The sequence below is a fragment of the Coffea eugenioides genome, chromosome 7 (assembly GCF_003713205.1).
Source record: "Coffea eugenioides isolate CCC68of chromosome 7, Ceug_1.0, whole genome shotgun sequence".
NCBI classification, from domain to species: domain Eukaryota; kingdom Viridiplantae; phylum Streptophyta; class Magnoliopsida; order Gentianales; family Rubiaceae; genus Coffea; species Coffea eugenioides.
The window spans coordinates 5737657-5850160 of record NC_040041.1 but is presented as its reverse complement, the minus strand read 5'-3'; the positions used below and the strand labels follow the sequence as shown (position 1 = coordinate 5850160).

The following is a 112504-nucleotide window of genomic DNA, read 5'->3' as shown; positions in this document are numbered from 1 at the left end:
CTCTATTACTAGTTTTCCTTGCTAACTTCTGTTTAATTTGTTTTGAACAGCACAGGAAACTGGAGCTCGAATTGACTGGAAAGCTGTATGCAATGAGACATATGAAATGTCAGTGGAATGCTTGGAAACAAATTGGTCCAAAAAGAATGGTTGAAGCATTCTTGCCTCTTCTCCAATCATCTCAATCCCCAAGCATTGTCAATGCTTCTTCTCTCGTAGGCAAGCTAGAGGTATTGAACTCGAACATGCAATGTGCTTCTTTAACTATATGATTTCTTTTTTGGGTGTTTTTGTCCATAGTTGCAACGTGCAACTACTTCCTCACCATTGATTTATTTGGATGAGGTGCTGAATGAATATCTAAAAGACTTCATGAAAGCAGGTGCCCCATGGGGCCAAAGGCTGGCCTTTAGCATATGCAATCTCAAAAGCGAGTCTGAATGCTTATACAAGAATTCTTGCCAAGAAGTTGCCTAGTTTCAAAGTGATTTGTGTTTATCCCGGTTATGTGAAAACTGACATGGGCCACAATATTGGTTTATTGACGCCAGAAGAAGGTGCTGAAAGTCCCGTGAGGCTAGCTTTGTTGCCTGATGATGGTCCATCTGGCTTGTTCTTTAGTCAAAAAGAAGTATCATCTTTTGAATGAGAAAACCATCTTTAACAACATTCAGTGTAGCCTAGAAAATGTTGCCCCCTATCACCGTTTCTGCTTTTCTTTGTGTGTATTGCAGTGCCATTTTCAAGACTATGCTGTACTGCTCAGCAATCAACGAACATTTTTGACCATCTACTGGTTGTTACGTATAAACATCTACTGGCTTGGTTTCTGCAACACTAATTCATCGATCCATTGGGACGTTAAGAGGCACTGAACTAGGCAATCTGCTTCTTCAAGAATATGGATTTTCAAATTCTTCATCATGCATAGGATGTCATTTTAACTTAACAGAGATGAACTCACGATAGCATCACAGTCTAAACCTTGCTCAACTATATCAAGATGGCTTGGCCTAAATCAGGGTGGCGAAATTGTTCAAGTTTGGATCTTGGCCTAGGCTTGGAAAAACATCACTGCTGCTTTCACATGACCACTTGATTTAAGATATAAGCAGCAGGTTATTTATCACCTAGCTTCTGAGGATTGTGGAACCAAACGGAATCAACAAGCAAGGGGATGATTAATTTGAAAAAATGTCTTCTTTCTTTCATGTTGTAAAATCATGTGGTATTAATTTTTCTTGTTTCAATAGTAAATCAAGAAAATTGCTTTAGTATGGCATTTTCTTTTTGGTCAATGACAGTTACATGTATAATTGTCAGATTAATTTGTAACGATCATATTACTACAAATATAGCTGCTACAACTGGTACAAAGTTACACACTTTATACTAAAACATAATAGTATTTTTTTTTTGTGTAAATTGTAACTTAGGTAGTTAAAATAGAATTTGTAAACGAAATAGGAATTTAAATGCTATAATTCTCTCATTTAAAATATATGTATCTGTAGTGGGGCAAATCCGCGCATGACATGTGTCAGGTCGGTAGACCACACGCGGCAGGTCGGCAGTAGGTACCTCGAGGCTGGCATGGGCCAGCTCGGCGTAAGAAAGCTCGGCATGTCGGGGGTCTCCTATGATGGGCTTGATGGGCCGCCGTCTCCGAACATTTAGGGGCCGCCGCGGGAAACCCTAGGAAGACTCCGAACCCTAAGGGAACTTTGACTCCCATAAGGAAACTACAACTCGAACGGTCCTATATATATACCGCTACCAAGGTACGCAAGGTACGCTGACAAGTATTCTCTACTATTACTATATCCTTCTACGGCCAAACTAACTTGACCGTCGGAGTTATCTCAGGGACATCAGTCCCGCCTCCGTTCTTTCTTCTCAGGTCACCTAGCCCGGCCCCAGCTCGATTTGTCCAATCAGGTCGGCCGCATCAGCTCAGCTCGGACGCGGTTTTTGGCAGTCGCATCAATTGGCGCCGTCTGTGGGAAGCACGTTACACTTCATTGCGAATCATGCCGAAAACTAGGTCGCAGAGAAATGTGGGCGGGTCCAAGGGGGCCGAGCGTGATGGCTCCCAAAACCCCTCTCGGGGTCCAACACCCGGAGGAGGAGGGGCAGGGCCCTCACGAATCCCGCCTGAACAACTGGTTCAGACCGTGGCCGAAAACCTGCCCACCTTCGAGGCAATAATGAACTACCTCAAAGAGCAGTCGGGAGGTCATCAGGACAAGGAGCCCAAGGATCAGGGAGCAGATCAGTCAGAATCCCGAACTGGGAGTCCCACCAAAACTGGGGCCAAGCGGGCACACCGGGAAGTCACGCGTGAGCAAGTCGAGGTCATGGAGCCTTCTCACAAGAACTCCCGAACTGAACACCCGGAGCCCGTCCGGAGGCTCCCCAGGGGAGATCTCTCCCCCCGGAGGGAGAGACAACAGGTGCGGGACGAACTGGACCTGCTTCTAGACCCAGAAGCGGACAGGTATATTACTTCCCCCTTTGTGCTCGATATCGAGGAATACCAACTGCCCGCGAAGTTCAAAATTCCAAACATGAAGCCTTACGACGCAACCACGGATCCGGAGGACCACCTGTTCATATTCATGACGCAGATGCGCTTACAGACAGCTGCGGACGCGGTCAGGTGTAAGACCTTACCAATGTTCCTGGAAGGAAGGGCCCGGCAGTGGTTCCAGGGGCTTCCCCCTAGGTCGATCGGCTCTTTTAACCAGCTCGCGCGGCAGTTCTCTGCACAGTTCGTTTCCTCACGGGCCTACTCCAAAAGCACCGCGCACCTCATGACTATCCAACAGAAGCCCGAGGAGTCCTTGCGCGAATACATGGTACGCTTCAATAATGAGTCCCTTCAAGTTCGAGATCGCGACGATAAGGTAGTCATGGCAGCCTTCATCAATGGGCTGCGCAAGCAAAAGCTTTACACTGAGCTTGTGGAGAGACCTCCCAAGTCAGTTCGGGAGATGCTAGACCGAGCCCATGAGAAGGCCAACGCGGAGGAAGCAAATCGCCTTAAGAGCGCACAAGAGAAACTGAGGGATGATAGGCGCAGGAAGGGCGCCGACCAGGTGAGGGCACGACCTGACCAGGGAAGGAAGAGTGCTTATGACCGTTTCCCCAGGAGCCGCCCAATGGGAGAGGACAAGTCTTGGACTGGCCTCACGGCACCTAGAGCTCGAGTGCTCGCAGTGATGGAGCAGGAGGGGCTATCCCGACCTCCTCGGCCCTTAGCTGGGGACAAAAACCGACGGGACCAAGGTCTGTATTGCGCCTACCATCGTGATGTGGGTCATGATACGGAGGACTGCCGTCATCTCAAGAAAGACATTGAAAAACTAATCAAACGAGGCCATCTGGGGCAGTTTGTACGAGAGGAACGAGCTGACCTACAACGGGGAAGGCCTAGGTCGGAGCGTCCAAGCTACCTACGGGACCGGCCTCAGGGGCCCCGTGGCCGAACCCCCGAGCAGGAAATACAGAACCTGGCGGGGGTGATTAACACTATTGCCGGAGGACCTGCGGGTGGAGATAGCCATGCAGCTCGGCGGCACAACCGCCCCCTCCCACGGGGGAGAGCTCGGCCAAGCGATTGAAGATGTATGAGGAAATAATTTATGGACCTGAAGACGCGGTTCCTTTGGCCTCTAATAACCATGAAGCTATTGTGATAGAAGTCATCACCTGTAACTTCAAGGTGAGGAAGGTGTATATAGACAACGGAAGTGCCATAGACGTACTATATTATAAGACCTTCAAGGAACTGCAGCTGGAAGATAGACAGCTCGTACCGGTTCGAACTCCGTTAATCGGCTTTGCTGGTCCTCCAGTGAGGCCGGAAGGGATGATCACCCTTCAGGTCACGGTGGGGGTGTCCCCAAGGTGCCGAACGATCCCGGTAAACTTCGCGGTAGTCAAGGAGCCGTCATCCTACAACATGATCCTGGGACGCCCCACGTTGAACGCCCTCCGAGCTGTTTGCTCCACCTTGCACCTCAGTATGAAATTCCCTACTTCTGAGGGGGTGGCTGAGGTGCTGGGAGATCCAGAGGTGGCAAGGGCGTGTTACATTGCCACCCTTAAGGGCAAAGAAAAATTAGTAGCTCAGACGATTTGTCTGGAATCCTGGGAACCCCTGGAGAGAGGGGAAAGATTGGAGACAGATGAGGGATTGGCCGAGCTACCCGTCCAGCCCGACCGACCCGAGCACACAGTGAAGGTCGGCGCCGGCCTGAGTGAGCAGATCCGAAGTTCTTTGGAATCTCTCTTGGAAGAGTATGCTGAGATTTTTGCCTGGAGTGCCGATGATATGCCTGGGATACCCACCGAGCTGGCAGTTCACAGGCTACATGTAGATCCCAACGTCCGACCAGTGAAGCAGAAGAAGAGGAATTTTGCTCCTGAGCGAAAGGAGGTCGTTAAGAGCGAGGTGGGTAAGTTACTGGAGGCTAAGATCGTTAAGGAAGTCTATTATCCCACCTGGCTAGCCAACCCGGTACTGGTCAAGAAGGAGGAGAAAGCCTGGAGAATGTGTGTGGATTTCACCGACCTGAATAAGGCTTGCCCGAAGGACTGTTACCCACTCCCACGGATTGACCAGCTCGTGGACTCGACAGCGGGCTACGAGATCTTCTGTTTTTTGGACGCCTTCAAGGGGTACCATCAGATAGCTTTGGACGAGGGGGATCAGGAGAAGACCTCTTTCATCACTGAGGATGGGACCTACTGTTACGTTACCATGCCATTCGGGCTGAAGAATGCAGGCGCAACCTACCAGAGGTTGGTAAACAAGCTGTTCAGAAACCAGATCGGCCGGAACCTAGAAGTTTATGTGGATGACATGTTAGTGAAAAGCCGAACCCAGGAGCAGTTCGTCTCCGACCTGAGAGAGATCTTCGAGGTCCTTCGGAGTTCGCGAATGCGGCTAAACCCCAAGAAGTGCACTTTTGGGGTCAGGTCGGGAAAATTTCTGGGCTACATGATCTCTAAAGAGGGGGTCAGAGCTAACCCAGACAAAATCAAGGCTATCATGGACATGGCTCCTCCCCGAAATATTAAGGAGGTACAACGATTGACAGGGAGGATGGCCGCCTTGAACAGGTTCCTGTCCAAATCGGCAGTTCGGGGAGCGCCCTTCTTCAAGGCCCTGAAAGCTAATCGGCAGTTCGAGTGGAGCCTGGAGTGCCAAAGGGCATTCGATGAGCTGAAAGCCCACCTGGCACGGTTGCCGGCCCTGACCTCTCCAGAGTTGGGGGAGACCCTGTTCATCTACTTAGCTGCGGGAGAGGGGGCCATTAGCGCAGTATTGGTGCGAGAGGAAGAAAGAACGCAGAAGCCGGTGTATTACGTTAGCCGCGCCCTGCAGGGGGCCGAGGCAAGGTACTCGGCGGTAGAACGCTATGTTCTGGCATTGGTACATGCAGCTCGGAAGCTTAGGACGTACTTCCAAGCTCATCCTGTAGTGGTCATAACGGACCAGCCCTTGAAGCAGATCCTTTCCAAACCCGAGTCCTCGGGACGGATGGTAAAGTGGGCTGTGGAGCTGTCGGAGTATGACTTGGGCTACCAGCCCCGGACCTCCATCAAAGCCCAAGCATTGGCAGACTTCATAGCAGATGGTGTATCCTTTGGATCGCCTGAAGCGGAGGTCAATCAGGCCAGTGACATGCAGGCTATGAGGAACAGGGGAGTTGGTAAGGAGGTACCTGCCGGGCAAGCAGCTAAGGCTTTACCGACTCACGAGGCTACCAAGGCCGTCCAGGCCCAAGAAGCAGCAGAGGTCTTACAGGCCGAAGATGCTGCCGAGGTCACCCAGGTCACACAGGTAGCGGAGGGAGGACCGTCCGGAGAAGCAGCTGAGGCCCGGCAGGCCGAAGAAGCTGCCGAGGACAGACCGTCCAGAGAGTGGATGAGACTCAGCAGGTCAAAAAAGCCGTCAAGGATAGGCAGGCCGGAAAAGCAGTGGAGGCCGAGCAGACCCAGGGAACTGCCAAGGCCGGAGAGGCCGAGGAGGCAGCTAAGGTCGGACAGGCCGCCGATGCTGACGAGGCCGGGCATCTTGGAAAAGCAGACAAGGCTAAACTGGCAGGGGATACTATCCAGGCTAGGAAGGACGCAGAGGCGGTGGAACGAGCAGGTCCCACCTGGACATTGTACGTGGATGGTGCGTCGAGCAAAGAGGGGTGCGGAGCAGGTCTCCTCCTTATTAGCCCTATGGGGGAAGAACTGCCCTATGCACTAAGATTCGACTTCAGAGCCTCTAATAATGAATCAGAGTACGAGGCTTTGATTGCAGGGATGGAGATAGCCCGGAAGTTAGGGGCCAGGTCGATAAAAATCTATAGTGACTCACAGCTGATAGTGAACCAGGTGTGGGGAAGCTACGAAGTCAAAGAGGGGACGCTTAGAAGGTACGTAGCGAAGGCACACGAATTGAAGGGTTTGTTCGAGCAGTTTGCGCTTGAGCAGATACCGCGGAGCCAAAATAGGAGAGCTGACGCCTTATCCAAACTGGCCTCCACCTCGGCAGGAGGCATAGGTCGGGAAATACTGGTGGAGATGGTTAAAAGCCGAGCATATGACCAAGTCAGCACGGCGGTCATTCAGGTAGTGAGCTCCTGGATGGATCCTGTCATTCAGTATTTAGCTCAGGGAGAGCTTCCACCAGACAGGACAGAGGCCCGCAAGATCCTCCTCAAGTCACAGAGGTATGTACTCACACAAGGGATTTTATACAGGAAATCTTACTTGCAGCCCTGGTTGAGGTGTGTGACGCCTGAGGAAGGTAATTACGTCTTACGCGAGCTGCATGAGGGCATCTGCGGCAACCATGTCGGCCCGAGAGTATTAGCCAAGAAGGGGATGTTGGCGGGGTACTATTGGCCCACCATCTTTAGAGATTCAGCCGAGCTGGTAGCCAGGTGTAGGTCTTGCCAGCTACATGCCCCGATCCATCACGCCCCCACTCAGGAATTGATTCCTCTCAGCAGCCCGTGGCCATTCTTCCAGTGGGGAATTGATCTGTTGGGGCCGTTTCCCCGAGCTCCAGGGGGTTGTGAGCACTTGGTGATAGCCATTGATTACTTCACCAAGTGGATAGAGGCCGAGCCCCTTAACACGATAAGCAGCAGGTCTATTCAGAAGTTCCTTTGGAAAAGCATAGTTTGTCGATTCGGCGTACCAAGGACTCTCGTCTCGGACAACGGCAGACAGTTTGCTGATCAATCTCTTCGAGAGTGGTGTACGGAGCTCGGCATCCAGCAGCACTTCACTTCAGTGGGGCACCCCCAGGCCAATGGGCAGGTCGAAAACGTAAATAGAACCATCCTGCATGGCTTGAGGACAAGATTAGAGTCCGTGAGAACTAGTTGGCTGGAGGAGCTACCCACCATACTATGGGCTTACCGGACAACACCTCGGACGGCCACCCAGGAAACCCCATTTATCCTAACATATGGGGTCGAAGCGGTGATTCCAGCAGAGGTTGGGGTACCCTCAGGTAGGGTGCAACACTTTGTGGCTCAAGACAATGATGAGGAGATGCGGCTTAATTTGGACCTGGTCGAGCACCAAAGGGAAGAGGCGGCTATATGGATGGCTAAGTACAAGGGCCAGGTCGCACGCTACTACAATGCTAGGGTAAGGCGCATTTCTTTCAAGCCAGGAGACCTGGTGTTACGCAAAAACTCCGTTAGCCGAGTTGTGGGCACCGGTAAGTTGGATCCGAACTGGGAAGGTCCCTACGTGGTAAAAGAGGCTGACCGAGCGGGTTATTGTAGGCTGGCCCGCCAGGATGGAAGCGAAGTTCCACGTACCTGGCACAACTCAAATCTGAAGCTTTTCCTTTAGGGGCTTGCCCGAGCTGAAGTGCTCAGCTGGACAGGTCGGCTCTATGTTTTATTAGTTCAATTTATTGGTTCACTTTATCTAGTTGGGCCTATCTTGGCACCACTCAGTTTTGAGGTTTTTTCTTGATAGTTTGTCCGAGCTGAGGTAATCAGCTGGACAGGTCTGATCTTCACTTCATTAGTTAGCTCGGCCCGTATTAGAACGGTTTCAATGCCCGAGCTGAGATATTTTTATGTACCCAAAGACTTTGAATAAAGGAAAATTTTTACAAGTGTTGGACGAGAAAGGCCATCAGAGGCTATTTATTTCATTTCAAAAAGAGGAAAAACATCGAGGGGGCCATACAAAAAGTGAGCTGGCCGAGTCTAATAGACTTATCTAAGTCACTATCTCTAGTTCTCCCCTTGCTGTTCTTGCTCTTGCTCAGGGGAGGTCGCAGGCAAGGCAGGGTTGGCGACCAAGGCAGCCAGGTCGCGCCCATTGGAGTAGCCCGTGACGAGTCTGTCAATCTGGTCAGCAGCCTGGGGATTATAATCAGGCCATCTGCTCAGGTCAAAGCCCGGCAAATTCAAAGACTGAACATCCGCCATGGCCTTGGTGTAGCCCAGCTGCAGGACGGGGCCATTCAAGATGGCCAAATCATCCATAAAGGCCTCGGACTTCTTAAAATCTCGAACGCCTAGCTGGCGCCCTTCCGTCCTGGCCGCTTCCACTAGCTCGACTGATTTTTTCTGCTCACTCTCTAGCTGGGAAGTCAGCTCGGCGGACTTTTCCTTCTCAAGCTCGCAGGCGGCCTGGGAGTCGGCAAGCTGCTTTTTCGTTGCCTCCAGCTCTGCCTCGGTTGCTTCGAGCTGACTGGACAGCTTGTTCTTGGCCGCATCAGCCAGGGAGAGATTCTCTCCCATGTTTTCGTATCGCTGAGCCAGCTCGGCACCGGCGACGTTGAGCTGCAGGTCCAACTATGAGAAGTCTATGGATTAAGGATACTAATAAAGTACCAAGTGAAGAAGCTACCTGGGCTGCGCTCAGGTAGTAGTGCGACAGCAACTCGGAGTTGGATGCGAGCTGGATAAAATGATGGTCGCGTGGGAGCACCGAACCTTTGACGAGCTCTCGAGCAGCCTCTGGAAACTGAGCTCGGTCATTCATCGACAACCCCCACTTCGGGCAGAAATGGAGTGGGTGGGGATGTGTGCTCAGCTCGGTTGGGGGCTTGAGAGGAATGATGTTCCTCGTCCGCCACATCGAAGGGGGCGACTCAGATGAGGCCTGCAGCTCGGCAGTGTTGACCCCATAGTGCTCCGTGGACGCGCCAGTAGGAGATGGTTGGGGCGTAGGTGTAGCCGAGGTGGTCACCTCGGTCCTGGCTTTCTTGGCAGTGGTCTTCCTCCTCTTCTTTTTGGGTTCCTCCAAGGGGGTAGACTGAGCTGCGGGAATAGGCTCTGGTGGGGGAGGAGCCACGTCACCAGGAGCTGAGGAGGGTACCGAGGTAGCCGCGCGCGAGCTGCCTGTCCCTCCTATGTTCAGAAGCTGGGAGAACCTCTTCACTGAGAGCAAAGAAAGGGGTCAGTTCGTGCGACAAAGGAAAAGAAAGGAAAGCAAGGAAAAGAAGATCAAAGGGATTACAAGCTGTAAGCTCCTCGGGTGTGAGAGGTCGGAGGTCAGGCGCAGGGTCGTTCACCTCTGCTCGAATCAGCCCCGCCGACCGGAGCTGGGCATTGCTAAATTCCTTCACCGATAATCGAGCATCCGAGCTGACCAGGAGGTCCAGTTCGGCCGCAGGAAGAGGTGAAGGAATGGGGTCGGACACCTGGGTCTCCTCCCTCCAGGTCAAGGGAGGGAAACCCGTGTTCTTCACATAGAAGAACTGAGCTTTCCAGCCCTTAATGGAAGAGGGGGTGTGCGTGAACAGCTCGCGGGTTGGGAGTTCTCCCCCGCTCCTGCGAGCAAAATAGAACCAGCCATGAACTGGCCCGCTCACTTTCATCTGAAAGAATGACCTGGAAAGGTCTAGGGAGTATGGAATTTCGAGGACTCGGCACATAATAAAAAAGCCGAGGATCGATCTGATGGCGTTTGGAACGAGCTGGGTTATACGAATTCCCCAGAAGGTTAGAATTTGGTAAAGGAATTGGGGAATGGGAAGACGGAGACCAGCTATGAGCTGATCCCTGTAGATAGCCACAAACTCAGAAGGAGGTCGGCAAGCGTACTCCCCTGGTCGGGCAGCCCTGGCCTCGAACTGGAGGGGGATATCATACCTCCCCACCAGCTCGTCGACACTTCCCTGGTCTAGGATAGGGGGGATAAGCTCGACTTCCCCGAAGTCGATATCCGGCCCCCTGGAAGGTCCCGCCCTGGTCCGAGCTGGAGTTACCTCTAGGGGAATCCCTAGGTCGGCAGCTCCAGCGTCAGGCCAGACAGGTTGGGTGGGTTGGTCCATCTCTAAAGCAGGAGAATGAATGGGGGAAGGTAGGTACTCTAACGAGCTGGAAGAAGAAGAGCTAGAGGAGGAAGAGATTATTTCTATAGGTGCAGGTCGGACTACTCTACGCCTAGGTGCCGAGCTGGTGATGTCTGAGTGCGTGGAGGAGGAAGACATAAAAGGGAAAAGAAGACTTACTAGTGGATGAAGAGCTGATATGTGCTTAAGGGAAAGCGCTACTCTGGAACTCTCTAGACAGGGAGCGAGCTGGTAAAATTTGTGAAGGAGGAGAAATGAGAAAGGAAGCATGAAAGTGACGTCTGGTAGGGCCTATTTATAGGCCACCAGGGCGGGAAGATGAAGAGTCCCGAATTGAAATCTCAAAATTTATTGCTGAGAAACCGTCACCTTGGAAAACGTTTGAGCTGACAACTACCGTCATGGGCGGACGTGACCCCTGACGTGACGGTTATGACAGCATGCGTGGCGGTTATCCGTACAAGGTGCACGGTCGTGGGATCGTGGGTCCCATCCCTGGCAGACCTGACGCCTCGAGATTTGGTCTAAATTCACGCGACCCCTCGGTGACTCTAGACTCAAGGGGGGCTAGTGTAGTGGGGCAAATCCGCGCATGACATGTGTCAGGTCGGTAGACCACACGCGGCAGGTCGGCAGTAGGTACCTCGAGGCTGGCATGGGCCAGCTCGGCCTAAGAAAGCCAGCTCGGCATGTCGAAGGTCTCCTATGATGGGCTTAATGGGCCGCCGTCTCCGAACATTTAGGGGCCGCCGCGGGAAACCCTAGGAAGACTCCGAACCCTAAGGGAACTTTGACTCCCATAAGGAAACTACAACTCGAACGGTCCTATATATACTCCGCTATCAAGACTACGCAAGGTACGCTCACAAGTATTCTCTACTATTACTATATCCTTCTACGGCCAAACTAACTTGACCGTCGGAGTTATCCCAGGGACATCAGTCCCACCTCCGTTCTTTCTTCTCAGGTCACCTAGCACGATCCCAGCTCGATTGTTCCAATCAGGTCGGCCCCATCAGCTCGGACACGGTTTTTGGCAGTCGCATCAGTATCTTATTTTAAAAAAGAATTGTAACAACCCAAAATAAATTCCTTGGAAGTTGTAATTCATTGAGAATTTCGTCAATTCTAATTATTTTGATAAAGTAGTCAACTAAAATTAATTCAGATTTTGCTTATTAAATATTTAACAGTACGACCGACCTCTCTACCACCAATCGAAATAATCTCTGGAGATGGAGTATTTAAATGCTTTGTCGCTTGGCAATTGAAGAACCAAATCTGGGCTAACTCCAGATTCCACAGAAACCAATCTTACAATACTTGCTACAGCATCAACCAATGGAAGAAGCTACAAATGGTAGTAGTCTTGCCCAGAAAAGGTACTTAAAAACTACATCTTCTTGAATTCCTCTCAAAGTATGTAAAAACTAGAAAGTTAACATTGTACTTGCACATGAGAAAGGAAATCATCGTGCATGTTATTGAAAATTAGTTAGCTTTTAGATTTTAATTTTAACAACGTCTTATTTGACAAGTTGTTCTATCAACTTCTTTGATTTGCAATTTGAATTCTAGTTTGATAGGATTTCATCCTGCAATTTGATTTTTAGTTTGATGGCTTTTATCTTTTGTAATCGTTATCTTTGTAAGTCATATTCTATATAAACTCTCACCATGCATTATCAATGACATTGAAACAACACCGTGAATAACAACATCATTTTCTAAAATTTATCACACATTAAATAGTGAAATACAAGTGCATGATATTTCTATGGATTATAAATTATAGCTCTTCCCTTTGATCCAAGTAAAATGTGATCATGGAGTTATTTTGTGTAGGTATGCAGTTGTGACTGGGGCAAACAAAGGGATTGGACTTGGGATTTGTAAGCAATTAGCTTCTCATGGAATAACAGTGGTGTTGACTGCAAGAGATGAGAGTAGGGGACTTGATGCTCTTCACCAGCTCAAAGAAACTGGTGGGCTTTCTGGTGATCTACTCTTTCATAAGCTTGATGTAACAGATTCATCTAGTGTTGATTCCCTTGCTGAATTCATCAAGACTCAGTTTGGAGGCTAATTGCTCAGAATATAGGCCAAAAAAAAATTACTCGCACATGTATGGCTCTGACAGCCATTAGGTACGAATCAGCCCGGCACCCAAAAGCATTTTTTGACTCTGACTTCTCCGTCAGAATTGCAGTTCAGAATTTTTTTTTTTTTTAATAAAGCTGTCAGCTACACAGTGCCCGGTAGCCGACAATGTCTGCTAAAGCTGGCTACCGGGCTGAGAGTGCCCGGCAGCCAGTCAAATTTTCAAAAAAAAAAAAAAACTCCAGACGTTTGAATTTCGGGTGCCTGGCAAAACAAAAAAAAAAAAAGGCTGGCAGCGTGCGTACAGGACAAAAAAAAAAGGTTGCCTGAATGTCTTGCTTTACTCTCTCGTTTAGCATTTCGCGCGGAGACTTCACTTTTCCGTATAATGTAAGGAAGTCAATTCTACCACGCGGAGACTTCACTTTTCTGTGCATAATAGGAAGAAGCAATGAAAAGAGGCCAACTTTATCCTATATAGACGCACAAAGAAGTATATTCGGGCACTAAAAAAAGTAGATTATTCATAGATTAAAAATATTATATATTTTAAAATCATAATAAAAGTCCTTTTAAAATTTTTTTCATCATCTAATGGCCAATACTTATATTTAATAAATTAAAAAAGTTAATTAAGTATTCTATTATAATATAAGTATATGTCATTGAGTCGATTGAATAATATTTTTTTTCTTTTTTGACATTTCAACTAGTTGTTTATTAAATTTCAATTTAAATAAAGATTTTATTATTATTTAAATTATTCAATAAAATTATCAATTTAAGATGAATATAAATATAAATACATTAAATTGTATTATTGAAATATTTGATTTAATATGAAGGAAAGACAAGAATAAATGGCAAGGAATTTTTAAAAAATTCTTGCGAGTTTTTTTATATTGGTAATCACTTTTATTTGTTATTATAATTACAGTATGTTATCATAGCCGATTGAAACTCATATCCTAATACTATTTACAACTAAAGTTATTATATACTCAAATTAAAAAAAAAATTTCACTAAATTTTCTTTTATATATGATGTAAGTGTTTTCATTTGTTGATAATTAATATAACGAAAAGATACTCTTTAGGCTAATATGTTTTGACAATTTGGATTACTTTTAAGGATTTTAATAAGAATTAGACCACATTTTTTATGGATTCAATCAAATTCACATTTTATTTCATTTGAAATATAATTATTTAAAACATAAGAGACGAAAAAATATGAAGTCAAATCTAATTATTTAAAACTTATGCCACTTGACGTGCTAAATCTCTTTAGTCTTTTAAGTTAATTAAATTACATTTCATGAATCGAACAATAGAAATAGATGAAAACAGATTTGTTAAATCAATAATTACTTCTATAAGATGTTAAACTAAACAAAACCCGTTTTAAACGAAAAATCTAATTTTTTTTACAATAAGATGCAGTTCGCAAATTGTTGACAAAATATTTGTTAAAATTGTTATCTAATATTTAATGTACTATATAATTTAATAAATATAATTTTATTGTGCAATATAAAAACAAAATAGGCAAAAAAAATGAGGAGAAGGAAAAATGCATAACTTCACACTGTCAAATTGTGAATACACCCAATAACGATAAACATTATTCTAATAAAATATTAAAATAGCTCAGCTGTGCCCCATATTCAAATATTTGAAATTGTAAAACATGCACTGGAAATGATCATGTCAACGGCCGGTACGCCTTTTGCCCTTGCCTTTATCACCTGGTGTTGTAGATGGACACTCTGGAGTTTTTTTTTTTTTTTGAAAATTTGACTGGCTGCCGGGCACTCTCAGCCCGGTAGCCAGCTTTAGCAGACATTGTCGGCTACCGGGCACTGTGTAGCCAACAGCTTTATTAAAAAAAAAAAATTCTGAACTACAATTCTGACGAAGAAGTCAGAGTCAAAAAATGCTTTTGGGTGCCGGGCTGACACAGCCCGGCACCCATAGATTCGTACCTAATGGCTGTCAGAGCCATACATGTGCGAGTAATTTTTTTTTGGCCTATATTCTGAGCAATTAGCCCAGTTTGGAAGGCTTGATATCTTGGTATGACAAAAATAAATTTTGCTGCTCTATCTATCGAAATTTTCTTTAAGATCATTCATTTAATTTTGGGATGTCATGTCACATATTGATGAAAAGTGATCATTGATTTAAGATCCGGTGGACAATGCGGGGATTGCTGGAGCCATTGAAGATGTTGATGCCCTACGAGCTGCATTGGTATGTTTTTGCATTCATTTTATTAGTTGTGATATGCTTCACCTTCTATACAATCGTTGTTAATAATATATCTAATTGTTACTGAACAATGCAGGAAGCTGGAGGTCTAACTGACTTTAAAGCCTTCTGCACTGAGACATGATTTGTCAGTGGCATGCTTAGAAACAAACTACTATGGTCCAAAAAGAATGGTTGAAGCATTTTTGCCTCTTCTCCAATCATCTCAATCACCAAGAATTGTCAATGTTTCTTCTATTTTGGGCAAATTACAGGTACTGAAACTTGATCCAATCTGCCCTTTTTTTTTGGTGGTTCTATCCATAATTGCAATTTAATTTCTTCCTTACCCTCACATTTTTTTTTTCCAGTTTACACCAAATGCATGGGCTAAAGGAATACTAAGTGATGCTGATAACCTTACAGAAGAGAGAGTGGATGAGGTGCTGAATGAGTATCTTAAAGACTTCAAAGCTGGTACCCATGATGCTAAAGGCTGGCCTATGGCATATACCATCTCCAAAGCTAGTCTGAATGCTTATACACGAATTCTTGCTAAGAAGTGGCCTAGTGTCAAAGTGAATTGCGTTTGTCCTGGTCATGTGAAAACTGACTTAGGCCATGACTTCGGAGCACTGACTGTAGAAGAAGGCGCTGAAAGTCCCGTGAGGCTGGCTTTGTTGCCTGATGATGGTCCTTCTGGCTTGTTCTTTAGTCGAAAGGAAGCAATATCTTATGAATGAAATGCTGTAATCTTTAATAAATATAACAGTATCTGTATTGTAAGAGAATGTTGCAGCAACTGAGTTTGTGTTGGTTATTTGTGTATTGGTGCCATTTGATCTTCATTTAAGAATAAAGAAAATGAAAAGGAAGTAGTGCCGCTCTTGGAGTATCCCCTATTCAACCAATCACTTGGAAAGTTGTGGAAAGTCCAATTATTTTCTTTGTGTGGATCTGAAACTGTGAGGAAAGCTAAGATAAGCCTGAAATATATGCCAAGAACCATAGGAGATGAATGAAGAATCATTCTGAGGAGAAAAACAAGTCTGATGAGATGCTTGTAATGGAATGGCTAAGGGTCACGAAAGAAAGTCGAAAGGATGAAACTACAGCCATTGGATTCCAGCCCAATAGCCACCAAGAAAAGGGATTCTGGGTCTCAAGTCCCCTGCCTGCATGTTAGGGTGCCTTAGTGCACCATTTGCCAGTTTCTTAGCTTCACTTCCTGAGGGTGCTTTAAGTACGCCCGTCTGGTTCATCCTACATCCCCTTTCCCTAATATAGGAATAGGGGTCGTCTGATAATTTTTGATACGACCTGAAAGCACGACACGAACCTAGTACCAAATTAATGAATTGGATTGAGACTTTACGGGTTCGGATCAGAATCGGGCAGAATCCGATGAACCCAAAAAAAAACAGGTCGAATTCAGGTCACCCACGACTTGACTCGATTACCCGTTAATAAATTAAAAATAATTTAATAAATATAAAAATATTTTATTTAACTAAACTAAAGTTATTCTTTTTTCCCAAAGGCATTTACTACTTAATCCTAAATGAATTTGTTTAACTTGTGTGAAATTGGAATTATTATGTTTGGACAAATGATATATTAGATTATTTTCTATTTCTATAGTATCTTAATTTATTTTACATATGGTTTGAGATAAAATACTTTTACAGTGTTTTAATTTATTTCAGGTATGGTTTGAGATTGTTTTATCGAGATTTTTATTACTTGATTATGTAATTAGCCTTGTACGAAATTAGTTCTGTTAAAAACTACAGTGATAAATTAATAAATTGAAATTATGTTTCATGTCATTTGGGGTTGATCCGCCAACCCGAAATTTCTGATCCAACCTGTTTCTGAGTTGACAGATTGTGTTCGAATCAACAGGTTATCTATTATATCTCTGAATCTCAATCCAATCCGCGAATTCGAATCTGATCTGATCCGATTGCCAGACCAGACGTAATTGTTGCATTCAAAAAACAAAAAAAAAAATGAAACCACAAGATCCCTTCTTCAAAGGTTTGACATATATTACTAGGTCCGAGGGTCAATCCTTCTCCTAGGTTCTCTCAAAACAGCACGAGGAGCAGAGCTGTAAAGGCTCCCCGCAGCACTCTCTGCTGCGGCGTGACTATTTAGGTGCATGTGACTATTTAGCTCTCGAGGCCTAATGTATAAGACCACATGGGCTGCTATATTTAGATATTCCATTATGATTACTAGAGGTGCAAACGAATCGAGTCGAGCCGAACTTTGGCCTAATTGAGTCGAGCCTGCAGTTAATTTTGTGAAGCTCGAACTCGAGCTCGAGCTCAAAGTGTCAAGTTCGAGCTCGAGTTTAAAAAATAAAAAAAAAAAATAATAAATTTATTTTTAAAAAAAAAAAATAATTATTTATTTTTAAAAATGAATAAAATAATAATTTTTTAATAAATAATAAAATATTAGAAATATATGTGTAATTTTACTATTAAAATAAAAAATAAAAAATATATATATAATTGAGCTCGCGAGCTTAATATTTTTGAGCTCGAGCTCGTACTCGAGCCGCTCGCGATCGGCTCGATTCGTGAACACCCCTAATGATTAGGTTTGAAGTTCTTCCACCTTTTGCTTTTCATTCCTTTTTTTTCCCCCTTTTGTGGATAAGAAAGATTGTCCAACCATATTGACCTAAAACTCTAATCTAGTCGACAATCACCAAATACAAAGCTCGCTCAATGTATACTCGAACGCTTTTCTTCTTTTTCCCATTTAAAGCGTATAGCATAGTTTTTCTAGTACAATCCAACCATAATCATTGGCAATTGCTGATACCAATGCTGTTTTCTTACATTGACATGTTCTGTCCACTTCAAGGAGCAGAAGCAACTACTACATTTCATGTTCGCATTTTGAAGATCTTTGCACAGTCCTATAGTTCTCTCCATCATCAAATTTTCTCAGGGATGAATCATCATAACTTAGACATGGCATAATCCAATGCATCAACCAGGAAACCTGCAGAAAAAGAAAACTCAAAGGCTCAGATGTAGAGGGGGCAAAAAACTCATTAAGAAGTCTTGTTTAATGTTAGTTTACCTCATCTAGGAGGAATTTACTCAAAGGAACTCAAATGGCAAAGCATGAAATTACCTGCATCATCTTTGTTGAAGCACATAGGAGGCTTTATTCTAAAAACATTCCCATGCAGTCCACCTTTTCCAACTAAGACGCCAAGTTCTATGTTCAAATATGAGAATTACATTAAAACTTTAACTCACTACCATAGAAGCATATAGACTATAATGTATAGATGAAGATTCTCATGATTTCCTGAATATTTTTTGGTTGGTCTTACTAACCTCGGAGCTTCTCAAACAGAATTGCAGTTTCTGCCTTCGCAGGTGTCTTCTTAGTTCTATCACTGACCAGTTCTATACCCACCATCAAGCCTCTACCTCGCACATCTCCAATTACTGAGACATAGGAAAACATTAGTTAGCATTCACAATTTTATTCCTACATGTCTGGAAATGCAACAGAGTATATAGGGATGCAGTGATATCAATTTGGCATGCTGCGATTGATGAGCTGTGCAGCTGCTCACGTGGCAGTGGCTAACTTCTCTAGACTGCTAATACTAGATTTTGAATAACCCAAGCAAGCAATCGAATCATTGAAAAGTAAATATTTTTTGTTCAAGAGATGTTGCTTACATACAGCTATCCAGGTCATGCAAATGAGAATATTACTAAAAATTATCTGTGACTTGTAAACTTCATTGACAATTAGATTGACTAGGTTCACTAGAGGTAAGAAAATTTGCATAGGAGTGCTATTACTGGGTTAGTACTAGTATACCAGTAAGTAACCAGAAAACATAACATTGTACATTATACGTAGAGATCAACATTCTGGAGTGATATTTTAGATCCTTAAAATCATTGTAATTTTGTCAGTAGTAAGCATATGCCTGTGACGACATTATGAAGACATTGAACTATCAGATTTTCCTGACCATATGCATGTTGATAAGGATTACTTCAGCCTATTGCAATTACCTTTTAGGCTGACACAGAAAAGAAGGAATTGACTGCCTTGATAAACAAAGTTATGGTTCTCATAATTATGAGTCTAATCTTTCTTTATTTATATATGTGTGTGGGTGAAACAAAGCACCATAGGCAAACAGAACATTACTGTCATGTGTTTGCTGAAGAACTCTCAGTCGTTCAACCAAGTGGGAGCCAACTTTAGCACAATGCTCTTGGCGCTTCTCAGCATCAATAACTTTAAGTACTGCAAGTCCACCGGCAGAGCATACGGGATTGCCACCAAAGGTGTTAAACTGTATCTTTTGAGCCATTACGCTTGCTATTTCAGGGGTGGTCACAACAGCTCCAAGAGGTAAACCGTTCCCAATGCCCTGATGAGTACATTATGTCCAGTCAAAATTGATTATGCTAGACAACTGTGCAACTGGTGAGAACTACTGATTAGTATTATGATATACAAGAGAAGGCAAGGGAATGATCATATACACCTTTGCCATGGTAACTATATCAGGAATCACGCCCTGTGTCTCAAACCCCCAATAATGACTTCCTGTGCGACCAAACCCAGTTTGTACTTCATCAGCAATGCAAACACCACCAGCTTTGCGAACAATGTCATAAACCAGTTTCAAGTATCCAGGAGCCAATTCAACTGCTCCCCCAACCCCCTGGAGTTTACATAATAAAATCAAGTAAGCTATTTGTGTCAACATTAAGCTATACTTTCAGTAAACAGAATAAGTTTGCAAACCTGAATGGTCTCAGCAATAAAGCCGGCAACTTTTCCAGGACTCCCATGATCAATGTGATCTTGTACCTCTTCAGCATAACGACTAGCATCAGACCCAAAGATACCTCTATATGGATTGGGATTGATGACATGATGAATTTCACCCTGCATTGTCGAAATCAGGATTTTTACTTGGTTAACTGAATATCAGAATCAACAAACCAAAAACTATTTAGGTTGGATAAAATTATTTTTGGAATACATTCCAGTCAAATTGTACAAGTTAATGCCAAGAAAAATCTACTCAACAAGTGGCAGTAAACAAATTAACTCATTAACCAACTTAAGAACAGCCCCCAGGGATAGGTTAAAGCACCATGCTTTGAACAAGTATCCACTCAAGCATCGCACATAACATATTCGATTGTAATGTGTAACATATTTGGAAAGCAGGATAGCATGGAAGCATTAGATAATGCACCTAACCTCAGGGAACAAACCTGGGGAATTGGATACTTCCATGTATTGAGAGCTGTTAGTCCAATCGTATTGGAACTTCCACCATGATATGCATTTCTTAAGGCAATGATACCGAGGTTACCACTGTACAACCGTGCCATCATCATTGCTAATTCGTTTGCTTCAGTTCCTGAATTTACAAAATAAACTACCTGCAGTTCCAAAAGGAGCAGTGTTAGCAAGTTGCATTGCTTGAGAAGTGTAACCTAGATTTCAAGAAGCAGGAAAAAAGGGGAAAAATTTCAGTATGTAGAGAATAGATATAAATGTTGGATGAGACATGAAAGAAATTGCTGGCAAAACAAAGATATGGATGGCCTTTTGCGCTTCACACTTAAGTCAAAAGGCAGCAGGCATATTACTTTCACAGCTGCAACATCCCAAACAGATTCCATCAAAATACTAGCCTTTAGGTTTCCGGGCATCTTAGATGCCAATGCTTCCGCAAAATCAGCGATTGCGTGGTGTAGGTATATGGTTGTAGCATGTTGAAGAAGCTTGCTTTGCTCAATGATGGCATTCAGTACTTCAGGGTGGCAATGTCCACAAGATACAGTTACTATTCCAGCAAATGCATCCAGATAACGCTTTCCATTCTCGTCAAACAAATATTGCATCTTCCCTTCAACAATATTTAGCTGTCCATACAACTCAAAGTTAAAAAATGAGAGTTTGACTCAAAACAAAAAAAAAAAAAAAACCTTTGTGACATTTAGCTAAATTTTCATAAAGACTAGATTTACCATACAAATCATAAATGGCACCATGGCAGGTATTCACTGAAATCAAGAATATAGACATGTCATCTACAATAAAACTATTTAATGCCTAGTCGATTAACTTTTGAACTTAAACCACTTGCTCAAAATGCTTAAAACAAGTTAAAAGTAGCCTAAGTTAAAAGAAAACCTCACTAAAGCTCAGAAACTTATATTCTTAAAAGGAGTTTAAAAAGAAGGAAAAATTAAATCTATTCCCAAATAAAATTGGTTAAACACTCTTAAATGGCCAAGACCCTGCTGGCAGTCCATCCGTTTCAATACACAAAAAGATTTCTCTGACCAACAATCTGTCAGAAAATTAGCAATTCAAATTGGAATTCACAGAAACTAACTAAGATACATTTCAATAAAAGAAACTACTAAAGAATTTTGGTCTCCATAAAAAAACTTACGGGTTTTTGGTAATAGTGAAAAAGAGAAGGGCCCAGATACTTTTTGCGCTTCTGGAAGACTTCATCGGCTAAGGGACCATTATATGGCTTTGGTTCATAGTCGAACGCCGGCAGCTCCGGCCGAGACACAGATGCCTCCGCTGCGATCCCCGCCGAAAAGCAACGCCGCTTAACATTAGTAGTATTAACACTCTGCCATTTACTACTCCTCAACAGCTTCCTCCCCACCGTCTTAAACGACATCGTCGGCTCGCCGTTTCTTTCACACACCGTCACTCAGTCACTATTGTGTGAAGCAGACTGAACTGTACTGTGTGAGTGTGTGAAAATGTTGAGTTGAGAAGGAAAGTTGGCGCAGTGTTGGAGGTTGGTTGGAGTGGGGAATGTCTGTTTTATGTTTTGGATTTTGGAGAAATGTTGACGTGGAATTTTGTATTTTAGTCCTTACAATATCAATTTTGTTTTTTTTTTTTTTGTATTTTGGTTTTGGATAAATTACAATAGTACTAGTTGATTTGTGATAACATATTTATAGATTTGATGCTTATCTCGGGGAGAGGACTAACAAGAGTTTCAAATATAAAAAGTGTTGAGATTTTTTTCTTTTTTTTTTTTTTAAATAAGATGGTGAGTTTAGATATGTCAAATTTTTATAATTTTTTCCCCGTTTTCTTGTCAATTTGTAGAGCATTATGGGGAATAATTATTATAGCACTTTTTGTGATATATAATATGTGAAATAAAGAAGTAGTTGGTTATACAAAAAAATTATTGAAATTTGTGTTTTAAAAAAATTTGGTATCCCAACGTACCTGTTTTTTTCCCCACTTTTTAAGCAAGTTATAATGGAAATGAGGAATTTTGGGTGAAGTTATGAGGTCACGAGGGCAAATTGTCTTAATTAATTTTAGCCTACTTGTAGTTGAAAGTAATTGATAATGAATTTGTCATTAATTTTGTAACTAATTGAATTGAAAAGGGTTTCAGTTCCTCAAAAAAAGGGTTTCAGTTCAGAGTAATTTTGATTTTATGTGTTGAGAAATGAGAATGATATGAATTTTTAATTTCGGAGGATTTGTTTATGGATACTCCATTATGTGAGCAGAAATGGTGGTCGAGTTATCGAAAGATTCCGTTTCCAATTTGGCCTTTTTATTGATAGCATTTCCTGTCTTCTTCCCTTTTTTCTAAATCGTGCTTTTCATCAGTAGTTGTTTTCTTTGTCTTGGTTTCCCTCAGGATCAAGAGTTTGGTACATTAGCCAACTTTGAATAGAACTTCTTTTCATTCCATATGGTGGAATTGAACGTTATTTTCCTCCATTACCTTTTCCAGCACAATTATTTGATGGCTACCCAATCAAATCCCATAGAAAAATATTTTGCAACTCCATAACTTACAATCAGAAGGATACGAAAAGATTAACCCCAGGCTAAAATATAGTGCCCTTTAGCACTTTTTACAAGTTTGTGATCTTGTCATGCTGTTTTGTGTATTATGGATTGTCTTTCTGAAGGAGAAAAGACAAAATGCATGAGAAGATGAGAGATTTCAGTCCAAGAAAACTAGAAAAGCATTGCCAGAACTTCTCTCCAGTGTAGTTTAGGTAATCCCACCAAAGATCAGAAACCCCATTGAGTAACAAATTTGTGATTCAGGAATTACTACGAGTCATTCTGCAAAAATTGATCTTAAATGATAATATTCCAGCAAGAAAAATAATTAGAGCATGTCAATAAAATTGAAGCAATATGTCCAACTAGGGACACCAATTGAGGAAGAAAAGACCATGGAATATCAGTATCAAACTTATCTTATTGAAACCATGATGCTGATTCTTCTCCTCAATCTTTTTAAAGACAAGTCATTTTATTATATCACTAAAAAGCCAGACATGTATTAGAAAACGAGGATGTTACGGCATCTGAGATCTAAAAGAGCAAATTTGTAGAAGTTCCCTATCAGATAGACACTTGTTGCTGTCCTCGCCGCTTGCAAAACATAAAGGAGGGCTATTTATGATGATCTAGTGACTAGTAACTCTCACCAGCCTGTGGTTATTTATGATGAACTTGTGACCTTTGACTAGTAATTCTCACCAGTCTGCAAATGATTGCCTGAATCTCGGCATGGTTGTAGAGATTCATGTCCACAGGATTTTACAGCATTGGAGACCAAAGCGTTGAGCAGCTATTAACCTCTATACCTGCAGCAAGAGCCAACACAAGGTCTCTACAACTGAACTCATGAAAAGAATGAGGAACAGAAAGCATACTTGTGTAAAGAAAGTTCAAAATCAGAGGATTAAAATGAACCAAAAATCGTTTCAAGGTGGAAAATTATGTCGCTAGATTTTACCGTAATTCCTTAAATCTTTGAGTATTGAAATTCTCTTGGTTAAGTACTTCATTCTTTTGCCAAAGAAACAGGAATCTGTGGCATACTTAATCTCATAACGAACAGACGTGAATCTTAAGCCCTACTCCAGCAATTCAGCACACCTTTTCATTGAAGCATTGTCTTACTTGTAAGGCAGCATATCAAGATGCACCAATGCTCATACTGTTCCCTACCTGGGACTGCACATAAATAAAAAGCCATCTCTCAGAGCTGTGACCAAGAATGGCACTTCAAATCAACCATATGGGAAATAGAGCAATTCAATCTCTTGCAAAATGATGACAAGTTGTCACATTAAGACTGATAACTTGAAAATGTGTTGCTTTAATTCTACTGAAGTAAGAAGTGTATGGTGGAAAGGAGATACTAATTGCTTTATTAACGATATCAAAGAGATGAACAGGTGATCTTGACCATTCGTCTGAAACCCATGAATGAAAGGCCAACTGTTGGACTAGTTAAGCATTGATTGAATAAACCATATTACAACTATAACAATGACTTCCAATGTCTTGACTTAGTCAAATTTCTAAAAATTATGTAATGAAGTTCAATGCTTCGTTAGAAAAGGATGCAAAAACAATATGCACATCATAGAATGACTAACCAGATAAATGACTATTTGTGGACTATTTGTGGGGCTATCCAAATAAATGACTAACCAGATATGCTGTCAGTAAGACCTGCAGGAGATACACAATTATCCAAAAGGATGTCTCCAATCCCCGTCCTTGTAAATCATTCAGAAATCATCCAGGAGCTGCTTCCCCAGTTGCTGGTTGCATTAGCCTGGACCACTCAGTTCGCTATATTCATGAAACAAAACCATCTTCCCTTTTCCTGAAACTTGAACCACGTTCTAAGGATATAACATCAAATCCTTCAGCAATGTCACTAAATTTGGTGCATCATACCCAACATTTAACTTTACATTTCTCATTTAGCTGAACTGTGCGGATAAAACTGGTCAACCTTGACGGTCCCCTTAACAAAAGGTTCCAAGTTAAATAGTTGAATTGATATCTTTTTTTGTCCTACCAATAGTCCCGACAAGAACATAAACCACCTTTGAAGTGGTGAAAACGAGTAGCATCCCTTAAAATAATTTCTCTCTCCACAAGTTTGGAAATGAATTTAATAGCAGAGTGACAGTCATTACAAACTCTAAGGTTCTTCATGATCCTTAAAGTGGATTTTTCTGGAGTATTTATCAAACCAAATGCAATAGCAAGTTTCTCACTGTGATGTCTAAGAATCTGTTCTTTCACTTCATTATCAAGATCATGCAGCACTGACTCCATGTCTGGAACAAAACCCATTTTCTTTATCTCTTTCCAGATTTTGTCCATAACCTGGTAAATTGTATCTCTCTGTGGGTGAAGTGCATCTTCTACCCCAAATACATGAACTTCACTTTTAATCTGAATCCAACTAAATCCTTGCTCTTTCTTTACCTGTCTATCTTTCATTGACTTTCTGACCGAAGCAGCTTCTTGCCATCTTCCACAGGCAGAATAAGCATTAGCAAGTGCTGTAAAGGCCCCACTGTGGTCTGGCTCAATTGAAAGCAATTTCTCAGCTGCTACTGTTGCCAGCTCTGCATTCTTATGAATCTTGCAAGAAGCTAAAATTGATCCCCAAGCTATAACATCTGGCTGAATTGGCATGTTCTGAATGAAATGTTGTGCTTCCTGTAGCAATCCAGCACGTCCAAACAGGTCAATCATGCAAGCATAGTGGCTTGAGGTGGGTACAATTCCATGTACATCTTGCATCATCTTGTAGTATCTACGGCCTTGTTCAACCTTCCCCACATGTGTGCAGGCAGAGAGGACACCTACATAAGTTATATGGTCTGGCTTAATACTCAATCCCAGCATATTCTCAAACAGTTGAATGGCTTCATCTGCAACTCCATGTTGAGCTAAAGCTATGATCATGGATGTCCAAGAGACAGGGTCTCTTTTCCAATTTGTTAGGTTGAATAATCTCTTTGCGCTACCAATGTTACCAGCCTTTGAATACATGGTAATTAAAGCATTGCTCACAGATACGGACGATGCCTCCAATGATTTCAAGGCCACTGCATGGATCTGCTTGCCATGATTCAAAGAAGCCAAGCTTGAACAAATGCTTAGCATAGCTGCTAGAGTGAAATTATTAGGTTTTGGACCTTCTCTTATCATCAATCTAAAAAGTGCCATCCCTTCGTCATAAAAGCCATTCTGCACATAACCTACAATCATTGCCGTCCAAGCAACCACATCACGTTCTTTTAATGAGTCAAAGATCACCCTTGCTGGATTGATATCTCCAATCTTGATATATCCATCCAGTAAAGCTGTAAATGCTACAATATCTAGATTTGATACTCCACTTTGGCGTACAACTTTTTGAGCAATTTCAACACAGCCACACTTAGAGTACATCGAGATTAAAGCATTCCCAACAGCCCCAGAAGTACCAAAACTGGTCCTAACAATGTGACCATGAATTTGCTTTCCTGAAGTAACATTCTGAGTATTTGCACAAGCAGATAAAACACTAGCTAGGGTGTACTTATCAGGCAACAGGTCAGTGCCCTTGACCATGTTAGAGAACATGTCCAGAGCTTCATTATCAAAACCATGCTGATTGTAACCTGTAATCATTGAGTTCCAAGAAACAATATCACGTTCTTTCATCTGATCAAACTGAGCAAGTGCAAGATCAACCTCACCGTGCTGCATGTGCAAGGAAATCATCCAATTCCAGCTTGAGACATTCTTTAACTCTATCCTGTCAAAAGCCACCTTTGCAGTACCAACATCACCAGACTTTGAATACATATTTAACAACGAATTTGCTACAGCTACATTGCCACCAAACCCGAGTTTAACAACAAAAGAATGCACCTTGCTACCGATATCTAACCCTTTAATTGCACCACAAGCTGCAAGTACATTAGTAAAAGTATATTGGGTTGGAAGAATTCTACTCAATACCATCTTACAAAACATCCTTAGAGCATCCTCAGAACGCCCCAGTTGATTATAGCCCACGATCATTGTAGTCCACGAAACAGAATCATATTCAGGCATCTCATTAAAAAGAGAAATTGCTTCACGAATCATGCCTCGTTTTGCATATGCAGACAAGAGCGTGTTCCATGAAGATGTGTTTCTCACAGGCATTTCATCGAAAACCTTAACAGCATCGGGGATGAACCCAGATTTTGCATATACATTTATGAGATTATTCATCACAAAGAGTCCTAATTGAAGCCCAGACTTGATGATTTGGGCGTGGATTGATCTTGCTGCTAAAGGGTCTTTGCTTTTGAGACTTGTTTGGAGGAGGGATATGTAGAGATTTGACTGAGAGGCCCATGATTGCATTCTTCGGGTTTGGATTTGTACTAACTTAGACGATTAATTACCACTCTTATGGCGTCTGATTCTCATTGAAATTAGAAGGTTTCGGTGGTATTTTGAAACTTAATGGCTGAGAGTTTTGAAAAGCTAGAACTTGCGGGAAATGCAGAGGAGGCTTTTATGGCGCCAAAATTGGAGGGCTCTCCCTAACGGTCAAGATGCTTCCTTTAAAATATCTCACATAGAAATCAGAAAGAAAAATAATAAATGGATAAAAGGAATTAAAATAGTACCTAATAAGTGATGAATGGAAAATTTACATAATAGGCCTTTAAATTGTAGTCATCCAGAAGTTACTGTCTCCCCAACAATAAGAATAATAGTGTGCCAACACAAGTTGACTCAATTGGTAAGAACGGTCACTTATTCATAGAAGGTCACCGTCGACGTGAAAACTGTATTGATAGGTGATTTATAAGAATCTCTACAAGCGATCTATGGTTCTGGAAGCATGTCTTTATCCATGGTAGTGATTGGAGCCAAACTGACCCAAATTTCTCTTATAAAAGAAAGAAGAATACTGTTGGATTAATTGAAAATAAATAAATAAAGTATACTCTAATTTTCCATCGGCCGGTTAGCTCAGCTGGTTAAATACTCCAATACCAAGGTCGGGAAAACGAATCTTTGTTTAGGATGATAGTAAATTACACTAGACATAGGTTACAGTTCCTACTGCAATCCTACAATTTAAAAAAAAAAAAAAAAGTATTCTCTAAATTTTCTTGTTAGTTTGAAGTCTTTTGGACAATTGGACTCAATAACAAGGAATTCATCTCTAACAATTAGACAAATATTTTGGTGAAGGTTATTGTTGAACAAATGAACATTCCCTCTACTCAATAGCTTTCATTTGATATAGAAATTGGACATAATATTTATTGGCACAACAATAAAAAATGGGCATATACTATTTCACTAGAGCCCTGAAAAAATGACTGCTTATAAAGTCAAAAACCCGCAGGAAAACCACCCTTTCTTGGATCACTCACTGCCACAAGCTCATTAGACTCCAGATCTTGAACCACAAATTGGCAAATTGTCCCACCTGCAACACTTTTTAGTACATGGCCTCTCTTCTTCAGGAAACTCCTTGTTTCCTCAGGAACTTCAAAGTGATCTCCGGTCACTACTTTCCAGTCTTCATAATTCACCACATTAGGGATCAGCTGCATTCGCATGAGCATTCAGTGTATGAGTAAAAATAAGCAACTACATTTGTAATAGACTGAGTCTCAAATTATAAGCATCTGAAGTTGTATGAGAGATATCTTATTGTTTAATCATCAAGAATTTAATGAGTTTTGTTGCTGTTCAGCAAGAAGTCAAGCAAATTTGAAACAATTTCGAACATTAGCCAAAAAATGTACTTAGGAAAAGAAGGGCTGAATGCAGAATTTTGCAACCGAATAATGAGTAATCACCTCATGATAAAACCTTGGAGCCATGACAGAAGCCAGAGGATCCATCCCATTAACAAAATAGTTCAAGAATACCTCTGCTGTTCCTGCAATTATCTTGGATCCTCCACTTGCACCTACAACAGCCTTCAACTTTCCTCCCTGTTTTTCGCATCATTCATGATAAAGGGCTCTAGTTTAGGTCCAATCATGTCGAGTCTTGGGAAGGGACGAGACAAGCCTTGGCATTGTAGTTTTTAAGCTGATCAAATGGAAAGGACTTGGTCGAATTACCTGGAGAACAATTGTAGGTGACATGGATGACAGAGGTCTTTTGCCTGGATGAACAAAGTTGGCCGGCGCTGGTGGAGGCTCATCTGTAGAAGCATTATCAGGCATGGAGAAGTCATCCATTTCATTGTTGAGGACTATGCCAGTAGATGGTGAAAGAAATTTAGCACCAAAGTATCCATTTATGGTATTAGTCATTGACACAGCATTTCTGTCAGTGTCCACAATTGACACATGGCTAGTTCCATGGTCATGGATTTGATTCCACCTAGTTGGGAGCAAGGATTCAGCAAGAGCAAAATTATGAGAATACAACTGTAAGCAACTTGCTAAAATGTAACAGTAACAGGTTGAAAAGGTTGATAATGATCATACTAACACATGCTTGAAAATCCAGACAGATCTTTAGTTGATAGAATCAAATTATGTGGGTAATTAATAAAGTTCTCTTAGATGGTTAAAACAGTGAGAGAGTGCAGGATCTGAAATTGTACAATTGGAGACTAGCTGCTTAATTACCTGCCACCATAATGAGGAGGGCTAAAGGTCATATTGTCATTGATGGTCTTCTGCAACTCTTGTGCAAATTCCATTGAGAGCATATCATTTAAGACATCTTTGATGTTAACGAAATCTGGATCTCCAAGGTTCATTCTCACGGCAAATGCATGCTTTAAAGCCTCAATCGTTCTGTGTGCCAAGAGGGGATTAGAGCTATTCACAGAACTTCCATATTGTGCTAGAATATTTAGTGTCTGACATCAAAATTTAACAGATTCAATGTCCAATGCAAATTTCAGAAGCATTATATTGAAAATGAAGCAAAAAAGTAAAGGTGATTTACTTACAAGAACCATTGCAGCACCTCCAGAAGAAGGAGGAGGCATTCCGAGTATTTCAACCCCCAGGATATTGGTAGAGATTGGTTCTCTGATCTTAACTTGGTAACGCTGCATGTCGTCCAGGCTGAGTATTCCTCCAGCGTCCTGGACATCTTTAACCAAGTCATATGCAATTGTCCCATTGCAGAAAGATTTCAATTCATCCTTTGAAACTTTGATCAGTGTGTCTGCTAGTTTTCGGTTGTAACATCTATCCCCTGGCTGCAAGAGGCTGCCATTCGATGTAAAAATCTCTCGAAGTCCTTTATCTGCCAGAATTTCTGATTCTGTTGCAACCATTTGCACGTGGAGATATGGTGAAATCCTGAATCCATGGCAAGCAAAATATGCTGCAGGCCTGACAAGCCTACTCCAAGGAAGCCTTCCATACTGCTTCCAAGCCTCGTGGAGACCTACCAATTCCCCTGGAACTGCTACAGAAAGCGCACCAGCAGCTTTAATCGTTTCATTTCCCGAGTACATATTCTGTACAAAAAGCAAAAGAAATGGGCTTAAGATCAGATAATTCTCTATCTTCTGGCTAGCCAAATTTTTCAAAGAGGAATAAATCATCAGGTCGATACATTGGACTTTTATGTACCTGGGAAGCTCTTTTTGGAGCGGTTTCTCTCATATCAAAAGCCTCAGCTTTCCCATCAGCTGATCGAACAATCAGAAATCCACCTCCACCAATGCCACTAGAGGCCGGGCTAACAACACCCAAGCAAAGGGCAGCAGCAACTGCTGCATCAACAGCATGACCTCCTTCGCGAAGAACATCTCTTCCAACTTTGGAGCATCGACCATCATCCGTGGCAACAACACCATGTTTTCCTCTTATCTGTTCCTTTCTCTTGGTTGTTGATGCCGTCTCGAGGCTTGAGCTCCAACTCAAAGGAGTCAGCAGCAAAAGCAACAGGGCTACAGATGCCAGCCATGGTGTGCATCTAGCTGAAAAATTCATGGGGGAGATGATCTCGCAAAAACTTCAAATGATGATCAAAATGCACATTTTTGGCCTAGCCATATTTCTCTAGCGCAAGTCAACTTCAGAGGAAAAATGCTGATAAGGCATCTTAACTGTAAACCATTAACTCTACTTTTGTTACATCCTTCCACTGGATTACAGGGAAATTTCCAGGAGCCATGTGTTTTCATGTGATCAACCAAACAGAACTTGTGGAAAAGGAAGAACAATACACAAATTTGATGTGGCTCGGCTAAAAGTTGAGGCTGAGGACAGATTGCGGGATCGTAGAAAGTGGGAAGAGTTTATGACAACCTCAGTTGACCGTCTCTGTACCTCAACACGACTCTTTATGAATTGAACATTTGTGAAATTACCAATATAACCTAGTACCGAATAGAAGACGCGTCAATATGACCCAAGTGTGATATGGCAAAAGATAATTACCCTTTTCGTCCTTGACCTTTGTCTCTTGTTCTGATTTGGTCCTTGATATCTTTTATTTCACATCTAATACCTTGGGCACCGTTTGGATTGAAGGAAAGTAAAGGAAAGGAAATGAGAGCATTCCAGTGGAAAAGAACAGAAAGGAGAGTAGAAGAAATCGGAGTTCATTTATCTTGCTTGGCTTACGGAAGGAAAGGAAAAGAAACTATCATGCGTTGTTTACATTTTTATCTATAATTTAAAAATTCAATTTATGAATGCATAATATATTTTTTTAGCAAATTTTAAAATTTTGATTAATCTTAATGTCCTTTCCCTCAACTTCCACTTACTTTTGGATGGAAAGCAGACTAACAAAAAATAACTAAATCTTATCCCTCCCTTTCCCTCCCAATCCTTTCAATTCTTTTCTCAAAAACCAATCCAAACACCAAAAACCTTATCTTTCCCTTTCCTTCCCTCCCAAATATTAAAAAAAAAAAAGGAAAAAAAAAGAGCACCCAATACGAGAATATTTCAAAGCACTTTACTCACATGTTATGACCATTTTGCAAAACTGCAAAAGATATGATGCAAAACCTTTCTTGATGAGCAAAGTGGAAGAGACTTGCTTGATGGTGCAATTCTAACTTATGATGCTCAATTGTACATTTATAGAAGCAAGAAACTTGGGGGGCATTTGGTAGAATTGATGCGACAATTGGAAAAATAAAATCTCCAAATTGCATTATAGTCAAAAAAAAATAATTGCTGTTAGGTACCATATTTTGTCATGTAACCAGCAGCAAAATTAAAGATGAGAATTGCCAGATAGATACCTAAATTATCAGCAAAGAAATGCGACTTTGTTTCTTTTTGAAGACTCTTGTATTTGTCCTTTCAACTTCAGATGTTATTTTCTTTCAATTTCATAATTCTTGGCCTGATTGCTGTCTCCTCTTGCTCAATCAAGCCATAAGAAATTCCCTTTCTGCCTTTTTGTAAGTTTAGCCATAAAAAGTTCTTATCATGCTGTAGAAAAGAACACCTAGAGGAGGCATAATATAGCAAACGACCTTTTATACTTGTCTTTTTGTGATATTAGTCTACATGTGCCCCTCAAGTAACATTAATTTGCTCTTTTTATTTATTTATTTTAAGGCAAGCAACTTGTAATATTTGCTATGCTTGCTTTTAAATCTATTGCTATTTTGGACAAATGGATTGTTGTTTTACGAGATTGGTATTCCTTTAAAAATTGTCATAGTTTAGGAATATCCAGAAATAGGTTCAGAAACATCTAGGGATCAGTTCCTCGGTGCAAAAGTCTTTCCAATGAAAGACTCTGGTCAAGCCTTTTCATGTAATTTTGACATCCATTCTTTTAACGCCATGTTTGTAAGTTCTTAGTTTTAAAATTTGCTCCTTAAAAAAAAAGAAAAAAAAAAAAGAAAGCTTTGTTGTGTGTAAGTTTGTGCATCACAAGTTGAATGAAAATATCAAGTGCATGAGCTAAGTCCAATGGAAAAAATGCAAAGTACAATTAATAATTGGATCAAGCAATTGGCTGAATGAGAAACTCGTCCAACCATTGAGGTTGGCTGAGCGGTTAGAAAGGGTTTTTAGAATTCTCTCTGCTATCAAGTTCAAAATTCAAATCTATAAGAAACTCACATAAACTTCTATTTGAAGGCATCTTTTTTCCTAATTTCGTCCTCAGATTTTACGGATTTGGCTTCTCTCCATTTTTCGGAGTGCATATTTGGATGCATGACACGTGTCTTCATTTATTAACAAGAGTTAGGATTAGTCAAAGTTAAAATAATCATGTCCTATATTGACAAAACACTTGAACTATCGTATCACTAAAATCAACTTCTATATTCTACAGCTGCAGAACTAATTTGAGAAATTAAGCAAAAAAAAAAAAGAAAACGGCCTTTTTCAATAAATAATTGGAGATTCTCCTTCAATTTTGTTTTCCTACAACTATATAAGACCTTTTTGGCACCTGGCCAAATAGGAATCAGACTTTCCACATAATCAACTACAAAGTAATACGCCAAGATGGAGATGAAGCAGAACCAGAACCAGAACCAGAACCGAGTCCAAAATCTTCGTAGATGCCTCTTCCATAGTCATACAAAACAATATCCCATCTGCAATCTGCTAAGTCTTTACTGTTGATTGTGAATCCCTTTACGTCAGAGTACTGGAATCCGCCGTCTGAAGAGTTTGGGACAGCAATTTTCGAAGATTTGTATGTACCTTTATCCTGATCATCCTTCACTATCCAGACCTCATCCCCAAGCGGTGGAAACCAACAGGCTAAAGAAAGACAGCCCTGATAAACCCCAAGCCGAGCAGTAGAAAAGTCGAGAGGATTGCTTTCCGGTAACAGAATCTCCTCAAACTTTTTCTCAACATTGTTGAATTTGATCACTGAATATGCTGGTGCATCTTTACCGCAGTTAACTTTATACACAAGCCAATGCAGAATCCCATTGAATGCCGCAGAAATCTGAAAATCTTTGGTGCGGCTGACGCTCATAGGCATGTTGGTCAGGTCAACTGACCTCCAAAAATTGCTCTTCGAACTATATATCTCGACTATACGGAACATGAAAATCTTGACAACTTTATAATCATCGTTACGCTGGTCGAAGAAGAATCGCAAATCTGTGAAATGTTCAAGAGATTTGCTATTGGGAAGTGCCCTGCGCTGATGCAATAAGGGATTCCAGAGGTATATTTTCTTGGGATTGTAGCAATTGCAAATCTTGTGAACACATAGGATTCCATTGCAGCAACCTGCAAGAATGTAATCATCTGGAAGACAAAAGGGAGTTGTAAACAGGCTGATTTTGTTCAGTCTCTCAATCTCAAATAGGGCATAGTGACAGCTGCATGATTGTTTATGAGATTTCTAGCTGCAAACTAGAAGAGGAAAATTTTTGTTGGTTTTGGGAGATTTTTCCATGGATATGTAATGAAGTGAACAAACTAACTAAGGACAAAAACATGACTTAGGAAGCAGAAACCATGAAAGCGTGAATGTCAGAAGTAGGAAGGCGCGATCTCTAGGCAAAGTAAATACAAAAGGCGTGAGTAAGCAGTAACAAGGAAGCCGGAACATGAAGGCGTGGATGCTAAGGAACTGAAGGCGTGAACATTGGACAGAAGGGTTATCAAAAGCGTGGCCAAAGGATCACGCTTTTCCTGGGTTTTAGTTGTTCTAACAGAACCTCAGGAGCGGCAACTTGCAAATACAACTTGCAGATATAATTCAACATGTGTATTGTTTTTATTGGCTCAGTTAGTAATCTGTTAGGATTCATTAGCTTTATAAGCAGACTTCTCTGCTCAAGTAAGGTAGCATTTTGAATTCATTTTGTCCAGATTCATCAGAATCTACTTGAGGAGCAATCCTCATTTTTCCCTCCCAAATTTTCCTTCAATCTTTCCCCTTCTTAGCTAAATCCATTATTTCTGTTCTTGTAATTTGTTTTCCAGATTCAATTAATGAAAGTTGAAGTTCATTCGTTCACTAATTCATTGATTCATCATTAACTGGTTTTATTCATTCGAGCTTGTTCTTTCTGATTTTTGCATTAGTTCTGGCTTCTCTGGTTTCTGTACCATAACAGTGGTATCAGAGCTAGCTACGAGCCATTGGGAAAATGACTAAGAACCAGGATGAGATGAGGAAGGAGATCACTGAGCTAGGAAGTGTAGTTAGAACTTTTGCTAACAGGAGTGATGGATTGGAGCAAGCTGTCAGGATCATGGAGCACAGGCAGGAGAGTACTGAAAAAACACTCAAAAACCTGGATCAGAAGTATGAAGGTATGATGAACATGATGGCACAAATGTTAGCAAGGTTAAATGACAAAGGGAAGGAGGTAGAAGGCAACAGCTCAGAGTCCAGTTTGGTGCATAAGGAGGACAACGGAAGGAAGGAGGAGCAGAAAGGAGCCAAGGATAGATCTGAATCTCAGGGTCCCAGGTCTTTCGCTAGGCTACCTAAGGTGGACCTGCCATCATTCACTGGGGAAAATCCCAGGGAATGGATCAGGAAGGCCAACAAGTACTTCAAAATCAATGGAGTAGAGGAGGAAATGAAGTCTGAGGTTGCAGAACTCTACTTCAGAGATAAGGCAGATATCTGGTTTCATGGTGTATTCAGTGGAAGGGAGGATATTCCTTGGGATGAGCTCTGCAGTGCACTATGTGAGAGGTTTGGAGACGGAACCCCTGAGGAAGCTATAGAGGAGTTCAACAAACTAATGCAGACAGGATCAGTAGCTGACTACTTGGAGAAATTTGAAATGCTCAAAGCTCTGGTAATGCCTTCCCTCCCTCATCAGCAGGATTGCTATTATAAAACATGTTTCCTAAGTGGATTAAAAGAGGAAATAGTGACTATGGTAAAACTAGCCAAACCAAAAACACTGGCAGATGCTGTGGAAGCTGCCAAACTACAGGAGAGGAACCTGAGAGCATTGTAGAGAATCCACAAGACCCCTACCTACAGCCCCAGCTACCAGAAACCCCAGCCTAAAGTCCCATACCAGCCAAAATTCCCTGACAAAACCCCAAGCTACCTCAAACTACCTGACAAACAGATTTCCAAAACATACAGTAACCACCCCAATTCCCAGAGCCAATTCAAAAAACTCACCCCAGCAGAACTCAACTACAGGAGGGAAAAGGGCCTTTGCTTCAAATGTGCTGAACCATATACATTGGGGCATGTATGTAGACAGTCCCATTTAAACTTGCTGATATTGGAGGAGGAGGAGACACCAGGAAAGGTTGAAGAGGGAGAAAAGAAGGATGAGGCTGATATATTCTGTGACTGTATTGGAGGGGAGTTAGAGAATGAACTCATGGAAGTATCTATCCATGCCCTGGCTGGAGGAGGTGAACATAAGACCATCAGGATCAAGGGGATAGTTCAGAGGAGGGCCGTTACTGCACTAGTTGACAGTGGCAGTACTCATTGCTTTGTTGATGAACAGTTGGCTAGAAGCTTGAAAATGGCAACACAGGGAGAGACTCTGACAGTTAGAGTGGCAAACGGGGAGAAACTTCAATCCAGAAACATTTCCAAGCCTGTAGTATGGAAGATGCAGGGATATGAATTCTCACACCAGTTCAATACTCTAAGGCTGGGAGGGTGTGATATGATACTAGGAGTAGACTGGCTAGCCAGGAACAGCCCTATGGAGTTTGATTTCAGAAAATTAAGTATGAAATTCAGGAAAGGGAAACAACAGGTGGAGCTAAAGGGAGAGGACAATACCATACAACTTAAACTCATAAGAGGAAGTAGGTTGCACAAGTGGACCAGGAAGCATACGTATGGAATTATGGCACAGGTGTGTGCAGTGGAGGACAGGGAATCAGTACAGGGGCCAACCCCACCAGTTATGGAGAAGCTACTGCAGGACTTTGCAGATGTTTTCCAGGAACCACAGGGACTACTCCCTACTAGGAGCCAGGATCACTGCATCACTCTCAAGGAGGGAGCAAAGCCATTCCAGATCAGGCCATACAGGTGTCCCTATATTCAGAAGACAGAGATTGAGAAACTGGTGCAGGAGATGCTACACTCTGGGATCATACAACTCAGCAGCAGCCCCTTTGCCTCACCAGTGTTGCTAGTCAAGAAAAAGGATGGATCATGGAGGTTTTGTGTGGACTACAGACAGTTGAATGACCTGACAGTGAAAAACAAGTTTCCTATGCCACTTATTGATGAACTGCTGGCCACTTATTGATGAACTGCTGGATGAATTGCATGGCTCCAAGTATTTCACCAAAATCGACCTCAGAGCAGGATACTTCCAGATAAGAGTAAGGGAGGAGGACATTCCAAAAACAGCTTTCAGAACACACCAGGGACTGTACGAATTCAAAGTCATGCCATTTGGCCTGACCAATGCACCAGCAACTTTCCAAGGATTGATGAACCAGGTATTCCAGAAACAACTAAGAAAGCATGTATTAGTGTTTTTTGATGACATATTAATCTACAGCCCTACACTAGAGGAACATATCCAGCATGTCACTGAAGTCTTTGACATTCTAAGGCAACACCAGCTCTATGCTAAGGAGAGCAAGTGCTCCTTTGCTCAAAAGCAGGTAGAATATCTAGGCCATATTATTTCAGCAGATGGGGTAAGAGCTGACCCTAAAAAGATTGACAGCATGATGGAATGGCCAAGACCAGGGAACACCAAGCAATTAAAGGGATTCTTGGGACTGACAGGCTACTACAGGAAATTTGTCAAGGGATATGGTGCCATTGCCAAACCACTGACCACCCTCCTCAAGAAAGATGGCTTCCACTGGGGAGAGGAGGCTGAGGATGCCTTCCAGAAACTCAAGTTAGCTATGTGCAGCACCCCTGTACTAGCTCTCCCTGACTTCACTCAACCCTTTATAGTAGAAACTGATGCCTGTTATGGGGGAATAGGAGCTGTACTAATGCAGAATAGGAGGCCATTGGCTTTTCTTAGTCAAAGCTTAGGGCAGAGGAACCTGGGATTGTCAATTTATGAAAAGGAACTTCTGGCCTTAGTCACAGCAGTCACTAAGTGGAGGCACTACCTTGAAGGCCATCACTTTATTATCAACACTGACCACCAAAGTCTAAAATACCTACTGGAGCAGAGGATCACCACCCCTCTGCAACAGAAATGGCTGACTAAGCTGATGGGGCTAAGCTATGAGATTTGCTACAAAAGGGGGAAGGAGAATGTGGTAGCTGATGCCCTCTCCAGAATAGGGAAAGAGGAAGCTGAGTGTGCAATGACTACCACCATTATACCTGAATGGATGAAAGAAGTGATGGAGAGCTATCTGGGAGATGACTGGGCTCAGGACCTCATCAGGGGACTCCTAGCATTTCCAGGACAGGCCTCAGATTATAGCTATCAGAGTGGAATTATGAGGTATAAGGGAAGAGTGGTGGTTGGCAAAGGGGGAGAGATAAGGAAGACACTCATCACTGCCCTCCATGACTCACAACTAGGAGGACATTCAGGCATCCAGGCCAGCTGGCTGAGAGCTAAACAGTTATTCTACTGGCCAGGTATGTTCAAAGAAATCAAGACAGCAGTATTGCAATGTGACACCTGCAGGAAATGTAAAGATGAACGTGCAGCATACCCAGGCCTACTCCAACCACTCCCTATTCCACAGCATTCCTGGAGTCATGTTACCATGGACTTTATAGAGGGGTTACCCAAGTCTGAGGGGAAGGATACTATACTGGTAGTAGTAGACAGATTTACTAAGTATGCTCACTTCATGAGTTTGGCTCACCCCTTTGAGGCTACAAAGATAGCTAGGATCTTTCTGGACCATATCTGTAAGCTACACGGTACCCCTCAGAGCATGATTTCAGATAGAGACAAGATCTTCACCAGCCAGTTCTAGACAGAGCTGTTCACATTATTGGGAGTAGGATTGAACCTGAGCACAGCATACCATCCCCAAACAGATGGCCAAACAGAGAGAGTCAACCAGGTACTGGAAATGTATCTCAGGTGTATGACACACTTGGAACCTAAGAAATGGAACACATGGCATTCCCTGGCTGAATGGTGGTATAACACTACCTACCACACTGCTATACAGATGACCCCTTTTGAAGCTTTGTATGGATCCAAGCCTCCACAGCTAGCACTTGGCCCCTATGAACAAGCCAAGGTGGCTACAGTGGGCGACTACATAAGAGATAGGAAGCAGATGGATGAACTATTGCAGCATAATCTGAAGGTTGCGCAGGAGCGGATGAAGAAGTATGCTGATATACACAGGAGTGAGAGGGAATTCCAAGTAGGTGAGTGGGTGTACTTAAGGTTACAGCCATACAGACAATCCACTGTGATGGTCAGGAACAATACCAAGTTATCTGCCAAATATTTTGGCCCCTACCTCATAGAGAAGAAGATTGGAAAGGTTGCTTACAAGCTTAAGCTGCCCTCTCAATCCAGGATACACCCTGTCTTTCACGTATCCTTACTGAAGAAGAAACTAGGAGATAAGACTGCCCCTATACTACAACTGCCAAACACTGATGACGGAGGACTCATTCGAGTGGAACCAGACTCCTTACTAGGAAGGAGAACGATCAAGAGGGGGAACACTGCTGTCACACAATGGTTGATTCAATGGTGGGGAACTGAACCAGCAGATGCCACCTGGGAGGATGCTGTGCAGATTAGGGAGAAATTTCCTCAATTCCAACCTTGAGGACAAGGTTGTTGCAAGGGGGAGGTATTGTAATGAAGTGAACAAACTAACTAAGGACAAAAACATGACTTAGGAAGCAGAAACCATGAAAGCGTGAATGTCAGAAGTAGGAAGGCGCGATCTCTAGGCAAAGTAAATACAAAAGGCGTGAGTAAGCAGTAACAAGGAAGCCGGAACATGAAGGCGTGGATGCTAAGGAACTGAAGGCGTGAACATTGGACAGAAGGGTTATCAAAAGCGTGGCCAAAGGATCACGCTTTTCCTGGGTTTTAGTTGTTCTAACAGAACCTCAGGAGCGGCAACTTGCAAATACAACTTGCAGATATAATTCAACACGTGTATTGTTTTTATTGGCTCAGTTAGTAATCTGTTAGGATTCATTAGCTTTATAAGCAGACTTCTCTGCTCAAGTAAGGTAGCATTTTGAATTCATTTTGTCCAGATTCATCAGAATCTACTTGAGGAGCAATCCTCATTTTTCCCTCCCAAATTTTCCTTCAATCTTTCCCCTTCTTAGCTAAATCCATTATTTCTGTTCTTGTAATTTGTTTTCCAGATTCAATTAATGAAAGTTGAAGTTCATTCGTTCACTAATTCATTGATTCATCATTAACTGGTTTTATTCATTCGAGCTTGTTCTTTCTGATTTCTGCATTAGTTCTGGCTTCTCTGGTTTCTGTACCATAACAGGATATGACCGAGTACTTATTGGAATCGAATAGACCTCTTTCCCAAAGCTTGCGGACTGCACTGAATCGGACTAGAGATTTCACAGGTAGTCTGCAAAAGATGTCGAGAATGGCACCCTGGGACTGAATTTGACGTCTCCATCCTGAAAATATGTAACTTTCTCTGAGAAATTTTAAGTTAACAATGGTCAAGAATATGTCTCTTTTAGGATTTGAAAAAAAATCAGCGAGCTCAGATGAATGAATTGATAAAAAAAATTTTGATCAATAAGATGTCACAGGTTACAGAAAGAAGGAGCTGAGGGAATAAATAGATGTACATATTAGAACTTACCAAATTCTATTTGGTTTAGGACAATGTTTCTGAAGATTAATCCTAATTGGTTTAGGACAATGTTTATAAAATTTAATCCTAGTTAGTTCAGAAGAAGCTTTCCTAAAAAGCTTACCATTGTTTGCCTGGGACAAGAAATCGTTATTAAAAGAGAGGAGTATCAGATAGTGAGACGATTTAAGTATCAAGAAAATTTTTTAAAAAAAAAGTTTCAAGAAAATTAAAGAAATTTTTGACTGAAATTTCTTGTTCTGGGCTCTAATGTTGACAATCTTCTAACAAGAAAAAGGTCTACGCGGGACAATTTTAATAATTAGAAGTACCAATGTTTTCTACGACTTCGCAAGAAAAGTTGGGAAGAAGATTGTTTTGGCCAAAAACTCTGGAGATATATTCAATATAAGAAACTTCTTCCCAAAAAAAAAGGCATGAAAGAAAAAAGGAAACATCAGAATAATTATAACCTCAAGAACTACAACTGTGAAGCTCAATGAGAACCGCCCTAATATTACCCTTCACGCTGACATTACAATCCCATTCCAAAAAATTCTGCAGTAATTTAGCTCCAAATCTCCTATACAAACAATAAATCATTGCTGCCATGATTCTATGATCTTTGAAGCCCTAAAAGCAACATCTGAGACAGTGACGAATCCTCCAGCTTCACCGGTGTCTACAAAGCCAAGTCACAAGAAGCAAGAAAATTGGTAGACTATCCACCTGGAGCACTCATCAAGTGATGCTAATGCATTTTTAACCACCACCATCAAATTGAGATTCTGAAGCATCAAAGATTGTTAATATACTTCACGTCACAAGTTGCTTTTATCCATCAGAAGACAGCAGAATTTCATAAATGACTCGTATGAAGCAACAAACTGGGAGAAGTAGGAGGAAGGAATATTAGTACCAATTCTGTGGCAGTTTGAAGGAACAAAGAAAAGAAGTAGGGAAACTGAAGTAAAGAAGAAAATGTACCACGGAGACAGGAGAAAGTAGATGGATATGCTTTGCAGGCCTGGAATACAATACAACAACCATATAAGGTACTTGTCTAGCAAAATATATGTCGAATAATAGCATGCCAAGTTTGTACAGAAACTTGGCATTAGCATGCATTTAATGTTTGGTGAAATCCTGAGACTGAGAGATTGCCATTTTATAAGTTAGTATAAAAACCTTATACAGAAACATTGAATACTCTTTCAACCTTTGCTATTTCACAATGTAAAGTCAACTTGATATTTAGTACCAGACAACTAATGGGCTGATACAGAGCAATTGGTATAATTGCATTAACGAGGGAGGGCTAAGAATCAAGTCCTGATCAGGCACAGTTTTAGGCCATCATATGACTTGCTATTAAGTCATCCTCATGTGGCGTAAATAAATATATATACAGACTTGGATGGCTACATACACACAAATTACCTACAGTTATCATATTCAGAATATTTATACCAACCTCTTGTTATACCCGCTTCATACAGATGTTTAACTTGTCCAAAAGCTCAGCCGCCTTGTAGTTCAGACAAAATGCAGGTTTTTTTTCTTTTTTTTGGGTAGGTACACAAAATGCAGGTTCGTTTTCTAATTTTCTCAATTTTCGCATTTTGTTTCATATGGAGGAAAAAAATTACACACACGCATGCACACAAAAGAATGTTGATGCAATCACAATGAAAGTACCATAAAAATGAAACCCAAATCAAGAAACAGAAAAGGTGATAATAACTTCCGAACTGACACATAACTTTTTATATGCAGCAGGAAAGAGAGAGTCGGGAAGTGTTCTATCAATTAGTCAACATAAGAGAAAGAAATTACCAATTAACTTGGGAGAAGACATTGTCAGGGGCCTCTCAACAATGGGTCTGATGCATTGTCCTCAGTAAGTCAAACGTTCTTTGGATGATATAGAAAGTACAAAAGAGGACAAACCAAATCACTGGTCCATTCCACCTATAACTTTGCAGCAGTCACCTGTTTTCTTGAATCGTTAGTATTGCTAGCTATCTTATGGCTTGCAGGTGAAGACCCAAAAGCTCCCAAAGCATCTAGGAAGAAGCTTTTATTTGGGATGATTCCATCTTTGTCCATGTACAACATCAATTTTTTTATCAGCTCCTTCATGTTTGCTTTAGTGTAGGCCTTGTACAAAAGCTTATAGGTTGAACCATCAATAGAAAATGTTCTAGAGGCATGTATACTCTCAAAAAGTGTGTCTGCTTCTAATGGCAAACCATTCATGCAGTAGACATCCAGCATTGCATTGAGTGTTGAAACCTTCTTCTCCTTCCCAGATTCTCTCACCTTATCAAATATCTCTCTTGCTTTGAAAACGCAGTCGCAATAGCCATACATCATAATAACACATTCATAAGTGATGAAATTTGGGGAATATCCCATGTCAGTGATCTTCTGAAAAATCAACTCTGCCTTGTCCCTCAGCCTTGCTTTTCCATAGTTTGTGATCATTGAATTAAATGTGGGAAGTGTTGGTTTCTCCTTGGAATGTAACAAGCTCTTAAAAACTTGTTCCATCTTTTCAAATTCTTGCTTTCTTCCATATGAATCAATCAACAAATTAAAAGTAATTATATCAGGTCTCAGCTGGTTACTCTTCATTCGTGATAGAACAGATTCCATTTCCCTAATCATCCCATTTTTCCCATATGCATCCATCACTCCATTAAACGTGAAGATATCAGGTGTAACAATGCCCTCATCAAGATCTTTGAACAATGCGTTAACTTGATCAACATCCCGTGCCTGAGCAAATGCTCTCAAAAGGATGTTATACGTTACTACATTAGGTGGACACCGTTCCATTCCCTTCATCTTACCAAAGTATCCTAAAGCCTTAGCCAAGGCCTTGGCTTTATCACGACTATGAAGGTGGGCCGTGATCAGTGCATTATACACTGAGGTGTCAGGTTTACATCCACTATTACGCATCTCAGAGAAAAGCCACATAGCCATCCTCGTTTGTCCCTTCTTCCCCATAACAGATATCAACTTCGAATAAACACCATTATCTGCTATATACCACCGTTGCTTTTGCATCCATCTGAACACCTAAACATTCATTATATGTAAGTATAACCAAGACCTCGTCCTTGATATTAACAACAGTACTACATCACCACTGCCTTGCCTTCATTCAAGCAAATAATTTACAGTCACTTGCCAGTAGCAAAACTGACAATAAACATTATTCAAAATTTGATTTCTAGACATGAAACAAAATACTTATTTTTTGAACCTACAGCCAATGCACATGAAGACAAACACTTACTTTTCATTTCTCACTATTTTGAAACAGTCTAATCTGCACTAAGGGATACAAAAACGACCCTAATCTTTGACATAGTAAACGGCATAATTTTGATTAAATTCGCAAAGAAAATGAAATCCATAGTGCATTGCACAGTCATTAGCTCAGAGGCACAACACATCCATAAGAAATGGATAAAAATTCAACGAACATATAAAAGAACCCAATAGAACCCATACAATTAATTAAGAACCGCAATAACGAATTGAGAAAAAGCCCAGAATTCAAGAAAAGGGTTCAAACCTCCAGACACTGAAGCCACTTATCAGTCTTGCCAAGCTCTTCAAAAAGCAAGAAACAATGCTCAGTTCTCACAAGCTTCACATACTTGTTCAAAGTGGCCACCAAAGGCTGCTTCTTTTCATCAAAATTCCTCATTAATAGACCAACCAGTTCCTCTGCATCTGAAATGGCCCTCTTGGTCTTTGTTCTCTTCTTCTTTGGCCTTGTGGGCACATTGCTGATGATGCAATAAATGGGTTTTTTTCTGGCAATACATGGTTGAGAGACACTAATGAAATTCTGGGAAGAATTGGGGTAAAATTTTTGGAGAAGAAATGCTGGTTTTGATGGAGAGAATTGCAGAGTTGCTGGGAAGTTTGATGGAGTCATATTTTCTTTCGCTGGGGGCAGTGGACTGTGGAGTTTGGGATTCGGCTTAGCTTGTGTGAAGACTGAAGAAGATGTTGTCTGAAATGACGAGAATGCCCATGCAGTAAGGAATGAGGGGCAAAAATGAAGGACCCGTAATGGATCGGGGTTTTGAACCCGACGTGAATCGAACACGCAACCTTCTGATCTGGAGTCAGACGCGCTACCATTGCGCCACGGATCCACTTGTTGTGATATCGGTATATTTTACAATTATTTTGAACCTCTGTGTAAGTGAAGTTTACTTTCTAAATTACCACACGCAAGTTTAATTGGGCATGAGAAGGTTGTCGAAATCTTTGTTGTTATATATAATAAGATTTTAACTTGACAAAAATGTAGGCAGCCAATTAGATATAGATATTGCACATCATCCAATCATCTTTGTCCAATCTCTTTGGAATTCTCCTCCAACTTTTATTAATCATTTGCTGTTGGATGATTTTTAACAATCTTAATGAGTATTAACAAAGTTTAATAATTTAATTACTGATAATTGATCGATGTAAACCCTTACATTTTTGTTTGCTGTCTAAGTGACCAATCTATATACACCATTATTAGTTTTTGTTTACCCCTTTAAAACACCCTTTTCTAGATATGCAACTTCTTGCCCAACTAGTCATTCATTTCATTTCAAGATAATGAACACATTACTAGGATATGCCAAATAACCTCATATGTAAGTACATATTAGTGGTTCAGGCATACCCCACCCACTGTCGTGTTCTTTTCTTTGAGCTTCTAGACGAAAGTACGAATTTATCCCTTTACCTGCTTCATATCTTAGATCATTATATTTTTCTTCCATTCCTAAGCAAACTGAGTATGAATTCAATCAAATTGAAATCACTGTGGAGAGTAGCTGGCAATTGACTTTTAGATCTTCAATTGCTTCACGGATCCAACAGTAGAAAATCAAATGTGCAAGTTGGTGTCCTTGACCATAACAGTAGTAGTATTTAAAAAAACCACTACAGCTTTACTTGTCTAATAAAGAGGAAAAAAACACGGTTGATTTCTTTATTTTTATAATCAATGAAAACATATATAATGATGTAATCCATAAAAAAAATGAGAGAAATGGCAAACTATGTAACATGTAACTAAAAAATATATATATGATTGATTTCTTTATTTCTGTAACCAGTAGGGACATATGTAATGACGTAATTCATAAAAATGAAAGAAATGAAAAACTATGTAACATATAACTAACTCAGTCTAGTTGAATTGGCCATCAAGAAATCAAATCCCTTAAGATTTTTTGGTGATCTCTCTTTAGGTTTGACCACTCCCTGTACCTAGAATAGGAGGACTTATCGTTTCGGAAAAATCAAAAAACAACGAACTCTGTAACATGTAAGAATTGTGACAGTTGACGGGAGCCGCAACGCCACCACTTTCTGGTCGGATGTCAATTTGAGTGGCGTTGAACATCTCCCCATCTTGCCAAAAAAATATCTGCAAAAGCACAGGAGAAGAAGTCAGCTGTATCTGGTATGGAGCTTGATATTTGACAGCCTTTACGTCAGACTGCGTATACAGGAAAATCCTATAGTAAAGCACGCACAATCAGCGATAGCGATAGAAATAAATTAAGAGATAGTTCAGTTCCCAAATTTTAGAAATTTTTTTATTTTCGTGTAAAACGGATCTTTTATCCCATTTTTTGTTTCATTTTTATTATATTGTTATTTTTTTTCTTTATAAATATTATATTTTAATTCTTTTTTTTATTTTAAAACTCAATAACTATTAACTGAATAAAAAATAAATAAAATAACCTTAAAAAAATAATAACAAATTAAAAAAATACAGCAAAAAATTCATAAAAAATCTCATTTTTTATGCATTTTGATTTTTTTTTTTTATTTTTTGAGTTCGTTAAATTTGTGTAATACTCAGTTAAATTCATAAAAGTTTTTGAGTTCGTTAAATTTTATGTATTACACAGTTAATAGTTATTAAATTTTAAAAAAATAAAAAAAATATAATATTTATGAAAGAAAAATAATAATATAATAAAAAGTGAAAAGAGAGTTACAGAGAAGATCGTTGTAATATTCGCGTCTATGTGCTTAGAAATGTGATAAGTTTCAGTCAGCTTGTTGTAGGTAGGTGAACTCTGTACGTAATACAATTTTTCTATGTGCTTAGAAATGTGATTAGTTTCAGTCAGCTTCTTGTGGGTAGGTGAACTCTGTACGTAATACAATTTTTCATTCACAACCGTCAAATTATTACGCTTTACACATAGTTATCCAATACGACTACTAGACATAAATAGCTGCTGTGAGGCCCATTCTTAGATCAGAAAAAAAGAAGCACTAGAATACCATTAAGCAAACTGAGAAAGATGATGAGCATTCATTGGCTATGGACAGCTCTAGCCTTGGCAGCAGTCTGGTTTTTTCTTCAAGACTTGTTCTTGATGAAGAAGAGAAAGAGATTTCCTCCAGGTCCAAAAGGGCTTCCTATTATAGGAAATCTGCATCTGTTAGGCAAGAATCCTCATCAAGATTTGGCAAAACTAGCCAAAAAGCATGGCCCTTTAATGTACATGCGATTCGGTTATGTCCCAGCAATCATTGTCTCATCCCCTGAAGCAGCTGAAAAGTTTCTCAAGACTTACGATCAAGTTTTTGCTAGTAGGCCTTATCATGAATCTTCTTGGTACGTTAGTTATGAGCAAAGGAACTTGTCTTTTGCCCAATATGGACCGTATTGGCGAAACATGCGTAAGCTTTGCATTCTGCAGCTGCTCAGTAGCCACAAAATCAATTCATTTCTGCCAATGAGAAGAGAAGAGGTTGGAACATTGGTTAAATCACTCAAACAGGCTGCCTCAGATGGTGCTGCTGTTGACCTTACTGCAGCAATTTCTTCCTTGGGTGCAAATATGAGTTGCTTGATGATATTTGGGAAGAAATATATGGACAAGGATTTTGATGATAGGGGGTTTAGAGATGTCATTGGAGAAGCACTTCGTCTTGGGGCCACGCCTAACCTCGGTGACTACTTTCCTCTGCTTGGTGTGCTTGACCTTCAGGGACTTACTCGCCGGTTTAAGGATCTTGCCAAGGTGTTTGATAATTTTTTTGAGAAAATCATTGATGAGCATCTACAGTCTCAGGAGCACAAGCAAACCAAGGACGTTGTAGACATCATGATGGGAATTATGCAATCTGGAGAAGCTGAGTTTGAGTTCGACCGTCGTCATGTCAAAGCCGTCTTGTTGGTATGTTTTATACCTTTTCTGGTTTGCTGCTTTATTGTTCATATACGTAGCCCATAGCACCAGATTTTTGTATTGCTTGTTGAATTTGTTATTAGTTTTTTTCTACAAAATTTTCGGTTAGTCATAACTTCTGGACTAAACAAATTCAAATAACTAAATCTGTCGTTAGTTGACAAAATTTTGCACCTTAAAACATGATCTGGAATTCTGTGTTCTTACTTTCTTCAAAATAATACCAGCGTCCTTTTCTGAGGCTCTCATTTGTTTATCTGTTGAGAAAGGGGTTGTTTCATAGCCAAATCAAATAATTGCAATCCTTGCAACAAATGAAGACAAATTTGATACCTATTTTGATCTTGACATTATGCCTAACTCCGCCAATTCCTTACCTCAACTGCACAGGATTTGCTTGTAGCCTCAATGGACACCTCAGTCACGGCTGTTGAATGGGCGATCTCAGAACTCCTCAGGCGTCCTGAGGCAATGAGGAAACTCCAGAAAGAGTTGGAAGACAAAGTTGGATTGGAGAGGACTGTAGAGGAATCAGACGTTGAAGGCCTTGAATATTTGGACATGGTTATCAAAGAAACCATGAGGCTTCATCCTGTGGCCCCACTATTGCTTCCCCATGAGTCAATGGAAGATTGCACAGTTGATGACTTCCACATTCAGAAAAAATCAAGGATCATCATAAACGTATACGCAATTGGACACGACCCAAATGTCTGGCCTGATCCTGAGACCTTCATCCCTGAAAGATTCAAAGATAGCAATATAGACCTTCGGGGGCAAGATTTTCAACTCATACCATTTGGCTCAGGCAGAAGAGGCTGCCCTGGTTTGCAGTTGGGGATCCTCCTTGTTCGTTTTGTGCTGGCACAGTTGGTGCATTGCTTCAATTGGGAACCTGCAGATAATATAAAGTCAACTGATTTGGATATGTCGGAGACTTTTGGCTTAGTACTCTCAAGAGCAAAGCATTTAAAGGTTGTACCTACGTACCGATTACAAGAATGAGTAGACAGTGTGGGCTCCAACTTTTATCTATATGTCTGTCTAGCTATACTCTCTTTAGAAGTATCACAAATTTTATTTGATTGAGAGCGTAAGCAAAATTTGGTTCTAGTTTTGTTGATGCTCAAATTTCCCTGTAAACAATAATTGCATACATTGCATTGGATTTGAATAGTAATGACATAATCAAGGATAAATTACATATAATCCCCTATGGTTGCATAACGACAGATGACTCCTCTAGGATTCCAAAATAACCACTTAATTCTTTTGTGGTTTTATGTAAAATGTAAAATGAATAAAATGCATAATTAATTACCGCGATCAGATCACACGTGCACTAAAAGTGTGTGTGATCAAATCTTATTATCCATTTAAATCCCCTATGATTTGTATAAATATCCACTTTATCCTTCTGTGTTTTTGGCATTTATCTACATAATCCCTTTATGATTTTGTATAAAGTGGTTAAGTCATCATTTGATCGAGCATTTAAGTAAGGGCACTACTAATATTTCAATTAATGATGTTATAAAGGCTATTTTCTTCTAAATTTCTAGTTTACATGAAACCATATAGGAGTAAAGTAGATATTTTGAAATATTATGAGATTATGTGGCAATAGATAAAACCACATGGGGACTAATGGTAATTTGCCCTATCAATCATGTTAACCATTAGAAAAATGAAGGCTGCAATATACTTCTAATTGAACTAGCACTATGAAACATTTATAACCCATCATTAATAGAAAAAAAATAGAATGGAAAAAAATTCACTAAATAAAAATTATAAAATGACATAAAGGACAACAAGAAGTTAATCACAAAGTTGAAAATTTCAAATTAAATGACATAAAAAAAAGAAAAAATTTAGGTCACTCAAATCCCTTGGAAAGACAAAAACATTTGATGCAGATACCAAAACAATAGTATAAAAAGAAAAGGCGCCCTCAATAGTGAATATAAGCTAAATTTTCCATTCGGTTGTCACTTCTACCTTAAACATTGTATTGATATATAAGTGCAGTACTATCAATATTTGATGTTTTAGGGTTAAAGTGACAAAATATCTAAACAGTTCAGTAAAGAAAAGTTTTGAAAAGGTTGATCTATAATTGTACTTTCAAATAATATTTTGAAAAATAATTGGTTAAAGAAAATAGAAACATAGCAATTTATATTATGATGTTAACAATCGGAATTCCACAATTTTAATATCTAAAAGAATATTATATTTTTGAATAATATAATCACATGTAAGTTTTTTCTTTTCTAATAATAATCACGTGTAAGATATGTGAGCTATCATTAGTTTCTGAAAATGTTAACAAAGACGTATTAGCAAGGCATACTTAATTCAAGACTTTGCATGCACTTTTGTGTCTTCTTTAACGTTTTTCTGGTTGCTTCTTTTCAATTCATAGATGACACAAACATTTGCCTATTTGTCAATTTTGTTACTTTTGTTTCCATCTCTTTCTAAAGAAGCTGCTTCCTTTAACACAATAAAAATATTACAATATACTAGTTAATAAACATTTTTCCTTGAACTTGCAAGCCAGGATATGAATTGAGTTTTCTACCTTCTCATCTAAATTTGACTTAATGGTACATCTTAGATGGTTAATTTTATTTCATTCAAGTGCGAGCTGAGTGTCGCGCCCCAAATTTAAATAAAAGGAAAAGTGTAAGAAAAATGAGTTTTTTTTTTATTTTAGAAAATAAAGATATGGACCTTAAAAAATGCAACGGTTTGGGCTCAAAACTTAGTCTAAAAGGGTTTTTAAGAAAATAAAAATTGCCACTTGGTATCAAATTCAAGTGTACCAAGTCACCCAAAAATGTTTTTAACAAAATAAAAATAAATCCCTTTTTCACAATACCAGATCTTTGAAAATAATAAAAAATGAGTTCGGGAATCACGGTTGAAGAAAAGAAAGGTAAAGGTTTGATTGATTCAAAGTTAAGGCACCCTTTCAATCTAATCTAAACTAGTTGCAAGATTTAGTCAAAATTTTCCTAATCTAACCCTTAAATTTATCACGTTTGGATGCTTTCTATATAGATGCAAACCTAAACTTAAAAAAGGATATCGAAAGGGATAAAATGTCCATTCAAGATCTAATTGGTATCAATCGTATTAATTGCATAGTCCAAAATAATCTCTTGAAAAGATCACGAATATGCAAAGATGAAATTTGAAAAAAAGAACATTAAATTATTTACAAAAGTATAAGTGACCAAAGAAAATGGAATGAAACATGATGGGTACAGGGAACTAAAATTTGTGACTCAATTTTTCTTCTTATAGAGATGAATAGGAGCATGTTAAGGCTAAAAAAAATCATACTCGTCTATTTCCCTTATTCGAAGGGTGATTCTTCTAACTTATGCAAGCAAATGAACTAACCTATTCCCTAATTACTTACATGAAATGCAAGTCTAAATAACATGGTTTGCGCATGCAGGGATAAGGGATTCATATAGAGGATATATCATGTAAATCGAAATACCCTAAAAATGAAAAAAATGCATAAAATACAATAAATATCATATAAAGTATGAATCTATCATGTAAACGGTCTAAAGGATTTAACATTGGACTAACTCATTTTCTATAAGTTATTGCTAGCGTTGGACTAGAGAGAAATCGGGAGAAAAGTCACAACTAGCATTGGACTAATGTGGTAACGTCATGTATTCATTATAAATAAATAAATAAAGCATATAAAGTATAAATAAAATAAATAAATAAATAAAACATATAGAGCACAATACACATAAAATATAATATCTAAAAACAAAAACCCTAAGCAAGCGAAAGAACGTATAAGCACACAAGCATGCAAACAAATAAAAAACTAACCATTACATTTGAGAGTCATAACTACAATCTAAAATAGGAGTTTTGACAATAATAAATCTATCTATTACATTTATTTAACTAATTACATTTTTTGCAAACAACAAAAATTAGCTGTTACATTGCCTATCTAATTGCATTTCTTGCACAAGAGGGTACGATCTATCTATTACAATTTGGCATTTAAATGCCATTCAAATAAACATTCAAATTAAATAATAAATAAAATCTAAGAATGGATGAAATGAGTAAATAAAAATACATAAAACATACAATCACACATAAAAAACACATAGGAGCACATAAAAAGAGTTTAAAGAATAATAGAGGGTACCTCCCTTGAAATAGTGGTTAAATGAGATAGAGTTTACCCTACTTTACTCCAAAACCAACAAAATGATCAAGGCACCAATTTAATTGATAACACTTTAAAAGAAAATGTAAACATATAGCAAATTCACCTTATTATTTTTAAAAAATGTGAATAAATATAAAAATCCCTAACATTTACAAATTAGATGCATTTAAATGAAGCATGATTAACAATTAAAAAAAGATAAACAATTGTAATTAAGAAAACAAAAACCATTAGGGACTAAATTTCAAAAATTAGAAGGTTTTCAAGGTTAAAATTTTTTTAAAAAAAATTAAGGGTCAAAATCAAGTAAAAAAAAAGTTTAGGGACCAACATGTAATTAAATTAAGGAACTAAGTGAAATAAATTCAAAATTTAGGGTTACGATAACATTATTTGAAAGATTAGGGGCCAAATTGCAAATTTCATTTCTAATTTGCCAAAATTGCATACAAAAACCTTGTTGGGCCATTTGGCCCGAGAAAATTAAACCAAATTGTATCATTAAGGAAAACATCCCGACCCAACTTATTCTACCAAACTTAAACGTAACAAAAGTATTGGGATTGAATTTCGTAGCCCAACCATAAATCTAAGCAAAAAAATAAACATTAGCCCGTTTCTTAGCCCACAAACATAAATAACCTCAACTCAACTAGTTTTGAAAGATCAAATCACAACAAACAAAACAAAGAAAAATGAGAAAAACAAAAGCAGAAAGAGGATGAAGATTTCGACGGGTCAGCCCGTCGGGATCTGAAAAAATTTCGGTCATGAATCTCGTTGGAAGTCATTTTTAAGGGGGTTTAAGATCGGATTTTGACATAAACATGCTCTTCACAGTCTCATGAGTTCATTTCAATATCAAACAAATCCATGAAACACCGCAAATCATGAGAAGAATGAGATCTAAGACTCAAACCTATGGAAACTCATGTAATGGTTTAAAATCACATGCAAAACATTAAATCAACCAAGGAAGGATGCCATAGTTACCTAGGGATGATGTTGAACTCAAGTAGACATGGGAAATCGCAAGAAAACACACCCACCTTCATGAATCGAAGCAAACTCGACCTAGCTACAGAAATTCAAGTGCTAATGAACTGTCAACTTTGTGCTTGAATTCGAGGGATTTAGAGGTATTTTTTCAGGAAATTTTCAAAATGAAAGTTGCTCCCCTACAATCGTAGATAGTGCACAACAAAGATCTCGCTCAATAGACTTCGGATGAAGTCCAAAAACGAGACGAACATGGCTGGTTTGTCAGCCCTGTTTTGCTGTTTTTCTTCTTTTTTTTTTTAAGAAAAAAATCTCTTGTTTTTCTCCTTTTTCTCTCCCTTATGCTTAGCCGACTTTCCTAACCATCTCCTCTCTCTAAAAGCTGCATTATTTTCTATTTATAAGGGACAAAACCCTAAAATCTAAGATGAATGGTTGGGATAAAAAAGAAAATGGGTTTATGTGGCTGTTTTTGATCCATTTGATTGTTTTGCCAGCTGTTTCTTGGTAGGTTTTTGGATGGTTGCATCAAAAAAATTCAGCTATTTTTTTGGGTATTGTGGGGCCTGTTTGGAACCTGAGTTTTTTGGGAGTTTGTCTAAAACTTTACTGTAGTGCACTGTAGAAGTTTTTGAAAAAATTTTATAGAAGTTTTTGTAAGGTGAAAAATTTTTTTGTAGAAGTTTTTTGTAAGATAAAAAATTTTGTAAGGTGAATTTTTTTTTTTCCTTTTCTTTTTTTTCTTTCTCTTTCTTTTTCTTTTTTTCCTTTTTCTTTTCTTTCCTCTCTTTCTTCTTCTTCTTCTTCTTCTTCCTTTCCCCTCCCGCCACCCTCTCTCCTCCCTTTCCCCTTCTCCTCTCCTCTGCATTTCCCCCGCCAGCCCCCTCTCCCCGCTGCCACGCCACCACCTCCCCCCGCCACCTTCTCTGCCCCTTCTCCTCCCCCCGCCAGCCCTTCCCTCGCTGTCCCGCCACCCCTCTGCCCTGCCCCTTCCCCATCCCCTGTGCCCCTTCCCCCGCTGCCCGCCACCCCCTCTGCCCCGCCCACCCCTTCCCTCTCTGCCCCTTCTCCCGCTACCCCGCCACCCCTTTCCCACTGCCCCTTCCCCCTCTGGCCCACCACCCCTTCCCCGCCACCCCCGCTGCCCCTTCCTCCTTCCCTCACCAGCTCAGAGGAAGACGTCCCATACGGATTGCGGGCGGATAGGCTCAGTGAATCAGCCCCGCCCGCCACCAGTGGAAGCAAGCTGCCCATTCCCCCTCTGCCCCGCCACCCCTTCCCCTCTGCCTAATTTCTTGGGAGAGAACCAGTTTGCTGAACTCCATGACTTATCCCCACCAACATCTGGCTATGTGAAGATATGGCATGCTCCAATTTTGCATTTGTTAACTTCTGGCCATGTGATGGAAGGGGCAACAGTGGTTATGGTAAGGCTTCTTGATCAGCAGTGGTTATTGAACAGGGTTTTTAAAAGAAGGGGAGGTTTTCAAGGAAGGAGAGAGGGAGGGAGAAAGGAAGGGAAAAAAAAAGGAACGCCGGCGCCGGAATAGGTGGCCGGCGCCGGAAACGGTGGCGGAGGTGGTGGCCGGCGATGAAGGTATGGTGGATGGGGTGGTGGAGAAAGAAGAAGAAAAGATAGTAGTTTTTTGTGTATTAAATATTTTGAAGTGTGTAGGTTAAAAAATTTGATAAGTTTTTTTGGGTTCCTGTAGCTAAAGTTGTTAAAAAACTAGTAGGTAAAAAACTTGGCCAAAAAACTCACTTCCAAACAGGCCTGTGGTTTCGTTGTTGCAAATTCAGGTGAAGAAACGCGCGCGTGTTCGTCGGGTGAAGAAGATTTTTTTTTTTTTAAAATGAAGCTGGGCCAAATGGGCCTTCTCTTGTTTTATATCTTCAGGCTTTTTGGTGGGTTTGCTTTGGGTTGTTGCATGGATTTTGTTCGAATTTTTTTCATATGGATTTTAGTTGAATTTTTTTTTCTTTTGGATTGGACTAAAAATGAAGAATATTTTAAAATTCCATTTCTTCTTCCTTTTCTACAAAATAACATAAATAAAAATGATTACTTAATCAATAATATAAAAAATAAGATACAATAAAAATTAGCAAATTTTTTTGAAAAAATTTGGTGTCTACACTGAGAATTTAGATCAAATGGCAAAAAAAAAAAAGAAGTCAAATGGCAAGTGAAGTGGTACGAATTCCTCTCTCTTGCTAATTGAATATTAGATCTTGACTGAAATGACATCTTTCTAAAGTGTATGTCACACATTTATTTGATCTTGTACATTGTTAGGCCCTTGAATATATCTGTCTACCTACCTATATCTATCAATCTATTTATATCTATATGTCTATTTATAGCCATCTGTACTCCCTATAAATGTATCATGAGTATGGAAGTGCAAGTAATATAAGTATTAATTGTTGTAGTTTGTATTACCTAAAACTATTATCCATAAAAATAGTTGTAAAACGCATTTCAATAATGATGACGGAATGAATATCAATCACGTTAATTAACTGTCACAAAAGTTGTTTTGTAACTGAAATAATACAATGAAACAATTAAAATTCATCATTAAGAGTAGAGTTGGCAAATCAACCCACTTAAATAAATTTACCCATACCCGCCCATGAATAGATGGGTATGGGTATCTTAAATTTTTGTATATGGATATAAATGGGTTACCCAATAATACCCATTTACTAAATGGGTATTATTGGGTAACCCATCAAACCCAATTAACCCATTTAAAATTCTCTTTCCCTAAATCTCTTCTTTTCCCCCACCCACTTTTTTTTTCAGATTTTTCATTTTGTCATAATATTAACTACTTTTGTTTCATTATTATTATTATTTGTTGGTTTTATTTTATTATTTTGTTTTCTCTTAGTTTGTTAACTTGCTCATTTTTTGGCATTACCAATTTATGATAAATTTGAGCCTCTTTTCTTATCTTTCTAAAATGAAATTTTAAATTTATATATGGAAAAAATGTTAGGGGTTAAAAATTTTTGGATTAAATTTTTATATTAACTTTTATAGTACTTAGTTCAAATTTTTATATTCTTATTATTCAATTATTAAATAATATGTAATTTTGTGAAATAGAGTATAAATGAAAAAAATTTGGTAATTAAGCTTATTGAACATTATAAGTAAATATTTAAAACTAATGATGGGTACAAAGAGCGGTATAAATTGTTAACTTAGTTTGCAAAAATGAATTTAAATAAATTTACAAAAAATTAAAATAAATGAGTTATAAATGGGTAATTGGGTTACCCAATTCATTTTTTGACTTACCCATTTATACCCATCTAATTAAATGGGTATAAATGGGTTGACTCATTTATACAACCCATTTATACCCATTACCCATTTTACCCAACCCAAACCCGCCCAAGTCACCCATTTTGACACCTCTAATTAAGAGCATGCCAAAAAAAAAAACCCTCAAACTGAAAGTAAAAAACTCCCTAAAACTAAATGCCAATAATTAAAGAGCAAATTACATTTTATCTTCCAGTGGTATAGATAATTGTCACATAACCCCCTATATTTTTAAAAACTATATATAATTCCTTCATAGTTTGAATTAAAGTGTCAAAGTGGCGGAAATGATCATCCGTAACAGAACTTATTAAAATGTCAAAATTACCGTTGTTTAAAATTAAAATGATTGAAATGACTAAAATATGTAAATATAATATGCATGACACTTTAACTCCATATGATTTTATATTTTACCATATAACCTTCTTATGATTTAGTGTCTTATCATATAACTCTCTTATGGTTTTTAATACATAAATCCTTCTGTGGTTAATAAATAATTTTTAACTTTATATAGGGGAATTTTTGACATTTTAGTTAATTTCGTTATGAATTGCAAATTCTGTTATTTTGATATTTTAATCCAAATCATGAGTGCGTTATATATAGTTTTGGAACATGTAAACAAACACTAAACCAAAACAGGGTAAATGATACAAAGTGGACAAACAAATTAGTTAAAAAGCTGAAAAGGACAACTCGAACAACACCAAAGAAGGAAAAAATGGTAAACTTAACTAAATTGGAATATGGAATACAATAGACAAAATAAGATACTCCAATCCAATTTGTCTCTTTACATTCCGTCATCAATTTCCTAACAGTTTGTGCTGCTTGGAGAGCTGAAATGATGATGAGCATTCATTGGCTATGGGCAACTCTAGCCTTGGCTGGACTTTGCTATTTTCTTCAAGATTTATTCTTGATGAAGAAGAGGAGAGGGTTGCTTCCAGGTCCAAAAGGACTTCCGATTATAGGAAGTCTGCATCTACTGAGGAAGAACCCTCATCAAGATTTGGCGAAATTGGCCAAAAAACATGGCCCTATAATGTACTTGCGTTTTGGACGTGTTCCAGCAATCGTTGTGTCATCCCCTGAAGCAGCAGAAAAGTTTCTAAAGACTTATGATCAAGTTTTTGCTAGTAGGCCTTATCACGAAGCTTCTTGGTACATGGCTTATGAGTAGAGAAACTTGACTTTCGGCCAATATGGTCCGTATTGTCGAAACATGCGTAAGCTTTGCATTTTACAGTTGCTCAGCAGCCACAAGATCAATTCATTCCGGCCAATGAGAAAAGAAGAGGTGGGAACATTGGTGAAATCACTGAAACAGGCTACTTCAGATGGTGCTGCTGTTGATCTTAGTGGCTTGACTTCATCCTTAGGTGCGAATATGAGTTGCTTGATGATATTTGGACAGAGGTACATGGAAAAGGATTTTGATGATAGGGGTTTTGGAGAGGTCATTCAGGAAGCATTGCACGTTGGATCGACGCCTAATATCTGTGATTACTTTCCCCTGCTTGGTGTGCTTGATCTTCAGGGACTTACTCGTCGATTTAAGGCTCAGGCTAACGTGTTCCATGATTTTTTTGATAAAATCATTGACGAGCATCTTGAATGCAAGGAGCAGAAGCAAACCAAGGACTTTGTGGCCATCATGATGGAAATTATTCAGTCTGGAACGTCTGAGTTCGAATTTGACCGTCGTCATGTCAAAGCTGTTTTGTTTGTAAGTGGGTTGCTCTAAATTCTTATCTGCTAAATTATTGTTCACATACATAGCTGGTAATAGCTGGTTATTTTAACCTTGTTGAATTTTGTCTTTATTGTTTCAACAAAACTTTCAGCTTGTCATAATCTCTGGACTAATAAAATTTCAAGAAATAGTTATTTGCTGAATTATTGTGCTATTGCTCTTAACTCTTCAGAACAGCAGTGCTGGTCTTACTTTCATTGGTGTTGATCATTTCTTTATTGTTGTCTGCTGATAAAGGGTTCGTTTCCATGCCTATATCAAATGATTGCAGTCTCTGTGACAATTATCTTCATTTTTCTTACTCATTCATTTATTAACCTCATCAAAACAGGATATGCTTGTAGCCTCGGTGGGCACTTCAGTGACAGCAGTTGAACATCTTAGAACTCCTTAGTCATCCAACGGCCATGAGGAAACTCCAAAAAAAAACTGGAAGAGAATGTCGGGTTGGAGAGGATTGTTGAGGAATCAGATCTTGAGGGCCTGGAGTATTTGGACATGGTTGTCAAAGAATCAATGAGGCTTCATCCTGTTGGACCAATAATGCTCCCCCACGAGTCAATTCAAGATTGCACAGTTGATGACTTCCATATTCAGAAAAAATCACGAATCATGTATACGCAATTGGCCGTGATCCAAATGTCTGGCCTGATCCGGAGGCCTTCATCCCCAAAAGATTCAAGGATAGCGTAATAGACCTTCGCGGACAAGATTTCTGACTTGTAGCATTTGGCTCAGGCAGAAGAATTAGCCCAGGTTTGCAGTTGGGGCTCACTGTTGTGCGTTTTGTGCTTGCACAGTTGGTGCATTGTTTCAATTGGGAACTTGCAGTTAACATTCAGCCAATCGATTTGGATATGTCTGAGGCTTTTGGTTTAGTAACTTCAAGGGCTAAGCATTCAAAGGTAGTGCCTGCTTACCGATTGCACAAATGAATAAAGATTGTGGACTCCAATTCTAGTTCAGGAACTGTAAAAGTAGATTTTTTTAATTTTTTTTTGTTAATTCGATTATCCAGTTACATTATGGAAATGTATTCATTTGTTTGTTTTTTAATCAACAACTTTCCCAAATATTAAGTGGGATAAGATCCGGGGAAAATTAGCTAAGCCCTTTTAAAGTTTTTGATAGGTATGATTGGCTGTCGAATAACCGATTCGGGTTTACAAATTGAATTCTGTCTGGTTCAAACCCTGTTTGTATAATTCTTATTATATTTTGTATAAACTCATATAGCAATGGTGTAAAATTAGTTGTATGAGTTGATAAATTTAAATTTATATCAAAATTATACAAATTTATTCCAAAAGTTGGAAGCATTGTATCAATTAGTTGGACAAAACTGAACTCGTGAGAGCAGTTTCCATCTAATGACATTTTAGACTTGGTGGGACAAATTCTTGGTCTTGCAATGATTCTTGTCCTTGATGCCTAACAAAGTCAGCAGTGATAGAATTTTAAAATGGAACTACCATCATATTGGATAGAGTATTATTTAAAATTAGCGGTGATGCCTAACGAAGTTAGCAGTGATAGAATACTTGTTCTCTGTTTGGATAGAGTATTATTTGAAATAATTAGTGTAGTACTTTTGTGATATGATATATGTGAAATAAAAAGGTGGATTTAAAAATATTTTTATGATACAAACAAAATATTATTTAAAAAAATTTGATATCCAAACTATTAGAATACCACTACCACTTTATTTGTCTAAAAAAGGGGAAAAAACATGGTTGATTTCTTTATCTTTGTAATCAATAGATCAATAGAGACATATGCAATGACGTAATCCATAAAAAATGAGAGAAATGGCAAACTATGTCACATGTAACTAAATCAGCCTAGCTACGATGACAGAAATGGCAAACTAACATGTAACTATTTCAGTCCAACTGAGTTGGCTACCAAGAAGAGACTTAAAGCTCTCATTGAATGTAGGATAAGGGATTAAATTTCTTAACTTGCACTCTTCTCCTAGTTTTTGAAAGTTTTATAAGTGGATGCATAGCCATTCATTTAGTCTGGTGATGATTCAATCTCCTTATGATTCTTCATTGACCATTTTAAGTATGTCCGTTACCTATAATATAGAATAGAAATTACCGTTTCTACAAAACAAAAAAAAAAACAAAAAACAAAAGGACAAACTATCAGAATTGTGACAGTTGACGGGTTGCAATCAGCCACAATGTCACCACATTCTGTTCGGACGGCTAGAGTTGAAAAATCTACAAGTTCATCTGCAATTTATTCATACATAATCTTTATAAGGCCAGATCGCAAGAATTATCAATTTTTCTCTATGACAACAGTCTGCAAAAATTTGAAAAAATGGAAAAAAAAATTTACGGCAAGGTTTTGGACCATTTTCAATGTATGATCACAATGGAATGTAGCACAATAAAATATCACATAAGTGGTCTGGTCTTGGAATTGAGTCACCAGACTACTTGACAAATTTGTGAATTGAATTGAAGTGGTGTAAATTCTACTTTAATAAGTAGCGGTTCAAATTGAACAGCATCAAACTTCAAGAATTTCTTTTTATTCTTATTTTTTTATATTTGAGAAAAAAAATTTGCACGACCCAATTGACCATATCATCGAAATCAGTTCGATGTCACTTCCCTTGAACGCGCGGGGTTGACATCAACACAACTTGCCCAAAAAATATCTGCAAAAGCACCAGAGAAGGCGGCTGTATCTGGTATGGAGATTGATATTTGATACCCTTTACCTCAGGGAGTGTATATAAGAAAATCATATATTAATTAAGCGACGCCACGATTAGCAATAGAGATAAGTTAAAAGATAGTTCAGCTCGTTGATTTTAGAGATTTCATATTCTTGTCTATCTGCTTAGAAATGTTGTAATTTCCATTCACAACCGTCAGATTATCACCCTTTACACATAGCTATCCAATACTACTACTAGACATAAATAGCTGCTGTGAGGCCTATTCTTAGATCAGAAAAAGAAGCACTAGAATACCATTAAGCAAACTGAGAAAGATGATGAGCATTCATTGGCTATCGACAGCTCTAGCCTTGGCTGCAGTCTGGTTTTTTCTTCAAGACTTGTTCTTGATGAAGAAGAAAAAGAGATTTCCTCCAGGTCCAAAAGGGCTTCCTGTTATAGGAAATCTGCATCTGTTAGGCAAGAATCCTCACCATGATTTGGCAAAACTAGCCAAAAAGCATGGCCCTTTAATGTACATGCGATTCGGTTATGTCCCAGCAATTATTGTCTCATCCCCTGAAGCAGCTGAAAAGTTTCTCAAGACTTACGATCAGGTTTTTGCTAGTAGGCCTTATCATGAAGCTTCTTGGTACGTTAGTTATGAGCAGAGGAACTTGACGTTCGGCCAATATGGACCGTATTGGCGAAACATGCGTAAGCTTTGCATTCTGCAGCTGCTCAGTAGCCACAAAATCAATTCATTTCTGCCGATGAGAAGAGAAGAGGTTGGAACATTGGTTAAATCACTCAAACAGGCTGCCTCAGATGGTGCTGCTGTTGACCTTAGTGCAGCAATTTCTTCCTTGGGTGCAAATATGAGTTGCTTGATGATATTTGGGAAGAAATATATGGACAAGGATTTTGATGATAGGGGGTTTAGAGATGTTATTCAAGAAGGACTTCATGTTGCGGCCATGCCAAACCTCGGTGACTACTTTCCTCTACTTGGTCTGCTTGACCTTCAGGGACTTACACGCCGGTTTAAGGATCTTGCCAAGGTGTTTGATAAATTTTTTGAGAAAATCATTGATGAGCATCTACATTCTCAGGAGCACAAGCAAACCAAGGACTTTGTAGACATCATGATGGGAATTATGCAATCTGGAGAAGCTGAGTTTGAGTTCGACCGTAGTCATGTCAAAGCCATCTTGTTGGTATGTTTTATACCGTTTCTGGTTTGCTGGATTATTGTTCATATACGTTGCTGACAGCACCAGATTTTTGTATTGCTTGTTGAATTTGTTATTAGCTTTTTCAACAAAATTTTCGGTTAGTTATAACTACTGGACTAAACAAATTCAAATAACTAAACTTTGCACCTTAAAACTTGATCTGGAATTCTGTGTTCTTACTTTCTTCAAAATAATACCAGCGTTATTTTCTGAGGTTCTCCTTTGTTTGTCTGTTGAGAAAGGGATTGTTTCATAGCTAAATCAAATAATTGCAATCCTTGCAACAAATGAAGACAAATTTGACGCCTCTTTTGATCTTGACATTATGCCTAACTCTGCCAATTCCTTACCTCAACTACACAGGATTTGCTTGTAGCCTCAATGGACACCTCAGTCACGGCAGTTGAATGGGCGATCTCAGAACTCCTCAGGCATCCTGAGGCAATGAGAAAACTCCAGAAAGAATTGGAAGAAAAAGTCGGATTGGAGAGGATTGTAGAGGAATCAGACGTTGAAGGCCTAGAATATTTGGACATGGTTATCAAAGAATCCATGAGGCTTCATCCTGTGGCCCCACTATTGCTCCCCCACGAGTCAATGGAAGATTGCACAGTTGATGACTTCCACATTCAGAAGAAGTCGCGGATCATCATAAACACATACACAATCGGACGCGATCCAAATGTCTGGCCTGATCCTGAGACCTTCAACCCTGAAAGATTCAAGGATAGCAATATAGACCTTCGGGGCCAAGATTTTCGGCTCATACCATTTGGCTCAGGCAGAAGAAGTTGCCCTGGTTTGCAGTTGGGGCTCCTCCTTGTTCGTTTTGTGCTGGCACAGTTGGTGCATTGCTTCAATTGGGAACTTGCAGATAACATTCAGCCAACTGATCTGGATATGTCTGAGGCTTTTGGCTTAGTAACCTCAAGAGCAAAGCATTTAAAGGTTGTGCCTACTTGCCGATTACAAGAATGAGTAAAGAGGGTGGACAAAACTTTTATCTATCTCTGTCTAGGTCTATACTCTCTTTAGAAGTATCACCAATTTTATTTGATTAAGTGTAAGCAAAATTTGGTTTTAGTTTTGTTGATGCTTAAATTTCCCTCTAAACAATGATTACATACATTGGATTGGATTTGAATAGTAATGATATAATCAAGGGCAAATTACATTTTAGTCCCCTGTGATTTTCGCAAAAACCACATAACCCCCCATGATTCAAAAAACTCTACATAAACCCCCTGTGGTTTGGGTTGAACTGGCAAATAGATGGAAAGCACCCACCATGACGATTTATGGGCAAAATGTCCAAATTACCCTAATATAAATACAAAAAGGAAGCAGATGAGTCAGATTCTCCCTTGCTCTGGTTTTTGTCGTGAGAAAGGGAGAGAAAAACATGACCGCCGAATGAAGGAGAGAAATTAACCCACAAAATTAAAACCGTAGATCTACCATTGAAGACCAAAAAGTAGTTGTGAAAGAGTATCACGAAAGCTATTGTTGCATCTGGTAAGTTTTTTGACATCAGTTTAGCATATAAGATGCACTTGCATGGTTTTTGAACAGAAACTATCGGGCATTGGAAAATTAATAAATCAGTGATTATTTTGCTTAAGCGTTGATTAATTTAAAATTTTGCTGCTTTGGGACAACCTGTATTATCATATTTAAGCATAGAGTATTTTATCGACTAGAATTGAACTTATGCATTAAGATTAGGGTAAAAAAAATTGCATTCGGGAGTTCTAAAATCACCGTAATTTCAACTAAACATGGGTAGAATATGATTTTGTTAGTTTGAGATTTGTTGATTAGTGTCAAATTTGGGTGGCTTGATTTTCAATAATATAGAGTGATTTGGCTGCTAATAAAGTTTTGGCAATTTGGACATTGAATAATTTTTGTTTGTCGGCTTGTTGGCCGTCATGTGGTCCATGGAAGTATGCGATATGCAATATGTGGTTCATGGAAGTATGCGATATGCAATTTGTCCTTTTCTTAATCAGATTGTATTTTTTTGTAATCATGTGTTTTCATTGAAGTGTGTAATCTATTAAATGTCCTTTTCTTAATCAGATTGTGTTTTTTTTTTCTTATCATGTGTTTCACTATTTCTAATGCAGGCTTTGAAAAAAATGACAACTTCAAAAAGAATTACTATAAAATTGCATTTCGGTGGTATATTCATATGGGAACCAGAAACTGTCTATACTGGTAACAATGTTGTCATATTTAAAAATTGTGAGACAAGAAAATTGTCCAGGGATATGTTGTGTAAATTGTATAGTAGGTATGGTGATGCCTCGAATGTGAACCTATATTTTGAAATACCAAATTGTGGGTTGTATGCTGGAGCTCCTGAAATCAAAGGAGATAAAGAAATAGAGTTAATGTTAACTGCACATGAAGGAGTAGATGTTATCAACATATATGCTGAATTGCGTGATGAAATGCCTAGTGAAGTTGCTTCAGTTGGAGTAAAAAGTCATGGTAAAAGTGGCCCCACTAATGCCCCACATAGTGGAGCACAAAATGTGACATCTGATAAAGATACCCCAAAAAAGTTAGCAAACAGAAAGGGGAAACAGATAGTCAAGAAGTCAGTGAGAAGACAAACCAAGCTAGCTAGAAACAAAAAGCACAGCAAAGCAGAGGCTAATTTAGCAAAGGAAAAAGGTGAAAAAGCTGTAGAGAAGCAAGATGAAGTTGAAAAACAGCCTGAAAATGAAGATGAGTACGGTGATGCTACATCTGATAATTTAGAAGAGCCTGAGTGGTTGAAAGAGGGATTAGAAGGACCAGAAGATGAGGATATTTTTGCAAACAGAGCAAAGGCTAATGAAATAGAAAATCAGCAGCAGGCAAAAGGCACAAATGAAGAACCAGCAACAGCAAACCAGACATATACAATGGAGAATCTGCAACCACCAGGCTCTTCTGAGAACAAATTTGAAGAAGGGGAGAGTTCTAAAACTAATGAAGAATGGAATGAATTTGCTGTTGATGATGAAGAACTACTTGACATTATGTGGGGAGATGATGAAAGAAATGGGAAAGGTAATAGTTAAGGTAATAGTTGTCGAGATTTTAATGCTGCAGTTGAGTTCAGAAAATCAGATTTTGAGTTGAAAGTTGGGGATAAATTTAAGAACTTACGGGCCTTTAGAGAAGCACTTGTGGAATGGAATGTCAGGGAAGGCTACACCATGAAGTACAAAAAAAATGAAAGAGCAAAAGTTATTGCCATGTGCAAAAAGGGTTGTTCTTGGAAAATACGGGCAAGCCCAATTCAAAATGAAAGCACCTTTCAGATCAAATCAATAAAGGGAGTGCATGTGTGTGGAAAAGAATACAGCAACCATCATGCAAATGCAAGATATTTGAGCAAAAAATATTTAGACAGGTTCAGAGATGAACCAAGTTCTTCCATTGAAGGATTTGTCAAGACTGTGAGGAGAGAGATTATGGTGGACATAAGCATGAGACAGGCTTATAGAGCTAAAAGATTGGCAAGAGAGGCACTACAAGGGGATAATATAAGACAGTATCATGTCATCAGAGATTATGCTGCTACCTTGTTGATCCGGAATCCTGGTAGCCATATTGTCCTGCAAGTGACTAGACTGGATGAGAACGAGGTTGGGATATTTGAAAGAATGTACTGGAGTTTAAGTGCAATGAAGAATGGGTTTCTAGCTGGTTGTCGACGAATAATTGGATTAGATGGCTACTTTTTAAAAAGTCCATTTGGTGGACAACTTTTGACAGCTATGGGTAGGGATGGCAATGATAACATGTTTCCCATTGCAATGGCTGTAGTGGAAGCCGAGAGATATGACTCATGGAAATGGTTTTTGATGGAGTTGAAAATTGAAGTTGGTGCTGAAAATGGAGCTCCATGGACATTCATATCTGATAGGCAAAAAGGATTAGTCAGTGCAATTGATGATGTGTTTCCTGAATCAGAGCATAGGTACTGCCTTCGTCATATATATCAAAATTTCAAACAGAAGTTCAAGGGAAAGAGTTGAAGGAGTACTTTTGGGCAGCTACGTCTGCTGGGAACCTTCGTGACTTCAAGACAGCAATGGCTGAATTGGAAAGGGCTGATCCAAAGGTGGGAGAAGCTATGAATGCAGCTGGTTGGTTAAACAGGATTCCTGCACATTTATGGTCCAGGTCACATTTCAGCTCCTCATGCAAGAGTGATATTCTTGTTAATAATTTGAACGAGTGATTTAATTCCTACATACTTCCAGCAAGAGAGTTCACAATCATCTCCATGTTTGAGTGGATGAGAAGAAAACTCATGCAGAGGCTAAATGTGAAAAGGGAAGGCATGCAAAAGTATGAAGGGAACCTTTGTCCAAACATACAAGAACGACTTGAGAAGAACAAGCTAAATAGTAGGTTCTGCATAGCTCATTATTCTCGGGATGCTGAGTATGAAGTGGATTGTGGGACTAGAGTATATGTTGTTGATATAAGTCGTAGAACATGCACATGTGGATCATGGCAACTAAGTGGGATTCCATGCTCACATTCTATTGCTGCCATTCAAAGGAATAAATCAGAGCCTGAACACTATGTTGATCCTTGTTATAGCAAAGAAGCATACTTGAGCACCTATAACTACACTATAGCTGCAATGCCCTTTGAAGAGTATTGGGATTCAAAAGGAGCTGAAAAGGTGAATCCCCCAAAGATTAGAAAGCAACCTGGAAGACCCAAGAAAGTGAGAAGAAGAGAAGCTGATGAAGTTAGAGGCACTACATCTACAAGAAAAGGACTTGTTGTGCACTGTAAGAAGTGTTTTAGGCCAGGACATAATTCTAGGACTTGTAAATTCCCAATCCATCCAAAGTCCAAGTTTTATAAGGTAAGTAGTAGTTAATTTGTAATCAATGTCATATGTACTTAATTTGTTACCTTATGTACTTATATTAGTGTCATATCATGTCATATGTACTTAATTTGTTACCATTAAAATAGGTGCCTGCTGGAGCTAGTGATGCTGGAAATGCAGGTGATGATGTTGCAAATGCTGGAAATACAAGTAGTGATGTTGCAAACGTTGGAAATGCAAGGAATGATGTAGCAAATGAAACAGGTATTGCTGGAAATGCAACAAGTATTGGATTTGTCTCACAGCAGGGTTCAGTGTCACAAGTACTATTAATGATGATGGTTATTACTGTAATTAACTGCATTTAACTGACTTAAACCTATCTATTTATGCAGCCTTGTGAAACTTCTGCTGCTAAACCAGTTTTTGAAACTAGAAGACCAACTGATGAACCTGTTTTGGACACTAGAAGATCAACAGATGAACCTGTTGAACCTGTTTTAGATACTAGAAGAGCTGCTTCTGCTGTTGAACCCATTTTGGATACTAGAAGATCAACTAGAGTCAGAAAACTTGTACCAATAGTTGCAAGTGTGTTGGAAATTTGAGGGCTAAGAAAGCTAAACGTGTTTCTAGAATTTGAGGACTAAGAGGGCTAAACGTGTTTGTAATTCAACTAAGTTATTTGTCTGCAAATGCTTTTTGTTAATATGTTGTTGCTACACTTTCTGTTGAATCTTGGCGTCTGTTGTTAATATGTTGTTGCTACACTTTTTGTTGAATCTTGGTGTCTACTGGACTTAATGATTAGCTACTTATGTACCTTATTTTGCTTTGTAAAAATTGGTTGTGAACTTCTGGACAGCTATATTGTCAAATGAATCCAAAGTTCAGTGTTGTGAGCCCATGTTAAGTTAGTCATACGAGAGAAATTGAATTTGACTTCCAAAAATTTATGTGGAACTATATATCCCCAACCTAGCTTAAGGACTATGTGCAAGGTTTATTGGTAAATGAAAAGGACTAGTTTAGTTTTGCTAATTTATCTTTCACTAAAACTTGAGGAGGTATGTTGCATTCATTAGTTGGTCTAAGTTTGAGTCATTCATAACTTGGTTCAATGCTTCAGAATTTGGTTCCATGCTTGAGGCATCTTGGAAATTGGCTTTTGATGTGTGCTTTTTGCTTTAGAACTTAGTCTGAACCTTTACTGCTCCTTATTATGTCTGTACTTGAACTCTTGCCGCATAGCTATAATGGTAGTTAAATTAATTGTGATACTTTCTTTTGCTTTAAACCATTTCAAATGTCCACTTTGGATAGCTCGTGTATGTGCTTTTTGGCTGTGCTGTCTCGATGAGAAATTGTTTAACTTCATGTCCTAGACTTGACTGTGGAGAAATATGCGTTTATCAATGCCTTACCAATAAAATCATCTTCAATCCCATTATCTTCTTGAATATTCCTCTGCACTGATTTACCCTGTGGTGATGATAAGCCTGTGAGTACCAAAGCAGGTTCATACCAACTGGAAATCGTGTTTGCCCATTATATCAATTGACTACCAAAGCAGATTCATTCATTCATTCATTAAACACAACAGGTTCAAATTTACAGCACTTTTATAGCCACAATTCATCATCAGATTTACAGCACTTTTATAGCCACAATTCATCTGAAATATTTTCACTTAAACATCAAAATGAGAAATGATAGCACAGATATAGCAAAACAAGCACCCACACAAATCTTCATGACTCCTAAGCTTTCTTCAATGTTTTTCATTTTCCTCAAATATAAAGCACCATCCATGCGCAAGCCTTCCAAATCTGAACTATCAATACTTGATTCTCCACTAAATATGTCTCTCCTTGTAACATTCAAATCACTAGTGTAATTTTGTCTTATTCTCCTTGTTGGATTGCACCATGAGAAAAATTCACAACTTCTTGTCGCACAAACAAAATATAGCTTTCCTTTTGAAGGTTTGTCAGATTCAACAATTTTTACCGCTGCTTTCTCCCACATGAACAAAATAGGTATTGGTACCTTAGATCTTCAGTACTTCCACCAGCATTGCTTGAGCATGACATCTACAGTTTATTGAAAAAAAAAATTAATAATCCATTCAAGTTATATTTCAGGAAAAGGAAAAGACTGCACCTTGATGTTAGAACTCACCTTCAGATTTCCTTCATTCTCTATCTTGGTTTGGTTTCTTCACTAAATGTATTGCCTTCTCCAACATTCAGTGCAAAGTCAGCTACAAAGTATTTCGGAAGATGGAAAGAGATGAGGAGCACCCATCTAGGCTTTATTGGGTGCGTCAAAGTGGTCATGGGTAATTTGGGAATGTTTCCTACTGCTACCAGAAGAACAAGCGCGTTTTGCCCACGAATCGTCACGGTGGGTGTTTTCCGTCTATTTGCTAGTTCAACCCAAATCACAGGGGGTTTATGTATAGCTTTTTGAATCATGGGGGGTTATGTGATTTTTGCGAAAATCACAGGGGACTAAAATGTAATTTGCTCTTGATACAAAGATACTAGTGCTCTGGCCACCAAGAGATCTTATAGGAGTCAGTAAAACATAGACATCCTATAAAATCATCTAATTGGTTCAACATTTCTGGATCATTAAATTGTACGATACCATAGGGTGGCAATACTAGCCATTGAAGACAGTGCAATTTGGAAAATGTCCCTTTCGGTATTACCTTTCGGTTGAAAGACCAACAATGGTCCAAGTCAAGTCTTTTGAGGTTGACCAATGACTCCAAATCTTGAGGCAAATCCTGAATCTTAGTACCGGATAGGTCCAATTCCATCAATCGCTTGAGCTTTCCTAGTGGTGGCACAGAAATGAGGCCTGCACAACCTCCCAAAATCAAAGCAGTGAGATTCACCAACTCTGAAATAGAATTAGGCAACTCTGTTATACCTATGCATTGTTTTCGATTCAGAACTTTGAGTCCACACATGTGCCAAAAGAATGAATCTGGAATTCCTTTTATGGAAAAATGACGAAGAAGCAAGGTTGCAAGCTTAGGACAATTTGGTGACCAGTCCGGTGGAACTCCTATTTTTGCACTCAGACTTGATATAAAGGAAACTACACGGAGATCTTCTGTCCATTCTTCTTGTTCTCGTGTTAATATATTTAAATCTCGCCAGCCTATGCTTTTCACCAAGAACCGTGGTCATCTTCACTCATCGTTAGTTTGGAGTTTCCATTTGTGATCCTTAATGCCATATCTCAGACCAAATCATGCATCTTCACACAGTCATCTCCTGTGAAATCTGCAGTTTTTTTAGCAAGCAAACTTTTATCAGTTTGTTTAATATCGTGTGACCCTGATCAAATGCTTCTGATCTTGACCTTGAGTTCTGTTTGTCCATCAGTTTTGCCCGAATAAAGAGGTCTTATTAGTTCCTTTCTTTTTATTTTACAATCTTCCGGATAAAGAGAGCAACACAAGAAGCAATTCCTTTGACATTCATTCAAGCGATTGAAACTCCATTCCAGGATGGGAAACACATCTCGTTCCATCTCATCATGCCCTACTGAGCATTTTTCAATTGTTCCAATGCATTTCTCCATTCACAGATGTCCCTCACACCTCTCAAGCTTCCAGCCACTGTGATAATACCAAAAGGCAAACCAGCACACCTTTTCACAATGGACTTGGCAATATCTTCCACATCTCCATGAAGCACTGTCTTAGGGTCAAGTTTATGATTGAACAACTCCCAAGCTTCATTCGTAGCCAAAGTTTTAGCTTCAAATACCCTTTGACAGCTAATCCTGTTGCATAATTGTAGTGACCGAGTAGTCAAGATCACTCTGCATTTGTTTGCACCAAGAGGAATTCCAATCTTTTCGAAAGAAAATTCTTGCCAAACATTATCGAGTATGAGGACAGACCGCTTCACAAATTCCGTGGACAAATGGGCAGCCCTGCTATCCTCATCATCCTCGTGTGACAGATCAAGCCTTAGGCGTTTAGCAGTGTCATCTTGCAGCCTTTGATGCTAAATTCTTGAGAGACAGTCATCCAACAAACCTTGAATTGAGTTCTCTCAAGGAGATGATTATGGATGTGTTTTGCCAATGTAGTCTTACCCACACCTCCCATTCCGTAAATCCCAATGCTTGAGATGCTATCAATGACCAACCATGCCCAGATTGCTTTCAAACCTCTGTCAAACTTTTCTGTAAATAATTTTGTTGTCACTCGTGGCTCACCTCTGCTCTCAAAAGCCTCAAGCAAAAGCCCATCAAAATGCTTACTTTGCTCAATAAGTTCTTCTACAGTTGCATCCATTTTCGCCACTCTATCCCCACTGCTAATTGCATTTTCTATAAATCCACCCTCTTGTATGCTCTTTTTTAATGCACCGAATTCATTTTCTATTGTTGCTACCTCCTCAAACCAAACCTCAACCTCCCTTTTCCTTTTCTTAGTACCTGATCTTTCTGCATCTGTCACTTGCAACTCGAGGTCAGATTTTCGGCCGACTAATCTTCGCAACTTTGTTTCGACTGACCATAGATTATCATCCAAATTGACATACCTCCTTCCTCTGTCTAATGCCAAATTCCCAAGTGCTTCCATTGCTAATTTCGAGTGAACTCCCTTACCTATCAAGTGACAAGAGAATCTCTAAAATGTATAGTTATCAACCAATAACGTTGTTCAATAAAGGCAGCATAGTTAAGTATTGTGATGTGATGTTCCTCTGGAAAATTTTAAAACAAATATAAACCCAGTTAGTAAAATAAACAATCAGCCGTTTAGCGTTGGATTCTACATAATAATGGTATCCTCAACTTTTAATCAACGTTTCAATAGTGCAAAGGAATTAATACAAGTATTCTTAGGATTTTTTTTTTTTGCATTTATTTTTTAATATGCGCATCATCAATATTAAGATGAAAAAGACTTTTTTATCATATTCAACTATTTATCAAATACAAGCTCTATTATATGATAACTTTCTTGGCTGAATGAAATGGCCATAAAGGATACATGATGTTGTTAAGCAGAAACATTCCGGTACATAGTTGTATTTTTTTGGGTACATGTGTTTCTTCTCACTAACACAATTTTTCTTTTCTTATTTGAGGCAAATGACATCTTAATTTATTTTTTTAATTAAAAAATTTAGGTCAACCTGTGTGTATGTCAAATTACTTTACCACTCATTGTGTCTCATGATTCCACAAATAGCAAGACTCCAAAGGACACAAAATAGTCGAATTAAAGACCTCATAGAATTTAACCACTAAGCTTAGCTCAGTGGCCACCACCAAAGCCTTAAGGCTTGGTGAGGTGGGAGGTGAACCCTGACCTCCCACCATTTGCCACTAAATGTGGCAGGCCATTTCAAGTGGCTATCGGACGAGCGCACTCGTCTGGGTCAGTAGGTGGTTCAGTTCCCTCCGATTTCTCTCTGGGTCTCTTCATGTCCGCCTCTATCGTTGCAGACAAAAAAAACAAAAAAAAGACCTCATAGAATTTAGAATATATCAAACTTAGGCTATGTTTAATGAGTAAATCTTATATACACTGACAGTGTATATACTATCACTGTTTGATTCATGACATGTGTGCAAAAGTTGAATTTCAAATTTAAATTTTGTATAGCTATTATTTATTCAACGCTGATAGTGTGTACATTGTCAGTGTCTGAAAAATTAATCCATGTTTAATAATCCAATTCAGTATTTAAAGTTAATAGATTCTGATCTTAACATATTCAGACCGTTTGATAACCAAAAATTGAATATCTGAATTAATTAAGTGGCACTGAATTTTCTAGGCAAAACTTGCTCCCAAAATTAAGTGATAAGCTATTCACTCATCACTGAATGTAATATGCACTCAAATATATTAGATGTAATATTTAACAATTCAATAATTTAATGGATTTAGACTTCAAATTTCAAATTTCAGACTTCAGTTTTATCAAACACACCCTTAGTCTGCACATTGCTTAATAAAGTTCAAAACACAACAGGTAAATAGGAAAAGAAAAATCTTCTTCAGTCAATGCAATATTTGTGCAATTTTAAGCTCATCTATGATTCTTCCCATTGGCAAAAATAAGATATTTACTACAATATCCGGAGAAATATCAATTTACTCTTATAAATTCGTCATGTACCAGGATTCAATTTTGGCAGTATTAGTCAAATCGTGGTCTGGAACAACTCATTCTGGCTAAGAATCAGGCCAATTACAATCCTCTATTTAGATCTAAGAAATCATAAGATCCTATTATTACTAGCCTGTTATTACTCGATGAATTTACAAACATATATGTACATTAGATATTACTAAAAAAGAACTTTCGAGTTTCAAGCTTTTGACCATTATCTCCTTAATATGCCAAACGAATTTTTTTAATTGACTACCCTATTTTTCCTATTAATATTACTCTATTTCATTTTGCCCTTCAAGACGTTTTTAAACTAAAAAATTGTGTCTTTCCTTTTAGGGATCTGTACATCTCAATTAATCAGGATAATAAAATATAACATCATGGTAAGCTCTAGACCTTATCAGGCTAGTCCAAACATTTATCTTCTCTAAAGAATTGATAATAAAAATTTTGCAACTACAATAATATTTGAAATTTTGCCAAAAAATGTCAATCATGTAAAGATTTTGGAGAGAGCACTCCATGTGTTGAAAGAAAAGAGAAAAAAATAGTGATCAAGATTTTGGGCCTTAGAAAGCTAAATATAACATGATGATTTGAAAAACAATCACAAAAATTTACAAAATCAAGATCAGGTGTGATATCATTGTATCTTAAAATCAGGTCAAGTTATCTTGAAAAAACTGAGAACAGCAAGACTCTGTTAGAAGACAAAAGTTTGCATTATTGACAAGAAAACTTGAAGAAGCTAAAAACCCTGAGACTCTGCCAAAAGTATGTAATATGATTCTTGAGTACTGAGGAAAGAATGCTAAAATTCTTTTTTTTTTTTTGAATATGGTAAAAGACTAAAAGTTGAACTAACAGCAGACCACCAATGACTTTAAGGGTTCATGATAGCAGAACCTCGTCAAGGAAATTCCAGGAATGTCGGAAAGTGTATTGGTGACAGGTTGTCGATGCCTGTGCAATAATAAAAATAAATCTAATTTCCAATTAAAGTAACTAAAATCCGATTCCAAGTACTGTAGCAGGAACTCTAGGTGTGCAATGGATTACTTGATTCACCCTGTTTCCGAAGAGTTTGCTTGATCCGATATACCCGAATGGGATGACTTTTTCACAAATAATTATTAATTTATAAACAGGGCAAGTAGGGCCGTATCCTCAGGGATTGGGGATATTTGTCTCTTTTGAAATCCAAAGTAACACAAGGGATGTTATGGTATAAAGGATGACATGCAATTAAAGCAGTTCAACTAAAAATAAAATAGCCAACTAAAAATTTAATGACAATTCACTGAAATCAGAGTAATAATAATTAAAAGTCTAGCCAAGAAATAACTTCAACAATGATTCATCTAATTGATCATCGTTGCAAAGGCAATTCCAATTATTTACTAATAAATAGGTTATAACTGTCAAACAAGCGATGACAGTCAACCCCTCCTTACTGTGTCGGTGATTAAGGTACGCCCGTTAATCATTGCTCTAATTGAGAAATAATTTTAGATACGCCCGTAAGATTTAATTCCCCAATTGCCTTACATGTTAACGGAGCCCTATTCTAACCAAATAACGCACTACCAGGGTTATTTTAAATTAGCCTGCATATTCTCCTGACACAAATCTAATCATGCCAATTGTCACTATTTCAAGGCAATTAAACAATTACAGATTTAATACCCCAATTGACAATAGATTACCAAATCAACTAATTATCCGGATTCAAGACAATCAATTAATTGAACAACCATAAGCACGGTAATCAGAGAATATGTGAATACCAATAAATAAAAGGAAAAGATAAAATTAAATCGATCTCACAATTTTAGACGAACCAAAACCTCCATTGTTTCTTGACTAGAAAAGGAATTTAGTGCATCCCTAACGAGGAACACCCACACAAAGCAGAAGGAACAATTGCGGCCTTTGTCATTGATCGAGAGAATTCAATTTGCTCGAATTACAAAGGATGAGCCAGCCGCAGCTATTTGAGTCAATCGTTTCTAATTGTCCCAGACATACGAGGCAGCCGCAGGAGAGCCACAAAGCACGAAAAGCAAACATCAAAAAGAAAAGCTACAGGAATGATTTGTTTGTCTTTCTAATTGCCTCTAGGTAAAGCTACCCAAAAACTAAAGAGAAAAGTCAAAAAGCTAGGCTACCAAGTAGTCCTCGTTGTTTTTTTTTTTTTTTGTCTACACAGGGGTGTCCGAATCAATTCTTACGGGACCCGACTAATCCCCTGCGGCCCGATCAGACGCCCCAGTCCTCGTTGTCTGCTATTTCTAATTTCTATCTAATGCCTACTGCTCCTGTACGGTGTCCGCCTCTGTCGAAGAAGAAGACTCCAGCCCCCCTTTTGCTGAGAAAGCTATTTTTTACAAATTACCAAAAAGGGTCGCATCTTGATATTTCAAAAATATTCTTGAATGTCTGCTAGTTGAACTCTTTCCTGATGACTGTCAAATTAACATTTGTTGTGGTATTTTCATTCTACTTCCTGTAATAAATGTAAATTTTCAAAAGTGAGTAGAATCTAACAATTAATCCATATCAGGTCAGGTAATAAGGGAAATTAATAATAAAATAAATGATAAAATTGCAATCTATCAATTAGAATTATCAACCAATTTGCTGAGTTTAGTTGGCCAATATACAAATACAAAGTATAAAATGCAACCCAACTATAAATTAGGAGTTCAAACGTTTGTACCCGTGGTTAAATCCAAAGAACTGTACATACTTTTTAACCTAAGGAGTACGTTGCAACTCTAGAGAGGTACTCCTACTTTTAAATCCAAAGCATAAACAGTAGTGCACTTTTAAAGTTTAAAGAATTATATATAGACTGTCTATTGAGTAGTGGATACTCTATTCAAAGAATATCTATTACATTTCCAATATTTGGTATGTCTATATGCTAAATGCTAGCATAGAATGATATTTTGACTAGTTTAATTTAGATACTATCGGTTCCCATATTATGTATTTGTCTATGTATCCTTTTGCTTATGCAATATGATTTCTTAAAAACTATTTCCAAGCTACAAGAAATTTTAAGATATTGTGCTCTAATTATAGGAAAAATTACACGACTGCTTGACTCACATGCATGCTGATTCAACACTCATGTTAAGTAATTAGTGGTTGTAACTTTTAATAATATACTATATTTTGTTCGAAAACTGTTTGAATAGAGATTACACATTCATCTTATATAATTCTTAGACAAATTGATTGGTAGAAAAATCAAAGTGATCACAACTTAATAAAAAAACTTTAAAACATAAGCATGAGGCGTGAGAAAGCAATGCTGTCACCATTGTTTTTTCATTTTGATATAAAACTTTGAAAGGGCTTTTCTTGGGTTTTGTTAGTGAAGAAATTTTTCAAAATATAGTTGGAATGAACCTTCTAACAACATAAGATCAATTAGTCAAGGGGGAAGCAATTGTTCTTTGCAGGATGACCTGCTAGTTTAGTCGTTCGAGTGGGTACTTAGAAGTTTAGGTGGCAAACCAACCCACTTAATTAAATTTACCCATACCTGTCCATGAATAGATGGATATGGGTATCTTAAATTTTTGTAGATGGATATAAATGGGTTACCCAATAATACCCATTTAATAAATGTATATTATTGGGTAGTCCATCAAATCCAATTAACCCATTTAGAATTCTCTTTCCCCAAGTCTCTTCTCTTCCCCCACCCATTTTTTTTTTCAAAATTTTCATTTTGTCATGATGTTAACTACTTTTGTTTCATTATTATTATTATTTGTTGATTTTATTTTCTCTTAGTTTGTTAACTTGCTCATTTTATAGCATTACCAATTTATGATAAGTTTTAGCCTCTTTTCTTATCTTTCTAAAATGAAATTTTAAATTTACATGTGAAAAAAATGTTAGGAGTTAAAAATTTTTGGATTAAGTTTTTATATTAACTTTTATAGTACTTAGTTCAAATTTTTTTATTCTTATTATTCAATTATTAAATAATATGTAATTTTGCGACATAGAGTATAAATGAAAAAAATTGGTAATTAGGCTTATTGAACATTATAAGTAAATATTTAAAATTAACAATGGGTACAAAGAGCGGTATAAATTGATAACTTAGTTTGCATAAATGAGTTTACAAAAAATTAAAATAAATGGGTTATAAATGGGTAATTGGGTTATCCAATTCATTTTTTGACTTACCCATTTATACTCATCTAATTAAATGGCTCACTTATACCCATTACCCATTTTACCCAATCCAAATCCACCCAAATCACCCATTTTGACACCTCTACTTAGAAGGAGTTGTGGTAGTGAATAGATGTTGCAGATGATTTGCCTTTCACTTTTCATCATTGCGTAGGTAGATGTCTGTGACTATATCTTAACCAGACCATAAAAAATTCGACGTAGTACTTGTTCTTATTTCTTTTTCTAATTACAATAATAGGTCATTAAAAATAAGGGGGAAAAAAAGAGAAAAATGCAAGTAACACGGATACCAATTACTAGCAATCAAAAGGCTAAAATAGTTATATAAATGAAGTCCAATATTTCCTTCGTTTAATCTTAGGCCTCGGGCTTCAACTTTCAGTCCATAATTGTATCCGCACTCTTTTCCCTTGCTAAAAAACTCGCAGAGTCATTAGAAGCAACCAGACAAAAAAAAAAAAAAAAAGAAGAGAAATCTTCATGGAAATTAATTCCTACTTTACAGCCATTTGCCACATTTTCTCAAATTAGTTTTACTTCAAAATTCATCAAATATATATTAATTTTATCGTCAACTGCGGTTTTTCTTATTGTCCTGATTAATTGGACGAGGAGAGAAGGGGGAAAGTTGCCCTTCGGGGTTCGGTTCCGTGGTTGTAGTTCCAGTTGGGAGAGAGCCACGTCCAGGGATCGAGTCCCCGGGTTTACCTGGTCGGTGATGTTGGGCAGCCTCTCCCGGCAACGCTGTGGGATTAGTTGAGTCGTACGGTAATCAGTCCATGGACCCAGATACCCATTGCGTTGACAAAAAAAAAAAAAAAAAAAAAGAGAAGGGGGAAAGTTACCAATGAACAGCGAGAAAATCTTTGGAGGGTACCCGACCAAAATGCTTTTTGACCCCTTTTTCAATTTAAAAGAATGGTAGCTGTATGAATTCTTTTTACTAGTACCTACTCCCTGATCTGCCTTTTTGGCGCTTTTACATTTTTCAGAGCATATCGGAAATGAAGGCTTCTTTTGATCACCAATGAAATTTCTCAAAATTTTCAAGAATGAAATTATTTACGGTTCACTTGAATGGTATGTTTTTTGAGTGTTTGTTACAAAGTTTGCTGTACAAACTACAGTTATTTTATGTCAATATTAGAAAAAAAAAAATACTGGTGTTTGTTCAAAATACCCTCAAAGCCCTCACCTTGCCACTCACAAATGGCAATCTTTGCCACCCACCACCAGCATCCTACTTAATGTATACCTTTTTTGTATTTTTTAAAAACTTTTGGATGCTTTAAAATATTACCATAATTGATGTTTTAATTTTTTTTTTTTGGGTTAAAACAGGCCAAACAGAGGCCATCTAAAGTCTAAACGGACGCCTGCCCATATGTGCCTCAACAAAATGGACAATTAGAAGGGGACCACCCCTGTACAGGAAATGACTTGGTTTGACAACAACGGCTAAAGGAAACTTCCCGGAAATTGCAAGGAAGGCTTTTCAAAGTGGTGAACTGAAAATGGAGTAAAACATATACATCTCGCAGGCGGGATTGTTGGCAAAGTAAATGGTTTGGTGTAGAAACAATAGTAACAAATGGCATGAGTATTCTAAATTGAGATGTCAAGTCGCTGCAAAATTACCTGTGCATGGTTCCTCCTTTTGTCCAGTCTAAAATTGATTTGCAAAATTTTCTTACTTGAGCAAATAAGACATGGACATGTCTTGAATTTTTTCAATTAAAGTTCCGGTACTCTTTTATGGTTTGTACTTCATACCATTAAAGTTTCCTCACCTCACCTACACCAAGTTCTTGGGAAAATATAAAATTGGATTGTTATTTTCTGAAATTTTTGTAGAAAAATATATTGTAGGGATTTATTATATGTAATATTAAAAAGTAATTGAGAAATGTATTCACAAAAAGTATAACAATATTTAAAAAAAATGGCAATCCAAACAAGGCGTCATTCAATAAATATAGCATTCACACCTTACACCACTGTATAGATAGAAGTGCATATTTATCTTACAACCCCATAAAAAGTTTTGTTGAAGTAATTATTCTTTTTTTTTTTTAATTTACAAGAACATATCAGTAAACAATCAGAAAAAAGAAGAAAACAAATAACATTGATACTAATTATTACCAATCAAGGACTAAAAAGATTTTCATAAATGAAGTTAACTATTTCGTTTAATCTTATGTCTTACGCTTCACCTCAACTCTTTCCTCTTGATAAAACTCTCACAGAGTCATCAAAAGACAAAAGTAACCCAAAAAAACACAAAACAAAAATATATCTGCATTTATCTTGAAGGAGATCAAATCCTACTTGGATGTTCATTCAAATGACAGCACTATTAATTTTATCATCAATTTTGGTTCTCCAACTTCTCTTGGTTTTTAGGGCTTTCATTCTCCTGGTTTTTCCTCCAAAAGCCGGTTAAAATGCTGGCTTTGTTCAGTTAATTCGACAACTTGATTTTTAATCTTACTGGCATGGCCTCCAATCAAGAAACGATTCAAAAATCCCTCTTATTGTTCCCTTCTCAGCAATGCAATGAAATCATTGTCTAATGTTTCTACTTCCTCTAATGTTTAACCTCAGTTTTCCTCTTCTGTCGTCCGGACACCTTGGCTCTTTCCACTGCCTCCTTTATGTCAGATGCTCTACTCCTCAATGTGTTCCGATTCCTAGACAGCAATTGCACATCATATCCCAAGCCCAAGTAACTCGTCCCTGCATCCACTGATAGCTTTGCAGCCCTTTCAAATGCCATGTCCTCCACTTTCTCACTGAACTTGCCAAGCAGTCGATATATTTCAGCTGTAGCCTTTGTAACGATAGTCATAATGATTTGCATCACCGTAACCATGGCCTTCAAACTTGCATCCAAAATCTAATAAAAACAAACAAACAAGGAATGTTATTGTTAGTTTTTACGAGCAAAAGAATTGATGAAACGAAATGCGCCGCCCTCTCAATCATGGTTCAAAGTTGCAATCGCGGTCGCGGTCGCAGCCCGGATTGCTCCACATCGATCTCGGAGAGATACAAATTTTGAAACATTTAATATTTTAAAAATTATAAATAATATTAAAAAATATGCTAAACAAAAATAATTTAAAAAATTAATAAAAGAAAATCTGTAAAATATACTTTTTTTGTTGGATTCAAGTTGATTCGGGATGAATCAGTGTGACTCAGTCGTTTCTATTCTTGTCAGAGACTTCTCAGCCGAGTTCTCGATGACTCAGCCGAGTTCTAGGTGACTTGACCGAGTTTTCGACGATTCATGTACTTCGAAATCATTTCGTCTCGATATTAGAATGGAGAGCTCTGTTCCGGTGATGACTCAGCCGAGTCATCTCAGACTTGGCGGATTCTTTGAACCATGCTCTCAACTGCTATGCCCTCCACCTTTTCTGCGAACTTGCCAAGCAGTGGTATCGTTTCAGCTACAGCCTTCCCAGTGATATTAAAAATTATTTGCATCACCATATCCATGGCCTTCAAACTTTCATCCATCTAATAAAAATAGACCAGGAGAGAATGTTAGTTTTTACAACACAGAGAATTGATGAAACAAAATGTGCCCCCCTCAGCTGCTGTGCCCTCAACCTTCTCTATAAATCTACCAAGCAGCAGTATCAGTTTAGCCATAGCTTTCCCAATGATATGCACAATAATTTCCATGTGGATGGTCTTCCAAACTGCATCTGTCATCTGATAAAAAGAGACCAAAGTATGTTAGATTTTACAACACAAATGATTGATGAAACAAAATGAGCCCTTTCCCCCCGGCAAAACTCGTGCTTTGTTGCTAGATTAATGTGTGTCAAATAAATTATACCTTTAGACTTTAATAGGAATGGTCCCTTGAGAATGAAATATATCTTAAAGATTTGGCATACTATTCAAGTTAATATGCTGAGAACCACAATGATGAGAAGAACTGTGATGGACAAGAGGGAAAGGTGGGTTAATAGAGGAAGAAGCAATCACTTTTTAGACGTTGAGATTGACAATGAAAATCATGGAAACCTGCTGATGGACAAGAGGGAACGGCGGGTTATTAGAGGAAGAAGCAATCTCTTTTTAGACGTTGAGATTGACAATGAAAATCATGGAAACCTGGTAAGAAAGTCATGGGAAGAAACTTGGGAACTAATTAGAAATCTGGTTAAAGTTGCTAAGATTTTACAGCCAATAAATCAATTAATTAACAATAAGATTAAAAGTCTAGATTAAAGATTTCGGTATTCCTAGCAAGATCCTTCTGCTTTGGATTGAAATCAGCTACTACTTGAGATATGGCTGAGAATGCATGTAATATCATAGAAATCATTTCCAATTAATTAGATAGTGCTATTTTTCTATATTGATTCAATGAAACAACAAAAGTAATTTCTAAACTTTTTTTTTCATTTTTTGATGATCACATTTCAAGTAAACCTAAGACGTACAAGTAAAAATGGGTGGGAGGAAGACTTGAAAGTCAAATATGAGTTTCAATATAACACGATAGATTTGCGAGCTGAAAGCGGTTGGGTTCTCCTGGAACAAAGTATTTCTTTCATGATATAACGGCTCCATAAAAGATTTTTTAAGTTCAGCAAATGCCCAATAGCCTACAAGTCCACAAATTAGACCAAGAATCGACGAGGTCCTTGCCAACTCCCTCCCCTTATAATTTTTCACTTTTGTAGTTAAGCTTCTTGCGGCAAGAACCGGAAGCTTGTCAAACCCATCTTGTCAAACTTTGTGGAGGGATTTTTTTTTTTTTTTTGTTGTGTTTTGTTTTTGGTCGGTGTTTTATGTGTTTTTGTTGGGGGGGGGGGGGGGGGGGGGGGTTACAATCATCTTCTTTTACAAATCATTTCTTTTATATCCTTTTGTCCTCCCAAATCCAAAGTGAACTATAAAAAAAGCCATTTATCAGGAGATATTTTTAGAAAGAATGTCCCGTCAAAGGCGTAATCTGACCACGTTAAAATCCAAAATTACAAACAAACACCTTTATTATTTGGTTTTCCACTCATAAAAGTTGCTAGATTTGCCATCTTTTCCATCAAACAAGTTTCAAGTTTGAATCTTTCATCAAATTAAATATAACAACAGATTGTACCATTTTCAGAACCTTACTTTACTCAATAATTTGGCAAGTTATTGTTCACTTTTGTTTTTTTGTTCAAGCAGTCAAATTTTTAGGAGGATAAAATTAAGAAAAAAAAAGATGATTAAAACTAATAAACAAGCAAACCTTCTTTTCTTTTAAGGCCTTTGGTCCAATTATGCTTCCTGAAAACGATAATAATGTAAAACACATAACTGAAAAAAAAAAATAAAAAGGATAGGAAAGGGGTTTCATCTAGTCCTATGGCTTGTGTTCCCTTTTATGTTCCCTCTTATAAAAAGGGGCTTGTGTACCGGTCAAATTCATGTTAGCTGTTAATGCTGGAGGAAACACTGAATGTGTGTGGATAGGAGATTATTTGTGAAAAAAATTATTTATAATAAAACTGTATCAATTTTTGTGATGTAATATATGTGAGATAAAAAGTAAATTAAAAATTACGTATATAATGTGAATATCACATGACCAAACATGCGGCTAGTTGTCACCTTTGTGACTTGTGCTCAACTAAAAATGGTGGGAAATCTAATTGCTAGAAGAGTCCTCCAGTTCTTGGAAAAAATTTAGTGGACACAAAGTTAGGAATTGTGGGATTAGACAATATAGATCCTGGGGGTGTGGGCCAGGAAATATAGTTGTTTTAATTACCTGTGTTAAAAGTTTTTGGCTCAGATTATCTAGGATAACTATTTTCCCAATGCGAGTTCATTGTTCTCCATGAACAATATATTTGGCTTCTACCATTTGTGCCATTGCTTTCCAGCATGTATGCGATGATGTACAAGTTGTAAAAGATATTGTACATGGTTCTGAATATTTAAAGCGGGTAATTATCTGAACCGGATATGATTTGGGGGGTGACAAGTGACATCTTTCTATTCTTCATTAAATTGTGGGGGACAAATAAAATATTAGTAGTAGCTATCTAACTCACAGCTTTAACTCATGATCCACAAAATAACAAAATAACTTATATTTAAATTGCACTTTATGTAACTTGAAATCAACTTTAAATCATTAACAATCTTGAAATCAATTTTAAATTATTAGCAATCATCCAAATATCTTCTCACTTTGCTCCATTTGATGGCTTAGTTTTTAAACCTATAAAAACATAAAGTTTTCATGCTAAAATTCATAGAAATGCAATATTTCTCACTTTAACCATAAAATACAAAACTTAACTGAAAAGTCTAATTATTCGAGTTAAATTTAAATAAAAACACACTAAAACACGTGTCAACAAGCATATGGAGACATGTAAAACGAGCACTAGTCACTCGCAATGGATCTTCTGTCCCACATCCTGTGCCACTCTCTGTCCCACTTTTTATTATATTACTATTTTTCCTATGTAAATATCATGTTTTAGTTCTTTTTTTGTTTCCTTAAGATCCAATAACTATTAATTGAGTAATATACAAAATTACAAACTCAAAAAATCAAAATGCATAAAAAAATAAGATTTTTTATGAATTTTCTACTATATTTTTTAATTTTCTATTATATATTGCTTTTTTGAAGCTGCTGTATTTATTTTTTACTCAATTAATAGTTATTGGATCTTAAGGAAACAAAAAAAGAACTAAAACATGATATTTACGTAGGAGAAATAGCAATATAATAAAAAATATAACAGAAAATGGCACAGGATGTGAGACAGAAGATCCGTTACGCTAATCACTCGTACATGTTGACGTGCTGAAACTGTAAATGTTGACAAATGATGGAGAAGTTGGACTGCAACTCTGACAGCATAAGCTTCCGCTTCGATGGCATGCATCAGGTGACAATACTCCAATAACTTCCTTAAATATAGACCAACCAGAAAATTTTCTCCGGCATCCTTACCACCATACCCACTCTAGATCAAATACAAAAAACCACAAGACAAGATTAATATACAAAACATCAAATTTATGAAAAGTGTATCATAAAAGTTTAATTGTGTGACTACCATTTGGAGTCGTCTGAAAGTGTAGAAGCTTCTCTGATATTTTCATCTGTTGCTCATTGAAGAACATAATTAGTGAATCTAATTGAGGTGGCAGCTTTGTACAATATAATCAAAAGCTACAAATGAGTGATATACCCAATCCAGATGAAATATGAAAACTGTGTCACGGACGATTAAGGGATAATTTTATAAATTTCCCTTGAGATTTTTAATAGTTTCACTTGGCACCCTCAAATTTTGAAAAATCTCACTTGGCTCCTCTACTTTAAACTTTTTGTAATATTTGAAACCCATTTCAAAATATAATATTAAAAAATTCATTTTGGGAGAGAGAATAGAATTTCATTCCAAAATTTCCCTTTTCTTATGATTTTTTTAATTATCATAACACATCAAGTTGTCTCTAATTTTTATAAATTGATCGATGTAGTTCTTTAATGAAAATTAAAAGTTGATAACATGATAAAACAAACACTTTAATAGTTTTTGTGTCATTGGTTCAAACAAGAAATGTTATATTACTTGAAATTATGAACGATTTACAATACTCTTAAAAATAACTTGCAATAATTTACATATGAGAATACATTTTTGCACTAGCTTAAAAACATGCAAACAAGTTTATATATAATTTTTAGAATATTATATCTTTTGACTTTTCAAGCCATCGATTTGGAAAAAAAGAAAATTCAAAAAATATGTAAACAATTTATAAAACTTCTTAAATTAACTCAAAACATTTTACAATAAAGAAAAATATTATCTTTGTAACTTGCAAAAACTTCAAATAAACTTTCAAATATTAACTCTTCATATTTAAAAAAACACACTATATTTGGTCCAATTAGAGTAAACCTTCGTACCTTTTGTTTTTGTTTTTCATTTATTATTAATATACTCACCATTTTGGTAATAAAAAGTAAGACAATGAAAGGGAAAATTTGGAATGAAATTATATTTACTCTCACAAAATGAATTTGTTAATATTATATTTTTAAATGATACAAAAAGTCTATAGTAAGGAAGGCAAGTGAGATTTTTTGAAGGTTTGAAAGTATCAAGTGAAACTACTAGAAATCTCAGGGTAGGTTTATGAAATTATCCCAAAGATTAATTGTGTTACTATTGACTACCATTTGGGGTCTTTTAAGAGTTTAAATTTTATAAAGTTCTCCGATATTTTCAACTTTTGCTATTTCTAGAACAGAATTATCTATCTAATTGAGGTGGCTGCTTTGACCTAAATGTCAAAAGATACGAATGATTGATTAATGATAAGTTAATTGTTCCCTAACACAACAAGCTAACATAAAACAAGCGCAGGAAACATATACATTGCACCAAGAGACAACGTAGTAATCCTGTTCTTTGCACTATCCAGAGCTGGTGACTTGCTGTACTACTTGATTCAACAAATTTGACAGTGAGGATAGCGATGGTAAGGACCCTCACTACAACAAAAATGGCTTTTTTGTGACATGCTTATAAGGACACTTGCTAGTTTGTGTCATTATAGCACTTCTATTATGACACTTGTTATCAACTCAATAATATACACTCTAATTTTTTTTTATTTTATCTGATATAAAAGTAATAATGTGCCTTTAGATTACCTATCATGACACTTGAGAAAATGTGAGATATACAAAAAAAAAGGCACAAAATAACATCATAGTGAATTGGTGGAAGATTCATTTGTTGTGAAATATTCAAAATTTTCAATTTGCCGGCCAAAACACTTAGTCAAATTTTGCTTCTTTTGATCTCTCTCACAAAAAACACTCTCTCCGCAAACTAACTCTCGGGCAAATTACCTCTCAGCCAAGTAGAGGCGTTAAGACCGGAGCTTTTTGTAGATGGCGTAAGACGATTGCAGATAGGCAAAGGAAACCTGGAAAATAATAGACGACCGAGGTACTAAAATGAGACTTTCTTCCACTTTCTTTCCTTTCGCTCTTTCTGGCTCCCGTGACCAGTTAAAGTAAGGAAGAATCAGCCACGGGATTCATCATCTCCGCTTTCAGTTCATTCCATTCCTCAAGCTCACCGCCGTCTTTCTCCCCACAACCGCCACCACCATCGCTGTCCGAATGTTATTTCTCTTTTCCTAGCTACCCTCCTTCTACAATCACCAGCAGCTGTACCAGTACCAGCACCAGCACCAGCACCTTCTGTTCTTCCTCTTCTTCTTCTTCTTCCTATTTTGGGATTTTGATTTCTGACAAAACCATGATTTCTGTTTCGTCTGGAAAAGCTAAGTCAAACCGATCATTGTATATTGTAGCTGGGGTGTTTGAGAAATTTACTGAGAGAGCAATTAAAACGGTTATGTTTTCCCAGAGGGAGGCGAAAGCTTTGGAGGTAGAAATGGTGTATACCCAGCATCTTTTGTTAGGACTTATCGCAGAAGATCGTGCTTCCGGTGGGTTTTTAGGCTCTGGAATCACAATCGAGATGGCTCGCCAAGCTGTTAAGAACATTTGGCATACCAATACTGATGAGAAGGAGGAGAATGGTAAGGGTAATGGGAGTGGTCTTGGTCCTGAGGAGGCAGAGGTCTCGGCCACGGATGTGCCGTTTTCGCTGAGCACTAAGTGGGTTTTTGAGGCTGCCGTGGAGTATTCAAGGACTATGGGGTATAATTATATTGCGCCGAAACATATTGCCGTTGGGTTGTTCACTGTCGATGATGGAAGTGCTGGCCGTGTACTTAAGAGGTAGTACATTTTGAATTAGCATGTTTTAATCTATGAATGCTTTACTCGCTCAGAATTGCAATTTTTTTAGTGCTTTATATTGGTCTTTTATGGACTGCTGAAACTATTGTTGCAACTTGTGATCGAAGACAAAACTAGGAAGGGGTGGCAAAACAAGTCAATTGGGAGGTAAAAAGAATCACCCAACTCTAACTATACATCCTGCCTCTGGGGCTTCCTTTGGCATATTTTCCGCCTGCTCTTCCCCAAGATCACCTGAGAGCTGCAACACCGATGGAAATGCCCATGAACCCATGCTCCAGACCAGCTATCATAGCACCCGAATGCATATGCACAGGGTCCAGAGCTCACCTACTGTCTGCAATCTTACTGGTCTTCAGCAGTAGAACAGTGCTTGTGGTCTTCAGCTGTATCCTCAGAATTACTACCAAACCATCAGTCTCTTTGGTGCGCAAGAAACTTCAACTTGTTGGAGTGACAGCAATGCTTTTGGCTTGCAAGTATGAAGAAGTTTCCGTTCCTGTCCTTGAAGTCCTCATATTGATTTCTGACAGGGCTTACTCCAGAAATGACGTGCTTGAGATGGTAGGTTTGTTATTGCATCTATTGCCTATGAGTTGATCTTTGATATATGAAGGTTTCCTTTGTCATATAACTAAAATTGAACTGTGGCTCGCTACAGGAGAGCTTCATGATCAACACCTTGCAATTTAATCTTTCAGTGCCTACTTCTTATGTCTTCATGAGGCGCTTTCTTAAAGCTGCTCAATCTAATAAAAAGGTATTGTTTCGTATTTAGTGTATGTGAATTTTTTGCACTATCTTGATCTGCCTAATAACTGGCAATAATCTTCTGGTGACTAGTTGGAGCTTCTGTCCTTCTTTATCGTTGAGCTGTGCCTCGTCGAGTATGCAATGCTTAGGTTCCCCCCGTCTCTCTTAGCAGCAGCAGCAATCTTTACTGCACAATGCTCTATCAATGGGTTCAAGAAGTGGACTAAGACATGCGAGAGGCACACAAACTACACTGAAGATCAGCTTTTGTAAGTGGTTCCTTATGTTTTACACACATTAATGAATTTTATTGCTAGTTATGATGATCTAATAATCCCAACAAACTTTGTGCACAGGTGGAACCAGCTGAAGATTGATGGGGTATTCGTGGTTATGAATGAAGGCTGTAATTTCATTGGAAAGTTTGGAAGCTACTGCAAGTTCTTTCTACTTGTTAGGGAATAGAATCTTTTAGTTTGTGCACATGAGGATCTTTTAGTTTGTCCACAAGAGAATCTTTGAAGTTTGTACTTGTTAGGGATTTGCTATGTTAGTACTTGTTACTGACTTTTAGTTCAACAAATTATATTTGAGCATTGACTTTTGCTTTTAGATTACTATATGCATTATGTTCTTTGGCATAATTTTAAAAGTCCTTTGGGTTTCTGATTGATGGAATGTACAACAGGGAGCACTACCTGCAAGGTTGGTTCTATATCAAAAAAAAAAAAAAACTCCTGGCAATTAAAAGTGTCAGCATAGAATTCGATATCCTAATGTTGTACTATAGCTATCCTGATACTTTCAATTATCAAGAAAAGAGATTTTTGTTGGCAGATGGGATGTTATAACAGCATAGTTTTCCTGACACATTTAATGCAACGAGCATATTCCCACATTGGAAGGGACGACACTCGTCTGAGGTGTGAGGAAAGGTAAAGTGTCAGGTTAAATTATCTATACTGACACCTTTAAATGCCGTTAAAGGTCATTTTTGTTGTAGTGCCTCCAGAATTTAGTGTATCTTTGAGTGGGTCAGTATAAACCAATATTTGACGTACCAATATTTAGTGTGTTGGAGTATTTTAATAAAATAGTTAAATTCTCAATTAAAGGTGTAAGTTACAAGGAAAATAAATTGATAAAATTTTCTGCAATTTATAGGTGTTTGAATGGTTTTGAGCAAAGACTTATTTTATGAAATTATGGCTTTTCAATTACATTGAGGTTTTGTAAATTACAATTTAAATTTGAATTGAATGGGTGTTGACTAAAGAATTATTATGTGAAATTGGGATTTTTCAATTACAATAAGTTTTTGTAATCTACAATACAAATTTGAATGTGTTTTGAATGGCCAATAATTTTAACATTTACTTGGTGTCTTGTAAGTAGTGTAGGTTATGTTTGTCTAACTTTTTCTCACCTATAAATATGCATAGTTGAGATAGAAAAAAAACAACTTATGTTTTGTGAGCTACGATTCATAAGAGAAATGCTATCTACTCTTTTGTTATTTTCTATCTCACAGATTGGCAAGAAAAATCGGTGTTAGTGAAGTTATACTTTCTTAGTTGTGCAAATTAATAGATTGACATAGCAAGTGTGGTTGAGTTGTTGTATCTTAGGGGTGATAAGTTGGAGATTCTACTGCACCGGAATTGATTCTTTCGTAGAAGCTTGAATCACCTTAAAGAAAGCGATATATCCATGTTTCAACCCTCCACATTTGTGCATTATTATATTATTATTTTTGTTCTAATGGAACAACAATTTTAAGGTGATTCAAATCAAGATGGAGTTCAACTTATAAGCCCTTACTATCAACTCAAGTAACTTGAGTAGTCTACCTATGGACAGGAAAAAATGAGAAGATCTCAACCAATGAGATATATGAAGTACAAAAGAATATTTGTGAAGAAAAATTCAGCAAAAAGGAAGTTGTTGAATTCCATTGCTTGAATTAATTGTTATGTAATCTTTCTAATAATGAAGCTCATATTTTTTATGAAATTTCTTATCCTATTGCCAAAAAATCTGGAAGAAGAATAGATCCAGGGAGTTCAAATTGCTGAACAACTACAACTTGCTACAACATTACACAAGTTGCAATCATGCATTTTGGAAGAAAAGGTGCCTTCTTAACAAGTAAAAAATGAATTCTTATTTCTTCTAATAGGCAAATGGGTAAGCAACTTGATGACTTGATCTATTGAAGAGTTTATGTATAACCAAATTAACCTAGATAAATTTGGCTTGTGTGATATGATCATATTATTGGAAACCCTTTATTTGATAAAAGAAATTCATACTAGTTGTATAATGTCCATATTTCATGCTCCCAAGTTATGCTTGATAATGAGAAACACCTCGAGAAATTCCACCAAAATGCCCAATATGTAAGTCAGAAACTTCTGACCCAAAAGTTTAAATCATTAGGTCTCGGACCCTAACTTACATATTAATCGCTTTTTCTCTATCTCTCGAACCAATGTGGGACATAATCCTTTACTCATGAATCTAACAAATCTCCCCTTTTATGAGTAACCCCCACATTAAACTCAAATTTATTCGCCCTTCTTTGAGTCTACTTTAATACTCAACGCAAGCCCACCATTTCACCTAAGGTCACCTCTTCTCTCAAACATGGACCCACTTTTCTTCAACATCCAAACTACATTCTGGAATCCTGCCAACCTTTTGGCTCCTTGGTCTAAGGACAACTGGACCCCTACCAAACCCATGGCGCACCTAGGCCAACACTAGCCAAACTCCTTAGCACTTTGGCACTTTGGTCCACCATCAAGAAGAGAATTTTCACTGGTCCAATTCTGAGAAGAATCCACTTGCCTATGAATAGCCCAATCTCACAACCTGAAGTTCTGATACCAATTTGATAGGGAGAAACACCTTGAGATAATCCATCAAAGAGCCCAATGTATAAGTCAAAAACCCAACTCTGACCCAAAAACTTAAGCCATTAGGTTTCGGTCCCTTACTTACATATTAACCGCTCTTTTTTTTATCTCTCGGACCAATGTGAGATATAATTCTTTATTCATGAACCTAACAATACTAGTATGCAAATTGTACTCCATCCTTCTCAAAATGATGGCATGATCAATCGAGCTATTTACTTGAATTTATGAATTTTAATAGATGTAAACTCCAATCACTGCGTATACAATACGAATTTGTATAATATCTTGTGTCAAGTTGAATTTCAAAGCAGCACCATAAATTCTTTAACATGTGTTATAAGAATTTTGCTATTACTTGAGGTGTTTGATAAGCTAATGAATATGTGTGACTTTAAAAAATGAAGATTACACTACAAGAAAAAAGGTCATTAGTGACAACATTTCCTAGTGATGACAAAAAGTCATCACAAAATGAGGTTGTTTAGTCACGATATTGAAGGTTGTCACAATTGACTCAAAGCAGCTAAGTTTTTAGTGACAACCCTTAATTGTCGTCACAAAACTACTTCGCGCCATGGGACTTGGAAGGCGCGAGTTTTGCGATAGTGACAACTTGATAAAAGTCGTCAGTAATTCTATCTCTTTCTTGGACAACTTTTCATTTTTATCACTGTTTATATTTACTGATGACCAATTTTTGTCAGTAAAACTATAGCGTAGTTAGTGACAACAAAGTATCATCACTAACTTGAACATCTCCAATGCAATTATTTAAATGTGAGCCTCAATATTAATTTAATTTTTTTTAAATTTGGTGATTTATTAAACTAGTCATAGTTTCTCAAATTATAATAGGTCTTTAACTAGAAAAAATTAATGAAAGTTTCTAGTTATAATAACTATATAAACTATTACAAGTTGAGAAAGAGTACATTTATCAGTTGTTTGAATTTAGCAAAAAATTTTCATCCATTATAATTTTTAGTAAATATGCTAAGAAGTAATGATTAGAAATATACTAGTAAATTTAAATAAAAATTGAAGCTAAAAGTTGACTTGGGTTGTCTTGATTGACTAGTACCAAAAATTTGTTCAAACTAAAAATGAAAAAAATGGCGCGGGTACATACACTAAGCAAAGGAACCAATCTTACTCCTCACATCCTGCGACTTCTGTACTCCTCACTCTCAATCCCTCAGTCAAACCCTTTATTCTCAACCCTCTTTATTCATTTCCCAAAACCCGAGCAGCAGCAGAGGCGGCAGTCGGCAACTATTGCTGTCATCAAAGATGCAGATCTTCGTGAAAATCCTGACGGGGAAGACTATGACCCTTCAGGTGGAGTCTTGCAACACTATCGACAATGTCAAGGCCAAAATCCAGGACAAGGAGGGCAGCCTCTCGGACCAGCAACGCCTCATCTTCGTCGGCAAGTAGTTGGAGGATGGCCGTACCCTAGCTGATTACAACATCTGGAAGGAGCCAAAAAGAGTCCACAATCCACCTCGTCCTCCACCTCCATGGTGCTCTCCACTAACTCTCAGGTAGGTCCTCTCATGTCTCTCCCTGTTTCCCTAATTTTTTCCCCAATTAATTTGCCCTAAATTTTTTTCCCAAATATTTTTTTGCATCTGCTTCTGGTAGTTAGAGTCATGGATTTAATCATATCCTTCTGGTAGAAGTATTTGATCTATAGTTGCAATTGCTTAAGTTACTTTTAAACAACCATGGGATGTAGACTTGATCACCCAATTCCATATGTAATTCACAGTGACAAGATTCAATGGGCTTATGTGCGAGTGCGGTTTTGGGTTGGGACTAGGTGGGGCAACAGCTGATGCCTAATTGGATGGTGGTGGAGGGAGTGGAAGAGAGCAAGGAGGTGATTATGGTATGATGTTGCTATGAGTGGCTGCAGGTGAGAGAAATAGTGGGTTAAGTGGTGCTAGGTGCTGTGGGAACTGGGGAGTCGTTAGTTGATTATCTATGTGGCTGAGTGAAGAGATAATGCACTAAAGTTAATCTTCAAAATTCCCAGAAAGCTTCAAATTTTGCTTGAAACCAAGCTAAACTAGAACAACCCATTCAAGCACCTACAAAAAATGATTCTTGAAAGGGGTTCTTCAAAATTATTTGGTTTTTTTTTATCAAAAATAAAAGCAAAAACTACTAGCTCTCAGTTAAAAAGCTTTATTAATTAGTAATAGTACTAATAATTATATTTACATATATGGTATACATGCTGTTAAAATTATTTAATGAAATAGCATAGAAAAGATTTGAGAGGCGAGAGGTGTGATTGGATGAATTTTGTGGTCTGTTTGAAGCTTTGGGCTTTGCAAGTAGACCAAATATATGTGTACTAAACTTTTTTTATGGTCCTGTTGTCATTGTTCTTGGTCATACATTTCCTCTTAATAGTTTGGCAGTCAATGCCCTATTGTTTTTGGTTGCTATCTTGCTGCTAGCACTGAAGCTTTTTGGGACTTCCTCAGTTACAAAATTGTTGTGTACTAGGAGTCTCAGGTGTAAAGAGTGTGAGTATTCTAGTTTCTTAGCAGCTATACGGGGTTGCCGACAAAATGATAGTATTCAAAGAGCATCTTGCAAGTCTCTGTTTCTATGATTCTGTTTTTGTGGATTTCCTCAAGTAACTTGAAGGAACTTCAAGTCTTAATTGAGTGTTTAGAGTAATTAGGATGAAAGGAACACTGAATGTGCTACAGTCTTGTGCCAAAGTTTCATCTATCAAATGAGTGATTTTAACGTCTTCTGTTGCAGCAGTTACTTGCAATGATGAACTAAAGGATGGTGTCATAGTAGATGAAAGTTGGTTTTCAGATCCGTTATACTGTGAGGAGCACAAGGTGTGTCAATCTGCTATTTTCAGTTAAACTGCCTGAGGAAATGCTTGCTATTTGTTAGATTCCATGGAGTCAGCCCAATTCTCTGATTGGCTGACAAAAATCTTCTAGTTGATTCAATTAGTTTATGGAAGATAGTAGTATCACTAAGAAGGCTTTAGAAAGCATTTACAATAATTGGTTTGGTAGCGCTAATTTGACAGAAGGCTCTACAGTTAAATATTCATCAAGCTGATAAAACATCTTCTCTTAAAAAGCTTTAACAAAAGAGCCCTTACCATGATCATCCATCACAAGAGAAGAATATTGTAACCAAAATGCTATAGAAGAAAGAATATTGTAGCATTAGTTCCAAGCCAGAAAGTATATTACTATGGAATGAATATTGGAATGCTTGCTTGAGAAGGCTTATTGGCATATGCCCAAAGAAAACATCACGTCACTGAAGATGTGAACTTTAGTTTCTGTTTTGTTGTTTATTCAAGTGCTAAGAAATCAAAACAGTAAATTTAGCAAGTAATCTGCCAATAATTATAATCATTCAACGCGATCAACTGACATTGTCTGGAGGGAGAAAAATTAGCCCTGTTTAGAGCCATGTATACTTCTAAAATAAGCCCCATTCTCCAGAGTAGAAGGATTTAGAGAATGTGACTGGATGGTCTCCCAAGTGTCTAGAAAACATACTTTTTCTAATGTCCCACTTGAAGAATTATGCTTTCAACTAAAGCTGCCAAATATGTTCTCTCTTTTCAGTTATGGTATCAACTATCAAAAATTTTGGCAGAGAATGCTGCTTGGGATTTCTCAAAGGAGCATGGTATTGACATGATTGCAATTAATCCAAGAATGGTCATTGGTCCATTCTTGCAGCCTTCTGCCACTTTGAATGCAAAAGTGATCTTGAGCCTAGTAAATGGTATGAAATTTCCAATTATGTGATTTTTTTGGTTAAATATATACTCCTTTCCATCTATGTTATACTTGTTTCAAACACTTGGGCCTTGTTAACACAGTTTCGATAAAAGTGACAATTTGCACTTTGGTCTAGGAGACATTGCATATAAACAAGCTGCAAGCAGTCTCTAAGCTAACTAGTGGAAAAGAAATTTCTTGATCTGGTATTTCATGATATCTTATGCATACTTTTCTTGATAACTACTTAATATTATGTTGTTAAAGCTACTGGCATGAGATATTTGCTATTAGAACAATATGCATTCTCGATATCTAAAAAGTTGAAGTTGCTATGCATGATCTATTTGAATGAACCATACAAATGGGCCCTACGAAACCATAGAAGGATCACCGTTTTGTTCTTAATACAGTAGCATAAGCATATTAATTGTTTCTTGAGTTTTTAATATCATAGTAAAAATAAAAGAAGTGTTTCTTGATTTCTAAAGTTCTAAGTGCTTTATCTCTTACTTTGCCCTTATTTAGTCACTGTCTAGATGATACTTAAAAGAAATGATTTAGCTTATTTTCTTGCAAATTCTTAAGTTCGCTTTCTTGTCTCAAGTTTTTCTTATCTCCTACTAATAATTGAAGTACTTCACTGCAGGTATGTTGCTCATTTTAGATTTTTGGAAGATCAGCAGCAAGAGTTGCTAATTGACTCAAGAACTATAGAGAAAATCTTATACTTAGGAAATGTTTCGACAACACATTTTTTTGGGGACTTGGATTTATTTTGTAAAACTGCCTTGATTATTTGTGAAATTTAGGCCAAATATCACTTATCAAACTATTTGTAGGGTGTTGTTGAACTTGATTATGATTTTTGAATGTTTAAAATGATATTTTGGCATTTTGTAATGTAATGGATGCCTTCATTTGTTAATTGTAAAGCATTGTCATTTTTCATTTTTTAGATATAATTATAGCAAGAAAATCTTCAAATTTCATGGTGGTAAAGTGTTGTCACTGAATTAGATTTCACCATTGACAATCACCTATTGTTATACAATTGAAAAGTGTTTAGTGACAACAAAAGTTGTCAGTAATTAGTTTATACTAGTGTCAACTATCGATTAGTTTTAGTGATGACATTGCTTTGTACATTATTGACAAGATACTATGTCATCACTAAAATTACACCAATTATTGACGACACCAGTTGCCGCAGAACAGAACCATTCACTGACGACTTTTAAGGTTGTCACTGCATACTTTTACCAACGGGCCTTCAGTGACGAATCTGTGATGACTAGAAAGTTGTCAATAAAACTTATTAGTGACGACTTTTTCTTTTTTTTGTGACGAAAATGGCTTGTCACTAAAAATCAATTTTCTTGTAGTGTTATATTGTTATGTGGATATATATGTGATTGATTGTCAAAGAATTATAGGGAGTCAGGAAGTTATGGTCATCCCATCTATATTGAATTAATTTGAGTGGAATATCTTTTTTCTAGAATTGTGAAAGCTTCAAAAAAATGCAGGTCATAATGCATACTATCAATAATGGTGCTTACAGAATTTGTTAGCCATAATGACAAACATTTGTGTTTTTTCAAAGTCTATCAGTTTAGTGTATATCTTATATCATGGGGAATTTTATTTGATATACTTTGTAATTGATGAAAGTCATGTTACAACACATAGACTTCAATCTATGTTTGGTTATTCTCATGAGATTGATAAAAAAAAATAGAAATAGTGGGGGTATTTTCTTTGCATTAAATTAATGCAAAGAATTAGATTAATTACTTGAGGATACTCTATTAAATGACATGGGTCTATATTTTGAAAAATATATATACAAATCTCATGTGATACCATGTTATAATTGCAATTTGTGGGTATTAATTTTAAAGTTACAATTAAGTGCAATATTAAATGACATTGAGTATCATATTTTTGGATTTCTTATTTCTTTCTTTGAGTTTGTGCAAATGGACACACATTATAGTGGTACTATAATGTGAAGGCACTTGAAGTCGGTATTTCATACTCTTGCGAAAAGAAATTATATGGAAATTCCATGGAGATGGTAAATATGGTTTCTAGTAGGTTTATAGACTACTGGCCTACTAGATGAAATTGAGAATTATTGAGAGATGAAATTGAGAATTATTGAGAAATAGAGTAGTTCCTAGCAGTAAACTAATGGTCATCTATGTTGATGATTTCTAGTGAGACTACTCACTACTAGGATAGAAAAAAAAATTGAAAAACATTGAGCCTTCACTTAAAGTGTATATAATTGCTTGTATGGCAATTATGTGAGAAATATTCTCACAAAATATTGGTATTATCACTGTATTATTGTGATACTTGATGAAAATAATTTGACTCAAGTGCCGATGAGATCATGTCTTTGTTTATGTTTTGTGATGATAGTAAATAACTCAAGCTTGTGGCAAAGATATGATAAAGTATGAGATGGATGTGACTAAAGTTCATGAATCATAAATCACATGTAAGAATACCCAACCTAATGATTGGAGATCCCAAGAGTTAGATTTAAAGGGAAAAACGAATTACATAGTGATTTGAATAAAGATATGCACAACTTTATATATTAATATTCCATCGCTATGATATATGTGCATACATCTTGTAATGGAAGAAAGATTTAGCCATATTGCTCTAAATGAAATCTATAGCTCCTATGAGTGGGGTGTTTGAATTACGGGAGCACCCTTGATGGATTTCAAGTATATGAGTGTTGTGGGTGAGGCTGCCCTAAAGAGAATTGGGACTTGTTCTCTTATAAACTCATGAAAAAACTGGGATTGAGTACAAGGCCGTGTAAAGTGCCAGCTTTATTAGCTCATGAGAACACCTGGACTATTGTGTATGTAAAGTGATATCCAATATCTCAAAAGTAGCCATAGTTCAAGATCGAAGTTCACTACTAGCTCTAGTATTAGAAATTACTATAACACTAAATATAGGTTCAAAGCATTACTATCTATATTATGCATGTTAGTCATTTCTTGCCATATAATATTATACTATTTTATTTTATTAAAATAAGCGGGGGATTGTTGCAGTATTTTGATAAAATAGTTAAATTCTCAATTAAAGGTGCAAGTTACAAGGAAAATAAATTGGTAAAATTTTTTGCAATTTATAGGTGTTTGAATGGTTTTGAATAAAGACTTATTATATCAAATTATGGATTTTCAATTACATTGAGGTTTTGTAACTTACAATTCAAATTTGAATTGAATGGGTGTTGACTAAAGAATTATTATGTGAAATTATGATTTTTCAATTACAGTAAGCTTTTGTAACCTACAATACAAATTTGAATATGTTTTGAATGGCCAATAACTTTAACATTTACTTGGTGTCTTGTTGGTAGTGTAGGTTATGTTTGTGTAACTTTTCTTCACCTATAAATAAGCATAGTTGAGATTGAAAAAAAAAACTTATATTTTGTGAGCTACAATTCATAAGAGAAAAACTATCTACTCCTTTGTTATTTTCTATCTCATAAATTGACAAGAAAAATCAGTGTTAGTGGAGCTATATTCTCTTAGTTGTGCAGACTAATGAGAGTGACAACAAGTGTGGTTGGACTATTGTATGTTGGGGGCGACAAGCTAGAAATTCTGCTGCACCGGAATTGATTCTTCTGCAGAGGCTTGAATCACTTTAAAGAAAGCAAGATATCCGTGCTTCAGTCCTCCATATTTCTGCATTATTATATTATTATTTTAACTATTTTATTATAGTTAATTTTATAATTGTTAAAATTATTATTATAATTATTGTTAATTTTGTTACTTAACATTTGTATTTTTGTTCTAGCGGAACAACATGGTGTATCGAGACGGAGGGAGTATCATCCTTGCTGTATATATATCTTCTTTACATAAATGATTTGAATTACAGTTCTTGAGGTACAGAATTCAATAAAAGAAATAAAAAGAAAAACCTCAAGAATTATTCATAAAGATCATGGAAGCTCAGGCCAACCAAACCCTGAGGAAGACCCTGCTTGTCATCAACAGTATCATTCTAGCTATAGGTAACTGCGGTTCCCCACTTCTTCTCCGTCTCTACTTCGTTAAAGGAGGGAAAAGAATATGGCTATCAAGCTGGTTACAGACCGCAGCATGGCCTATTACTTTCATCCCTCTACTGATTTCCTATGTCCACCGCTGCAAAACGGATCAAGGGCCCAAAAAATCCAAGCTTATTCTAATGAAATATCAAGTCTTCATCGCCACTGCTTGCATCGGCCTCCTCACAGGCTCAGATGACTACTTCTACAGCTATGGGGCGGCTCGGCTTCCGGTGTCAACCTCGGCTATTATCATTGCTACACAGCTTGCTTTCACTGCTTTATTTGCTTTCCTTCTTGTCAAGCAAAAGTTTACAGCCTATTCGGTGAATGCCATCGTCTTGTTGACGGTGGGATCGGCCGTTTTGGGCTTACATGCTAGCAGTGATCGGCCTAAGGGAGAGTCAAATAAGATGTACGTTTTAGGGTTCCTCATGATGCTCGCAGCTGCGGCTTTGTACGGCTTGATTTTGCCAATGGTGGGGCTGATGTATATGAAGGCGAAGCAGCCGATTACGTATACTTTGGTGCTGGAGATTCAGCTGGTTATGTGTTTCTTCGCCACTGCTTTCTGCACTGTTGGGATGCTCATAAACAACGATTTTCAGGTTTTCTTTCCACTCCATTCAGAAAACATAGATTGCATCCTGCATCTTGTTATTCGTATAATTTTGTTACTTTTCTCAATGTCCCAAAATAAGATTTACCACAAAATGAGAAAAAAAAAAGGAAGAAACAAAATAAAATTTCTTAAACTCCCAAAAAATAAAACAGAAAGAAAAAGAGTAAGCTGGTAAAATTCCTGCCACCCTATAATAGGAAGTTGTCACATGTAGTGTTGGAGGAAGGAATCGATTATCAAATTTGAGACTCGAAAAGATAAGATTGCCCAAACCAGTGAATATTTTGAACTAAAACATAATGTACGTAAATTGGGTTTAAGTAACTCATACTTGATTGGTACTAATCAGGAGAGGTTATTGAGAAAAAATGGTATTAAACGGACCAAGTATTATATACATTAGCCGTGATAAATGTGAGTTTGTGTATTTATGTAATAAATTCATTTTAAACTAAGATATATCAACTAATGCCCATTAATCAACTAATAGAAAATTTGTTTGAAATTGACCAAATCTCATTTCAATTGGTTTGCGAAAAAAACGAGCCAAGACAAATGGATTGCATAAACAATGAAAAAGAAAAAGAAAAAGAAAAAAAAAAAGGAACACTTAAGGTTCACACTCAACTACAGCGTCGGCTTTGATTTTCTTTGCAGGCCTGCATTGGTATTGCTAGTAGCATGACTAGGGTGGCTTCAGTCAAAATAGTTCGGCAGATCTGCCGAAACTATTTTAAATATCTTTAATTTTCCTGACGAGCTAGAGTTGAAAGACAAAATATCTTTAATTTTCCAAATCTCCAGGCTTATTGGAAGGACCCTCTTTCTCTCTCTCAACAATACATATATATATATATATGTACATGTATATATACATATATATATATGTGTGATTTTTTCTATTTTGTGTCCTCAAGGCACAAGATAAGCTAAGTAAAGAGTGCGAGCGAACCAGTATAATATTCAAACATTATCATCCATCCTCCAATCATGTAAAATTTACTTATAAAATCTAAATTCTTTTACTTATAAAACGGAATTCTTCCATACATCCTTATCCAAAAATTTGAAAGAAATGTTCCCTTTCGTGTGAACATCAATTAACTGCGTTTTCACTTTTTTGGGATTAGGATTGAGTTTGTTGAATTTAGAGTTTGTTAAAAACTCCAAAGATTGAATTTGTTAAATGACTGCGTTTTCACTTTGCAGAACATAAAGCCAAATGGCGAATAAAAGTCTTAAAAGATTGTGTTTAGATTAAACACCACTAAAATATGTCTCCACAGTCCACTCTCTCTCTAACATCATTATCTAACCCAAAATTTATGAAGTCTAGTGCCATGTTATTATTAATAAGGAAAACTGCATCTGGACCAGGTGCTGTGACAATGACCAGTCACAATCTTTCGAGTTCTGTAATGGTTAAATTATCATAATATTTTAGCTCTTTTCGTGCCTAAATACGTGAATGTGATTTACCTGGTTATCACAAATTTTCAAACGATATATAGGTTCACTTAGAATTTAAACAGGGTGTACAATTTAAATTCGTTAACGTGTTCACTCATAGGTTCTATTTTAGTGCAAATTGTCTTGAATAATCCCATCAACATTTTTGTACCGTTTCCACCTCTTCGAGTTGGTATACTAGATGTAACATTTTATTTTTGTTTAAATTCTTTAAGGGAGAGGGATGGCAAGGAATAACAATCATAAGAATGAAATCCTTAATCTAAACATAAATTAAAGGCACTCAATAACTTGATTGTATGTTTAATTTTCACAATCTGAAGTTACTTTTACCAGCGCCTAACATATTTCAACAATAATGTCTACAAAACTTTCAAAGCAGTTTAAATAACTAGAATTCATTTTCCTAGCTCAAACCTCCACTTAAACAATGCACAGGATGTGGATTACATATCCATATTCATATATAGGACAGTACTTGTATCACGGAGGCTGTAATTTTTAAAATCACACATACAGTATAAATGCATGAGATTTTAAGACATTGGGAGGGTGTTCATTTTTTAGAGCGAGGTATATTAATAATTGAGCGATAATGTTAGTATTATATTGAGGAATTGATTATATTAGAACACTGTCAACGTGTTTATAGACATCTATAACTTTGTAATCTTGATTTTTTCCTAATACATAATATAGGGTAACATTTAGCAGTGCCTAACATGCCATGTCTTCAAATCCAAGAGACACACACTCCAAATCTTTATTTTTGTCATCTCCAATTCAAAAGGAAACCAAAAGAAAAATCAATTCATACATAACCGTAAAATATGCAACTCAAGAGGAAAAGATGCAATTCCAAAGTGTTGATTCTTGTTGCTACTTTTAAAATTTGCAAACTAACATTTTCACAAGAACCATATATGCAGACAATTGATCATATAGAAAATTTACCAAACAAATGTAAATTATATTTTACCTTCCTGTGGTTTAGTATTTTTGTACATAACACCCCTTATAGTTTCAAAAATTATATATAACCCCCTCATGATTTGGTTTGGATTAAAATGTTAAAATAACGGAATTTGCAATACATAGCGGAGTTACCTAATATGTCAAAAATATCTCTACGTAAAGTTAAAAATTATTTATTAACCACAGGGGGTTATGTATATATTTTTAAAACCATAAGGAGGTTATATGATAAAACATTAAATCATAAGAGGGTTATATGGTAAAATATAAAATCATATAAAGTTAATGCGTCATGTATATTATGTTTATATATTTTGGTCACTTCAAGCATTTTAATTTTTAAACAAGGATTATTTTGACATTTTTAAAGATTCCGTTACGAATGATCATTTCCGTCACTTTGCTACTTTAGTATTAGAGGGCATATGTGTATTAAGGGAAAAATCAAAACCATCAAAACAAAGAGGAAATATACAAGTCTTATGAGGATATTGGATTTGCAGGAAGGTGTTTGTTTTAGATTTTGCATTGCTTCCTCCGTATCCTTATCCTCTTACCTTTTGGATCATATTGTTTTCTCCTGTTGGTTATACTTATTTATTTTTCACTACATAAGTAACTATTCATATTATAATAATCATAACTAATGTGCTAATTAATAGGGGGATAAACTTTTGATTTTTGTATTGGACATGCATTGATATCAATACTTACAAAGTAAGTTAGCCAAAACAGTTCTGTTTATGTTAGAATGTCTAATAATTTTGGCCCTATGGTATCTCAAGTGTTTTGCCAATACTTATCTTCTTATTCTTTTACAATTTAGTTTGTTTTTTATTTATGGTCAATTTGTTCTCAGTCCTACTCATTTTTGCCCCTAAAACAGGACCTTACTGCTGTGAATGTTATAACCCCGTTTGATAAGTGAGTTTTTTGGATGTTTGTCTAAAACTTTACTGTAACTTACTGTAGAAGTTTTAAAAAAAATTTTGAAATGTGTAATTTTTGAATATTTTGAAGTATACCGTTTAAAAACTTTGAAAAGTTTTTTGAGGTTACTGTAGCTACAATTTTTAAAAACTTGTAGCAGACAAACTTGGCAAAAAACTCAAGTGCCAAACAGGGCCATCATTCTTTTGCACGTATACTTTAGCAAATTTGGCTGACATCAATGCTATAATATGTTGCAGACAGTTCTGAAACTGGACCTAATGATTTTGGCCTTTAATTGGATCTCAAATGCTTTTAAAACACTTATATTCTTCATATGCTTTTTTTTTTCTAGTGGCAATTTGTACTGAGCCTATTTAATTTCATCTAAAACTGGACCTTACTAATGTGAATGCTAAACCATTTTATCTTAAACTTTAGCAAAATATTTAACATCAATGCTGTAACATTTTGCAGGCCATTTCTAGGGAGGCAAGAGAATATGAGCTTGGAGAAACCAAATACTACATTGTGCTTGTTTCTTGTGCCATTGTTTCACAATGCTTTTTCATGGGTGCCATTGGAGTCATCTTTTGTGCTTCATCGTTGCTATCTGGCATTATGATAGCTGTTTTGCTTCCAGTCACAGAAATATTTGCCGTCATTCTCTTCAATGAAAAATTCCAAGCAGAAAAGGCTGTTGCTCTTGTCCTCTCTCTTTGGGGATTTGTCTCGTACTTCTATGGCGACATTAGTAAAACCAAGTTGGAGAAGGAGAGAAAGGATGAGAGGATCATTCCATCTCAAGCAACAGAGATGACCTAGCTGGCGCTCAATTAAAACAATTAATGTTCTATATATCCTCAACATATGTAAGCTTGTCAACGTATGTAAAAATATTTATAGCTAGGCATTCCATTTTATGGATCATTCAAAATTTGGATGTTGCCCTGCTTAATAAACTCAAAGATAAATAATGATAAAAAAAAGTTTAAAAAATTGTGACTTTGATTATAGTTTTTGTATCAGTGGATCAATAGAATTATAGTTTTTTCCATAAATTCAGCTAGAGCTCCATATTTTTTTACTTTCATTTTACACAATTATCATATCTAAAGTAAAGGATAATAAACAAATCTTAATGATTTCTGTAGTATTATAGACGCTCCAACTTTAAAATTTACAAATACATAAAATTCTCATAATCGTTGATTTTTAGCACTTGAGATTTTTAAAACTCACTTGAGTGTCTAAAGATGGATGGTGTGGATAATTAAAATTTAGAAATAAGGATATAAAATAATGATGGCCTTGGAAGAATTAGTACTAAAGAATAGTGTGTAACTTTCAAATTCAAAAAGTCTATAACTTTCTTGTTTTACAATTTTTTTTTGAGAAATTTTGACTTCAACAGACTTCTCTCAATTATTAAATATGTATTTTAATATCAATTAACTATTTGTTTATTCTCTTGAATCTAACATTGTTCTCTCATTCATCATCTCAAAATTTGAAGTACTGATAAGTGACTAATTTATATAATAATTGAATGACATTTTATGTTATTTTTAGTCTCTTTGGTTATATTATTGGAAGAAAATGAATTATTTTGGCTATATTTGGGGGAAAATATTCTTAAGTGATTAAATGAGGTTTTTATCACTTTTTACTTGCATTTTGTGCATTTTGACAGTTTTGACACATTTTAGTATTTCGGCTATAACTTGAGTTACAGTGATCGGATTGAGATGATTCTTGAACCAATTTGAAGATAAGAAATAGATCTACAACTTTAGTGAAGACATTGAAATCCAGTTTGAAGGTTTTCCAGGTCAAAAATCCGAATTAAAGTAGCTAATTTCTATTAGTCAAAGCTGAAACAGGGCATTGAGCAGTCAAGGGTATGTCAGTCATTTCTCAGCCTACACAAATCCAAATGAGGTGATTCTTGATGCATTGGAAAGCTAACGCAAAGGGCTACAAGTTTTATGTTTTGATCAAGAGTTAATTTAGCTTCTATCATCAAGAAAAGTTCAGTTGAAGTTGAGGCAAAATCAGAGCAGAGCTGGAAATTGAACAGAAAATGCACAAAAAGGTCACTGTAGCAATCCGGCCGGATTTCTAGCCGGATTGTGGACAACTTGATTTCACCTCCAATAAGTCACATGTAATTTTAGACATGTGACAAACACTACCAACTGTAAGGGGAAAGTGTAAAGCCTCATTTCTTGACCACCTTTATCTTTATATAGCCAAAACAATTGCAAGATTGAAGTAGGGAGATACAGGAGAAAACTTGGGAGTGCAGAAATGTAGTTCTTACATCTTTTGAGTGTTAGAATAGTTTAGTAGAGAGTAGTATAGCTCATCCACTCTTGTATATTGGCTAGATTATGATGAAGATCGAGATGAAGAAGCAGGAGTTGAAACTCATGTGACAAGGATTATCTCTTCTTTAACTTTTTATCTTTTGTATTGGATTCTTAAGTATGGTTAATATGCAAGTTCTAGATTTTGTGTTTATTATGTATCTTTAAAGTTTATGCCTTGGGTTTGGTTGAACTTTCTATGATTGTTAGTGTTCATTATTTGGTTATTTGAAGCAACTATTTGAGTAAGTTATTTAGCACTTTAACTCTTTGAATCATGATTAATTTGGTAGCATTGATTGTGATTATCTAAGGTGTTTCTTCTGCAATGAAAATTGAGATTTAACACTGGTTCAAGAAGTGCTAAATATAGGGAGTACACTCATAAGAGTAGAGGTGCACCTATGTGGTTTTAGTGATTCATTTCATGTAATTTCATTGAAGAAATGAACTTGTAACTAATTTCATAACCATAAGAATAAGTATGGATTAGTTATGAGTATAATTGATTCACTACGAAAGTAGGATTCATATGCATAAGGAAATTACACCATAACTAGCCAAGATAGTAGTTTTCAATGATCCAAAAATAGCACTTGCATGAGTAGTTAGGAACACCATAACCTAACGAGCTTTTATTTGTTATTTTCTTGTATAAGTTTATCATAGTTTTATTTTTTTCAATTCATTGATCGTCTAAATAATAGAGAAACTTTAGTAGTGCCGGTAATTATTCAATCTTTCTTATGGGATCGACTCAATATATACTCTAAACTACTAGTTGACCTGTATACTTGCAGTGAAACAGGTGTATTTCAGATTTTTAGCTTGTACGTATAGCAAAAAACCCCGTCAAGTACAACAAAAAATCTCTTCAAGAAAAGATTATTCATCTTCCTAGTTTTTGACACATATTATTCAATACGTATTTTAATGTGAATAAACTATTTGTTTATCCTCTCGAACCTAACATTGTTCTCTCATTCATCATCTCAAAATTTGAAGTACATCTACCCCTATTTAACGCTCACGTTGTTATCTAAATATCAAATGATAAAATGCAAAATTTGGATTCGTGTATATGTATGCAACTGTCAAAGTCACAATGATATAGGAACTTTTCTTTCGAAGTTTCAAAAATTTAAAATATTTAACAACATGCTATGTGCTTGTATGTGTTATCCCGTCAGTAGTGCCTGTATGCTTTTACTTAAATTTTGTATTATATGAGTGTAATATAGGTTCAATACATATCATTTCAAAACCCTTTGCAATATTTAGTTTTCCTCAGCACTCTTTGAAATAATTGTACTTTTTGATTAACTTGTAAAGAGTACACATCATAAACTTTCTCCATACTATGATTCCAACATATTACTTTGTAACAAGCTTTTGCAATTTGATTTTAGATAAAGACATGTCTTATAAATTATTTATTAAATAATGACAATATATATTGTACTTTCTCCGCATTTATGTGAAGCTAATAATGATATTTATTTTTAGCTAATTTAGTGTTTCATATACAAGAACGGGTTTCTATGTAGTATTTGATATATAAATGAGACGAAATGTCTCACAATCGAATAAAATCTGTAGTACTCTTAGTATTCACGTAGCAATATTAAATTTAAAACATATTCATAATTTCCAAGCGAACTTTTAGTCATATTTTGGTAAATTTTCCATATATTAATTCACTCATTTAACAATCTTATAGCATTTTGTATTTCTTCCAACAGTTGAGATTAGAGAAGTATGGTTATTCTCTTTAGATTTCTCCCAAAAATAGCATTAGAGGTCCAATGACAAACGCCCCAGTTTCATTGGATGGTGTACTAGGTTGATGTGCTTTGATTAAAATGTGTGCTTGTGGGATCTTTGAATTTTTCTTTTTTATTTTTCGGTTAGTCAGAATTTTGATATAATAAAATGTCTAAGCAAGGCTTTGTATGCAATAGCACTGTACTCAAGGAAATTATTTCCTTAGATCAAAATAAAGAAATGTTTGTAAGAATAGTTTTAGAGAATCTCGTTTTAATTAGAAAGAAGAATAAGAAAATAAGAAAAAGATGTTCAAAACGTCATACTTATAATTAGAGGTGTCAATTACAACTCAATTATATTGATCCGTCCAAAACTGCCCACCAATTACCGCTTAAACCCGCCATTAATTTTGAATGGGTCTAAATAGATATCCAATTAAACCAATTTAGATGGTGGATAATGGGTTGATTCGGCTCACCCATTTATACCAATTTAAAAATAATTATACATTTAATCTCAACTTTTAGTGAGTGTTAAGCAAATTAATTTGAATTTCTTACCAATTTAATAATAATAAAATACCATTATTTCTTATCCAAAAAAATGCAAACAAATAACAAAAATAAGTAGAATTTTAAGTGACTCATAAATTGATAATTGGGTGTACCCATTTATTTAAACGGGTATAAATTGGTTGAGTCAATTATACTCATTATCAAATTATAGCCCGCTCGAGTCATCCATTTTGACACCTATACTTATAATGTCAGATCCCTTTATAAATTCGCATCTCTCATGATTGGCAACTTTTCAGAATTGACACATTTTCTCAAAAGAATCATTTGCAAATAATAACAATAATTTTCAATTAATAAAAAATGCCAAAATTAATGATAATAAAATTAACATTGGCTTTGAAGGCCCAATTGCCCAGTTGCCCATTTTTTGACCATTAACCGTAATTCTAAGTTGAAATCAATTTAAAGCAAATCTCACAAATATCCAGCCAAAATTTCCCACCATTTATATGAGAAGATGGGTTTAGTTAGTTTGTGTTTATTAGTTCTCATTGATAAAGGGCTGAGTTTCAGAACTGTTGCCCATTTAGTGATGGTTACTTTAATTATGCAAATCCCACAAAGACCTAGGAAGACAAAAAGTAAATTGTTTACTTGACAAAGTTCAATTATTTTGTCGATAATCCTCTATAACTATTTTTTTTCAAAAAAAAAAAAAAAGAACCGCTTAAAATTTGAACAAAAAAAGTTGAAGTTTTGAATTTTGAACCTTGGAAATTGGATAACAACCATTTCCGATCATAAAGGGCTCAAAAACCACTGAGATCGATCCCAATAATGCCCTCTGGGTATATAAATTATTCAATTTATTCGACTCGGACTTACGAGTACCTTGGTTAAAAGCTTCACTTAAACTTGATGTTGATCAAGTTCAAGCCGAGTTTGAACTATTTGATATGGTAATTGAGTTGAGTTTGAATAGAAATATTAAAACTCAAGTATTCATTGAATTTTATTGAGTAGTGCAATTATAATATAATTTTTAATTATGAAATTATATCTATAATAAGATAATTATGAAAATTACCAAAAAAAAAAAAGAGCTTGCATCTATTGAACTCAATTAAACTCGATTTGGTTGAGATCAAGTAAGTAAAATAAACTCGAGTTCAAGTTTAAACCCAACTTTTAGGATCTCGACAAGTTCAACATCGAACTCGAGTTCATGTACTTTTACTCAAATAGAGCTCGAAAAAGTTGTAAGACCATGTATGGGGGTTGATGCCTGCCTAGTGCCGGAAGGTCAAGGAAGTTGGTGATCAATTAGGGAAGCTAACGACCGAATTGTTTGCCAAGCAGAGTCCCGAGAAATCTTCCTTCTTTGCCTTCAATTACATCTGAAAATGACTTGTAAACTTTATTATCCCCATCCTAATTGGTTGCCCGTGCGAATTCCATTATCTCAATTAAGAGAGGTCATTAAAAGGAGGGCAAATGCCACTTTATCCCCCTATAATTTAGCATTTTTTACATAACTCCTCTATGATTTCAAAAGCTATATATAACTCTCTCATAGTTTGGATTAAAGTGTCAAAGTAACGGGAATGATCATTCTTAACGGAGTCACCTAAAATGTCAAAAATACCCTTATGTAAAGTTGAAAATTATTTATTAACCAAGGAGGTTATATATATATTTTGAAAACCATAAGGGGGTTATATAGTAAAATATAAAAATCATATGAGGTTAATGTGTCATGTATTTATAAGGGTAATTTCAACATTTTTAGAAGTTCTATTACGAATGACTATTTCCGTTACTTTGACACTTTAATCTAGAACATGAGAGGGTTATGTATAGTTTTTGAAACTATAAGAGGGTTAGGTAAAAAAACGCTAAACGACAGGAGGGTAAAATGTAATTTGCCCATAAAAGGATAGGTTCAAAATCATGATTAATTCTCTTTTCAAATCCCACTGCAGCTGCACTCAAATATGTTCCTATCTAATGGAACGCTATTGGATGAAATGACGAAAAGATGACTTCTCCTGGATAATATGAAAATTGGGGAGCCGGCGACCGAAACCCCTTTGATCGGCGGCCATAACTATAACGGTCCAGCCTAATGCCCACTAAAACCAAAATTCATAGGCTATACAAAGTAATAGTCATTAATGGATTCTTTTATCAGTTACATTTCTCTACTCATCAAAGATAGGACTGCAGTAGGAACCGTTGAACGTGTGACTGTAAATGTGAATATTAGCACCACCTCGTCCTCAAGGTTGGGCTAATTTACTGGTCCATTTTGGAAGCAGTTCCAGATATATGTACCATTGGCAAATTTGTTAACTGAAACTAGAAGATTTTATAAGCTAGTAAGAAAAAGAAAATGTATCTGAATAAGCTTGCACCAGATTCCAAGTTGAAATTGGCACATTCACCGGCTTATTCATTGCACCAGAAATGTATGACACAATATTTTGTAACTATAATGAAACTTCTAGCTTCCTAATTGTAAATTTCAGCTAATTTACTCTTCCGTAAATAAACATTCTATGTTGACACTTTAAGATGAGGTAGATCTCAATATCTTTAAGATGCAATTTATAGGGATAGCTAGCTGTATTTAAGCTTATGATATAGATATAGTGAACATGTACTCAAATTCTTTGACACCCTCTACTATTAGCATCAAAATTTTTCAATATAATTGGTCAATTGTTGCTCTTGAAGGAAATCAAACCAAGCTATTTTAGTATTAGTTTTCTAATTCTTTTTTGGTGCCTTATTTGTTTTGTTTCCATATTATATTAGGAAATTTCAAATCAGTTTCTAAGTAAGTTTTGGTTTACAATTATATTTATTTTAGGAAGTTTTGGAAGCTATAAATACTACCAATCTAGTAGGTTGTTACATGAAGAGTTGAGTTGAGTCTAGAGATTAGGTTAAAAAGAAAATCTTATAGTTGAGATTTGTAAGTTGTCATGAGTAAAAAGGTACGACTTGATATTTGTTATTGTTGAGTTTTGGGTTAATAAATTATTGAGTTATTGTTGTGTGTTTATTCTCCTCCTCTCCCCATATATTTTTATATGTGGCAAAATTATTTCTGTTGTGCATGCGTATTTTTTGTGCCAACAAGTGGTATCAGAGTTCTAGGCTTAGATCCTGGGGCTTGTTCACAAAATTGGGGCACAAGAATAGAAGATTTGTTTTTGACAATTTGGACACAAAATTGGTCCTAATTGAGTGGAGATTAAATAATTAAAATATGGATCGGCATTATTTACAACATTATCTTGTTTTTATCTTTGATGGTAAAAATAATTTTGAGACTTGGAAGTCGATGATGAAGAATATTTTCAATAATATTGGAGTTTGGGATATTATCCAAAAGGGGTTCACGGAACCTATAGTGGGTACAAAATTATCGAGTGATGCAATTAAACAATTACAGAGGAATACACAATTGAATTGCAAGGCATTCTACTATCTCAGTACCCAAGTCTAGTTACATATAGTGAAAAAAATTCATACATGTAAAGACAGCAAATGAGGCTTGAAAATTTTTAATAAATTTTTATGGTCATGGTGGAGAAGAAATTTGTGACGAAGAAGAAGAGAAAATAAAATTTTTTGATGAGACAAAGAAAGAAGAAATTGTAGAAGTTGTGGGTACACATGAAGATGAAGAATTTATGACTTAACAAGAATTGTCACATGTGGTTGAGAAAGAAAGTGAAATCGTTGGTCAAAATAAAGAGGTGATTACAAATCGTGACGATGCAGAAATTGTTGATTTTATCGAGTTTGGTGAATTTTTTGAAAAGAAAAATCATGTGATTGAATTGGTTGATATCAATTATGATGTGGACGATTTAGTTGAAAATTGTGACATTGCTAAGGTTGATGTAGTTGTCAATGTGAATCAATCAATACAAAAATATGGTGATGTTAAAAATCTTGGTAGCGGAAATTATGATTTTTAGATTTTGGGAGATTTTATTAATGACATGGATGAATTGAATTATGGAGTGTTGGATGGAGTATGGGTGAACATGTTTGACTTTTTTGACAGAAGTGATCAAGTGAAGAAGTACAAGTTTCATCAACTACCGTGTGCAAAGATGAAATTGAAGACCAATTATAAGTTGGGATTGAATGTTGTTTATACTGCTACTGAACTTTTCATGGAAGCTCAAGCTCGTGATAGCATTGGAGATGACAACATCAAGAGTTTGGTTTAAGGGAGGCAATGAAGGAAATTAAACCAAACTATTTTAGTATTATTTTCATAATTCTTTTTGGTGTCTTATTTGTTTAGTTTCCATATTATATTAGGAAATTTCAAGTCAGTTTGCAAGTAAGTTTTGGTTTACAATTATACTATTTGTTTTAGGAAGTTTTGGAATCTATAAATACTACCAATCTAGTAGGTTAGTATTTGAAGAGTTGAGTTGAGTCTAGATATTAGGTTAGCGAGAAAGTCTCATAGTTGAAATTTGTGAGTTGTCGTGAGGGAAAGGATACGACTTGATATTTGTTATTGTTGAATTTTGGGTTAATAAATTATTGAGTTATTATTGTTTGTTTATTCTCCTCTTCCCTCATATTTTTATATGTGTCTGAAGAAGCACGGAACTTCCCCGGACCGAACTGACCTGATGAGCTCGGCGTGCTGACGAGAAGAGCGCGTCTCAAGCCTGCAAAGCGAACAAGAGAGTGATCTAATAGAGGAGTCCCGAGGTCGTCCCCGAGGGCACTCCGACGGTCAAGTTAGTTTTCCGGTGAGTGAGATTCACGGGGAGTAAAACGGTTGGGAGTGATTGTCGAATAGTGAGCGTACCTTGCGCAGTCGGTGTGCGTTATGATTTATACCTGCTGAGGGAGTCCGACCTCCGTACGTTTCGGGACCTGCCCAAAATAGTCTCAATCCCGCACTGAGGGGGATCAATCCCGACCTATGCGAGATTGTTCTCTGGAGTCCCTTGGAGCCCTAGCGGCGGAGGGCCGCGGGACGGTTTCCATGGGCCCGGGGTCTAAGCCCAACTCAGGCCTCCCTGGGCTGCCACGTGTATAGGCTCAGGACGGGGCCTCTGCACTAGCCCCCTAAATTAGGTAGGGCTTCCAGGCAGACCTAATCTATACCCTTGCCACGTGGGAGCCCAGCGTCGAGCCGTTCTGCCGTGGTCACCTCTGGCACAGTGCTGTCAATGAAAAGCTGCGCCCGCGTCCTTTCAGTTGTCGCGTCTCTTCGGTCTCCGTACCGCTCTTAAATGCGTTCACATGGGGCGGTCCAAATTCAAGCAGCCGTTTCCCCCCATTTCGCTCCCTATAAATAGGGATTTCCAGATTTCCTCAAACTTTATTTGCCATTTTCATTTTTTCTACTTCCAAAAGTTCTCTCGGCGAGACTTCCGGCCATCAGTACCCAGATTCCGGCGGTTTCTTCATCATCTCCTATTCCATTTACCAGTAAGTTCTTTTTCCTCCTCCTTCGCATTTTCT

General features: G+C 37.3%; 10 protein-coding genes, 1 non-coding gene and 2 pseudogenes across 12 annotated transcripts; 7 read left to right on the top strand and 6 right to left on the bottom strand.

Annotated features, from left to right (window-relative positions):
* Window positions 1-6604: 6604 nt before the first annotated feature.
* Window positions 6605-24322, top strand: LOC113776702 (annotated as a pseudogene).
* LOC113776701 (alanine--glyoxylate aminotransferase 2 homolog 1, mitochondrial) lies at window positions 17638-21520 on the bottom strand. The gene is made up of 9 exons (XM_027321764.1): window positions 21171-21520; window positions 20404-20634; window positions 19978-20148; window positions 19499-19642; window positions 19236-19415; window positions 18893-19118; window positions 18055-18168; window positions 17846-17932; window positions 17638-17710 (listed from the first exon to the last, which is right to left on the bottom strand). Exons 1-9 carry the CDS (start codon window positions 21411-21413, stop codon window positions 17667-17669), a joined length of 1440 nt encoding a protein of 479 aa, XP_027177565.1. The 5' UTR covers window positions 21414-21520; the 3' UTR covers window positions 17638-17666.
* A 235-nt stretch (window positions 24323-24557) lies between the features above and the next one.
* LOC113776700 (pentatricopeptide repeat-containing protein At2g22070) lies at window positions 24558-26879 on the bottom strand. Its single transcript, XM_027321762.1, has one exon. It carries the CDS (start codon window positions 26810-26812, stop codon window positions 24605-24607), a length of 2208 nt encoding a protein of 735 aa, XP_027177563.1. The 5' UTR covers window positions 26813-26879; the 3' UTR covers window positions 24558-24604.
* An 865-nt stretch (window positions 26880-27744) lies between these two features.
* On the bottom strand, window positions 27745-30825 carry LOC113778238 (putative inactive glutathione hydrolase 4). Of its 2 annotated transcripts, XM_027323563.1 has the most exons (6): window positions 30157-30825; window positions 29523-30041; window positions 29194-29429; window positions 28678-28942; window positions 28408-28545; window positions 27745-28152 (listed from the first exon to the last, which is right to left on the bottom strand). In XM_027323563.1, exons 1-6 carry the CDS (start codon window positions 30517-30519, stop codon window positions 27934-27936), a joined length of 1740 nt encoding a protein of 579 aa, XP_027179364.1. In that variant the 5' UTR covers window positions 30520-30825; the 3' UTR covers window positions 27745-27933. The 2 variants fall into 2 exon arrangements, with proteins under 2 accessions (XP_027179364.1, XP_027179366.1); XM_027323565.1 differs by lacking the exon at window positions 30157-30825 and having other exon boundaries at window positions 29194-29364; window positions 29523-29667.
* A 2170-nt stretch (window positions 30826-32995) lies between these two features.
* Window positions 32996-34241, bottom strand: LOC113776738 (F-box/kelch-repeat protein At3g23880-like). The gene is made up of 2 exons (XM_027321802.1): window positions 34189-34241; window positions 32996-33851 (listed from the first exon to the last, which is right to left on the bottom strand). The coding sequence occupies exons 1-2, from the start codon at window positions 34239-34241 to the stop codon at window positions 32996-32998; spliced, it is 909 nt and encodes a 302-aa protein (XP_027177603.1).
* Window positions 34242-40723: 6482 nt separating this feature from the next.
* LOC113777523 (pentatricopeptide repeat-containing protein At4g39620, chloroplastic) lies at window positions 40724-44203 on the bottom strand. The gene is made up of 4 exons (XM_027322639.1): window positions 43817-44203; window positions 42064-43314; window positions 41215-41254; window positions 40724-41114 (listed from the first exon to the last, which is right to left on the bottom strand). The coding sequence occupies exons 1-2, from the start codon at window positions 44183-44185 to the stop codon at window positions 42199-42201; spliced, it is 1485 nt and encodes a 494-aa protein (XP_027178440.1). The 5' UTR covers window positions 44186-44203; the 3' UTR covers window positions 40724-41114; window positions 41215-41254; window positions 42064-42198.
* A 133-nt stretch (window positions 44204-44336) lies between these two features.
* TRNAW-CCA lies at window positions 44337-44408 on the bottom strand. The gene has a single exon. It is a non-coding gene; the product is annotated as a tRNA-Trp (tRNA).
* A 2152-nt stretch (window positions 44409-46560) lies between these two features.
* On the top strand, window positions 46561-48625 carry LOC113778417 (cytochrome P450 CYP736A12-like). Its single transcript, XM_027323821.1, has 2 exons — window positions 46561-47465; window positions 47868-48625. Exons 1-2 carry the CDS (start codon window positions 46584-46586, stop codon window positions 48480-48482), a joined length of 1497 nt encoding a protein of 498 aa, XP_027179622.1. The 5' UTR covers window positions 46561-46583; the 3' UTR covers window positions 48483-48625.
* Window positions 48626-56888: 8263 nt separating this feature from the next.
* Window positions 56889-58983, top strand: LOC113776737 (annotated as a pseudogene).
* A 1736-nt stretch (window positions 58984-60719) lies between these two features.
* On the top strand, window positions 60720-62725 carry LOC113778485 (cytochrome P450 CYP736A12-like). The gene is made up of 2 exons (XM_027323912.1): window positions 60720-61697; window positions 62079-62725. The coding sequence occupies exons 1-2, from the start codon at window positions 60816-60818 to the stop codon at window positions 62691-62693; spliced, it is 1497 nt and encodes a 498-aa protein (XP_027179713.1). The 5' UTR covers window positions 60720-60815; the 3' UTR covers window positions 62694-62725.
* Window positions 62726-87036: 24311 nt separating this feature from the next.
* LOC113776736 (G2/mitotic-specific cyclin-2-like) lies at window positions 87037-87810 on the top strand. The gene is made up of 3 exons (XM_027321801.1): window positions 87037-87348; window positions 87446-87544; window positions 87628-87810. Exons 1-3 carry the CDS (start codon window positions 87037-87039, stop codon window positions 87808-87810), a joined length of 594 nt encoding a protein of 197 aa, XP_027177602.1.
* Window positions 87811-91570: 3760 nt separating this feature from the next.
* On the top strand, window positions 91571-95012 carry LOC113776735. The gene is made up of 5 exons (XM_027321800.1): window positions 91571-91887; window positions 92880-92995; window positions 93216-93325; window positions 94079-94241; window positions 94887-95012. Exons 1-5 carry the CDS (start codon window positions 91571-91573, stop codon window positions 94934-94936), a joined length of 756 nt encoding a protein of 251 aa, XP_027177601.1. The 3' UTR covers window positions 94937-95012.
* A 3224-nt stretch (window positions 95013-98236) lies between these two features.
* LOC113776734 (purine permease 1-like) lies at window positions 98237-103164 on the top strand. Its single transcript, XM_027321798.1, has 2 exons — window positions 98237-98950; window positions 102817-103164. The coding sequence occupies exons 1-2, from the start codon at window positions 98237-98239 to the stop codon at window positions 103162-103164; spliced, it is 1062 nt and encodes a 353-aa protein (XP_027177599.1).
* Window positions 103165-112504: the final 9340 nt, after the last annotated feature.

Coding starts and splice junctions, on each gene's coding strand:
- LOC113778485 (XM_027323912.1), top strand. CDS start 60,816: ATGATGAGCATTCATTGGCTATCGACAGCTCTAGCCTTGGCTGCAGTC. Junction 61,698..62,078: donor ATGTCAAAGCCATCTTGTTG/GTATGTTTTATA, acceptor TCAACTACACAG/GATTTGCTTGTAGCCTCAAT.
- LOC113778417 (XM_027323821.1), top strand. CDS start 46,584: ATGATGAGCATTCATTGGCTATGGACAGCTCTAGCCTTGGCAGCAGTC. Junction 47,466..47,867: donor ATGTCAAAGCCGTCTTGTTG/GTATGTTTTATA, acceptor TCAACTGCACAG/GATTTGCTTGTAGCCTCAAT.
- LOC113776701 (XM_027321764.1), bottom strand. CDS start 21,413: ATGTCGTTTAAGACGGTGGGGAGGAAGCTGTTGAGGAGTAGTAAATGG. Junction 19,119..19,235: donor ATATAGTTACCATGGCAAAG/GTGTATATGATC, acceptor TGTACTCATCAG/GGCATTGGGAACGGTTTACC. Junction 17,711..17,845: donor CTTCAACAAAGATGATGCAG/GTAATTTCATGC, acceptor CTTTTTCTGCAG/GTTTCCTGGTTGATGCATTG.
- LOC113778238 (XM_027323563.1), bottom strand. CDS start 30,519: ATGAATTTTTCAGCTAGATGCACACCATGGCTGGCATCTGTAGCCCTG. Junction 30,042..30,156: donor CTCCAAAAAGAGCTTCCCAG/GTACATAAAAGT, acceptor CTTTTTGTACAG/AATATGTACTCGGGAAATGA. Junction 28,943..29,193: donor CCTCCTCATTATGGTGGCAG/GTAATTAAGCAG, acceptor GCTCCCAACTAG/GTGGAATCAAATCCATGACC.
- LOC113777523 (XM_027322639.1), bottom strand. CDS start 44,185: ATGACTCCATCAAACTTCCCAGCAACTCTGCAATTCTCTCCATCAAAA. Junction 43,315..43,816: donor AGTGGCTTCAGTGTCTGGAG/GTTTGAACCCTT, acceptor ATGAATGTTTAG/GTGTTCAGATGGATGCAAAA.
- LOC113776736 (XM_027321801.1), top strand. CDS start 87,037: ATGGAAATGCCCATGAACCCATGCTCCAGACCAGCTATCATAGCACCC. Junction 87,349..87,445: donor GAAATGACGTGCTTGAGATG/GTAGGTTTGTTA, acceptor GGCTCGCTACAG/GAGAGCTTCATGATCAACAC. Junction 87,545..87,627: donor CTGCTCAATCTAATAAAAAG/GTATTGTTTCGT, acceptor TCTGGTGACTAG/TTGGAGCTTCTGTCCTTCTT.
- LOC113776700 (XM_027321762.1), bottom strand. CDS start 26,812: ATGAATAATCTCATAAATGTATATGCAAAATCTGGGTTCATCCCCGAT.
- LOC113776738 (XM_027321802.1), bottom strand. CDS start 34,241: ATGTTGAATTATATCTGCAAGTTGTATTTGCAAGTTGCCGCTCCTGAG. Junction 33,852..34,188: donor GTTGCCGCTCCTGAGGTTCT/GTTAGAACAACT, acceptor ACAATCATGCAG/CTGTCACTATGCCCTATTTG.
- LOC113776734 (XM_027321798.1), top strand. CDS start 98,237: ATGGAAGCTCAGGCCAACCAAACCCTGAGGAAGACCCTGCTTGTCATC. Junction 98,951..102,816: donor TCATAAACAACGATTTTCAG/GTTTTCTTTCCA, acceptor AACATTTTGCAG/GCCATTTCTAGGGAGGCAAG.
- LOC113776735 (XM_027321800.1), top strand. CDS start 91,571: ATGGCGCGGGTACATACACTAAGCAAAGGAACCAATCTTACTCCTCAC. Junction 91,888..92,879: donor GCAACGCCTCATCTTCGTCG/GCAAGTAGTTGG, acceptor TCCTCTTAATAG/TTTGGCAGTCAATGCCCTAT. Junction 94,242..94,886: donor GATCTTGAGCCTAGTAAATG/GTATGAAATTTC, acceptor ACTTCACTGCAG/GTATGTTGCTCATTTTAGAT.